This window comes from Pristiophorus japonicus, chromosome 4 (assembly GCF_044704955.1).
Source record: "Pristiophorus japonicus isolate sPriJap1 chromosome 4, sPriJap1.hap1, whole genome shotgun sequence".
NCBI classification, from domain to species: domain Eukaryota; kingdom Metazoa; phylum Chordata; class Chondrichthyes; family Pristiophoridae; genus Pristiophorus; species Pristiophorus japonicus.
In genome coordinates this window covers 128457829-128602007 of record NC_091980.1, presented here as the reverse complement: position 1 = coordinate 128602007, position 144179 = coordinate 128457829, and the positions used below count along the sequence as shown (strand labels likewise).

Here is a 144179-nt window from a genome sequence, read left to right as displayed (position 1 = left end):
AGTGTGAGCTGCGAGGAGGATGCTATTAGGCTGCAGAGTGACTTGGATAGGTTAGTTGAGTGGGCAAATGCATGGCAGATGAAATATAATGTGGATAAATGTGAGGTTATCCACTTTGGTGGTAAAAACAGAGAGACAGACTATTATCTGAATGGTGACAGATTAGGAAAAGGGAAGGTGCAACGAGACCTGGGTGTCATGGTACATCAATCATTGAAGGTTAGCATGCAGGTACACAAGGCGGTTAAGAAAACAAATGGCATGTTGGCCTTCATAGCGAGGGGATTTGAATACAGGGGCAGGGAGGTGTTGCTACAGTTGTACAGGGCCTTGGTGAGGCCACACCTGGAGTATTGTGTCCAGTTTTGGTCTCCTAACTTGAGGAAGGACATTCTTGCTATTGAGGGAGTGCAGCGAAGATTCACCAGACTGATTCCCGGGATGGCGGGACTGACCTATCAAGAAAGACTGGATCAACTGGGCTTGTATTCACTGGAGTTCAGAAGAGTGAGAGGGGACCTCATGGAAACGTTTAAAATTCTGACGGGTTTAGACAGGTTAGATGCAGGAAGAATGTTCCGAATGTTGGGGAAGTCCAGAACCAGGGGTCACAGTCTGAGGATAAGGGGTAAGCCATTTAGGACCGAGATGAGGAGAATCTTCTTCACCCAGAGAGTGGTGAACCTGTGGAATTCTCTACCACAGAAAGTAGTTGAGGCCAATTCACTAAATATATTCAAAAGGGAGTTAGATGAAGTCCTTACTACTCAGGGGATCAAGGGTTATGGCGAGAAAGCAGGAAGGGGGTACTGAAGTTTCATGTTCAGCCATGAACTCATTGAATGGCGGTGCAGGCTAGAAGGGCTGAATGGCCTGTTCCTGCACCTATTTTCTATGTTTCTATGTTTCTATAAATAGGTAGGATAAATATAAAAGCGAATTATTATTTAAATGGGAGGCATTACAAAATGAAACTCTAAAAGTTAGTATGCAGGTACAGCATTTAATTAGGAAAGCAAATGGAATGTTGTCCTTGATTTCAAAGGGGATAGAGTATGAAAGTAAGCAAGTCCTGCTACAACTGTACAGGACGTTGGTGAGACCACACCTGGAGTACTACATACAGCTTTAGTCGCCTTATTTAAGGAGGGATATACTTACAATGGAGGCAGTTCAGAGAAGGTTCATGAGGTTGATTCCTGAGATGAAGATGTTGTCATATGGAGAAAGGATAAGCAGGTTGGACTCATTGGAGTTTAAAAGATTGAAAGATGATCTTATTGAAACGAATAAGATTCTGAGGTGTCTTGACAGGGTCGATTCAGAGAGGATATTTCCCCTCGTGGGGGAATCTAGACCTAGGGGACATAGATTCAGAATATGGGAATGCCCATTTAAAACAGAAATGAGGAAGAATTTCTTCTCTCAGAGGGTTGTGAATCTTTCGAATTTGCTCCCCCACAGATCTGTGGAGAGTGGGTCACTGAATATATGTCATCATCATCATCATAGGCAGTCCCTCGGAATCGCTTGCTTCCACTCTTATAATGAGTGATTAGGTGGCTGAGCAGTCCAATATGAGAGCCACAGACTCTGTCACAGGTGGGACAGATAGACATTGAGGGAAGGGGTGGGTGGGACAGGTTTGCCGCTCGCACTTTCCGCATGATTTCTGCATGCTTTCGGCGATGAGACTCGAGGTGCTCAGCGCCCTCCCTGATGCAATTCCTCCACTTAGGGCAGTCTTCGGACTAGGGACTCCCAGGTGTCAGTGGGGATGTCGCACTTTATCAGGGAGGCTTTGAGAGTGTCCTTGTAATGCTTCTGCTGCCCATCTTTGGCTTGTTTGCCGTGAAGGAGTTCCGAGTAGACCACTTGCTTTGGGAGTCTCGTGTCTGGCATGCAAACTATGTGGCCTGCCCAGCGGAGCTGATCAAGTGTGGTCAGTGCTTCAATGCTGGAGATGTTGGCCTGGTCGAGGACGCTAATGTTGGTGCATCTCTCCTCCCAGGGGATTTGTAGGATCTTGCGGAGACATCGTCGGTGGTATTTCTCCAGCGACTTGAGGTGTCTACTGTACATGGTCCATGTCTCTGAGCCATACAGGAGGGCGGGTATTCCTACAGCCCTGTAGATTATGAGCTTGGTGGCAGTTCTGAGGGCTGGTCTTCAAACACTCTTTTCCTCAGGCTGCTGAAGGCTGCACTGGCACACTGGAGGCGATGTTGGATCTCGTCATCAATGCCTGCTCTTGTTGATCGGAGGCTCTAAAGATATGCTGTCCTCACCGCACAGCACTGCCCCCATGTCATCAACATCCACGCTGCGGCCCTAGACAATGTGGACCATTTCCCATATTTCGGGAGCCTAAATATATGTAAGGTGGAGATCAACCAATTTCTGAACAATAAGGGAGTCAAGGATTATGGGGAGAGGGCATGGAAGTGGAGCTGAGGCCATGATTAGATCAGCCATGATCTTATTGAAAGGCGGAGCAGACTCGCCAGGCCAAATTACCTACTCCTGTTCTTATTTCATATGTTCTTATATAAGTAATCCAGGGGCCTGGACGAATGATCCAGAGTCAAAAACGAGGATGACTTGTTTCCTCTCTAAAAGTGAGTTCCCAGGTAGCTGAAGAGACCAATGTGGGACTTACAGTCTGTGTCACAGGTAGGGCGGACAATGGTTGAAGGAAAGCGGGGCTGGGGAGCCTGGGTTGACACACGCTCCTTCTGCTGTCTGTGCTTGGTTTCTGCTTGCTCTCAATGATGAGACTGGAGGTGCTCAGCGCTCTCTTGGATGCTGTTCCTCCACTTTGGGTGGTCTGGGGCCAGGGACTCCCAGGTACCGGTGGGGATGGTGCACTTTATCAAACAAGGCTTTGAGCGTGTCCTTGAAGCATTTCTTCTGCCAACTGGAGCTTACCTGCCGTGACGAAGATCCGAGTAGAGCACTTGCTTTGGGAGTCTCGTGTCGGGCATGCGGACGATGTGACCCAGCCAACGGAGCTGATCGAGCGTGATCAGTGCTTAGATGCGGGGCAACGTTGGTGCGTCTTTGTTCCAAATGGATTTGCAGGATCTTGCAGAGGCAGTGCTAGTGGTACTTCTCCAGTGTTTTGAGCTGTTATCACTACTGCCCTGTAGATCATAAGCTTGGTGCCAGTTTTGATCATTCCATTCCTCAGGCGATCGAAGGCTGCACTGGAGCCGTTGTTGGACCTCATCATTGATGTCTGCCCTTGCTGATAGTCGGCTCCCGAGATATGGAAAATGGCCCATGTTGTCCAAGGCCACGCCTTGGATTTTGATGACCAGGGCCAGTGCTGTGTGGTGGGGTCAGGTTGGTGGAAGACCTTTGCCTTACAGATGTTTAGTGTAAGGCCTATGCTTTTGTACACCTCGGAGAGTGTGTTGACGCTGGCTTGGAATTCAGCATTAACATTTGAATCCATTCAAATGGGTGAAGCAAAGAAATGGAAATTCACTGGAATTTGAACAGAATGATTGTGCTCCCATTGCTATAAAATGCACATACAATTGGATACATTGGGTTGGTGAATTTGGGGATGGGGCAAATGTTTTTCCAGAGCCTTGTGTTTAAAATCTTGGATCTCTTGGTTTGTGTATTTACTCCACCTTCCTGCACGATTATATTTTGTTGGAATGTAGTTGTACAGGTATTCCTTTAATAACTTATTTATGTGAGCATAGATTATAGTGGCAAGTTATTCAATCGCAATAGGAGCAGGCAGAAGAGAATCTGTCCCAGAACCAGAACAATTAGGTATCCACACTAACCAATGAAGCTATGACAGCAAGCTGATGCCACCTGTTGCTTTCCTGCTTTACCCAATTACAGGCCCCAGGCTTAAATGCTCTCAGACATGACTGGTGTACAGCAGAGGTTGCTCTACCTACAAAGCTTAACAATGTCGACAGCAGCAAATGGTGCATTTATTTACTGAACTCCCTGCAATAAGTCAACAAGATCTACAGCAAATACTGAATACAAAACAGCTAATTCCAGAGCTTTACATAGATATACTTCAGAGCCAAACCAAATCCTTTAACACTGTTGCAGAGGGTAGTGTAATTCTGGTTATGTTAATTGAAAGATAAAGCAACCACTTACAAGGAGACAAAACCAGTCCATTGTTGAACAGTTTAGTTAGTTATGTTACATGTCACATCTTAGCTCTTTGTACAAAGCAAAAGCCATCATTCCCTACAGGATAGGGGACCTAATTATACAAATACAATAAGCTTGAACCCATCAGTCAGTTTAGTCACTCTCCCCCAGGGTGTGCTTGTCAAACAGGTACTCTCCCAGGCCATTCTCGGGGCTCCCAATCTCTTTAGGTTGGTGATGTGATCTCCAAGTTTCTTGATTATCTTCACTTGTTTATCCAAGTAGTGGGTCTCCAGGAAGTCACACAACTGAAAGAGGGAGAAGCTAGTTATGGCCAGCAGCAGATATCAAGGAATGTCAGCTTCCCCTTCAGAATTGGGATTGCAATTATATTGAACTGGAGGATAGTCAAGTGGTGCAATTGAGATTGATGGAATTACTGCATCATTAGATTAAATTTACTGCACTTGATGTACGGAGATCCTGGGATCACTGGGACACATTTACTAGTCATTGTCCAGTCAGCCAACATTCCCCCATCCCTTCCCACTGCTGCCCAAACGAGACACCAACACAAATTTGTTGTGTGGAGACCTTTTAATTAGGACCCTGTAGCATGGTTGCACAACCTCAAACTTACCCAAAAGCCCACATTAAATGATTAAGAACTTACATGAGGGTCTGTGCTCCCAGTGGAGAGTTTGTGCAGATCCAGCAGACTCTGGTTCACATTCTTCTCCATCTGCATCACCTCCAGACCATTGCTCCACTCATCCTGCTCTGGTTTCTGCAAAGAAAGTTCTAACCGTTCGCTTTCTAATAAAGGAATTTGGGGTGCAATCAAAAGTCTACTTTACCATGAACCCATTTGTTAGAATACAAAATTGCCATGACACTATCACAGCTACTGGAGTTATATTGATAAGGCAAATAGCTTAGATGTATTTAAAGGGAAGCAATGCAAGTGCATGGGGATTAAAGAAAAGAATGCTTTGCTGACAGGGCAAGATAAAGCAAAATAAGAGGAGGCTCATGGAGTATAAACACCAGCTTGACTGAATGTCCTGTGTGCTTTAGAATGTATTGTTAAGATTCAGTCTAAGAGGAGCTAGACAGAAAGCCACTCCTTTATTGAACCAAACCTTGATGTCCACCAAGATAATTCAGCCTCCACGTCGATTCTCGAATTCCATAAATTTTTCAGCATGCTCACGTTCCTCACGTGACTGCTCCTTGAAGAACTCAGCAAAGTGATGCAGGACAACGTCATCCCAGTCAAAGTAGAAGGACTATGGAGAGATCAGAAGAGTATTATATCACAGACCCATCATGTGTACAGCACAAAACTTCAACTTCAATATTTTGCTTTCTTGCAAGGTTTCAAAACCTCACGGAATGTGGAACTCCTTAATGTCAGACAAAACATTACAGGGACACCCTCAATCACCCTGAAAAATTGTAACATCCCCACTGACATCTGGGAGTCCCTGGCTAGAGATCGACCCAAGTGGATGTTTACCCCAGATGGCACTGAGCACCTAGAGTCTCATCACTAAGAGCAAGTAGAAATCAAGCACAGGCAACAAAAGCATGCAGCAAACTAGTCCCACCCATCCTTTCCAACAACTATATGCCCCACCAGTTTTAGTCTGTGGTTCTCATATTGGACTGTTCAGCCACCCAAGGACTCAGAGTGGAAGCAAGTCTTGCTTGATTCAGAGGGCCTGCCTTTGATGGACATTTTCATGGAAACAATCTTTTGATACCCTTACCCAATGAGAAATCAAGGCTTTGATGCTGAGCCAAGGTGTGTGTGGTGGGGCAGTGCTTGGAGGAAGAGAGGATAAAGGAGTTAGATTTTCACCACCTTTGCAGGAAAGACTTCCTGACTTCCCTCCGAAATGGCCTGACTATAATTTTAAGATTACATCCCCTCATTGAAAAAGGCAAGGTAAAGGAAGTCCATGGAGTGATTGAGAATGAGGATACAAATTCTGAATTCCATGCATTGAGTGCAGAATGTATTCAGAATAAACTTCAAGCTCAAAAGAGCTCCAGAATAAGTCATTATTAAAGATAAGCAGAATAGATAGACTGGGTACAGCACAGAATTTAGTAAATTCACATTACATCATCTCCATTGTGAAGTGGTCTAAAATGCAAAACTCACCATAGAGAGATAAACATAGGAGGAATAGAGCTCCATGTTGATCTGTTTGTTGACAGCATCCTCACAGTCCTGGTGGTAGTTCTGACACACTTGAGAAGCCATCTAGATTCTTTTTCACAAATCAAAACTTTGTGGAAGCAACAAACTCTTGTAAAGATTCAACTAACCACATATGCCTGTATTTATAACTGCTGGATAATCCAGGGTGTGGCAGCCTGCAGGATGATTGACAGTCCTCAATAATCAATCAGAAGTTGCAGCCTCTCAGAGCACCAATCAAGTAATGGGAGGAGGGGAGATGGACTCCTAGATCTTTGAAGAATGAGCATCATTGGCTGACAACTCAATGAGGATCTCAATTGTCCTAACTTTCCTCAAACACAGTTCAAATATCCAGAATCACAGGTTAAAATGAATCCTCTATGATTTAGGCTAATCAATTGGGAAAAATTTAACAGGTAAGTGCTCCCTTCCAAACATCACAAAACTAACCTAAACACTCATCAATTTATAGTTTAGTTCCCTGTATCCACGCTACACTCCAGTCACTCTGGCGCCCACCGGTCATTGGACGCCTCAAGCATATCGGCAGACACTGCGTGCTCCCTCTGCAGAGACACCCGGACACGGACATAGTTGCGGAAGAGAAGCAGGCAGCCGGAGAGAACACCCCATCGACTGTGCCCTGCCTGGACCAGTTAATGGCCACCTTGAAAGGTTCATTAAATCCTCTGTTGTTTGCGAGTCAGTATATTTTTAATAGTTCTGGATTGTTCAGTGGGTTGGTCATTTGCAGGTATCCGCGGGTTTGATGCAACATCCAAAAAGATCGGTGACTGTGCAAAGCAAACAAAAGTGGGTCAGATGAATGCAAATTGCTTGTGATCAATGTGTCAAACACAAATACTCAGATACTCCATCACTTACAAGTTTAGCTCAAATGTGGAGAGGACCATGCGATGTTCAGTTCTTGTTTTTTATCATGACATTTTGGAAACAATGAAACAGACTGCAGTCCAAAAATAAAGACAAGCATTTACATAACGCCTTTCACAACCTCAGGAAATCCCTGAGAATTTTACAGCCAATAAGGTACTTTTTAAAGTGCAGTCACTTTTGTAATGTAGGAAATGTTTCAGCCAATTTGCACATGGCAAAACTCCAGAAACAACAAGGTGAACATGACCACATTATTTGTTTTCAGTGACATTTGTTGAGGAATAAAAATTGGCCAGGTCACAGGGGATAACTCCCCTGTTCTTCTTCAAAGTAGTGCTCTGAGATCTTTTATGTCCAACTCAGAGGGCAGTCAGCACCACGGTTGACCATCGCATCCAAAAGATGACAACTGCGACAGTGCAGCACCCCCTCATAACTGCACTGTAATGTCAGCCGAGATTCTGTATTCACGTCTATGTCGTGGGGACTTGAACCCACTACCTTCTGACTCAGAGGCGAGAGTGCTACCCACTGAGTTCATCTGACTGATCTCCGGAACTTAAAACTCTCAGTTACCCACAACGCCAATATCTATCTCAATCATCTGTGAAATCTCCACGTTATCAGCCTCCGGTATTCCCAGACTCAGCTCCTGTGTTAGAACGCGTGTTAGAGCTGAGCGCACAGAGAGGCTGGGAAATATAAAACAAGATTGAAACAAACAGCAGGAGCTTGAGCCAAGTGCTGCACAGCAAGGGGAAGACAGGCTGAAGAGATGGAGAAAGCAGCCAGGTAACTGTAGGAGGAACTACTGGAGATTTGGTCTCATTGCTTAGCGCTTCATCTGAGTTTGCAACATGCCCAAGTTTGGATGTCGCTGGCAAGGCCGACATTTATTGCCTGTCCCTAGTGGCCCTGAGAAACCACTGGTGAGACTCCTTCTTGAACCATGTTCAGGTGCTCAATGGTTGAGAGACGAATTGCTCGGTCACTTCAGAGGGCAGGTAAGAATCAACCACATTACTGTGCAAATAGAGTCACATCTAAGCCGGACGAGGTAAGGGTGGCAGGTTTCCTTCCCTAAAAGGAAATTAGTGAGCCAATTGGATTTTTACAACAATCCTAAAAGTCCATGGTTACTGATAACAATTTGTTTTAAATTTTAAACTGAATCCAAATGATGGTGGGATTTGAACTCACATTCCGTGTATTATTGATCCAAGCCTCTGCATTACCAATCCAGTAACATAACCACTGCACTATTGTACCGCTAACATACAGCTTGAAAAAAGGTTGAACCTCCTTTATTTATTCTCTATGGAAATTGGCCTAGTTCACAGAGGCTGGTAGTTATGTCCAGTGTATATATTAGCAGTTTACATTAAGATCCCCAACTATGTTACCAATTTTTCCTTTCCATACGCAAATTTAGTGAGGCCTTATCCCATGTTCCTTGTGCTTTGGATCAATACCTGCTTCAGCGAACACTTTCCTGTGTTCCCAAAATAGAAAGACTTTCAGTAGTAATTCTTGGGGGTTGTCTATTCAGAAGGTACAGACTCTGTACTGTAACAGCACATCCTTGGTAAAGTGGTTCAAACATGAGGGGCGAGGTCTTACCGTGACCAGATTACACTGAAATCTCTTTCTCCAGTTCATCCAAATTTAAAACCAGTTAAAGGCTAAGATTAGACTTGTAGCTATGACCATCTTAGGCTACCATTGAACCAAAGTCATTAGTCTGGAGGGGAAGAGATTAAAACAGCCACATGCCCAAGCAAATCAGGTTTGATCAAGATCACAACCAATTTCTCAGCAGAAGTAGTTCTTATTCAATGCAAGGTCACACGACATTGATCTGAAAATGTGCTCAGTTACTTAAAAGAAGAAAAGGAACAAAAGCAAAATACTGCGGGTGCTGGAAATCTGAAATAAAAACAGAAAATGCTGGAAATACACAATAGGTCAGGCAGCATCAATGGAGAGAGAAACAGAGTTAACGTTTCAGGTCAATGACCTTGTGTCAGAAATGGAAAAAGTTAGTGATGTAACTGATTTTAAGTAAATGCAGAGCACGGAAAGGGGTGGGGGAGGGGAGGAAAGAACAAAAGGGAACGTTTGTTGTTATGTATGTATGTAAACATTAACAAAATGTAAGACTTGCCACTAGAGGGCACACTTGTGGGAGACCTAAGGGTCACCTGTGCACCCTGGGCCAAGCAGGTATAAAAAGGAATCCGCCTTGCTGCATCCTCACTCAGGAGTCTGAATAAAGAGACCAACAGTTTGAGCTTGCGACATAGTCCTATGGATTTATTCTGAACATAACAAATTAGCAACGAGTAACGGATCACGAACTTTCATGTGGTAATAGCTGCCGTTGGTATTCTTGAGTGATTTGTTGAGGGTGGTGATTGGGAAGCCTTTGTTGAGGGCCTCGACCAGTACTTTGTGGCCAATGAATTGGACACGACTGAAAAGAGATCAAATGCAGGGCGATTCTCCTCACCGTATGTGGGTCATCGATATATGGCCTCCTTAAAAATTTGTTGCCACCAGTCAAACTAACGGACAAATCTTACGCAGAGCTGTGTACGCTGGCTAATGAACATCTCAAGTGAAAGGAGAACATCCTGATGGCCAGGTACCGCTTTTAGACGCACCGTCGCTCTGAGGACCAGAACGTGGCGAGTTCTGTCACCGACCTAAGACACCTTGCGGGGCAGTGCAACTTGCAGGATCCTTGGGGGGAAATGTTGCAGGACTTTTTCATGCTTGGAATTGGCCATGAGGTCATCCTTCGCAAACTGTTGTCTGCCGGATCCCTAGATCTGAGCAAGGCCATCACGATAGCACATCCTTCATATCCACGAGCGATAACACGAAACAGATATCCTCATCTAATCGAAGCTCACCGGCAAGCACCGTGCATAAAATAATGTTTTCAGCAGGCAGAACGGCACAGGGCAGGGTCCACACGATTGCAGAGGCCAGACCTAGGCCTAGAGTGACTCAGAGTCCACCGTGTGGCGTGAATGTGTATCCATTTGCACCATGTTGGCGCTGCGGGGGCAGCCAGACTGCTCATCAATGTCGATTCAAATCCTATGTGTGCAAGGGCTGTGGAACAATGGGGCACCTCCAGCGAATGTGCAAACGATCTCTGACTCACCACGTGGCAGAGTCAGGAGAGGATGATGGATCCAGCGAGGATTACGATGAACAAGCAGGAGAGGCAACCTGAGAATGAAGAGGAAGTATATGGGATACACATCTTCACCACCAAAAGCCCTCCGATAATGTTAGAAGTTCAACTTAACGGCACTCCAGTCTCAATGGAACTGGACACGTGGGCGAGTCAATCAGTTTTGAGCCAGAAGCCATTCAAGAGGCTGTGGGGTGACAAAGCACAGCGACCTAAGCTGATCCCAAATCAGGCAAAGCTGCGCACCGACACCAAGGAACTGATACCAGTTATTGGTAGTGCAGACATAAGGGTATTCCATGAGGGAGCAGTGCACGATTTACCACTGTGGATTGGTTCAGGTGATGGGCCAACACTGCTTGGCAGGAGGTGGATGGGGTAGATTCGATGGAACTGGGAAGACCTCTGCCTACCTTCTCCGGCGAATGGAGTCTCCCCTTCTCAAAGGCAGAGCAAACCCCCACCTTCAGCTGAACCAGGCATTGAAGTGCAGATCCATTTGCAGATCCCCAAGGCACAGGCCGCTCCTCACAACCACGAGGAGGTAAAGTTCAACCGAGCAGCGGTACCCACAACCCAAAACCGACGACCTCATCGCGATGATGGAAGAGGCTCCAGATCGACCATGCGGAGTGGGACTCCGGCTGAAACGATCCAAATGCGTCTTCCTGACGCCAGAGGTAAAATACCTGTGGAGGAAGATCACAGCAGTCGATATCACGGACACGGATGAGAATGCGTCCAGACCACTGGACGAGATTGCATCCAGACCATGGGACGAGAAGACATCCAGACCACGGGACGATAGAGCATCCAGACTACAGGACAATAGAGTGTCCAGACCATGGGAGCTCGCCACAACGGAATGGAAGAATTGTCGCACAGCAAATAAGACGAATGGGTTTGGGGCAAAGGTAAAGGAGCGGCTGCTGTGAAGGCCAGGCACCCACTCTGCTCCAATAAATTGTGTGCACTATGTAACCCTTGTGAGCGGTCTTTCGCGGCCAATGATGTGCCATTATATAGGGTTGGGGGTACCTTATAACAAGCCAAAGTAGCCAACCGGTCATATATGTGTCTGACAAAGTACTCATAACAAGTGATGTGTTAACGCACAGGGTCGTGTGTGTTGTACAGCAAGCCAAAGTAGTGGGCAAAACCCAACCAATTGTACATGTATCTAACAAAGTATTTATACCAAGTGAGATGTTACCGCACGGGGTCGGGAGTGTTGTGCAGCAAGCAAAAGTAGCGGGCGAGCCCCAAACGATTGAACATGTATTCAATAAGTTAAACAAAGCATCAGCCTGTATTCATGGGACTAAAGAGATGTAGCAAAGAGTGTCCCAATATGTGCTCGAGTCAGACAAGCTGCTCATCCCACAAGCTTGGGAAGCAGAGGCACCATTATCGATGCATTGCTTCAAGAATGTCTAACTCTGTCTGTGCACTGTAACATGATCCGCCACGGGCCAGGCACTGAGAGTGGCACTAATGCCCTCAGTTGGCTACAGTTGCCCACAACCAGGATGGAAGCAGCTCAGCCTGCAGACCCACTCACGGTCGTGGAATTCCTAGAAAGCAAGGGGTCAACCGTAATGGCCCCCCAGCCTAGGACCTGGACATGCCAGGATCCCAGGTTACCAGTTGCCAAAGGTGAACTGCTTGACGGGATGTGGCAACCTAGCCATCGCAGAGACTGTTATATCGGTATACTTGTATATGCTCTGTACAGCCACTAGAGGGCTCATCCCCTGGAGTCCCAAGGGATTCCATAATCCCTTGGGAGCACAGGTATTTAAGGAGGCCTCACAGGTTTGAGAGGCGCTCTGGAGACATGAAATAGAAGACTAAGGTTGCACTTTATTTTAAGCTCACAGTGTTCAGTCTGACACTTTCTCCAGACATAACAACTGGCGACGAGATACAGATAGTGAACCCAAAGATGCAGAGAACAATGGGCATCCTGGAGAAATTCTCGGAGGGACATGATTGGGAAACTTATGTGGAGCGACTCGACCAATAATTCGGAGCCAACGAGCTAGATGGAGATGAGAACACTGCCAAACGACATATGGCCTCATGAAAAATTTGCTTACTCCAGCGAAACACACGGAGAAATCATAAGATGATTTGTGCACACTGGTCTGAGAGCATTTGAACCCAAAGGTAAGTGTTCTAATGGCGAGATACCCGTTCAACACCGACAAAAGTTCTGAAGGTCAGGAAGTGGCGAGTTATGCCACCGAGCTAAGACGTCTTGCAGGACATTGCGAATTTGAAGGACATTTGGAGCACATGCTCAGAAACTTTTTTGTACTTGGCATTGGCCACGAAACCATACTTCGCAAACTTTTGACTGTCGAGACCCCAAACTTGAACAAGGCCATAGCGATAGCCCAGGCGTTAATTGCCACCAGTGACAATACTAAGCAAATCTCTCAGCACATGAGTGCTGCTACAAGTACTGTGAACAAAGTGATGCTGTTTTCAAATTGCAATGTACAGGGCATGTCACACATGCTTGCAGCTGCACGTCCGCAGATGTCTCCACCATCAAGGGTGATGAATGCTAGTCCATTAACACCTTGTTGGCGCTGCGGGGGTGATCATCATTTCCATTCATGCCAATTCATAGGGTACGTTTTCATGGGCTGTGGAACAATGGGACATCTCCAACGTATGTGCAGGAGAGCTGCAAATCCTGTTAATCCTGCAAACCACCATGTTGTAGATAAGGACAGATCCACGGAGGATCACGATGAACCAGAGCCCCAGACCGAGGAGACAGAGGTACATGGGGTGCACACATTCACTACAAAGTGTCCCCCGTAAATGCTGAATGTTGAACTAAATGGACTCCCGGTGTAAATGGAGCTGGACACAGGCGCGAGCCAGTCCCACATGGGAAAAAAGACTTTCGAAAATTGTGTGCAGCAAGGCCTCAAGGCCAGTCTTAATTCCAGTTTGCACGAAACTAAGAACTGATTCCTGTAATCGGCAGTACTACCATAAAGGTCTCCTATGGTGGAGCGGTGCATAACCTACCACTGTGGGTGGTACCGGGGCGATGGTCCCACGCTGCTCGGCAGGAGATGGCTGGGAAAGATACGCTGGAACTGGGACAACGTCCGAGCACTATTGCCCACTGATGACACTTCGTGTGCCCAGGTCTTGAACAAATTTCCTTCGCTGTTCGAACCAGGCATCGAGAAATTCCAAGGAACAAAAGTGCAGATCCACCTAATTTCGGGGGCGCAACACATCCATCACAAGGCGAGTGCAGTACCGTACATGATGAGAGAAAGGGGAGAGATTGAGCTAGACCAGCTGCAAAGAGAGGGTGTCATTTCACCAATCGAGTTCAACGAGTGGGCCAGTCCGATTGTCCCAGTCCTCAAGGGAGACGGCACCGGCAGAATCTGTGGCGATTACAAAGTAACTATTAATTATTTCTCCCCGCAGGACTAATACCCACTACCAAAAGGCCGACGACCTCTTTGCAACGCTGGCGGGAGGAAAGCTGTTCACAAAGCTGGATCTGACTTCAGCCTATATGATGTAGGAACTGGAGGAATCATCTAAGGGCCTCACCTGCATCAACACGCACAATGGTCTTTTTATTTATAACTGATGCCCGTTTGGAATTCGATCAGCTGCGGCGATATTCCAGAAAAACATGGAAAGCTTACTGAAGTCGGTCCTGCACATCGTGGTCGTCCAGGACGACATCTTGGTCACAGGTTGGGACACAGTCAAGCATCTGCAGAACCTGTAGAATGTTCTTACTCAACTCAACCGCATGAGCTCAGGTTAAAACGCTAGAAGTGCATTTTCCTGCAGCCTGAAGTGGAGTTCTTGGGAAGCAGGATTGCGGCGGATGGCATCAGGCCCACCAACTCAAAGAAGGGGGCAATCGAGAAGAACCGAGGCCACAGAACATGACAGAGCTGCGGTCGTTTCTAGGACTCCTGAACTACTTTGGTAACTTCTTTTCGGGTCTCAGCACACTGTTAGAACCAATGTATGTCTTACTGTGAAAAGGGGATTAATGGGCATGTGGCAAAAGCCAAGAAAATGCCTTCATAAAAACGAGAAAATTGTTATGCTCAAACAAATTGCTTGTGTTATATATTCCATGTAAGCATTTGGTACTAGCATGTGATGCGTCATCATATGGCGTCGAGTGTGTATTGCAACAAGCTAATGATTTTGGGAAACTGCAACTGGTTGCTTACACATCCAGGAGTCTGTCGAAGGCTGAGCGAGCCGACAGCATGATTGAAAAAGAAACATTAGCGTATGTCTATGGGGTAAAGAAATTGCATCAATATCTGTTTGGGCTAAAATTCGAATTGGTAATTGACCATAAGCCACTCATATCCCTGTTTTCCGAGAGTAAGGGATAAATACGATTGCATCGGCTTGCGTCCAGCGATGGGTGCTCACATTGTCCACATAAAACTACGCCATCCGCCACAGGCAAGGCAAAGACAAATGCGCTGATGCTCTCAGCAGACTGCCATTGCCCACCACGGGGATGGAAATGGCGCGGCCCGCAGATTTAGCCATGGTTATGGAAGCAGTTGAGAGTGAGCATTCACCCGTCACTGCCCGGCAGATCAAAATCTGCACGAGCGAGGATCCCCTATTGTTCCTCGTCAAAAACTGTGTGCTTCATGGGAGCAGGTCCAGTGTCCCTGTAGAAATGCAGGAAGAAATAAAGCCGTTCCAGCGGTGCAAAGATGAAATGTCTATACAGGCAGACTGCCTTCTGTGGGGCGATCATGTAGTGGTACCTAAGAAGTGCAGAGACACCTTCATCAGTTACCTGCACAGTACCCACCCAAGCATTGTAATGATGAAAGCGATAGCCAGATCCCACGTGTGGTGGGCCGGTATTGATGCGGACTTGAGTCCTGTGTGCACAGATGTAATACATGTTCGCAGTTAAGCAAAGTACCGAGGGAGGTGCTGCTCAGTTTATGGTTTTGTCCCACCAAACCGTGGTCTAGGGTACATGTCGACTATGCAGACCCGTTCTTGGCTAAAATGATCCTTGTCGTTGTAGATGCGTACTCCAAATGGATTGAATGTGAGACAATGTCGGCTAGCACGTCCGCTGCCACTAATGAAAGCCCGCGCGCCATGTTTGCCACACACGGCCTACCCAATGTGCTGGTGAGCGACAACGGGCCATGTTTTACCAGTGCTGAGTTCAAAGAATTCATGACCCGCAAGGGATCAAACATGTCACATCTGCTGCGTTTAAACCAATGTCCAATGATCAGGCAGAGAGAGCAGTGCAAACCAAGAGGGTAACGGAAGGCTCACTGCAGACTTGCCTATCCCGAGTCCTGCTTAGCTACTGCCAGAGACCCCACTCGCTCACTGGGATCCCACCTGTTGAACTGCTCAAGAAAAGAGCACTTAAGACATGGCTCTCGTTAGTTCATCCTGATCTACATGAACAGGTAGAGACCAGGCGGCTTCAACAAAGTGCATACCATGAATGTGTCACGCAAAATTGAAATCAATGGTCCTGTATTTGTATTGAATTATGGCCAAGATCCCAAGTGGCTTCCCGCCACTGTTGTGGCCAAAGCGGGAAGCAGGGTGTTTCGGGTCAAACTTTCAAATGGACTCATTCACCGGAAACACTTGGACCAAATAAAACTCAGATTAACGGACTATCCTGAGCAATCCACTTTGGACCCTACCTTCTTTGACCCCCCAACATACACGCCAGTGCCAACCAGCACCACGGTTGACCACGAAGCAGAACCCATCATCCGCAGCAGCCCAACAGGACCGACCACATTAGGCAGCCCAGCAAGGCTAGCTGCATGGCAGACCAGTGAGGGCCCAACAATTGATTCTCTAACACCAGCTTTCACACCGAGACGATGAACCAGGGCAAGAAGAGCCCCAGATCGACTCACATTGTAAATAGTTACACTGTTGGCTTTGGGGGAGAGTGTTGTTATATATGTATACTTGTATATGCTCTGTACAGCCATCAGAGGGTTCATCCCCTGGATCCCATAATCCCTTGGGAGCACAGGTATTTAGGAGGCCTCACAGTTTGGGGAGGCACTCTGGAGACCTGCAATAAAAAACTAAGTTCACACAATACTTTAAGCTCACAGTGTTCAGTCTGACTCTTTCTCCAAACAGAACAGAGAAGAAAGACCCATCCCAACGTTGCAAAGTAAGGCAGGGTGGCTACACACAGTCAGTGGTCCGGGGCCCCCATATTACGGCCGAAGTTCCACGGGGACCACTAGGCCCCGCGCCTCTACCCAAAGTCTCAAGGCCATTGTGGCCATCCTGGGCTTGCCAGACCTCAGGGACAGCGACAATAGCTTGTAGGAGGCAGCCCAAATCACTAAACCTAGCACCACGCGTGTCACGGTAGACTCCCTATGGACACGGCTAGCCTGTGTGCAACGCAGTCACCAGACAGAATCACTCAGAACCGAGCCTTCTATGTGCCGTCAGCAGAGAATGCACCATAATTGCACGGCCCCTCCACACGACATCAGATTAAGTGATGTAGACCATGTTCAGGGCCCCAGTTGGGCTGCTAGCACCGCTTTAGCCAAGGGGGTAACGGAGTGTATGTGATGAAAACGGAGTCGTTTATTATGAAACCATGTACCGCGCTAATGAGTAAAGCATTTGGACAAGCCCAAACTGCGAACTACAGATAACCAGGAACCATTGTGAAAGAACCTGACCCCAACGACCCACTAACACCATCAACTTCACCATCGATGAACCCGCCACATCAGGACTTCAACCCAGGTGATCGACCCGGGGACGTGGGGCGCCAGATCGTCTCAACTTACAAATAACTTGTACATAAGACTTTGGGGGGAGTGATGTTATGTATGTATGTAAACCTTACCAAAATATAAGACTTGCCATGAGGCAGCACACCTGTGGGAGACCTAAGGGTCACCTGTGCACCCTGGGCCAAGCAGTTATAAAAGGGGATTCACCATGCTGCATCCTCAGTCTGGAGTCTGAATAAAGAGACCAAGGTCACAACAGTTTGAGCTTACAATGCAGTCCTGTGGATTTATTGTGGACATAACATTTATGATAGGGTGGAAGGCCGAAGTGATTAAATGACAAAAGGTATGAAAGTACGAAGCAAAAGGCGATGGTAATGGGACAAGTAAAGGAACAAAAGATGGGTCTAGAAGAGATGCAAATGGTTGCAACAGGATCATCAACAGCTGCCATCTGAAAAAGATAGGGACAGAGGTTTTGGTCTGAAATTGTTGAACTCGATGCTGAGTCCAGAAGGCGATAACATGCCGAATAGAAAGCTGAGGAGCTTATGTTGAGCTTTGTTGGAACAGAGTAAGAGGCCGATGACAGAGAGGTCAGAGTGGGAGGGGAGCGGAGAATTAATGTGCCAGGCGACTGGAAGTTTGCAGAATGAACAGAAGTGTTTTGCAAAGCGGTCACCCAATCTGCATTTGGTCTCCCCAATGCCTCCTGTCAACAAGGGCAGACATCGACGACGAGGTCCAACACCGCCTTCAGTGCAGCTTTCGGTCGCCTGAGGAAGAGAGTGTTTGAAGACCAGGACCTCAAACCCAGCACCAAGCTCATGGTCTACAGGGCAGTGGTAATACCTGCCCTCCGATATGTCTCAGAGATATGGACTATGTACAGCAGACACCTTAAAACACTAGAGAAGTACCACCAACGTTTAATCCGCTAGATCCTGCAAATCCACTAGGAGGATAGGCACACCAACATCAGTGTCCTCGCTCAGGCCTCCAACCCCAGCATCGAAGCATTGACCACGCTCGATCAGCTCCGCTGGATGAGCCACATCGTCCGCATGACTGACACATGACTTCCAAAAAAGATTTGGTCTCCCCAATTTAGAGGAGACCACATTGTGAGCAGTGAATACAGTATACTAAATTGCAAGAAGTACAAGTAAATTGCTGTTTAATCTGGAAGGAGTGTTTGATGCTCTGAGCAATGGGAAAGGAGGAGGTAAATGGGCAGGTGTTGCATCTCCAGCACTTTTGCGGGAATGTGCTGTCGGAAAGGGAGTGAGTGCTGTAGGTGATTCAGGAGTGGACCAGTGTGTCATGGAAGGAGAGGTCCCTTCGTAATGCTGAAAGATGAGGGAAAGGGAAGAGGTGTTTGCTAGTAGGATCGCTCTGAAGGTGGCAAAAATGAAGAAGGATGAACCGTTCAACGTGGAGGCTGGCGGTGTGGAAGGTGAGGACAAGAGGAACTGTATCGTGGTTCTGCGAGTGAGGGAAAGGGCTGAGAGCAGAACTGCGGGAAATGGAACGCACATGGTCAAGGGCCATGTCAATCATGGAGAGGATATGAGGCTGAAATCTCAGCTCAGGGTCAAATGGCCTGGAAGAGGGATGGAGTCGGTGGCTAGGGAATGCAGTTTGTGGTGGTGAAGTTAATTTTAAAAATAAGTGCCTGATTCATGTTGGTAAGACTTTTGTTAAATAGATTTAAGCTGAGCTGATCGCACTCGACAAATGTTACAGAATAGTGCAAGACATTAACCTATTGTGACACCATATTCTAGAATGCTAATACTCACTGAACCATGGGACATTAGGAGGTTAAATATACCGAGTGTAAGAGACAAGATGGGTCTATACTCAACATGGATATTTTCTCTTTCCTTGTTTTGGCCTCATTGGCCTATTCGGAAGAACGTGAGACAGAAGCAGCTGAGATGACTATGTAGGGGTAAAGCAGTCTATGAGCTCACACTGAGTGTCAAGTTAATGGAGGGTGCAAGTGATGTCAGAGGTAGTGGTTAGCACTGGAGAAAAGCAGTTTGGATTCGTTCTTAGAATCATTGAAATTTACAGCACGGAAGGGGGCCATTTTGACCCATTGTGTCCGCGCCGGCCGACCAAGAGCTATTCAGCCTAATCCTATTTTCCAGCTCTTGGTCCATAGCCCTGTAGGTTCCGGCATTTTAAAGTGCACATCCAACTAACTAAAACTACAGAACTAGACATACAATCACCAAAGATTCGTGGTCCTTGATTCCGTGGCCTGCTGTTTCTTCTTCCAGCTTTTCTCTGCAGTTTCTGTTCCTTTTCTGCTGCTTCTTCTTGTGTTGCCTGTCCGTCTTCTGTTGCCAGTCCTTCTTCAGTTGTCTGTCCTCCTTCTTGTGAGCTGCTTTTTGCTCGCATATTTTTGAATAAGTTTCCCCACTGGGCCGAGATCTGATTATCGATATGGTGATCTGTTTAACTGTTTGTGGTGATGTGTTTGAATGGCTACTAATTTGCACACGGAGTCGACAATGCAAAAGATATTTCCTTATGCTGATATCCAAAAATTGGCATTCCATGGGGTCCTTTGTTGTCCGGTCTTTTTACAGACTCGATGTCTCCAGTGGCTGTTTTCCCCACCCAAGGTCAATCAAGTTCAAAGCATCACGTAACAACTCCATTGTTGTTATGCATGAAGTTAGTTTTATGTCCTTGACCACAGAATGACCTTAATTGTCCAGATTCATTCAAATACTTGGATCAATCAATTTTTAGTTCATGGTCTGTGTTTTTTTGAAGATTAGTAAACCATCAGCCTTTGTTTCCTGTTCCTGAACCAATTTTGGATCCAACTTGCCTCTTTGCCCTGGATCACATGGGTTTTTACTTTTATGACCAATCTGTCACGTGGGACCTTATCAAAAACTTTGCTAAAATCCATATGCACCATATCATATGCACTACCCTCATCGACCCTCCTGGTTATCTCCTTGAAAAATTGAATCAAGTTACAGACACGACCTTCCCTTAAAAAATCCATGCTGACTACCCTTGATTAATCCATGTCTTTCCAAGTGAAGATTTATTCTGTCCTTCAGGATTTTTTCCAAAAACATTCCCACCACTGAAGTTGGAACAAAGAGCTTCATCTGGTGGACTACTGTTCCACCTAGTGGACTACTGTGGCAATGCAGCCATTGCTGGAACTACAATAAAAGCAAGTTCCTGTGTTGAACCATCTTGTAAGTGTGTGTTTGTGATGTTGTAGAGAATATACCACATTGGCGATGAAGGATCAGATGAAGGATGAAGGATCAGATTCCTGGATACCCCAGCTGAAATTTTTGTTGGTGGATGATTTCAGCCAAACAGCAGAGAGACTAGAGAGGTCCTTTGTGTTAACAGCTAAACATACAAGGTAAATTACAAGCACACTTGGATGAAATGAAGAGTCCAGATGGCTGCGCCGATAGGAATAATAGGTCACTTGGGTGGATTTCATTAAGGCCAAGAGACTTTTGGAATGTATGTGGAGCGGCTAGAAATGTTTTTTTACTGCAAATAGTATCATCGAAGTCCGCGAGGATGAAAACCATAACCGGGTTGTTTTAGAAAGAAAATGGGATATTTTCCTGACTGAAACAAGCCCCGAGGTGTATGAAACCCTGAAAATGTTGCTTCTTCCCGTCAAGCCATAGGACGTATCAATTACGGAGATTAGCACTGCAGTCCAGAGCCACTGGAAATTGCTGAAAGTTACCGTTTTGGGAAACAAGATCAATTCATTGACGAAAGTATCAGTGAGTACATTGTAGCATTAAAAAAGCTATCCATTTACTGTCATTTCAGAAACTTTCAGGACCGAGCATTGCGTTACCACTTTGTTTGTGGCATGAAAAATGAAGTGATCAGAAGAAAGTTGTTGACAACCCCTAACTTGTCAGACAGCTATTTCAATGGATATGGCCAGCCAATATTCACGAGAATTTTGTACCATTTCCAGTTGTCGGACAACTGAGGGTGAAACACTTACAGGTTAAAAGTGAAAGGCAGTTGGGCCCCAATGCCTCAGCAACTGGCCAAGTTAACAGAGCATTGAAATCGTGCTATCGATGGGACAACACATTGATCAAAGTTGTCCGTATGTGAAGGCAGAGTGTTTCTTCTGCAAGAAAACTGTGCATCTTGCAAAGGCATGCTGACTGAAGAGTACATCAACTTTCAAGGCTATAAGTAAAAATCCCCAGAGACTACAGAGAATTGAAGAAAAGCAACAGGATGAAGAGAAACATGTCATCAGGGGCACGAGGATATCTAACAGCGATTCGGGAAGTATCCTCATCCAAGTAGACATTACAGGAACCAGGATACCCATGGAAATCGACACTGGTGAATCCGTGATGTAGTACCGGAATCGCTAAATCTTGACAAGTTGAGTGATTTTCCACAGTCAAAGATGGAGCTGAAAGGCTAATCAGGAGAGAAAATCCCTGCGGTAGGACGTATCAACATACCGGTGAAATATAAGGATCAATTTCAGAGCTTCCCTCTATTTGTAGAGGCAAGAGACAAACCTGCCTTACTTGGTAGAAATTGGTTGGGATCACTGAAGTTGGATTGGAATGAGATTTTCTTATTGAAACGAGATTTGCATTCAAGGAAGGTGTTTTGTGAAACAGGCAGTCCGATCCATGATCTCAAGGCAAGTGTCAGGGTACAGAAGGACGCGAGACCAGTTTACTGCAAACTATGTCCCATCCCATACGCACTCAAGGAGAAAGTTGAGCAAGAACTCAAAAGACAAGAAATTGAGACCATTATCTCTAAGGTCGATTTATGTAATTGGGCTACACCATTGTTGTTCTACCTAAGTCAGATGGTAAGGTGAGGTTGTGTGGTGATTATAAAGTAACGGTAAACCAGGTTCTCGAAGGTAAGCTCCCAAATTCATTGCCAAATGTAGAAGATTTGTTCACAACGCTGACAGATGATCAGATCTTCTCAAAGTTAGATCTCACAAATGCCTACATACAACGTGAACTCGATGAGGAGTCCAAGTCATAGTTGATTATAAATACTCATCTAGGCCTCGATGAATTTAATAGGCTACCATTTGGAGTGTCTTCTGCCCCCACCACATTCCAAGGAGTGATGAACCAGATTTTGCAAGGCATTGAAGAGGTAGTATGTTATTAAGATGACATACTCATTTCAGCAACAAACAGGCAAATCTATAACGTATTGAATGAAGTGCTCAAATGGCTAGAGAAGCACAGAGTACGAGTGACTGAGCACAAGTGTGAGTTATTTCAAAACTCGGTGGCGCACTTAGGGCACAGAGTCGACAAAGATGGTTTATATGAAACCAAGGGAAAGCTGGATGCAATTAGAAATGCACCCACACCCAAGAATGTCACTGAACTGCGATCATTTTTGGGTCTTTTTAACTATTATGGAAAGTTCGTACCAAATTTGGCTACAGTGTTACATCCACTGAATGAGCTGTTAGCTCACTATGCCGTTTCTAAGGAGATCAAATGAGCATATGATGCCTCTCAGTATGGAGTTTGGACAGTGATCTCTCATGTACTACACAGTGGGGCGGAGAGACCAATTGCTTTTGCTTCATGCATTCTTTGTGCCAGTGAGCGTAAATATGCGCTAAATCGAAAGGGAAGTTTTGGCATTAATTTCTGGTGTCAAGAAGCACCACAAATACTTGTATGTTCGTAAGTTTAGCATTGTTACAGACCATAAGCATCTGATAGTGATCCTCCATCCAAAGTCCCCAATTCCAACCTTAGCTGCAGCCCGAATGCAGAGATGGGCTATGATTCTGTCAGCAGATATGTATGACATTGAATACAGACGATCAGCTGATCACAATAGTGCTGATTCGATGTCTAGATTGCCTTCCCCATCAGAAGTTACAGCCAATAGGGAAGAAGTGTTCTATATTTCATACATTGATGAAGTGAAATTCACAGCTGAAGAGACTGGTAGAGCAACCAAACGTGTCCCAGTTATGTCAAAGTTGTATGATTACATCGCAAATGGCTGGCCAAACCATGTATTCATCCATACTTCGTTTGTAGGAATATAATATCAGTGGATAAAGATTGTATCATGTGGGGCACAAGAGCGAATATACCAAATAAATTCAGGTCCAGATCATGAGGAGATCTTCATGATCAGCACCTGGGAATGTGCTTGACCAAGAGTTTTGCACGCAGTTATTTATGGTGGCCAGATCTAGATAAAGATATAGAGTACATCATTAGTCAGTTTACAACATGTCAATCGGTAAACATGAAACCACCATCAGTACTATTACAGCGAAGGAAATGGCCTCCCAGGGTGTGGCAAAGGTTCCATATCGATTTTGCTGAGCTAGAAGGAGAGCAATTGTTCATTGTGATTGAAAGCCATTCGAAGCAGGTCGAGGTATTTCCAATGTGTAAAATAACAATAAAACAGTAGACAATTTGCAAATATAATTTTCTTCTCCCAGAAGAAATTGTGTCTGATAATGCACCACAATTTTGTTTAGAAGAATTTGCATAGTGCACGAGCAGAAATGGTGTGAAATATATCAATGTTCCACCATACCACCGTGCTTCAAATGGTGCAGCAGAGCGCACATTACAAATTGTAAAATGTGCCCTCATCAAACAAATGTTTTATTCAAATCCAAACAAACAGTAGCTGTCGTTGGACCACAAATTGGCTAATTTTCTAATTACTTATTGAAATACTCCTCATCCAACTACTGGTAGAACACCAACAAAGTTGTTTCTCAAATGACAACAAAGAACCAGGTTCTCGTTGTTAAAGCCAAACTTGGTACAGTCAGTAGAAGAGAAACAATTTAGACAGAAAGAGCATCATGATAGAGGTAGAGTAGGAGAGAAAAGTGTGAAATTAAATCAGAAGGTGAGAGTGAAGAACCATCACCATAAATGGTTAAAGTGGTTACCAGAAAGAGTGGTGAAGATATGTGGTCCTCGCACATATTTGATAAAGATTTTTGATCATGGAAAGGTTAGGTTTTGTCACCTTGATCGTACTGTACCTACAGATATGGAAGCAGTTGAAAGTTGGAATGATTTGATTAATTCCGACTCATCGGATAGTTTTGTTACAAGTAGAATACCAATAGCAAATCCTACATCAGATGTACTGGAAACAAGCCCAAGAGAAAATCAGAATCTGAGTCAGGCAGACAAACAGTCTGAAGTTGTCGAATTCAAATGTAGATCAAGGGCATTCCTTGGAGGAAAACTTTCCTCCGGCTCAGCCTGGAATGAATCTAAGTTCGACACCATGTTTGCTAAGTTCTGTTCGAGAAACAGGTATCCTCTTCGAAACCGAGAACAAGTGAAGTTCGATTTGTAAATATGGCAAAATAAGTCAATATCTTTTGTTATGTATAACTATGCAAGTTATGTATGATGATGATTTTGTTATGATTACTTCTTCATTAAAGGAGGGAGAAATGTAATAGAGCTCCATCAAGTGGACTACTGTGGTAATGCAGCCATTGCTGGAAATACAATAAAAACAACAGGTGGCAGGTCACCTGACAAGTTGCTGTGTTGAAGCCATCTTCCAAGTATGTGTTTGTGATGTTGTAGAGAAGATACCACAGAGATTAGGCTGACTGGCCTGTAATTACTCGGTCAATCCATTTCTTTCCTTTTAAACAGATGTACATTAGCAGTCCTCCAGTACTTTGTCATCACACCTGTAGCCAGAGAAGAGTGGAAAATGATCTTATCTAGGATGAGCTTTAATTAATAGTATTTCTCCATGGAGGAGAGATAGACCCCCTTGCCGTGGACAGCAGGTTAAAATCAGGCTGCATCTTTGAATAGGACAGGAATTATTTTGACTTAAAAAAAAAATTGATGTAAGGGTTTGGAAATTTACAAATGAGATGCCCCTTAAATTTAGTTTTCACACTCCACTGACAGGCTGTGGGCATATTCCTCAGTTGCTGTAGCCCTTCATTGCTTATTCCTCCTTGTATTGTGAATGAATACATTTGGAAGGGGAATTATAATTTGAGCTTCCATACATACATACGGGTGAGTAGTGCAGAGTGTTTCCTATAGTTGGAGCAGTGTTGCAAATCCACCTGTGTACTTTCATCCAAATCCAGATTGCCCCATTGCACACACTGATGGGGATATTTGTGTGTAAATTGGCCACTACAAAAAAAAAAGTTGCCTGAACAGCAAAAGAACTTCAATGGCTATGACGTCCTTTGGGCTGTCCTGTATGAAAGGCGTCAAATCAAGGCAAAATTTGATTAACCTTGACTCAGGCGCTCACGCAGTTGTCAGTCAACTATGATCTTATGGAATGGTGGAACAGGCAAAAGGTGCAATTGGGCATGCTCCTACTTCTGTTTTTAGGTATTAGCATGGAGTGGGGTGAACATTGACCCAATATATTTAGGTTATTATATAGATGAACAGTTAACCATTAGCACAGTCCTCAGTTCAGAGCGAGGAACACATGTATGAGTATCCATGGATATACACCAGAGGAAAAATAAATTTCATCGGACTTAATCTATAAAAAAAACCTGTTACACAACTCAGTGTAATTCTTATTTGATGTAAACCACATTATGTTAATTGAAAAATAAGCAACCACCTCAAATATACAAGATGACAAAATCCAGTCCAATGTTGAACATTTTATTGACAGCTATGTTACATTTCACATCAAGCACACAGGTCACACAGCTCTTTGTACAAAGTCATAAGCCTTAATTGCCGACAGGACAGGAGTCTAAATTTTAGGAATACAAGAACTAAACAAATCCCGTCAGTCAGTTTAGTCACTCTCCCCCAGTGTGTGCTTGTCAAACAGGTACTCTCCCAGGCTATTCTCAGGGGCTCCCAGTCTCTTCAGGTTGGTGATGTGATCTCCAAGCTTCTTGATCATCTTCACTTGTTCATCCAAGTACTGGGTCTCCAGGAAGTCACATAACTGAAAGAGGGAACCCAATCATGTCCAGCAGTAGATATCAAGGAATGTCAGCTTCCCCTTCAGGAGTTTGTATTTAATCCTCAAACAGGAGGATAGTCAAGTGGTGCAATTGAGATTGATGGAATTACTGCATTAGATTAAATTTACTGCACAATAGGTAGGTGCTCAGATCCTGGGATCACTGGGACACATTTACTAGTCACAGTCCACAGTAGGCCAACCTCTCCCATCCTTTCCCACTGCTCACCAACAAAAAAGGGAGACTTACACAAAGCTATTATGCATAGAGATCTTTTAATTAGGCCCAATGACAGTCACGTAAATTGGAGACTGTGGAACCTAAAAGCCCACATTAAATCATTAACAACTTACATGAGGGTCAGTGCTCCCAGTGGAGAGTTTGTGTAGAGCCAGCAGACTCTGGTTCACGTTCTTCTCCATCTGCAGAGCTCTCTGCATTGCCTCCAGACCATTGCTCCACTCATCCTGCTCTGGTTTCTGGAGAGAAAATTCCACAGTTTATTTACAATTGATGATACAATCATTAGAAAGTATTGAAGGAAATTAGGAGTGCAACCAAAATTCTATTTTAACATGAACATATATTAGAATTTAAAATTTGCCATGATGCAATCACAACAACTGGAGCCATATTGATCAGGCAAATAGCAGAGATGTATTTAAGGGGAAGTGCATGGGGTGAAAGGAAGAGAACAATATGCTGATGGGGTGAGATGACGCAAGGTGGGAGGAGGCTCGTGTGGAGTTATAAACACCAGCAAAGACCAGTTTGGCCAAATGGCCTGTGTGCTGTAAATTGGAACCAATTGCTTTAGCACATATGGGAACATTTAGTCTAAGAGGAGCCATACAGAAAGCCACTCATTTATTAAATCCAACCTTGATGTCCGCCAAGATGATCCGTCCTCCACGGCGATTCTGGAATTCCATCAGTTTCTCAGCATGCTCACGTTCCTCATGTGATTGATCCTTGAAGAACTCAGCAAAGTGACGCAGGGCAACATCATCCCGGTCAAAGTAGAAGGACTGTGGAGAAATCAGAAAAGTATTTTTGTGCATTATTTCACAGGCCTATTATGTGTGCTGTACATAAATTCAACCTGAAAATGTTGCTTTCCCCCCCCCCCCTCCCAAGGGGTCAAAGGCTCACTGAACTGGTATGTATATTGTCACAGAAACAATATTTTTATACCCTTACACAATGATAAAGCTTGGCCCAGAACCAAAGCCATTTTTTGTGTGCTGCAGGAGGATGGGAAAGAAAGGGTTCCAGATTTCCACCACCCTTACCAGGAAAGAATACTTCTGATCTTCCTTTCTAAATGTCCAAGTTCAAATTTAAAGATGACATCCTCCAATAAAAAAAAAAGCAAGGTAGTGAAAGTCCATGGAATGATTAATTATAAAAGGATACAAGTTCTGAAATACATGCACTGAGTGCAGAATGTATTCCAAATAACTTAACCACAAGCTCAAAAGAGCCCAGGAAAGTGAGTCATTAAGATTCAAGGTACTCAGAATAGGTGGGCTGGATACAGCACCGAATTTAATAAATTCACATTACATAGTCTCCATTGTGAAGTGGTCAAATGTACAACACTCACCATCGAGAGATAAACATAGGAGGAATCGAGCTCCATGTTGATCTGCTTGTTGACAGCATCCTCACAATCCTGGTGGTAGTTCTGACGCACTTGAGAAGCCATCTTGATTCTTTAATACAAATCTAAACTTTGTTGAAACAACAAACTGGGATGTAACTTACCTTAAAAGCCTGTATTTATGCTTCGGTATAATCCAGGGTGTGGCAGTTGAGATCATGAGTGGCAGCCCTCAATACCCAATCAGAAGTTGCAGCCTCTCAGAGCACCAATCAACTAAAGGGATAGGGGAGATGGACTCCCAGAGCCAGTCAGATCTTTGAAGAATGAGCATCATTGGCTGACAACTCAATGAGGATCGAAATTGTCCTAACTTTCCTCAAACACAGTTCAGATATCCAGAATCACAGGTTTAAATGAATCCCCTACTCTTTAGGCAAATCAATTGGGAAAATCTTAAACCATAAGTGTCCCCTTTATAAAGGGGATTGAACAATAAGTTAAAATGTGACAAAAGTAACATAAAAACTTTTCAAATTATAATTTAGTTCCCTGTATCCACCCTGCACTCCAGTCCCTCTGGTGCGCACCTGTCACGGAAAGCCTCCAACATACCAGCAGACAATCCTCCAGGGACAGCCGGGGCATGGACATAGCTGTGAAGAGAGGCAGGCAGATGGAGCGAACTCCCCATCGACCGTGCTCTGCCTGGACCAGTTAATGGCCACCTTGAAAGGTTAATTGAATCCTCTGTTGTTTGCGAGTCAGTGTCTTTTTAATAGTTCTGGATGCTTCAGTGCGTGTATGAGGATCCCCATCGTTCATTGGGTTGGTCATGTGCAGGTATCTGTGGGTTTGTTGTAACATCAAAACATAGTGGTTGTGGGCCCAATTTTGACAATGATTTGCATCAATTTTTTTGGAGTAAGTTGTTTTTTCTGGCGTAAGTTAAAACATGCCATTTTCCCCCCAAAATTTGCTCCAGAGTAAGTCAGTTTGGTGCGATTTTTTTGAGTTCAGTTTTTTTTTCAAAAGGTGGCGTTCCCAGACACTTACACCATTTATTCCACTTTGGCCAGCAAAAACTTACTCCAAATCGACTTAGGTCAGCATATGTGGCCAGCTCTGAAAAACATTGCGGGCAGTTAAGAAATCGGTGCAGGTTAGTACATTTAAAGCACCAAGACTTACAAAGCACTAAACAAATCACAAAAAGTAATAAGCAATCAATCAACAACAAATTTTTATGCCTTTATGACAGAATCAAGTTTTTTTTTTAAAGTTCACCCCGCCGCCATCACAACACTCTTTCTTCTCCCCCCGGCCATCGAAACACTCTTTCTCCACCCCCGCCCACCCCCCCATCAAAACACTCTTTCTCCCTTTCTGCGCCCCGATCAAAACACTCTTTCTCTCCCCTCCCCGATCACAACACTCTTTCTCTCCCTCCCCGATCAAAACACTCTTTCTCCCTTTCTGCGCCCCTATCAAAACACTCTTTCTCTCCCTCCCCGATCAAAACACTCTTTCTCCCCCCACCTCCCACTTCAAAATCCTCTTTCTCTCCGCCCCCCCCATCAAAACACTCTTTCTCCCCCACAGCCCCGCATCAAAACACGCTTTCTCCCCCCGCCCCCAAACGTTCTTTTTCCCCCCCCGCCAAAAAAACTCTCCTTCTCTTCCCCCTCCCACCAATGAAAACTCTCAAGCACAACTATCAATAAATAAAAAATAAAACCAAGTCCTACCTCGCCCGCGAACAAAGCGGGCCGGCCGGCCGGTGTGGGAGGCCACTCGGCCGGGGATAGGGTCCGACGAGATCAGGCCGTCCCTTTGGCCGGGGATAGGGGCTGCGAACATCAGGTCCAGCTCACAGCCCGCAGGACAGGCTGGGATGGCAGGAGCATGCGTGCAGACTTCACTGCGCATGCGCGCAGCTGCCGGCAATGCTTTCTGCGCTGGCCTGTTGGTCCACCCCCCATTGTACAATGCACGCCACGCTGGGACTCCGGGGACTCGGAAGAGCGGCCAGGATGGGGCGAATTTTTTCCGGCACCGTTTCCAGCGTGCAAAGTCGCCGCATTTAAGGTAAGTGCGCCAAAAAACGGGTTGGGCAAAATTGAGCCCCATGTTACTGGACTAATAATCCAGAGACCTCGACTAATGTTTAATCCCACCACAGCAGCTGGGGAATTTAAATTCAGTTAATTAAATAAAAATCTGGAATAAAAAGCTGGTATCAGTAATGTTGACCAGGGAGCTATCGGATTTTCATAAAATCCCATCTGATTCACTAATGTCCTTTAGGGAAGGAAATCTGCCACCCTTCCCCGGTCTGGCCTGTATATGACTCCAAACCCACAGCAATGTGGTTGACTCTTAATTGCCCTCTGAAATGGCCTAGCAAGCCACTCAATTTTTAACAAACCGCTATGAGAAACAATAATAAGAATAAAACAGGACGAGCCACCTGGCATCGGCCACAGTACACCCAGCCCAGTCGATCCTGCAAAGTCCTCCTCACTACTGTCTGGCGAATTGTGTCAAAATTGGGAGAGCTGTCCTACAGACTAGTCAAGCAACAGCCTGACATAGTCATACTCACAGTATCATACATTTCAGCCAATGTCTCAGCTTCCTCCATCACCATCCCTGGGTATGTCCTGCCCCACCATCAGGGCAGAAACATCAGAGGTTGTGGTAAAGTGGTATACAATCGGTAAGGAGTTTCCCTGGAAGTCCTCAACATTGACTCGAGATCGCATGAAGTCTCATGGGTTCAGATAAAGCATGAGCATAGCTGAGAGACATAGCTGCCAGATTGGGCCTGCGACAAGTGGTGAGAGAACCAATGGAAGGGAAAAAGCTATTTGAACTTGTCTTCCTCAATCTACCTGTCGCAGATGCACCTGTCCATTACAGCATTGGTAGTGGTGACCACCAGACTGTTCTTATGGAGATGAAGTCCGGTCTTCACACTGAGGACACTCCCCATCTTGCTGTGTGGCACTACCACTGTGCTAAATGGAATCAATTCTGAACAGATCTAGCATCTCAAAACTGGGCATCCAGGAGGTGCTGTGGGCAATCAGCAGCCGCAGAATTGAATTCCACCAAAATCTGTAACCTTATGGTCGGCATATTGTTCACTCATTACCATCAAGGCAAGGGACCAAACCTGGTTCAAGGAGGAGTGCAGAAGAGAATGCCAGGAACAACACCAGTTGTACCTAAATAGAGGTGCCAATCTGGGGAAGTTGCAACACAGGAATATATGCATGCTGAACAACAGAAGCAGCATGCTATAGACAGAGCTAAATAATCCCACAATCAATGGCTCAAATCAAAACTCTGCAGTCCTGCCACATCCAGTCGTGAATATTGATGGACCATTAAACAACTAACGGGAGGAGGAGGCTCCATGGATATCACTGTCCTCAATGATGGAGGAGCCCAGCTCGTCACTGCAAAAGACAAGGCTGAAGCGTTTGCAATCATCATCAGCCAGAATTGCCTCATGGATGATCCATCTCAGCCTCCTGCTGTGGTCCCCACCATCATCGAAGCCAGTCTACAGCCAATTCAATTCACGTCACGTGATATCAAGAAATGGCTGAGTGCACTGGAGATAGAAAAGACGATGGGCTGCGACAACATTCCGGTTGTCGTGCTGAAGACTTGTGTTCCAGAACTAGCCGTGCCTCGAGCCAAGCTGTTCCAGTACAGCTACAACACTGGCATTTACCCGACTAAGTGGAAAACTGCCCAGGTATGTCCTGTCCGCAAAAATCAGGACAAAGCAAATTCGGCCAAATACTTCCCCGATCAGTCTACTCCCAATTATCAGCAAAGTGATGTAAGGTGTCATCAATTGTGCTAACAAAGTGTTATTTACTCACCAATAACCCGATCACTGATGCTCATTTGGGTTCTGCCAGGACCACTCAGCTCCAGACCTCATTACAGCATTGGTCCAAACATGGACAAAAGAGCTAAATTCCAGGGAGAGGCCATACGGCCCATCGAATCTGTGTCAGCTCATTCAACTATTGAATCTGTTTCCACCACCCTATCAGGCAGAGCATTCCATATCCTAAATCACTCGTTGAGTTAAAAAATGTTTCTTCATGTCGCCTCTGGTTCTTTTGCTAATCACCTTAATTCTGTGCCTTCTAATAATTGACCTTTCAGCCATTGGAAATAGTTTCTGTTGATTGACTGAGCTAAGCGATCCCACAATTAACGGATCAGATCAAAGCTTTGCATTCCTGCCACATCCAGTTATGAATGATGGTGGATAATTAAACAACTAACTGGAGGAAAAAGCTTCATTAATATCCCCATCCTCAATGATGGCGGAGCCCAGCACGAGTGCAAAAGACAAGCTTGAAGCACTTGCGACGACCTTCAGCCGGAAGTGCCTCATGGATGATCCATTTCAGCCTCCTGCTGAGGTCCCCACCATCACAGAAGCCAATCTTCAGACCATTCAATTCACTTCATGCGATATCAAGAAACGGCTGAGCTCACTAGATGCAGCAAGAACGAACCGTGCCTCTAGCCAAGCTGTTCCAAGTACAGCTGCAACACTGACATCTACCCGACAATGAGTAAAACTGTCCAGGTATGTCTTGCCCAAAATAGCCAGGACAAATCTAATCCAGCCAATTACTGCCCCATCAGTCTACTCTCACCCATCAGCAAAGTGATGGAAGGTGTAGTCGACAGTGTTATCAAGCAGTACTTACTCACTAATATGCTGTACACTGATGCTCAGTTTAGGTTCGCCCAGGACCACTCATCTGCAGTACTCATTACAGCCTTGGTTCAAACACGGACAAAAGAGCAGAATTATATGTGAGGTGAGAGTGACGGTCCTTGACATCAAGACAGCATTTGACCATGTGTGGCATCAAGGATCCTTGGTAAAATTGAAGTCAATGGGAATCAGGGCGAAAACTCTCCACTGGCTGGAGTCATACCTAACACCAAGGAAGATGGTTGTCAATTATCTCAGCCACAGGACATCACTGCAGGAGTTCCTCAGGACAGTGTCCGAGGCCCAACCATCAGCAACTGCTTCATCAATGAGCATCCCTCCTTCATAAGGTCAGAAGTGGGGATGTTTGTTGATGATTGCAGTGTTCAGTTACATTCGCAACTCCTCAGAAAATGAAGCAGTCCATGGCAAATGCAGAAACCTGGATGAGATTCAGTGTGGGGCTGATACATGTCAAGTAACATTTGCACCACACAAGGTTCAGGCAATGACTATCTCCAACAAGCGAGAGTCTAACCATCTGCCCTTAACATTCAAGAGCATTACTATCACAGAATCGCCCACCATCAACACCTGGGAGTCACCATTGACCAGAAACGTACCTGGACCAGTCACATAAATACTGTGGTAACAAGAGCGGGTCAGAGGCTGTGAATTTTATGGCAAGTGTTTCACCACCTGACTCCCCAAAGCCTTTCCACCATCTGCAAGGCACAAGTCAGAAGTGTGATGGAATACTCTCCACTTGCCTGGATGATTGTAGCTACTACAAAACTTAAGAAGCTCAACACCATCCATGACAAAGTAGCCCACGTGATTGGCACATTCAACATTTACTGCCTCCACCACCAGCGTACCATGGCTGCACCATCTGCAAGCTGCAATGCAGGAATCACCAAGGTTTCTTCAGCAGCACCTGCGAACCCGCGAACTCTAACAACTAGAAGGACAAGGGCAGCAGGCGCATGGGAACACCGTATTTCCATCCAAGTTACAAACCATCCTGACTTGGAAATATATCGCCATTCCTTCATCGTCGCTGGTACAAAATCATGGAACTCTCTCCCAAATGCACTGTAGGAGTACCTTCACCACAAGGACTGTAGTGGTTCAAGAAGGCGGCTCAACACAACCTTCTCAACGGCAATTAGTGATGAGCAATAAAAGCTGGCCTTGCCAGTGATGTCCACATTCCGCAATGAATAAAAAAGACATTAACATGGAAAGACTAAAGGAGACAATTTTATTGCACCCAGTGCAGTTCTCAATAAAGTTCCTTAATTAACTTGTAAACACTGGATTGTTGCAGCTCCAGCATTAACAACATTTGAATCCATTCATGGACGAGAAGGGGACAAATGGAGATCCAGTAGGATTTGGAAAGGATGATTGCTTATGGTATGAAATGCACAACAGGATGAAATACAAATGGATACATTTATGGTGGAGCTGCTGGTATTGGGTTATAAATTGATGGAATAGGCATGGTTGGGGACAACAGGGGGAAGGCTTTCAGGAGAAGTATCTATTTAATTTGGGTGTTTTCCTTTATGCATTTAATCCTTGCCTAATTCCTTATTCATGTGGGAGCCGAGTCACTGAGTGTTGGCAGATTAGTCAACCATGAGGTGCAGTGGGATGGGTCCCAGCAACAAGAACAATAGGGTACCGATGTGGGATATGGTAGAATCGTGGTTATGCTACTGGATAAATAGGTAGGAAAAATAAAAAATCAAATTATTATTTAAATAGGGAGGGATTACAAAATGCTGCAATACAGAGGAATTTGGGGGTCCTTGTACATGAAACTTACAAAGTTAGTATGCAGGTACAGCATTTAATTGGGAAAGCAATGGAATGTAGTCTTTGATTTCAAAGGGGACAGAATATAAAAGTAAGCAAGTCCTGCTACAACTGTACAGGACGTTGGTGAGACCACACCTGGAGTACGACATACAGCTTTGATTTCCTTATTTAAGGAGGGATATACTTGCAATGGAGGCAGTTCACAGAAGGTCCACGAGGTCGAGTCCTGAGATGAAGGTGTTGTCACATGGAGAAAGGATAAGCAGGTTGGGCCTATACTCATTGGAGTTTAGAAGACTGAAAGGTGATCTTATTGAAACATATAAGATTCTGAAGTGTCTTGACAGGGTAGATGCAGAGAGGATGTTTCCCCTCATGGGGGAACTGGACCTAGGGGGCATAGTTTCAGAATAAGGGGACGCACATTTAAAACAGAAATGAGGAAGAATTTCTTCTCTCAGAGGGTTGTGAATCTTTGGAATTCTCTACCCCAGATATCTGTGGAGACTGGGTCACTGAATATATGTCATCATCATCATCATAGGCAGTCATTCGGAATCGAGGAAGACTTGCTTCCACTCTTAAAATGAGTTCTTGGGTGGATGAACATTCGAATTCGAGAGCCACAGACTCTGTCACAGGTGGAACAGATAGTAGTTGAGGGAAGGGGTGGGTGGGGCAGGTTTGCCGCACGGTCTTCCCGCTGCCTGCGCTTGATTTCTGCATGCTCACCGCCCTCCCGGATGCTCCTCCACTTCGGGTGATCTTTGAACAGGTGTCAGTAGGGATGTCTCACTTTATCAGGTTGCTTTGAGGGTGTCCGTGTAACGCTTCTGCTGTTCACCTTTGCTCATTTGCCATTAAGGAGTTTCGAGTAGACTACTTGCTTTGGGAGTCTCGTGTCTGGCATGCGAACTATATGGCCTGTCCAGCAGAGCTGATCAACTGTGGTCGGTGCTTCAATGTTGGGGATGTTGGTCTGGTTGAGGACGCTAATTTTGGTGCATCTCTCCTCCCAGGGGATTTGTAGGATCTTGCGGAGACATCGTTGGTGATATTTCTCCAGCGACTCGATGTGTCTACTATACATGGTCCATATCTCTGAGGCATGCAGGAGGGCAGGTATTACTACAGCCCTGTTGATCATGAGCTTGGTGGCAGTTCTGAGGGCCTGGTCTTCAAACACTCTTTTCCTCAGGCGGCCGAAGGCTGCACTGGCACACTGGCGGTGTTGGATCTCGTCATTAATGCCTGCTCTTGATGATAGGAGGCTCCCAAGATATGCTGTCCTCACTGCACAGCACTGCCCCCCCAAGTTATCAACGTCCACGGCGCGGCCCTGGACAACGTGAACCACTTCCCATATATCAGGAGCCTGAATATATGAAAGGTGGAGATTTCTGAACGATAAGGGAGGCCAGGGTTGTGAGGAGTGGGCAGGGAAGTGGAGTTGAGGCCATGATCAGATCAGCCATGATCTTATTGAATGGCAGAGCAGACTCGAGGGGCCAAATGAGCTACTCCTGCTCTTATTTTATATGATCTTACATAAGTAATCCAGAGGCCTGGACTAATGATCCAGAGTCAAAAATGAGGATGACTTGCTTCCACTCGAAAAGTGAGTTCTCAGGTGGCTGAAGAGACCAATGTGGGACCTGTCACAAGTCGGCCAGAAAGTAATTGAAGGAAAGCGGGGCTGGGGAGCCTGAGTTGACACACGCTCCTTCTGCTGTCTGCGCTTGGTTTCTGCTTGCTCTCTGCGATGAGACTCCTCGAGGTGCTCAGCGCTCTCCCGGATGCTGTTCCTCCACTTTGGGTTGTCTTCGACCAGTGACTCCCAGGTGCCGGTGGGGATGTTGCATTTTATCAAGTAGGCTTTGAAGGTGTCCTTGAAGCGTTTCCTCTGCCCACCTAGAGCTAACCTGCTGTGACGAAGCTCCGAGTTGAGCGCTTGCTTTGGGAGTCTCGTGTCACACATGCGGCCAATGTGACCAGCCCAACGGAGCTGATTGAGCATGGTCAGTGCTTCGATGCCGGGGGGATGTTGGCCTAAGCAACAACAGAGATTTTGGTGCGTCTTTGCTCCAAATGGATTTGCAGGATCTTGCTAAGGCAGTGCTGGTGGTACTTCTTCAGTGTTTTGAGCTGGTTTCTGTATGTAGTCCACGTCGCTGAGCCACATAGGAGGGCGGCTATCATTACAGCCCTGCAGACCACAAGCTTGATGCCAGTTTTGAAGTCCTGATCTTCAAATATTCCTTTCCTCAGACGACCGAAGGAAACGCTGGCGCACTGGAGCCGGTGTTGACCGCATCATCGATGTCTGCCCTTGCTGACAGTAGGCTCCCGAGATATGGAAAATGGTCCATGTTGTCCCAGGCCATGTGGGCGATTTTAATGACCATGGGGAGTGCTGTGTGGTGGGGTCAGGTTGGTGGAGGATCTTTATCTTACGGATGGTTAGCGTAAGGTTAATACTTTTGTACGCCTCGGTGAGGGTGTTGACGATGGCTTGGAGTTCAGCATTAACATTTGAATCTATTCACGGGGTGAAGCAATAAAATGGAGATCCACTGGGATTTGGACAGGATTGATTACTATTTGGTATGAAATGCACAATGGGAGCAAATGCAACTGGACACATTGGGTTGATGAATTCAGGTATTTGGCATTGAGGCTCAGGATGGGGCAAATGTTTTTCTAGAGCCTTGTGTTTAAAATCTTGGGCCTCTTGCTTTCTACATTTAAAGAAATACATTTACTGTTTCTTCCAGCAGGATTATATTTTGTTGGACTGTAGTTGCACAGGTTATCCTTCAGTACCTTTTTCACGTGAGCATAGATCATGTTGGCAAGTGATTCAATCACGATGGGAGCAGGCGGAAGAGAATCTGTCCCAGAACTACCACGCTCGGGTATCCACACTAAACAATGAAGCTATGACATCAAGCTGATGCCACCTGTTGCTTTCCCTGCTCACCCAATTGTAGTTCCCAACATTCAATGCACTCAGACATTACTGGTCTATACAGTAATTGCTGCTTTGCATACAAAGCCTACAGCAGCAGTCAGTTCAGTTACTGAACAAACTGCAATAATAACTGAATAGGATCTGCTCCAAATATTGAAAACAAACTGTTAATTCCAGGGCTAATATTAAAGAGGATGTTAATCCAGGTCACTTTCTTCCATAGACTGAAAGAGTGAAACTCTGATTTACTGGAAAATGCTGCCACTGTTTAGTGCGTTAAAACAACTTGTATTTTGTTAAATTAAAAGTAAATATATATAATAGCCAAGAGAATATTCACTAGAGGGAACAGCTATTTTTATACATCTCTGAAGCTTAAGCTCTGCCATTCTGTCTCTAAACCTATTATAACATTCCCTAAAACTTACTTCTGACCATGCTGTATCCCTCAGTCAACATCTCATGAATGTGTTCAGACCATTAACATCCCCTTGAACATTTTTAGACCTTGCAATACATTTCTGAATAACCAAACTCAATACTTCAACATATCAGCAAACCAAATTTGATTTGACAATCCCATAACATTGTTCCATAATTCAGTGTAATTCTGTTTAATTGAAAGATACACAACCACTCATACATACAAGGAGACAAAACCCAGTCCAATATGGAACAGTTTATTTACACAGTTATGTTACATTTCACATCTTAGCTCTTTGTACAAAGTCATAAGCCATCATTATATAATTAGGACCCCAGTCCTGTAGGCAAATACAATAAGCTTGAAACAGTCAGTTTAGTCACTCTCCCCCAGGGTGTGCTTGTCAAACAGGTACTCTCCCAGGCCATTCTCAGGGGCTCCCAGTCTCTTCAGGTTGGTGATGTGATCACCAAGCTTCTTGATCATCTTCACTTGTTCATCCAAGTAGTGGGTCTCCAGGAAGTCACATAACTGAAAGAGGGAAACTAGTTATGTCCAGCACCAGACATCATGGAATGGCAGCTGTCCCTTGAGAATTTGGATTTTAATCCTCAAAGTGGAGGATAGTCAAATGGTGCAATGGAGATTGATGGAATTACTGTATTAGATTAAATTTACTGCACAATAAGTGCTCAGATCCTGAAATCACTGGGACACATTTACTAGTTACTGTCCACAGTAGGCCAACCTCCCTTCCCTTCCCACTGCATACCAAACAAAAACAGACACCAATACAAAGCTAGTAGGTATGGATATCTTAATTAGGCCCAAGGATTGCAAGGTTCCACAAACTCCAACTTACCCAAAAGCCCACATTAAATTATTAAGAACTTACATGAGGGTCAGTGCTCCCAGGAGAGTTTGTGCAGATCCAGCAGACTCTGGTTCACATTCTTATCCATCTGCAGAGCTCTCTGCATTACCTCCAGACCATTGCCCCACTCATCCTGCTCTGGTTTCTGGAAAGTAAGTTCCAACATTTCTCTTTCTAATGTTTGTTTAATCCATTGTAAGTATTAAAGGAAATTGGGGTGCAATCAAAAGTCTACTTTACCAAGAACCCATTTGTTACAATAAAAAATTGCTATTAAGCTACCACAACCACTAGAGTTATATTGATAAGGCAAATAGCATAGATGTATTTGAAGGGAAGCAATGCAATGCATGGGGAGAAGAGAATAGAATGATATGATAGGGCGAGATAAAGCAAAATGTGAGGAATCTCATGTGGAGTATAAACACCAGCAAAGTCCAGCTTGGCCAAATGGCCTGTGTTGCAAATTGGAAATAATGGCTTCATCACATATGGGAACATTCAGTCTAAGGGGAGCCAGACAGGTCACTTTTATTGAACCATACCTTGATGTCCACCATGATTATTCAGCCTCCACATCAATTCTGGAATTCCATCAGTTTCTCAGCATGCTCACATTCCTCATGTGACTGCTCCTGGAAGAACGCAAAGTGACAGGGCAACATCATCCCAGTCAAAGTAGAAAGACTACAGAGAGATCAGAAGAGTACTATATCACAAACCCATCATGTGTACAGCACATAACTTCAACCTCAATAGTTTGCTTTCTTTCAAGGGTTTAAAACCTTACTGAACATGGAACTCCTTAATGGCAAACAAGCCAAAGGTGGGCAGAGGAAACATTACAGGGACACCCTCAAAGCCTCCCTGAACAAGGTGTCAGTTTGAGTCCCTGGCCAGAGATTGCCCCAAGTGGAAGAGTGCATCTGAGAGCACTGAGCACCTAGAGTTTCACCACCAAGAGCAAACAAAAAAAAAGTGTACAGCAACCCTTTCCCTCAACAACTATATGTCCCACCTGTGACAGTTCATGGTTCACATATTGGACTGTTCAGCCACCCAAGGACTCACTAAGAGTGGAAGCAAGTCTTCCTCTATTCCAAGGGACTGCCTTTGATGGACATTTTCATGGAAACAATCTTTTGATAGCCTTACCCAATGAAAAACCTTGGCCCAGCATCAAAGCCTTCGTGTGTGGAGGTGTGGTAGAGGAGAGAAAATTTTTTTTTCCAAATTTCCAACACCCTTGTAGGAAAGAATACTTCCCGACTTCCCTCCTAAATGGCCTGACTAATTTTATTACATCCACTCATTGCAAAAAGGCAAGGTAGAGAAGGTCCATGGAGTGATTTAGAATGAGGATACAAATTCTGAATTCCATGCATTGAGTGCAGAATGTATTCCAAATAAACTTCAAGCTCAAAAGAGCCCAGGAAAGTGAGTCATGAACATTCAAGATGCTCAGAATAGGTGGGCTGGATGAAGCACAGAATTAAGTAAATTCACATTACATAGTCTCCATTGTGAAGTGCTCTAAAATGCAAAACTCACCATAGAGATAAACATAGGAGGAATAGAGCTCCATGTTGATCTGCTTATTGACAGCATCCTCACAGTCCTGGTGGTAGTTCTGACATACTTGGGAAGCCATCTAGATTCTTTTTCACATATCTAAACTTTGTAGAAGCAACAAACTGAAACGTAGTCAACCTCAAACACCTGTAGAAATTCAAACAACTGCAAATGCCAGTATTTATACTGCTGAACAACCCAGGGTGTGGCACACTGCAGGATGAGTGACAGTCCTCAATACCCAATCAGAACTTGCAGCCTCTCAGAGCACCAATCAAGGAATGGGAGGAGGGGAGATGGACTCCCAGAGCCAGTCAGATCTTTGAAGGACGAACATCATTGGTTGACAACTTAATGAGGATCTGAATTGTGTAAACTTTCCTCAAACACAGTTCAGATATCCAGAATCACAGGTTTAAATGAATCCTCTATTCTTTAGGCATTGGGAAAAACTTAAACCATAAGTGTCCCCTTTATAAGGGGGAATAAACAATAAGTTCCAAACATGACAAAACTAACATAAGCACTTTTCAATTTATCATTTAGTTCTCTGTATCCACGCTGCACTCCAGTCCCTCTGGCGCCCACCGGTCACGGAAAGCCTTAAGCATACCGGCAGACACCGCGTGCTCCCTCTCCAGGGATACCCGGGCACGGATATAGCCGCGGAAGAGAGTCAGGCAGACGGAGAGAACACCCCATTGACCGTGCTCTGCCTGGACCAGTTAATGGCCACCTTGAAAGGTTAATTGAATTCTCTGTTGTTTGCGAGTCAGTGTCTTTTTAATAGTTCTGGATGGTTCTGTGCGTTGGTCATTTGAAGGTATCTGCGGGTTTGATGCAACATCCAAACAGATCAGTGAGTGTGCAAATCAACCAAAAGTGGGTCAGATGAATGCAAATTGCTGGTGATCAATGTGTCAAACATAAATACTCAGATACTCCATCACTTCCAAGTTTAGTGAGCACCTGTACACACATCAGCTAGAATGTGGAGGGGACCTTTAGTGTACCCCTCCCCTTTTATAGGGGGCACTTGTAAATTATATGATTTTATTGCCCAAAAAAAATCACAAAAGGAAAAAAAAATAAAAAAATACCAAAAAAAAACAAACAAAAAACAACAAAAAAAAAGAGGGCAGGTATAAGTGTCTGGAGTGTCTCCCAGATCGGGGGGGCACTCGATGCAATGTTATTTTGTACTCCCCAAAAAGAGTTGTGGAGGGGACCTGAGCACGCGGTGTCCACCCGTACGCTCACGGCCTTCCGCGAGAGGTGGGCACCGGAGGGACTGGAGTGCATTGTCACCCCCGGCAACCAAATTTTAATGTTTTAAAGTTTAATTTGTTTTAATTGCCGGATTTTAAGTGTCCCTCTCCCCTTTTATAGGGGGCACTTGGAAAACAACTATGATTTTAGTGCCCAAAAAAAAAACACAAAAATCACCAAAGGAAACCAAAAAAAACCAAAAAAAAGGACACGTGAAAAGTGTTTGGAGTGTCCCCCAGATCGGGGGGCACTTGATTTAATTGATTATGTTTTCCTCAAAAAGAGTTGTGGAGGGGACCTTTAGTGTCCCCCTCCCCTTTTATAGGGGGCACTTGTAAATTATATGATTTTAATGCCCAAAAAAAAATCACAAAAGGAAAAAAACACAAAAAAAAATAACAAAAAAAAAAACAAAAAAAACAACAAAAAATAAAGAGGGCAGGTATAAGTGTCTGGAGTGTCCCCCAGATCGGGGGGCACTCGATCTAATGTTATTTTGTACTCCCCAAAAAGAGTTGTGGAGTGGACCTGAGCACGTGGTGTCCACCCGTACGCTCACGGCCTTCCACGAGAGGTGGGCACCGGAGGGACTGGAGTGCATTGTCACCACCGGCAACCAAATTTTAATTTGATTTTATGTTTTAAAGTTTAATTTGTTTTAATTACCGGGTTTTTAGTGTCCCCCTCCCCTTTTATAGGGGGCACTTGTAAATTATGGCTTTAGAGCCCAAAAAAGAACACAAAACAAACCTACAAAAATACAAAAAAAAAGGCCTTGGGAAATGTTTGGACTGTCCCCCAGATCGGGGGGGCACGATTTAATGTTTATGATTTAATGTTTATTGTTAACTCCAAAAGAGTTGTGGACGGGACCTGAGCACGCGGTGTCCACCCGTACGCACACGGCCTTCCGCGAGAGGGGGGCACCGGAGGGACTGGAGTGCATTGTCACCCCCGGCAACCAAATTTTAATTTGATTTTATGTTTTAAAGTTTAATTTGTTTTAATTGCCGTGTTTTAATGTCCCCCTCCCCTTTTATAGGGGGCACTTGAAAATTATATGATTTTAATGCCCCCAAAAAATCACAAAAAAACCCCACAAAAACCCCCCAAAAAAACCCAAAAAAAACATTTATTAAAAAAAAGGGCAGTTAAGTGTCTGGTGTGTCCCCCAGATCGGGGAGCACTTGATCTCACGTTTATTTTGTTCCTACCCAAAAGAGTTGTGGAGGGGACCTGAGCACGCGGTGTCCACCGGTACGCTCGCGGCCTTCCGCGAGAGGTGGGCACCGGAGGGACTGGAGTGCATCATCACCCCCGGCAACCAAATTTTAATTTGATTTTATGTTTTAAAGTTGAATTTGTTTTAATTGCCGTGTTTTAATGTCCCCCTCCCCTTTTATAGGGGGCACTTGTAAATTATATGATTTTAATGCCCCAAAAAAAATCACAAAAAAAAACACAAAAAAAAACAAAAAACAAAAAAATAAAAAATGAGGGCAGTTAAAAGTGTCTGGATGGAGTGTCCCCCAGATCGGGGGGCACTCGATCTAATGTTTATTTTGTCTCCCCCAAAAAAGAGTTGTGGAGGGGACCATGGGATGTTCAGTTCATGAAATTTTGGACACAATGAAATAGACTGCAGGCCAAAAAGAAAGATGTGTGTTTATATCACGTCTTTCACAAACTCAGGATGTCCCTGAGCACTTTACAGCAAATGAAGTACTTTTTGAAGCACAGTCACTGTTGTAATATAGGAAGTGTGGCAGCCAATTTGCACACAGCAAGGCTCCACAAACAGCAAGGTGAACATGATCACATTATCTGTTTTCAGTGACATTGTTTGAGGAATAAATATTGACCAGGTCACCTGGGATAATTCCCCTGCTCCTCTTCAAAGTAGTGCCATGGGATCATTTATGTCCAGCTCGGAGGACAGACGGGGCAGCGGTTTTACATCTCATCCGAAAGACAACTCTGACAGTGCAGCACTCTCTCATTACTGCACTGTAGTGTCAGCCGAGATTCTGTGCTCACGTCTCTGGAGTGAGGACTTGAACCCACAACCTTCTGACTCAGAGATGAGAATGCTACCCACTGAGTCTCTGACTGATCCTGGAAACTAAAAGCTCTCTGTTACCCATTACGCTAATATCTATCTCAATAATCTGTGAAATCTCCACGTTATCTGCCTCCGGTGTTCCCAGACTCATCTCCCATGTTAGAACACGTGTTAGAGCTGAGTGCAGAGAGAGGCTGGGAATTACAAAACAGAATTAAAACAAACAGCAGGAGCTTGAGCCAAGTGCTGCACAGCAAGGGGAAGACAGACTGAAGAGATGGAGAAAGTAGCCAGGTAACTATAGGAGGAACTACTGGAGATTAGAACTTCATGTGAGTTTGGAACATGTCCAAGTTTGGATATCGCTGGCAAGGCCGACATTTATTGCCTATCCCTAGTTGCCCTGAGAAGGCGCTGGTGAGACTCCTTCTTGAACTATATTCAGGTGCTCAATTTGCCCGGTCACTTCAGAGGGCAGGTAAGAATCAACCACATTACTGTGCAAATGGAGTCACATATAAGCCAGACTGGGTAAGGACGACAGGTTTCCTTCCCGAAAAGGAAATTAGTGAGCCAGTTGTATCTTGACAGCAATCCTAAAAGTCCATGGTTACTGATATTAGTTTGTTTTAAATTTTAAACTGAATCCGAATGATGGTGGGATTTGAACTCACATTCTGTATATTATTGGTCTAGACCTCTGGATTACTAGTCCAGTGACATAACCACTGCACTATTGTACCCCTAACATACAGCTTGAAAAAAAGCTGACTCTTCACTTTTCAATCTCCATGAACATTGGCCTAGTTCACAGAGGCTGGTAATTATGTCCAGTGTATATATTAGCAGTTTACGTTAAGATACCCAACTATGTTCCCAATTTTTCCTTTCCACACGATAGATAAATTTAGTGAGGCCTCATCGGACGTTCCTTGTGCTTTGGATCGGAACCTGCTTCAGCAAACACGTTCCTAGTGTTCCCAAAATTGAAAGACTCTCAGCAGTAATTCTTGGGGGTTGTCTATTCAGAAGGTGCAGACTCTGTACTGTAACAGCACGCCCTTGGCAAAGTGGTTCAAACATGAGGGGCAAGGTCTTACCGTAACCAGATTACATTTAAATCTCTTTCTCCAGTACACCCAACTTTAAAACCAGTTAAACACTAAGATTAGACTTGCAGCTATGACCATCTTAGGCCACCACTGAACCAAAGTCAGTATTCTGGAGGGGAAGAGATTAAAATAGCCACATGCCTGTAAAGTCCTGTCCCTCAGTACAGATTCACACGAGGCATATAGTGAAGTCAAGGTCACTTTGGACCTGCACCTTTATTTCACAGCTCCGGAATGCTGCACTTGCCTGAGACCTGTCCTTATATACCTGTCTCTTGCAAGTGCACCCCTGGTGGTAAGGTATGCTGGTGGTTACAGGTCATATCTTATTACAGTCATGTATAGTATGTTAGGATACAGTTATATATAATAATGTAAGATACATGACATCACCCTCCCCCAAGGTCTTATTGTCTTTATAGGTTCAGTCTCTCAGGTGGTCTACGCTCTTGCTTGGAGCGTCTGAGTTGTGATTCAGCTGTTTGCCTTGGTGTCTGTTTTTCTTTGGGTGTGGTTGCTGGTATCTCGCTTGGGCTGTCTGTTTCGATTGGTGTGATTGTTGTTGACTCACCTGGGCTGTCTGTTGGGATTGCCCTTTCCTCAGGTTGTCCCCTCTGTCTGTCCACCAGGTGTGGTGCGAGTTCCATATTGTAGTCTGCCTCTGGTTCCGCAGTGTTGTTGGTAAATCTGCTTTTGACTTGGTCTACATGCCTCCGCCAGGTTTTGCCATTGTCCATTTGTACTACCAGTAGCCTGTTTCCTTCCTTGCCCGTTACTGTCCCTGCAAGCCATTTGGGACCCCTGCTATAGTTTAGTACAAACACTTTGTCCCCTATCTCATTCCATCTCCCCCTTGAATTTCTGTCATGGTACTCAGTCAGCTTACGGCGCTTTGCCTCAAAGATTTCGTGCATGCCTGGGAGGATTAATGAGAGTCATGTTTTTAAAGTCCTTTTCATCAACAGTTGCGCGGGGGGGATCACAGTCAGTGAGTGCGGACGAGATCTGCATGCCAGTAGCAGTCATGACAGGCGACCCTGCAGCGTGGGACCTTGGATTTTAAGCATGCCTTGTTTAATGATTTGCACTGCTCTCTTCGCCTGGCCATTGGAGACCGGCTAGAACGGTGCTGTCTTGACATGATTTATGCCGTGGTCAATTATAAAGTCTTGGAATTCTGCGCTGGTGAAGCACGGACCATTGCCACTGACCAATATGTCAGGGATTCCGTGCGTTGCAAACATGGTTGCGAGGCTCTCCACAGTGGTGGAGGTTGTGCTCGAGTTTAAAATGGTGCACTCGATCCACTTTGAAAATGCATCTATAACTACGAGGAACATTTTGCTCATGAATGGGCCCGCATAGTCTACGTGCACCCTCGACCACGGTTTGGTAGGCCAGGGGCTCAATGGAGCCTCCCTGGGGGCATTGCTGAGTTGGGCACAAATGGTGCACCTTCGGACGCAGAGCTCCAAGTTTGTGTCAATACCAGGCCACCAGACGTGGGATCTGGCCATGGTCTTCATGAGAACGATCTACGGGTGCTCGCGGTGGAGCTCCCGGACAAATGCCTCTCTGCCTCGCAGGGGCATGACTACTCGGCTGCCCCACATCAGGCAGTCTGCTTGTAGTGATAGCTCATGCATGCGTCTGTGAAAGGGTTTTAATTCCTCGGGGCAGGCATCGCGAGCCTCTGCCCAGTCATCGGTTAGGGCACATCTTTTTACGAAGGATAACGTGGGGTCACTGGCCGTCCAGGCTCTGATTTGGCGAGCCTGTGGACTCAAAGGCATTGATTGCCATGACTATCACACAGTTCTGTTCATCAGACCCTTCCGTGGTCACCAGGGGTAGCCTGCTAAGCGCGTCGGCACAGTTGTCTGTGCCTGGTCTGTACCTTATGGTATAGTCGTAGGACGCCAGAATGAGTGCCCACCGTTGAATTCGCGCCGTGGCGTTGGCGTTTATTGCCTTGCTCTCAGATAGGAGGGATGTGAGGGGCTTGTGGTCGGTTTTTAATGCGAACTCGGCCCCGAGAAAGTATTGGTGCATCTTTTTGACACCGTACACGCACGCGAGCGCTTCCTTCTCTACCATTCCGTACCCGCGCTCTGCCCACGAAAGTGACCTGGAGGCATAAGCTATGGGTTGTAATTTGCCCGCACTATTGACATGTTGCAAAACGCACCCGACCCAATACGCTGAAACATCGCATGTGAGAACTAGCTTTTTACCTAGGTCATAGAAAGTCAGAACACTGTTGGAACACAGAAGGTTGCGTGCCTTATTGAAGGCGCGTTCCTGGGCGTCCCCCCAAAACCAATCGCAGCCCTTCCTGAGTAGCACATGGAGAGGCTCCAGCAGCGTGCTTAAGTTCTGCATAAAGTTTGCAAAGTAATTGATTAGCCCGAAAAAGGCATGCAGTTCTGAGACATTCCGGGGCCTGGGTGCCAGGCAAATTGCTTCTGTTTTGGACTCTGTTGGCCGGATTCCATCAGCGGCAATCCTTCTGCCCAAAAATTCAAGCTCGGGTGCAAGAAACAGGCATTTGGATTTCTTGACTCGTAGATCTACCCGATCCAACTGCTTCAGTACTTCCTCCAAATTACGGAGATCGGAGTCGGTATCCCTGATCGTGATAAGTATGTCGTCTTGAAATACAACTGTCCCCGGGATGGACTTGAGCACACTCTCCATATTGCGCTGGAATATAGCAGCTGCCGACCTGATGCCGAATGGGCATCGATTGTACATGAAAAGGCCTCGATGTGTGTTGATGGTGGTGAGTAGCTTGGATTCCTCGGTCAATTCTTGCGTCATATACGCAGATGTGAGGTCTAATTTTGAGAAAAGTTTACCTCCAGCCAATGAGGCAAATAAGTCCTCCGCTCTGGGCAGCGGGTACTGGTCCTGTCGGGAGACTCTGTTTATGGTAGATTTGTAGTTCCCACAGATTCGTACTGGGACGATGGGACTTGCCCAGTCGCTAAATTCCACAGGTGATATAATGTCTTCCCGCAGAAGCCTGTCTAGTTCGTGTTCAATCTTTTCCCTCATCACATAGGGTACAGCTCTGGCCTTGTGATGGACCGGTCTAGCATCTTGTGTGATCTAGATTTTGACTTTGGCCCCTTTGAAAGTGCCCACACCTGGCTGAAAGAGATGTTCAAATCGCTTTATAACTGTTGAGCAGGAGGTCCGTTCCTCTAGTGACATAGCATGGACATCATCCCATTTCCAGTTTAGTTTTGCCAGCCAGCTTCTCCCCAGCAGTGCTGGGGGGTCTCTGGGGACAATCCACAGGAGAAGTCGGTTTACTGTCTCTTTGTGTGTGACAGAGAGCATGGCGCTGCCGAGGGCTGGTACGATTTCTTTGGTATAGGTCCTTAATTTGGTGTCGACCCTTGTGAGTTTTGGTCTGTCTCTTTTATGCGGCCACAGTTGTTCAAATTGTTGAGCGCCCATGAGAGATTGACTCGCTCCCGTATCCAGCTCCATGTTAACAGATATCCCGTTGAGTAGGACCCTCATCATTATAGGAGGCGTCCTGTTGTAGGAGCAGCAGCCATTGATCGTGTTGACCCGCTGTACATCGGTGTCCCGGGTACTGTCCCCACCATCTTCTGGTCCGCTTTCCGACCCATCTGATTCGTATACCAGCCGAGCTGCCGTTTTCTTGCACATGCGGGCCAAATGCCCTGTATATTTACAATTTCTGCAAACAGCCTGCCGAAATCGACATCCCCTTGATGAGTGCCCACCCCCACACCGCCAGCACAGACCTGTTCTGCGTCTGGCTGATCTCTCTTGAGCTTCTCTCAGTTTGTAGTTGATTGCTCGCATTGTGGGTTGATGAGGTGTGAACGGCCGTTCCTGTGGCCCTTGATGGCTTCTGCCTGCTGTCGAGAGCCTGTGTGTGTGGGTAGCAGCTTGTTTAGTGCTGTGAACTTCTTGTTCCGATATTTTGTTAGTTGTCGTACCTGCATTGTAAATCAACCTCGTTTCTTCTTCCTCTACCAAAAATATCTGTGCAACCAGTGCTGCTGCCTCTAAGGTCAGGTTCTTGGTCTCTATGAGCTTTAAGAATATGTCTGCGTGGCCTATTCCTTCAATGAAAAAGTCTCTCAGCATTTCTCTCCTCAGTTCATCGGAGAACTCACATAAACTAGCCAACCTCCGAAGTTCTGCCACGAAGTCGGGTATGCTCTGGCCCACACAGCGTCTGTAGTTGTAGAACCTGTGTCTGGCCATGTGTAGGCTGCTCGCTGGCTTCAGGTGGTCTCTTACCAGTGTGCTCAATTCTTCAAACGACTTGCTTGCTGGTTTCTCGGGTGCCAACAGATCCTTCATTAAAGCAGATGTTTTCGAGCCACAGCTGGTCAAGAGATGGGCTCTTCTCTTGTCTGCCTTATCGTTGCCTAACCAGTCTTTGCTTACAAGCTTTGCTGGAGCCTTTCTATAAAGTCCTCCCAATTGTCTCCCGCATTGTACTTTTCATCTGATCCGTTGTTCGCCATTCTGTGGATTCTGTAATCCCGTAACTCGTCGCCACTGTAAAGTCCTGTCCCCTCAGTACAGATTCACACGAGGCATGTTGTGAAGTCAAGGTCACTCTGGACCTGCACCTTTATTTCACAGCTCTGGAATGCTGCACTTGCCTCAGACCTGTCCTTATATACCTGTCTCTTGCCAGTGCACCCCTGGTGGTAAGGTATGCTGGTGGTTACAGGTCATATCTTATTATAGTCATGTATAGCATGTTAGGATACAGTTATATATAATAATGTAAGATACATGACATCAAGCAGCGAAAACAATATACTAAATTGCAAGGAGTACAATTAATTTGCTGTTTGAACTGGAAGGAGTGTTTGGTGCTCTGAACAGTGGGAAAAGGAGCATCCGATTCAATAAGTATCTCCTGCATTTTCACAGGAATGTACCGTGGGAAAGGAAGGGGGTCTTTTGGGTGATTGAGGACCAGAGTGTCACGGCCAGACAGGTCACTTCACAATGCTGAAAGGGGAGGGAAAGGGAAGTTGTGTTAGCGAGTCGGGTTGCCCGAGGTGGCAGAAAAGGCAGAGGATGATTCGTTGAATGTGGACGCTCCTGGTAAGGAAGGTGAGGACAAGGGGAACTGCATCGTGGATCTGCGAGTGAGGGAAAGGGATTGGTGTATAACTGTGGGAAATGGAGTCCAGCGGCACTGGCAGGCATTCATGTGAGCATTGATCAGGAGGCCAAGTTATTCGGTCATGATCGGAGCGGGCAGAAGAGAAGCTGTCCCAGAACCACCACACGAGGGTATCCACACTAACCAATGAAGCTGTGACAGCAAGCTGATACCAATTATTGCTTTCCCTCCTCATCCAATTGTCCCCGGGGTTCAATGCACTCGGACACTGGTGGTCTGTACAGCAGCTGCTAGTCTGCTTACAAAGCTTAACAGGAAGTCTACAGCAGCAGTGGTGAGTTCAGTTACTAAACAACCTGCAATAATAACTGAACAGGATCTGCAGCAGTGACTGAATACAAACTGCTAATTCCAGGGCCAATATACTTATTTAATAAGATGCTAATCCTGGACTTTTTCCTTTACTGATCTGAAATGGTAAGACTGATTGAGTAGGAAATATTGCTGGTGTTTAACTTGTTACAGCAACCTTTATTTTGTGGTATGGAGTTATCAGTTATGTAATGGTAGAGAGAATGTTCACTCGTGGGAACAGGTATTTTTAATCTGCTGACTAAATACCACGCTCTGCCATTCCCTCTCTGAACCTATTTAAGACACTCCCTAAAACCTACCTCTGACCATGATTTGTCTCTCCTCAGTCAATATCTCATGTGGCTGTTAACGGTCTAAACACACCCTCAACCATTTCACACCCTGCAACAAGTGTCTGAATATACAACTCAAACCCCAGAGGAAAAACAAATTTCATACAACTGAAACCCATAACACTGTTGCACAACTCAGTGTAATTCTTGTCTGATGTCAGTCATGTTATTTTTAATTTAACAACCACTCAAACATACAAGGAGACAAAACCCAGTCCAATGTTGAACAGTTTATTTACAGTAATGTTACATTTCACACCAAGAGCCTCAGTCTCAGATCTTTGTCCAACATCACAAGCCATCATTCCTTACAGAACAGGGGTCTCAGTTATTATACATACAAGTACTAAACACAATAATCTTGATCCAGTCAGTCAGACAGTTTAGTCACTCTCCCCCAGGGTGTGCTTGTCAAATAGATACTCTCCCTGGCCATTCTCAGGGGCTCCCAGTCTCTTCAGGTTGGTGATGTGATCTCCAAGTTGCTTGATCATCTTCACTTGTTCATCCAAGTAGTGGGTCTCCAGGAAGTCACACAACTGAAAGAGGGAAAGAGAGAAATGAGTTATGTCCAGCAGCAGATATCAAGGAATGTCAGCTTCCCCTTCAGAGTTTGGATTTTAATCCTTTGAACTGGAGGATAGACAAGTGGTGCAATTGGGATTGATGGAATTACTGTATCATTAGATGAAACATGCTGCACAATTGGTGCTCAGATCCTGGGATCATTGGGACACATTTACAAGTCTCTGTCCACGGTCGGCCAACTTCCCCCGTCCCTTCCCAAACAAAAAAAACGACACCTGCACAAAGCTATTAAGCAAGGAGATCGTATAAGTCGGCACCAAAACAGCAAGGTTCCACAACCTCCAACTTACCCAAAAGCCCACATTAAATCATTAAGAACTTACATGAGGGTCGGTGCTCCCAGTGGAGAGTTTGTGCAGATCCAGCAGACTCTGGTTCACATTCTTCTCCATCTGCAGAGCTCTCTGCATCACCTCCACACCATTGCTCCACTTATCCTGCTCTGGTTTCTGTCAGTGCAAACAGTAGAAAGTATTGAAATTAGGGATGCAATCAAAAGTATACATTAACATGAATCTATGTGTTAGCTTAACAGCAATTTTGTATTCTAAACCACTGGAATCATATTGGTCAAGTAAAAAGCATAGATGTATTTAAAGGGAAGCTAGGCAGGTGCATGGGAGAAAGGAACAGAACGATAATATGCTGATATAGGGGTAGATAAAGCAATATGGGAGGAGGCTCGCTGAAATATAAACAGCAGCAAAGACCAGTTTGGCCAAATAGCCAGAGTCCTGTAAATTGAAAATAATTGCTTTACAATGTATTTGGAACATTCAGTCTAAGGGGAGCCGGACAGAAAGCCACTCCTTTATTGTATCCAACCTTGATGTCCGCCAAGATGATCCGTCCTCCACGCCGATTCTGGAATTCCAACAGTTTCTCAGCATGCTCACGTTCCTCATGTGACTGCTCCTTGAAGAACTCAGCAAAGTGACGCAGGGCAACATCATCCCGGTCAAAGTAATAGGACTATTGGGGGGGGTGGGGGAGGGGCGGGGGGGGGGGGGAATATCAGAAGAGTAGTTCGGTATTATATTGCAGAATCATGTACAGGAATTCAACCTCAATATTTTGCTTTCTTTCAAGCGTGCACAATCACCACTGAACTTTTAACCCAATGAAAAACCACAGCATAGCATCAAAGCCTTGATTTTTTACACGTGGACAGGGGGGCTTGGGGTGGGGGCAGGCTGGATACAAAGGAATGTATTCTAGATTTCCACCATCCTTGCAGGAACAAATACTTCCTGACTTCCCTCCTACATGGTCCAACTCATTTCAAGATTACATCCCCTCATTGCAAAGGTAGAGAAAGACCCGCAGTGATTTAGAATGAGGATACAAATTCTGAATTCCATGCAGGGAGTGCAGAATATTCTCCACATACACTTCAAACTCAAAAGTTCCCAGGATATTCAGAATGGGCCCACTTTTGGCCATGACTCGCATCATTTTATTTGGAGCAAGTTGGTTTTTCTGATGGAAGTTAAAACACCCGATTTTCCCCAATAAACTTACTCCAGAGTAATTTAGCGAGGTACATTTTTTTTTTTGCCCCCAAGTAGGGGGCAGTCCCAGACACTTCCACTAGTTATAGCCATTTATGGCTCTTTGGCCAGCTAACATTTAAACCAAAATCGACTGAGGTCAGTATGTGGCCAGCTCTGAAAAACGTTGCGGGCAGTTAAGAAATCAGCGCAGGTAAGTAAGGACCTGCACCCAAGCACCAATTACAAATCAAAAGATGTTAAAATAACTAAATAAAAATAAAGAATTCAGGTGAACAATTGAACAACAATTAAATATTTGAAGTAAATCCTAGCTTGAGCTGGGAAAGGTAGCGGGCCAGCCTGTACAGCAGGCCATTTGGCGTGGATGGGGCAGCCGGCAAAGATGCATTGGAAAGCTGGGGGAGGGTTTGGGAAGAGGAAAGACTGGGGTGGGCAGCATCTCAGGTAGGGTTCTGCCAGCCTGGGCTGCACTCAGATGCAGGAAACCATTCGGCCACGGCTGGGGAACGGGGCGGAAGATATCAGGGCCTGCTGACAGCTTGCAGGACATGCTGGGAGAATGAGGAGCATGCGCACAGACTCCACTGCACATGCGACAGCTGTCAGCAGTGTTTTCAGCGCAGAGCTCTAACTCGGCCCCTCCCACTCCCCACTCCACCATGGACACCGCTCCAGGGCACCAAAGACACTCGGCAGAGGGGCCAAGATACCAAGTAAGTTTTTTGGCAGCCTTTCCAGCGTATAAAGGGTCAGTGCGCCAAAAATATGGGTTGGCCAAAATTGGGCCCAATAAGTGGACTGGATACAACACAATTTAATAAACTCACGTTATATAGTTGCCATTGTGAATTAGTCTAAAAGGCAAAACACACCATAGAGAGATAAACATAGGAGGAATTGAGCTCCATGTTGATCTGCTTGTTGACAGCATCCTCACAATCCTGCTGGTAGTTCTGACACACTTGAGAAACCAGCTTGATTCTTTTTCCCAAAACAAAGTTTGTTGAAGCACCAAACTAAGAATTAACCAACCGCAAACTCCTGTATTTGTACTGCTGGATAATCCAGGGTGTGGCAGGTTAGATGATAAATGACATTCCTCATTACCCAATCAGAAATTGCAGCCTCTCAGAGCACCAATCAACTAAAGGGAGGAGGGGAGCTGGACTCCCAGAGCCAGTCAGATATTTGATGAATGAGCATCATTGGTTGACAACTCAATGAGGATCTCAACTGTCCTAACTTTCCTCAAACACAGTTCAAATATTCAGAATCACAGGTTGAAAGCAATCCTCTACTCTTTCGGCTAATCAATTGGGAAAAAATTAAAACAAATGTCCCTTTTATAAGGATGAATAAACAATAAGTTCCAAATATGACAAAACTAACAAGCACTTTTAAAATTATAATTTAGTGTCCTGTATCCACGCTGCACTCCAGTCCCTCTGGTGCCCACCGTTCATGGAAAGCCTCCAACATACCGGCAGACACCGCGTGGTCCCTCTCCAGGGACACACGGGCACGGACATAGCCGCAGAAGAGAGACAGGCAGACAGAGAGAACACCCCATCGACCGTGCTCTGCCTGGACCAGTTAATGGCCACCTTGAAAGGTTCATTGAATCCTCTGTTGTTTGCGAGTTAGTGTCTTTTTAATAGTTCTGGATGGTTCTGTGGGTTGGTCATTTGAAGGTATCTGCGATTTTCTGCAACATCCAAACAGATCAGTGAGTGTGCAAAGGAACCAACAGTGGGTCAGATGAATTCAAAGTGCTCGTGATCAATGTGTCAAACACAAGTGCTCAGATACTCCATCACTTCCAAGTTTCGTGAGCACCAGTACACACATCAGCTAGAATGTGGAAGGGACCATAGGATGTTCAGTTCGTGTTTTTTATCATTAAATTTTAGAAGCAATGAAATAGACTGCAGGCCAAAACGGAAGACTTGCATTTATATAGCGCCTTTCACAATCTCAGGCTGACCCTGACCGCTTCACAGCCAATGAAGTATGTTTTGAAGCACAGTGACTGTTGAAATGTAGGAAATATTGCAGCCAATTTGCACGCAGCAAGGCCCCACAAACAGCAAGGTGAACATGACCACATTATCTGTTTTCAGTGACATTGGTTGAGGAATAAATATTGGCCAGGTCACCGGGGATAACTCCCCTGCTCTTCTTCAAAGTATTGCTATGGGATCTGTTATGTCCAGCTCAGAGGGCAGTCAGGGCCACGATTGAAACTCCCTCATGACTGCACTGTAGTGTCAGCCGAGATTCTGTGTTCACATCTCTGGAGTGGGGACTTGAACCCACAACCTTCTGACTCAGAGACGAGAGTGCTACCCACTGAGTCCACCTGACTGATCCCCGAAACTAAAAGCTCTCTGTTACCCACTCTGCCAATAACTAACTCAATCATCTGTGAAATCTCAAATTTATCTGCCTCCGGTGATCCCAGTCTCATCTCTCGTGTTAGACCACGTGTTAGAGCTGAGCGCAGAGAGTGGTTGGGAAATATAAAACAAGATTGATACAAACAGCAGGAACTTGAGCCAAGTGCTGCACAGCAAGGGGAAGACAGGCTGAAGAGATGGAGAAAGCAGCCAGGTAACTGTAGGAGGAACTACTGGAGATTTGGTCTCATTGCTTTGAACTTCGTAACATGCCCAAGTTTGGATGTCGCTGGCAAGGCCGACATTCATTGCCTATCCCTAGTTGCCCTGAGAAGGTGCTGGTGAGACTCCTTCTTTGAACCATGTTCAGGTACTCAATGGTTGAGAGATACCGTGCTCGGTCACTTCAGAGAAAATTTGCTGGAATTTTTTGAGGCTGTAACAAACAGGATGGATAAAGGGGAACCAGTGGATGTGGTGTATTTGGAAGTCCAGAAGGTATTTGACAAGTTGCCACATAAAACGTTATTGCTCAAGATAAAAGTTCACAGGGTTGGGGGTAATATATTAGCATGCATAGAGGATTGGCTAACTAACAGAAAACAGAGAGTCGAGATAAATGGTTCATTCTCTGGTTGGCAATCAATAACTAGTGGGGTGCTGCAGTGATCAGTGCTGGGCTGCCAACTGTTTACAATCTATATTAACGACTTGCAGAAGGGATTGAGTGTAATGTAGCCAAGTTTGCTGACAATACAAAGATGGGAGGAAAAGCAATGTGTGAGGAGGACACAAAAATACATAGACAGGCTAAGTGAATGGAGAAAATTTGACAGATGGAGTATAATGTTGGAAAGTGTGAGGTCATGTACTTTGGCAGAGAAAAATCAAAGAGCAATATATTGTTTAAATGGAAAATAGATTGCAAAATGCTTCAGTACAGTGGGATCTGGGGATACTTGTGCATGAAACATAAGAGGATAGTATGCAGGTATAGCACGTGATTAGGAAGGCCAATGGAATCTTGGCCTTTATTGCAAAGGGGATGGAGTATAAAAGCAGGGAAGTCTTACTACAGCTCTACAGGGTATTGCTGAGGCCACACCTAGAATACTGCGTACAGTTTTGGTTTCCATATTTACGAAAGGGTGTACTTGCTTTGGAGGCAGTTCAGAGAAAGTTCACTAGGTTGATTCCAGAGATGAGGAGGTTGACATATGAGGAAAGGTTGAGAAGGTTGTGCCTCTACTCATTGGAATTCAGAAGAATGAGAGGTGATCTTATCGAAACATATAAGATTATGAGGGGGCTTGATAAGGTGGATGCAGAAGGGATATTTCCACTGATGGGGGAGACTAGAACTAGGGAGCATGATCTTAGAATAAGGGGCCGCCCATTTAAAACTGAGATGAGGAGAAATTTCTTCTCTCAGAGGGTTGTAAATCTGAGGAATTTGCTGCCTCAGAGAGCTGTGGAAGCTGGGACATTGAATAAACTTAAGACAGAAATAGACAGTTTCTTAAACGATAAGTGGATAAGAGGTTATGAGGAGCGGGCAGGGAAGTGGAGCTGAGTCCATGATCAGATCAGCCATGAACTTATTGAATGGTGGAGCAGGCTCGTGGGGCCATATGGTCTACTCCTGTTCCTATTTCTTATGTTCTTATGTAAGAATCAACCACATTACTGTGCAAATGGAGTCACATATAAGCCAGACTGGGTAAGGACAGCAGGTCTCCTTCCCTAAAAGGAAATTAGTGAGCCAGTTGGATTTTTACAACAATCCAAAAAGTCCATGGTTCCTGATATCAGGTTGTTTTACATTTTAAACTGAATCCAAATGATGGTGGGATTTAAACTCACATTCCGTGTATTATTGGTCCAGGCCTCTGGATTAATAGTCCAGTAACATAACCACTGCACTATTGTACCTCGAACATATAGCTGAACAAAGGCTGAATCTCCTCTTTTCCTCTTTGAGTCAGGGAGGTTTAAAGGCTGCAATGAGACTGAGGTGATTCCGCACCTATTACATCCTGGTAACCACTGGTATTTGAATTCAAACAACAGTTTAGTTATTTCATAACTGAGGGAAAGGCTCATATCCATTAATTGCAAATTCACTATTTTGGTCCATTATCGTCAATAATTACATTTAGATGAATATGACTCGAAGAGAAAATTGCACTATGTTAAATCATTCTCTGTGATCATTGGCCTAGTTCACAGAGGCTGGTAGTATATAGATTAGCAGTTTACATTAAGATATCTAACTATGTTACCAATTCTTCCTTTCCATATGATATGTGCATTTAGTGAGGCCTCATCCAGCGTTCCTTTTGCTTTGGTTCGACACCAGTTTCAGCGAACACTTTCCTGCTGTTCCCAAAATAGAAAGACTCTCAGCAGTAATTCTTGAAGGTGCAGACTCTGGACTGGAACAGTACGCCCTTGGCAAAGTGGTTCAAACATGAGGGGCAAGGTCTTACCGTGACCAGATTACACTGAAATCTCTTTCTCCAGTTCACCCAAGTTTAAAACCAGTTAAAGGCTAAGATTAGAATTGTAGCTATGACCATCTTAGGCCACCACTGAACCAAAGGCAATATTCTGGAGGGGAAGAGATTAAAACAGCCACATGCCCAAGCAAATCAGGTTTGATCAAGATCACAATCAAATTCTCAGCAGTAGTAATTCTTGTTTAATGCAAGGTCACACGGCATTGATCTGAAAATGTGTTCAGTTACTTAAAAGAAGAAAAGGAACAAAAGCAAAATACTGCGGGTGCTGGAAATCTGAAAGAAAAACAGAAAATGCTGGAAATACTCAACAGGTCAGGCAGCATCTGTGAAGAGAGAAACAGAGTTAACGTTTCAGGATGACATTTCACCAGAATTGGAAAAGGTTAGTGATGTAACAGATTTTAAGCAAATGCAGGGGCAGGGAAAGGGGTGGGGGAGGGGAGGAAAGAACAAAAGGGAAGGTCTGTGATAGGGTGGAAGGCCGGAATGATTAAATGACACAAGGTATGATAGTACAAAGCAAAAGGAGATGCAATGGGACAAGTAAAGGAACAAAAGATGGGTCTAGAAGAGGTGTAAATGGGTGCAGCAGGATCATCAACAGCTGCTATCTGAAAAAAATATGGACAGAGGTTCTGATCTGAAATTGTTGAACTCGATGTTGAGTCCAGAAGGTTGTAACATGCCTAATAGAAAGCTGAGGAGCTTATGTTGAGCTTCACTAGAACAGTGCAAGAGGCTGAGGACAGAGAGGTCAGATTGAGAGTGGAATGGAGAATTAACTTTACAGACGATCGGAAAATCTGGGTCACAATTGCGGACTGAACAGAGGTATTTCGCAAAGCGGTCACCCAATCTGCATTTGCTCTTCTCAGTGTAGAGGAGACCACATCGTGAGCTGCGAATAGAGTATACTAAATTGAACTGAAACACAAGTAAATCGCTGTTTTACCTGGAAGGAGTGTTTGAGGATCTGAACAGTGGGATGGGAGGAGATAAAAGGGCAGGTGTTGCATCTCCTTCACAGGAATGTGCTACAGAAAAGGGAGGGAGTGTTGGAGGTGATTGAGGAGTGGACCAGGGTGTCACGGAGGGAGAGGTCCCTTAGGAATGCTGAAAGGGGAGGGGAAGGTAAGTGGTGGAAATGGTGGATGATTATCCATTGAATGTGATGGCTGGTGGGGTAAAGTTGTGGACAAGGGGAACAGTATTGTGGTTCTGGGAGGGAGGGAAGGGGTGAGAGCAGAGCTGCGGGAAATGGACAGACATGATCAAGAGCCATGTCCACCACGGAGAGGATATGGAGTTGAAACCTCAGCTCAGGGTCAAATTGGATAGTGTGGTTGTGAACAGTCTGGTCCAGCCTCAGATAGTGGCCAGGAAGAGGGATGGAGTCCGTGGTTGGGGAACGGAGTTTGTGGCGGGGAAGTTTATTTAAAAATAAATACCTGATTTTTGTTGTAATACTTTTATTGAATGGATATAACAAAGTTTGTTGTGCTGCTGACGACTCTCTAGAAATATTACAGAATAGTGCAAGAGATTGACCTGTTGTGACACCATATTCTAGAGTACTAACACTCACTAAACCATGGGGCATTAGGAGGTTAGACACACCTAGTATAAATTCTGTTCCTGGGGGTGATGGTGCACTCCAGTCCCGCCGGCGTCCTCCTCTCACGCAAGGCCGCGAGCGTACCGGTGGACACCCTGGATTGAACGTAACCATGGAATAGAGGCAGGCAGTAGGGATGAACATGACCCTCGACCGCCCGCTGCCTGGACTGGTTAATGGCCACCTTGGCAATGCCCAGCAGCAGTCCTACAAGGAAGCCTTCCGACCTACCCACTCGCCTTCGCACAGAATGCCCAAAGATCAGTAGCGTGGGACTGAAAGCCAGAAATGTAACTGGACCAGCCACATAAATACAGTGGCAACAAGACCGGTCAGAGGCTGGGTATTTTGTGTTGAGTGTCTCACCTCTTGATAACCCAAAGCCTTTCCACCATCTACAAGGCACAAGTCAGGAGTGCGATGGAATACTCTCCACTTGCCTAGATGAGTGCAGCTCCAACAATTCCCCAGAAGATCAATACCATCCCTGACAAAGCAGGGCACTTGATTGGCACCCCATCCATCACCGTCAATAACTCTTTTTGGGGAGTACAAATAAACATTAGATCGAGTGCCCCCCGATCTGGGGGACACTCCAGACACTTATAACAGCCCTCTTTTTTTGTTTTTTTGGGGGTTTTTTTTGTGTTTTTTTTTAAGGGCATTAAAATTCAATATTTTACAAGTGCCCCCTATAAAAGTGGAGGGGGACACTAAAATCCCGGCAATGAAAACAAATTAAACTTTAAAACATAAAATCAAATTAAAATTTGGTTGCCGGGGGTGATGATGCACTCCAGTCCCTCGGCGCCCATCTCTCGCGGAAGGATGCGATCGCACCGGTGGACACCGCGTGCTCCATCTCTCGGGATACCCTGGCCCGGATGTAGGCACGGAAGAGAGGCAGGCAGTCAGGCTGAACGACCCCCTCGACCGCCCGCTGCCTGGACCAGTTAATGGTCACCTTGGCAATGCCCAGCAGCAGTCCTACAAGGAAGCCTTCCGACCTACCCACTCGCCTTCGCACAGAATGCCCAAAGATCAGTAGCGTGGGACTGAAGGCCAGAAATTTAACTGGACCAGCCACACAAATACTGTGGCAACAAGACCGGTCAGAGGCTGGGTATTTTGTGTTGAGTGTCTCACCTCCTGATAACCCAAAGCCTTTCCACCATCTACAAGGCACAAGTCAGGAGTGCGATGGAATACTCTCCACTTGCCTAGATGAGTGCAGCTCCAACAATTCCCCAGAAGCTCAACACCATCCCTGACAAAGCAGCCCACTTAATTGGCACCCCATCCATCACCGTCAACATTCACTGCCTCCACCACCGGCGTACCATCGACAGGATGCACTGCAGCAACTCAATAAGGCTTCTTCAGCAGCACCTGCCAACCCGCGAGCTCTACCAACTAGAAGGACATGGGCACCATGTGCATGGGAACACTATCACCTGCAATTTCCCCTGCAAGTTGTAAATATATCGCCGTTGGGTCAAAATCATGATACTCCCTCCGTAACAGCACTGTGGATGTACCTTCACCACAGGACTGCAAGAAGGCAACTTACCACCACGTTTCCATGGGCAATTAGGGAGGGGCCAATAAATGCTAGCCTTTCCACTGATGCCCACAACAAACTTTTGAAAAAAAAGACATTAACATGGATAGACTAAAGATTGAGATATAATTGCACCCAGTGCAATTCTCAGCCAAGTTACTCAAATAACTTGCAAACACTGGAATATTGCAGCTCCAGCATTAACAACATTTGAATCCATTCATGAATGAGAAGGGGACAAAGAGAGCCAAAGGGATTTGGAAAGGATGATTGCTGTTTGGTATGAATTGCACAACAGGACTAAATGCAAATATGGAGGAGCTGCTAGTATTGGGTTATAAGTTGATGGAACAGTTATCTATTTTAATGTCAGTGTTTTTCTTCATACATTTACTCCTCCCAGAGGATCGTAATTTGATATATCCACTGATCCAAGAGACAAAACCTACCCTGGCAGCTGCATAATTTAAATTTTGTTAAATTAACATTTAAAATTAAAGCAATTATCAGTACCAGTGATCATGAAACCCATATCAGTAATGTTTAGGAAAGGAAATCTGCCAACTTACACTAGCATGCTTATATGGCACTCCATACCCATAGCCAGGTGGTTTGATGCTTAACTGCCCGAGCAAGCCACTCAGTTGTATCAGGTGACTCACGCTCAAGGGCAATTGGAGACAGAAATAAATGCTGGCCTTAAGCTCAGACATTGCTGATCTGTATGATGTCACTTGCCCTTTGCCCACATAGTTTAAGAAGAAGTCTATAGCAGCAGTGTGTTTAGTTTACTAAGCTATCCACAGTTCTCACTCTGAATGCAAAAAAGGTAAGTTAGATAAACACAGGAGGCAGAAAGGAATAGAAAGATATGCTAATAGGTCCAAAACAAACACCAGTTTTCTGTGCAATTCTGAAAACACAGGCAGATGTAAAGTTTTTGATAGTGAGAGCCAAAGACAATTTGGGAAATAGTAAGCTGTCAATCACAGGCCAACTCATGGCTCATTAATGTATGAAATTTCAAACTAAATCCTTAGGCAATGCTTTGATATGAGCAAAGTCACATCAATCAAAAATAAGTAACTGCTCAAAACATACAAAAAAGACAAAACCCAGTCCGATGTTGAACAGTTTATTTACAGTTATGCTACATTTCACATCAGGAGCCCAGATCTCAGAGCTCTTTGTACAAAGCCATCATTGCCAACAGCACGGGGGTCCCAATTATATAAATTGGAAATACTAAACAAAATAAGCTTGATCCCAAGCAGTTTAGTCACGCTCCCCCAGGGTGTACTTGTCAAACAGGTACTCTCCCAGGCCATTCTCAGGGGCTCCCAGTCTCTTCAGGTTGGTGATGTGATCTCCAAGCTTCTTGATCATCTTCACTTGTTCATCCAAGTAGTGGGTCTCCAGGAAGTCACATAACTGAAAGAGGGAAACTAGTTATGTCCAGCAGCAGATATCAAGGAATGTCAGCTTCCCCTTCAGAGTTTGGATTTTAATCCTTTGAACTGGAAGATAGTCAAGTGGTGCAATGGAGATTGATGGAATTACTACATTAGTTTAAACTCACTGTACAATAAGTTCTCAGGTCCTGGGATCACTGGGACATATTTTCTAGTTACTGTCCACAGTAGGCCAACTTTTTCCCGCCCCCCCCCCGCCCCCGCAACACGCAAGAAAAAACCACCAACCAAAAGCTATTGTGCACAGAGAACTTTTAATTAGGCTCAAGAACAAGTTTCCTCAACCTAAGCCCACATCATTTAAAAAAAAAAACTTACACAAGGGTCGGTGCTCTCAGTGGAGAGTTTGTGCAGATCCAGCAGACTCTGGTTCACATTCTTCTCCATCTGCAGAGCTCTCTGCATCGCAACCAGACCATTGCTCCACTCATCCTGCTCTGGTTTCTGGAAAGAAATAACATTTTAACAGTTCACTTATACAGGATGAAACAAACATGATGTATGGAACAAAATTAGGGCTACAATCAAAAAAGTCTACATTACCATGAAACCAATGTGATGGCCTAGGTCATCAGAACGACATGGAGGGGGAATTTAAAAGGGAATATTTAAGGGGAAGCAAGGCAAGTGCATGGGGAGAAAGGACTAGAACAATATGCTGACAGGGAGAGATGAAGCGAGATGGGAGGAGGCCCGCTGGAGTCTCAACACCGGCAAAGACCAGCTTAGCCAAATGGCTTATTTATCCTGCATATTGTTTGGTTCCAATCAGTCCAAGGGGAGCCAGACAGAAGGCCACACATTGATGAAATCCAACCTTGATGTCCGCCAAGATGATCCGTCCTCCACGCCGATTCTGGAATTTCATCAGTTTCTCAGCATGCTCACGTTCCTCATGTGACTGCTCCTTGAAGAACTCAGCAAAGTGACGCAGGGCAACATCATCCCGGTCAAAGTAGTAGGACTGGAGAGATCAAAAGCGTAGTTGGATATTGCATGGCAGACCATTATCCTGGGCCTTATAATGGAAACTACGTACTTAACTAACCTTGTACAGACAGTGGATAATTTCACAACTAAATCTGGAAACTTTGTGATTTGCAAAAGAACCAGTGGAATTACTATTTTTTTATTATTTAATATGCATACAGGGCATGAAAAGGTGGTGGAAGCAGATTAAATGCCAACATTCAAAAGAAAATTGGATAAATACTAGACAGGGCTATGGGAACACGCAAGGAGTGGACAAGTTGTATTGCTCCACCCAACAGTCAGCGAGGCACAATGGACTGAATGGTCTCCTGTGCTGCATCATTCCATGATCACCAATTCAGCTTTGATTGAACATGCTCAAAATTGGAACCTTCATCTTGGCACCCTATATTCATTGTAGCTCTGCAAATTAGTGAAGCAACTTCACGATTTTTCCCCTTTTGGTCACCAGAATCACAATCATTGTTTGTTAACCCAGCTATATTTTCTACAGGCTAGTTAAGAGAAACTACTAGAACTGTAAGCAGACCCCTTAAAGTAGGAGACGTGGTCATAGTACACAGTTCACATAGTACAAAGGAGAAAAACTGGTCCAGTTTTACTGGCCAATTCATCCCAAGGAACCAAATCTACCAGAAGCAGTGTAAATTTGGAACCTTCCACACTAGACAAGGCATTTCAGAGGAGAACCAGATAGCAAGGAATAGAAGTTATCGGAATACAAGCATAGAATTTAGTCAATTCACATTACATAGCCACCATTGTAAAGTGATCAAATATACAACATTCACCATAGAGAGATAAACATAGGAGGAATAGAGCTCCGTGTTGATCTGCTTGTTAACAGCATTCTCACAGTCCTGGTGGTAGTTCTGCCGCACTTGAGAAGCCATCTTATTTTTTTTTAAATATTGAAGTCTAAACTTTGATGAAGTACCAAACTAAAATTTAACCAACCTCAAACCCTTGTATTTATACTGCTGGATAATCCAGGGCGCGGCAGCCTAGATAAATGTCCAATCAGAAGTTGCAGCCTCTCAGAGCACCAATCAAGTAAAGGGAGGAGGGGAATGGATTCCCAGAGCCAGTCAGATCTTTGACGAATGAGCATCATTGGTTGACAACTCAATAAGGATCACAATTGTCCTGAACACAGTTCAAATATCCAGAATCACAAGTTTAATTGAATCCTCTACTCTTTAGACAAATCAATTCATAGAATCATAGAATAGTTGCAGCAGGGAAGAAAGCCATTCGGCTCATTGAGCCTGTGCCAACTCGCAGATAGGCCCACTGCCCTAATTGGGATGATTAAATCAGCTATTTGAAAAATTTAAATCATAATTGCCCCCTTTATAAGGGGGAATAAATAATAAGTCCAACTGGTGACAATACGAACATAAAACCTTTTAGTTCCCTGTATCTACGCTGCACTCCAGTCCCTCTGGTGCCCATCGGTCACGGAAAGCCTCAAGCCTCAAGCCTCAAGCCTCAAGCCTCAAGCCTCAAGCCTCAAGCCTCAAGCCTCAAGCCTCAAGCCTCAAGCCTCAAGCCTCGGCAGACACTCTCCAGGGACACCTGGGTACGAACATAGCCGTGGAAGAGAGGCAGGCAGACGGAGAGATCATCCCATCGACCGCGCTCTGATCGGACCAGATAATGGCCACCTTGACATCCTCTGTTGTTTGCGAGTCAGTGTCTTTTCAATAGTTCTGAATGGTTCTGTGGGTTGGTCATTTGCAGGTATCTGCGTGTTTGATGCAACATCCAAACAGATCAGTGAGTCTGCAACTACTTTTGTAAAACAATAAATCAATTGTCCCCTTTAAAGGGGCACTAGAACTGAAAAATTAACCAATAAAACTTTCTGAACAATAAAAGGTCAAATTAAAATTGTTTGCTGGGGTGATGATGCATTCAGTCCCTCCGCTGCCCACCTCTCACTCCATTTCCAGGGACACCCCTCACTCGAATGTAACCGCGGAAGAGAGGCAGGCAGTTGGGCTGAACGACCCTCTCAACCGCCCGTTACCTGGACCAGGACCTACGAGGAGTCCTTCCGACCTGACCACTCCCTGCCACACAGGATGCCCAAAGATCAGGAGCTTTGCACAGACGTGCAACCGAATTTGAGGAGCAGCCCCTTCAAATATTGAGGGAGGGGCTGCAACTCATACATTTGACATAAATATGGAACAGGGCGTCCTCCAGACCACAGAAATTACAGGCGGCCTGGGAATCCGTGAACCGACTTAAAAATCGATTGCACGAGACTGCCCCACGCAACACCCTCCAGGTCAAGTCCCCAATAAATAAAGAGAGGACTCCGGCGTAGAGAGCACTCCAGTGGGGATCCCCGCCTCCACCGGTGGCAAGATGGTGCACCAAGGCGTGTCCGGATGGCAGACAAGGATGGCAAAGTTGAGAGTGTGCAGGAGCAGCCCGGAGAGGAAACCCCTACGCACAGAACTGAAAGGGCGACCTCCACCAACAAGAAAGAAAAGGGCAGCAGGTGCATGAGAACACCATCACCTGCAATTTCCCCTCCACCATCCTCACTTGGAAATATATCGCCATTCCTTCATCGGCACTGGGTCAAAATCATGTAACTCCCTCTATAACAGCACTGTGGGAGTATCTTCAATACAAGGACTGCAGCAGTTTAAGAAAGCAGCTCACCACCATCTTCTCAAGTAAAATTAGGGATGGGCAATAAATGCCATCCTTGCCAACGACACCCGCAGCCCTCGAGGAATAAAAAAGACATTAACATGGAAAGACTAAAGGAAACAATTTAATTGCACCCTGTGCAGTTCTCAGCAAAGTTCCTTAATTAACTTGTAAACACAGGATTATTGGAGCTCCAGCATTGTTGGGGTAAAAGGAAGACTTCTCTTCCTCTAGGTGGACTCCCTGATATAAGGAATGGACACCCGCCATTTTGGTATAGCGACCACGGAATCATTCAAACAAAACCTCGGTTAACCAGCTTTATTCAAGCATGCAGGGGAAGGGTTCCCATGACCAATTCCCAGAACAACAGTTTGTAATGACAGTTATATATTTTCTGAGGTGTGTGACTCTCCTGCAAAACCATCGATTGACCTACTGCTATCAGTGAAGTTACATTGATTTGTTGACTCTTATCAGACGAGCTCTGAGTGGTTCTTCCCCTGCCCCAGTCCATCTCCCATCACAGGTCACCCTTCTGGAATGTGTTATTCAATGGTGCCATCTTTGCTTCAGTTTCTCATGATGTATAGATTAACTTTGTTTTCCAGTGTGGTGCCTCCTTATGCCTCTCCCAAGACCTCGAGTCAAAACTACCAGTCATTACCATCCTGATCCCATGCTATAATAATCTATGTTCCAAAAAATGTGTGTCCTTATTCGGGACTGACTATGGACACTTCCATCAGTCTAAATTAAGATTAATACAATGGATAGTTCATTGCTGCTTCCTTCTTCTTAACAAATGTAAGCGAGTGTATAAGCGTGCTTTACATACATAAGCGAGTTTTATATAATCGGTCAATCACAATCCCTACCGGAATACTGAGGAACTCCTGATTCCTCAGAACTTCCTAATACTGATAAGCTCATTTAATCTGGACCATTTTACTAACTTCAGTATCCACTTTCGTGACCATCGGGCTGTCTCCACTCTAGTGACCGTTTTTTTATCCCCTGACAAAAATAGTCTGCATCCTAGAGTAATTAAGGAAGTGGCCCTAGAAATAGTGGATGCATTGGTGATCATTTTCCAACAGTCTATCGACTCTGGTTCAGTTCCTAAGGACTGGATGGTAGCTAATGTAACACCACTTTTTAAAAAAGGAAGGAGAGAGAAAACGAGGAATTGTAGACTGGTTAGCCTGACTATCTCCAAGTGGGGAAAATGTTGGAATCAATTAGTAAAGATGAAATAGCAGCGCATTTGGAAAGCAGTGACAGGAAGAGATTTATGAATGGGAAATCATGCTTGACAAATCTTCCATAATTTTTTGAGGATGTAATTAGTAAAGTGGACAAGGGAGAACCAGTGGTTGTGGTATATTTGGACTTTCAAAAAGCTTTTAACAAGGTCCCACACAAGAGATTGTTGTGCAAAATTAAAGCACATGGTATTGGGGGTAATATATTGACGTAGATAGAGAACTGGTTGGCAGACAGGAAACAGAGAGTCAGGATAAACGGGTCCTTTTCAGAATGGCAGGCGTGACTAGTGGGGCGCTGCAGGGCTCGGTGCTGGGACTCCAACTATTTACAATATACATCAATGATTTTGATGAAGGAATTGAGTGTAATATCTCCAAGTTTGTAGATGACACTAAGCTAGGTGGCAGTGTGAGCTGTGAGGAGGATGCTAACAGGCTGCAGGGTGACTTGGACAGGCTAGGTGAGTGGGCAAATGCATGGCAGATGCAATATAATGTGGATAAAAGTGAGGTTATCCACTTTGGTGGCAAAAATGTGAAGGCAGAATATTATCTGAATGGCGGCAGATTAGGAAAAGCAGAGGTGCAGCGAGACCTGGGTGTCATGGTACATCAGTCATTGAAAGTTGGCATGCAGGTACAGCAGGTGGTGAAGAAGGCAAATGGCATGTTGGCCTTCATAGCTAGGGGATTTGAGGATAGGAGCAGGGAGGTCTTACTGCAGTTATACAGGGCTTGGTGAAGCCTCACCTGGAATATTGTGTTCAGTTTTGGTCTCCTAATCTGAGGAAGGATGTTCTTGCTACTGAGGGAGTGCAACGAAGGTTCACCAGACTAATTCCCGGGATGGCAGGACTGACATATGAGGAGAGACTGGATCGACTGGGCTTGTATTCACTGGAGGTTAGAAGAATGAGAGTGGATCTCATAGAAACATATAAAATTCTGACGAGACTGGACAGGTTAGATGCAGGAAGAATGTTCCCGATGTTGGGGAAGTCCAGAACCAGGGGACATAGTCTAAGGATAAGGCGCAAGCCATTTAGGACTGAGATGAGGAGAAACTTCTTCAAAGAGTTGTGAACCTGTGCGATTCTCTACCGCAGAGAGTTGTTGATGCCAGTTCATTTGATATATTCAAGAGGGAGTTAGGTATGGCCTTTATGGCTAAAGGAATCAAGGGGTATGGAGAGAAAGCAGGAAAGGGGTACTGAGGTGAATGATCAGCCATGGTCTTATTGAATGATGGTGCAAGCTCAAAGGGCCAAATGGCCTATTCCTGCAGCTATTTTCTATGTTTCTATTGACAACATTTGAATCCATTCATGAATGAGAAGGGGACAAACAGATATCCAGTAGGTCCACAGCCAGCTAGGGAATGGAAGGCCAGCAGGAAGAGCAGTGCAAGGAATTCTATGAATTCCTCCTCAAGGCTACCCCGTGCGATTTGATTTGACCAATCGATATGTAGGTTAAAATCCACCATGATTAGTGCCATTCCTTTTTCACATGCCTCCATTATTCCCTTGATTATTGCCCGCCCCACCGTGAAGTTATTATTTGGGGGCCTATAAACTACGCCCACCAGTGACTTTTTCCCCTTACTATCTCTAATCTCCACCCTCAATGATTCAACATTTTGTTCATTGGAGCCAATCTCGTCTCTCACAACTGCCCTGATATCTTCCTTTATTAACAGAGCTACCCCACCTCCTTTCCCTTCCTGTCTATCTTTCCGAATTGTCAGATACCCCTGTATGTTTAATTTCCAGTCTTGGCAACCCTGCAACCACGTTTCTGTAATGGCCACCAAATCATACTCATTTGTAATGATTTGTGCCGTCAACTCATTTACTTTATTTCGAATGCTGCGTGCGTTTAGGTCGAGTGTTTTAATACTAGTTTTTAAACCATGATTTTTAGTTTTGACCCCTCCTGCAGCCCCTTAATATTCATACATATTGTCCCTTCCTATCACCTTGTGGTTTACACTTACCTCAGTGCTACTCTGCTCTGTTGCCTCCTGCATTCTTTCTTGGGATCCTGTTCATCTGAGCTCTCACCCATTCTAACTAGCTCAGAGCCCTCTCCTGTGTTTGGAGTGTCCCCCAGATCGGGGGTCACTTGACTTAATGTTGATTTGTCTCCTTTAAAAGAGTTGTGGTGGAGGTCGCAGGTAAACAAATGCTGCAAAAGAAGCCTTGGTCAGTTGCTGCAGTGCATCTTGTAGATGGTACACACTGTAGCCACAGTGAAGGCAGTGAATGTTGAAAGTGGTGCATGGGATGCAAATCAAGTGGGCTGCTTTGTCCTGGATGCTGTCGAGCTTCATGAGTATTATTGGAGGTGCACTCGTCCAAGCAAATGCAGTGTCCCATCACACTCCTGAATGTGCCTTGCAGATGATGGAAAGGAGGGGTCAAGAAGTGAGATACTTGCCGGAGGATACCCGGTTTCTGACCCATTATTGTTACCACAGTATTTATGTGAGTTTCTGGTCAATGGTGGGCCCCAGGTATTAACAGTGGGGGAATCGGCAATGGTAATGCTGTTGAAAGCAAGGCCAGGTGGTTAGACTCTCACTTGTTGGAGATAGTCATTGCCTGGCACTTGTGTGGCGCAAATGTTACTTGCCACTTATCAGCCCAAGCCTGAATGATGCCCAAGTCTTGCTGCCTGTGGACATAGACTGCTTCATTTTCTGAAGAGTTGCAAATCCAACTGAACATTGCGAACATCAGCGAACATCCCCACTTCTGACCTTATGATGGAGGGAAAGTCATTAATGAAACAGCTGAAGAGGGTTGGGCCTAGTACACTGCCCTGAGGAACTCTTGCAGCTATGTACTGTGGCTGAGATGATTGCCCTCCAACAACCACAACCATCTTCCTTTGTGCAAGTATGACTTCAGTCAGTGGAGTTTCCCCCCTGATTCCCATTGACTTCAATTTTACCAGGGCTCCATGATGCCACACTCAGTCAAATGCTGCCTTGATGTCAAGGGTAGTCACTCTCACATCATCTCTGGAATTGACACCTTTTGTCCATGTTTGGACCAAGGCTGTAATAAGGTCTGTAGCCGAGTGTCCTTGCCAAACCCAAACTGAGCAGATTATTGGTGAGTAAGTGACATTTGATAACACTGTCGACGACACCTTCCATCACATTGCTCATGGTTGACAGTAGACTGATGCGGCAATAATTGGCTGGATTGGATTTGTCCTCCTTGTTGTGGACAGGTCATTCCTTGGCAGTTTTCCACATTTTCGAGTAGATACCAGTTTTGTACAGGAACAGCTTGATTAGAGACGCTGTTAGTTCTGGAGCACAAGTGTTCAGCAGGACAGCAGGATGTTGTCGGGGCCCATAGTCTTTCCTGTATCCAGTGCATTCAGCTGTTTCTTGATATCATGTCAAGTGAATTGAATTGGCTGAAGACTGCCTTCTGTGATGGTGGGGACCTCAGGAGAAAGCTGAGATGGATCATACATGAGGCACTTCTAGCAGAAGATGGCTGCAAATGGCTCAGACTTGTCTTTTGCTGGGCTCTGCCATCATTGAGGATGCAGATATTCATGGAGCCTCCTCCTTCCGTTAGTGCTTTAATGATCCACCATCATTCACGACTGGATGTGGCAGGACTGCAGGGCTTTGGTCTGATCCATTGATTGCGGGATCACTGAACTCTGTCAATCAACAGAAACTGCTTCAATAATCAGAGGGCACAGAATTAAGGTCATTAGCAAAGTAACCAGAGGCGACATGAAGAAAAACTTTTAACTCAATGAATTACTAGGATTCAGAATGCACGGCCTGATAGCGTGGTGGAAACAGATTCAATAGTCGCCTTCAAAAGGGAATTAGGTTACTTGAAGGAGAAAAATTGCAGAGTTTATGGGGAAAGAACTGGACTAAATGGATTATTGTTCATTGAAATGCCTCCTTCTGTGCTTTACTCTTATATGATTCTGTGGAGACCAGAACTGTGCACAGGAGTCCAAGTGTTATCTCGCCAAGGTTTTATACAAATTTAACATGCTGAACACGATGAGGTTCAGCTGCAGGCATTCCTCGCTCTGAGCTCAGAACTGCGCTAATGGTTAACTGTTTACGTACGCATCACAAAATATATCAGGTCAATGTTCTCCCCACTTCATGCTAATAACTTAAGAACAAAATTAGGAGCAGGAGCATGCCCAATGGCACCTTGAGCCTGCTTAGCCATTCAATAAAATCATGATTGATAGTCAACTGCACTTTCCCTGCCCGATTGCGATATCCTTTAATTCCCTGTGCTGATACCTATTGACTCAGAGACAAGAGTGTTAGCAACTGAGCCAAGGTTAATCAAATGTTGCATTTATATGATGCTTTTTTTATCAGGACAGCCCAACGCACTTCATAGCTAATGAAGTTCTTTTGGAGTTCAGTCTCTGATTTGTAGCAGCCAATTTATACACAGAAAGGTCCCCCATCAGTCTGTTTATAATGGGGAGATCTGGATTTGGATGAATGTACACAGGTGGATTTGTAACACTGCTCCAACTAAAATACACAGTCAGCACCACTCAAAATAAATGCAAATTCATATATGTATGGAGGCTCAGATTGTAATTCCCCTTCCAAATGTATTCATTCACAATACAGGGAGGGACAAGCAATGAAGGGCCGCAGCAACTGAAGAATGTGTCAACAGTCAGTGAGTGGAGAGTCAGGTTGTGGATATCACCACCAGTTTAAACATACCTCATGGAAATTAGCGTGAAACCTAAATTTGAGGTGTTTCTGGTTTGTAGATTTTCTAAGTTTCGAAAAATCAAAATATGGTGCCACAATAGGTCAATGTCTTGCACTATTTGGTAATATTTCTAGAGTGCGGTCAGCTCAGGATTAGAACTGTACAAAAAACGTTGTTAAATTGACTGAAGTAAAATGTTGCCCACACAAATCAGGCACTTATTTTTAAAATAAACTTCCCGACCACAAACTCCGTTCCTAGCCACAGCCTCCATCCCTCTTCCAGGCCATTATTTCATGCTGAACCGGACAGTTCATAACTTGCCATGCTATTTGACCCGCAGCTGAGCTTCTGACCACATATCTGCTCCATCACTAAATCTGCCTACTTCCACCTATGTAACATCATGTGTTTCCACCCCTGCCTCAGCTCTTCTGCTGCTGAAACCCTCATCTGTGCCTTTTTAACTCTAGAATTGACTATTTCAGTGCTCTCATGTCGGCCTTCCGTGTTCTATGAACTTAAGCTTATCGAAAACTTTGCTGCCCATATCCTGACACACACCTAGTCCCATTTGTCTCAGATCCCCTTGCCACGGGACCAAGACCTTGCTCTGTCAAGCCCGTGTGGTAGCTGGTGTGCAATGGCCATCCCATGTTAAAAGAAGTTCGGGAACTGGAACATCAGAACCTTCATGGACAACCCCAACAGCAACAGACTGGAACGCCGCACATGCAATCTTTGCCCAGGAACTCAGATGCTTTGACATAGACATCGCTGTCCTAAGCGAGACCCAGCAGGCAGGGGAAGGCCAGCTCAAAGAATAAAGAAAGGCAAACCAGAAGCAGAACGCTGTCTCCATGGCGTAGGCTTCATTGTAAAAAACAAGCTTGTGGGCCATCTCAGAGACTCCCCCGTAGGATAAATAAACACCTCATGACTCTTCAGCTCACCCTAGCCCAGAACTAGTGAATTATGATCTTCCGTGCATACGCCTCAACACTGGAAGTTCCAGACGAGACCAAATAGGAATTCTACTCCAGCCTCGAAGAATCCCTGTCCCGAGTCCCAACAGGCGACAAGCTGATCCTCCTTGGTGAATTTAACGCCAGAGTCAGTAAGGACACAGACCTCTGGGGAGGTGAGATCGGCAGAGAGGGTGTAGGGAAAGCCAATCCATTGGCACCCTCCTCCTGATGAAATGCTTCGGAGACAGCCTCATCATAAACAATGCCCTGTTCCATGTCAAGTACAAATATAAAGCCTCATGGCAACACCCTCGCTCCAGGCACTGGCATCTGCTAGACTACGTCATCGACCGAGCGAGGGACCGCAAAGTGGTGCATATCACCCACGTCATGACAGGAGCTGACGATTGCTGGATGGACCACTGCCTAATTCGTTCTGTCATCACCATCAACATTGCTCCAAATAAGCGACAGCAACAGAAACAATGCCGCAGGAAAATCAAAGCCGGAGCACTCAAAGATCCTGCTAAGAAATCCCTATTCAGCCAACGCCTCGCTACCAACCTGACGACTCCCAGTGACCCAGAGACGCAGAGTGTCCACAGTGCCTGCTCTGCCTTCAAGGCCTCCATAATTAGCACCTGTGAAGAGACACTGAGTCACTCGACAAGGAAACACCAAGACTGGTTTGACGAGAATGACCAGGAGATCCAGGAGCCAATATGCTGCAATCGCAAGGTATTTTTGGACTGGAAGCCGCAACACAACTCGAGGGCAAGAAAACAGCTCTGCAGTCTGAAGGCCGAGGTACAACAGAAAACCCGCGACCTAAAGAACAGATGGTGGGTGGAGAAAGCACAAGAAATCCAGCAGCTAGCCGACAACCAGGACTTTTGTGGATTCTGCAACGCAGTCAAGATGACCTCGGGCCCAAGCACACAAGGCCCTACCCCACTGCTGGCCAAGAACATGGAGAGCTGCTCATCAAGGACAGAGAGGCAGTCAGTGCCTGCTGGGAGGAGCACTTCGAGGATCTCCTTACCCGAGACTCTGTCTTCGATGTGAGTGTCCTCGACTCCATCCCACAGCATGCCACTCACCACCATCTCAGCACAACCCCAGCCCGGCACGAGGTTGAAAAGACCATCCGACAACTGAAGAAACAATACATCAGGAGCAGATGGAATCCCCGCTGAAGCATTAAACATTGTGGAGAAGCACTACTGGCATGGATTCCTGATCTCATCTCTCTTATCTGGAATGAGGAGATCATGCCAGGAGATCTCAGAGACACTGTAATCGTGACCATTTTCAGGAAAGGTCACAAGTCCGAATGCGGTAACTACAGAGGAATCTCCCTGCTTTCGACCACTGGGAAAGTCATCGCAAGAATCCTCCTCAATTGCCTTTTCCCTGTGGCTGAAGAGCTCCTCCCAGAGTCGCAATGTGGATTCCGCCCACTAAGGGGCACAATGGACATGATCTTCACTGCGCGGCAGATACAAGAGAAATGCAGGGAATAGCACCAATCCTTGTCCGTGGCCTTCTTTGACCTCACAAAAACCTTCAACACTGTCAACCCTGAGGGTTTATGGAGCATCCTCCTCAGATTCGGCCACCATCAAAAGTTTTTCACCACCTGCTCCACGATGACATGCAAGCCGTGATCCTGACCAACGGATACATCACAGACCCATTCCATGTTCGGACCGGGGCCAAGCCCGGCTGTGTCATCGCACCAACGCTCTTCTCGATCTTCAGACGCACCAACTTCAGTGTTCTCACTCAGGTCAACATCCCCAGCATCGAAGCATTGACCACGCTCAATCAGGTTGTTTTACATTTTAAACTGAATCCAAATTGTCAAGGTGAGATTTGATCTGCAGCAGTTCCTCCTATAGTTACCTGGCTGTTTTCTCCATCTCTTCAGCCTGTCTTCCCCTTGCTGTGTAGCACTTAACTCAAGCTCCTGCTGTTTGTATCACTCTTGTTTTATATTTCCCAGCCTCTCTCTGTGCTCAGCTCTAACACATGTTCCAGCAGCCCGGACCCGACAGGCTTCAAAACGCTTCCAATTTCAGTTGCAATCTTGGAAACCCCACAGATCTCCCTTGCTGATTTCTAGTCTCTCACTAAAATGTTGTTGCTCTGAGCCCCATGACCTCCTCAATACTCTCTTCATGGAGTCCCATTGGCCTGGAGCAATATTGCACTCGATCCCAACTTCCAAAGCTGTCACTTATTGGCTGGCTGAAGAGTTGGATAATAGAGACAAGTATCTATCGAATAAACAATTGGAGACTTGCTCACAGTGTTTTCAGCTTCATCTGAGTTTTGTCCATACTGAAATTCAGAGATTATTCGCAACTTGCCTGTAACACATGAACACGGGCGTGTCAGTCCATCGGCCCCACTTTTCCTGACTTCTTCCTTCAATAGTGTTCCACCTTTGATGTGCTTTCTTAGCCTGTTGTTTCCTGTTGATCCCACAGTGTTCTGATCCGATGAGGAACGAAAGATATCCATGGAGCCCCAGCACCATCCTTCCCTGACCAGATTTGTGGAAACATCAGTAACTCTCAACATATTCCAACAGAGAGTATTCACCTCGCCTCTTTCCATTTGTGCTTTTCCCGTGGACAGTCAAACATCAAGAGAGATTAATCATTACCAAACACAGGAAAAAACAAATATTCCCTTCACACCAGTGGGACAATGTCTACACAACCAACAGTGCACACAGTGTTTCTCTCTCTCTTCCCACAATCCTTCCAATCCCTTCAGCTTGACACAAATGTCCTGCCCTTTAACCTCTGTAGATAGACAAGACTTACCACAGCACATGTAAAATACATGGAATGTACTGGTGCAAATAGGTGCCTCCTCAGATATTTAAGACATTAAAGAAAACACACTCAGTTAACCATCATTTCAAGTTTGCATGAATCTAATAATAGAGGTGAGGCAAACCCAATATAAAGGGACCTGGATAGGTGTGCTGCTGGTGGAAAATGGCATTTAATGTGGGACAAAGCAAGAGAATGAGACTAGGGAAGGGAAATCAACAGTGGGAATATAAACTTAATAGTTCTAGGCCACAAGCCACCAACTTGGGAGTTGAGCCTGGGAATCCCAGAAGCGGATAGCGTGGAAATTTTACACATGATTGAGATAGATATTGGTGGACTGGGTGACTGAGAACTTTTAGTATCAGGGATCAGTCAGATGGACTCAGTGGGGAGCACTCTCATCTCACAGTCAGAAAATTATGGGTTCAAGTCCCCACTCCAGAGAATTGAGCACAAAATCTCGGCTGGCATGACAGTGCAGAAATGAAGGAATGCTGCACTGTTGGAGATGCCATCGTTTGGATGAGATGTTCAACTGTGGCTCTGTCTGCCCTCTCAGGTGGACAGAAAAAATCTGATGGTCCCACGGCACGATATCGAAGAAGAGCAGGGGAGTTATCCCCGATGTCCTGGCCAATATTTATTCCTCAACCAACATCACTGAAAATAGATTATATGTTCATGATCACATTGCTATTTGTGGGACCTTGCTGTGTGCTAATTGGCTCTGCATTTCTTACAATAGTGACTGCACTTCAAAAAATACTTCATTGGCTGTGAAACGCTTTGGGACACCCTGCGATCATGAACGGCGCTATATAAATGCAAGGCTTTCTTTCTGGACTGCAGTCTATCTCATTGCTTCTACAATTTCATGGTAACAAAACATGAACTGTACATCCCTTGGTCCCCTCCAGATTCGAGCTGATTTGTGTATAGGTACTCAATAAAGTTAGAAGTGATGGTGTATCTGAGAACTTGTGTTTGATACATTGATCACGAGCACTTTCCATTCACCTGACACATTGTTGATTGCTTTGCAGACTCACCGAAGCACGGTTTTAGGTGGCAGGCGGACAAGAGGGATGGGTTTGGCAAGGTGACCAGAGCCAGGGACCTACTGGATGGCGGAGGAGCGGGCTGGATGGCGCCAGAGGAGCTGGCATGGTGCCTATCCTGGGCCGACGTCTGGCGCGCGGCCAATGCCATCGAGTCGCTAAAAGCAGCACTGCACCCTGACTCCGTTAGGTGTGTCGAGGATGCCTAAGCATGTGGGGCGATCCCAACCGAACTGACCCCCGTCCGGACGGAATTCCTCATCAGCGGCAAGCCCCGAAACCTCCCTCGGGAGCCGGCGCCTCACAACTTGAGCCTCCTTCAGGAAATCCCCTCTGCGTCTTTCAGTACTGCACGGAGGGGATTCCAGTACAGGCTGCTCTGGTACACTCTCCACTTTGACATCCTCATCTGCCGTCTGGACATGCCTTGGCGCACCATCTTGCCACCGGTGGAGGCGGGGATCTCCAATGGAGTGCTCTCTACGCCGGAGTCCTCTCTTTATTTATTGGGGACTTAACCTGGAGGGTGTTGCATGGGGCAGTCCCGTGCAATCGATTTTTAAATCGGTTCACGGATTCCCAGGCTGCCTGTAATTTCTGTGGTCTGGAGGACTCCCTGTTCTATATTTATGTCAAATGTATGAGTTGCAGTCCCTCCCTCAATATTTGAAGGGGCTGCTCCTCAAATTCGGTTGCACGTCTGTGCAACGCTCCTGATCTTTGGGCATCCTGTGTGGTAGGGAGTGGGCAGGTCGGAAGGACTCCTCATAGGACTGGTGCTGGGCATGGCCAAGGTGGCCATTAACCGGTCCAGGCAGCGGGCGGTTGAGAGGGTCGTTCAGCCCAACTGCCTGCCTCTCTTCCGCGGTTACATTCGAGTGAGGGGTGTCCCTGGAAATGGAGCAAGCGGTGTCCACCAGTACGTTCATGGCCTTCGGCGAGAGGCGGGCAGCGGAGGGACTGAATGCATCATCACCCCAGCAACCAATTTTAATTTGACCTTTTATTGTTCAGAAAGTTTTATTGGTTAATTTTTCAGTCCTAGTGCCCCTTTAAAGGGGACAATTGATTTATTGTTTCACAAAAGTAGTTGCAGACTCACTGATCTGTTTGAATGTTGCATCAAACCTGCAAATACCTGCAAATGACCAACCCACAGAACCATTGAAAAAACACTGACTCGCAAACAACAGAGGATGTCAAGGTGGCCATTATCTGGTCCGATCAGAGCGCGGTCGATGGGGTGATCTCTCCGTCTGCCTGCCTCTCTACCACGGCTATGTTCGTACCCAGGTGTCCCTGGAGAGTGTCTGCCGAGGCTTGAGGCTTTCTGTGACCGATGGGCACCAGAGGGACTGGAGTGCAGCGTAGATACAGGGAACTAAAATGTTTTATGTTAGTATTTTCACCAGTTGGACTTATTATTTATTCCCCCTTATAAAGGGGGCAATTATGATTTAAATGTTTCCGATAGCTGATTTAATCATCCCAATTAGGGCAGTGGGCCTATCTGCGAGTTGGCACAGGCTCAATGGGCCGAATGGCTTTCTTTCCTGCTGCAACCATTCTATGATTCTGTGAATTGATTTGCCTAAAGAGTAGAGGATTCAATTAAACTTGTGATTCTGGATATTTGAACTGTGTTCAGGACAATTGTGATCCTTATTGAGTTGTCAACCAATGATGCTCATTCGTCAAAGATCTGACTGGCTCTGAGAATCCATTTCCCTCCTCCCTTTACTTGATTGGTGCTCTGAGAGGCTGCAACTTCTGATTGGACATTTATCTAGGCTGCCGCGCCCTGGATTATCCAGCAGTATAAATACAAGGGTTTGAGGTTGATTAAATCTTAGTTTGGTACTTCATCAAAGTTTAGACTTCAATATTTAAAAAAAATAAGATGGCTTCTCAAGTGCGGCAGAACTACCACCAGGACTGTGAGAATGCTGTCAACAAGCAGATCAACACGGAGCTCTATTCCTCCTATGTTTATCTCTCTATGGTGAATGTTGTATATATGACCACTTTACAATGGCGGCTATGTTGTGTGAATTGACTAAATTCTATGCTGTATTCTGATAACTTCCATTCCTTGCTATCTGGTTCTCCTCTGAAATGCCTTGTCTAGTGTGGAAGGTTCCAAATTTACACTGCTTGTGGTAGATTTGGTTCCTTGGGATGAATTGGCCAGTAAAACTGGACCAGTTTTTCTCCTTTGTACTATGTGAACTGTGGACTATGACCACGTCTCCTACTTTAAGGGGTCTGCTTACAGTTCTAGTAGTTCCCTTTAACTAGCCTGTAGAAAATATAGCTGGGTTAATAAACAATGATTGTGATTCTGGTGACCAGAAGGGTATAAATCTAGTAGTTCCTTCACTAATTTGCAGAGCTGCAATGAATATAGGGTGCCAAGATGAAGGTTCCAGTTTTGAGCATGTTCAATCAAAGCTGAATTGGTGATCATGAAATGATGCAGCACAGGAGGCCATTCAGTCCATTGTGCCTCGCTAACTGTTGGGTGGAGCAATACAACTTGTCCACTCCTTGCGTGTTCCCATAACCCTGTCTAGTATTTATCCAATTTTCTTTTGAATGTTGGCATTTAATCTGCTTCCACCACCCTTTCATGCCCTTTATGCATTTAAATTTTAAAAAAAAAATTGTAATTCCACTGGTTCTTTTGCAAATCACAAAGTTTCCAGATTTAGTTGTGAAATTATCCACTGTCTGTACAAGGTTAGCTAAGTAGGTAGTTTCCATTATAAGGCCCAGGATAATGGTCCGCCATGCAATATCCAACTATGCTTTTGATCTCTCCACAGTCCTTCTACTTTGACCGGGATGATGTTGCCCTGCGTCACTTTGCTGAGTTCTTCAAGGAGCAGTCACATGAACGTGAGCATGCTGAGAAACTGATGAAATTCCAGAATCGGCGTGGAGGACGGATCATCTTGGCGGACATCAAGGTTGGATTTCATAAATGTGTGGCCTTCTGTCTGGCTCCCCTTGGACTGATTGGAACCAAACAATATGCAGGATAAATAAGCCATTTGGCTAAGCTGGTCTTTGCCGGTGTTGAGACTCCAGCGGGCCTCCTCCCATCTCGCTTCATCTCTCCCTGTCAGCATATTGTTCTAGTCCTTTCTCCCCATGCACTTGCCTTGCTTCCCCTTAAATATTCCCTTTTTAAATTCCCCCTCCATGTAGTTCTGATGGCCTAGGCCATCACATTGGTTTCATGGTGATGTAGACTTTTTTGATTGTAGCCCTAATTTTGTTCCATACATCCTCATGTTTGTTTCATCCTGTATAAGTGAACTGTTAAAATGTTATTTCTTTCCAGAAACCAGAGCAGGATGAGTGGAGCAATGGTCTGGTTGCGATGCAGAGAGCTCTGCAGATGGAGAAGAATGTGAACCAGAGTCTGCTGGATCTGCACAAACTCTCCACTGAGAGCACCGACCCTTGTGTAAGTTTTTTTTAAATGATGTGGGCTTAGGTTGAGGAAACTTGTTCTTGAGCCTAATTAAAAGTTCTCTGTGCACAATAGCTTTTGGTTGGTGGTTTTTTTGTTGGGTGTTGTGGGGGTGGGGGGGGGGGTAGAAATTTGGCCTACTGTGGACAGTAACTAGAAAATGTGTCCCAGGATCTGAGAACTTATTGTACAGTGAGTTTAAACTAATGTAATTCCATCAATCTCAATTGCACCACTTGACTATCCTCCAGTTCAAAGGATTAAAATCCAAACTCTGAAGGGGAAGCTGACATTCCTTGATATCTGCTGCTGGACATAACTAGTTTCCCTCTTTCAGTTGTGTGACTTCCTGGAGACCCACTACTTGGATGAACAAGTGAAGATGATCAAGAAGCTTGGAGATCACATCACCAACCTGAAGAGACTGGGAGCCCCTGAGAATGGCCTGGGAGAGTACCTGTTTGACAAGCACACCCTGGGGGAGTGTGACTAAACTGATTGGGATCAAGCTTATTGTGTTTAGTACTCCCAATTTATATAATTGGGACCCCTGTGCTGTTGGGAATGATGGCTTGTGACTTTGTACAAAGAGCTCTGAGATCTGGGCTCCTGATGTGAAATGTAGCATAACTGTAAATAAACTGTTCAACATCGGACTGGGTTTTGTCTTTTTTTTTGTATGTTTGAGCAGTTACTTATTTTTTGATTAATGTGACTTTGCTCATATAAAAGCATTGCATAAGGATTTAGTTTGAAATTTCATACATTAATTGGCCATGAGTCGGCCTGTGATTGACAGCTTACTATTTCCCAAATTGTCTTTGGCTCTCACTATCAAAAACTTTACATCTGCCTGTGTTTTCAGAATTGCACAGAAAACTGGTGTTTGTTTTGGACCTATTAGCATATCTTTCTATTCCTTTCTTATTCCTGTGTTTATCTAACTTACCTTTTTTGCATTCAGAGTGAGAACTGTGGATAGCTTAGTAAACTAAACACACTGCTGCTATAAACTTCCTCTTGAACTATGTGGGCAAAGGGCAAGTGACATCATACAGATCAGCAATGTCTGATCTTAAGGCCAGCATTTATTTCTATCTCCAATTGCCCTTGAGCGTTTGTCACCTGGTACAACTGAGTGGCTTGCTTGGGCAGTTAAGCATCAAACCACATGGCTATGGGTATGGAGTCCCGTGTAAGTCGACAGATTTCCTTTCCTAAACATTAATGATATGGGTTTCTTGAACACCGGTACTGATAATTGCTTTTATTTTTAGATGTTTTTATTTAACAAAATTTAAATTATGCAGCTGCCAGGGTAGGTTTTGTCTCTTGGATCATTGGATATATCAAATTATGATTCTCTGGAAGGAGTAAATGTATGAAGAAAAACACTGACATTAAAATAGATAACTGTTCCATCAACTTATAACTCAATACTAGCAGCTCCTCCATATTTGCATTTAGTCCTGTTGTGCAATTCATACCAAACAGCAATCATCCTTTCCAAATTCCCTTGGCTCTCTTTGTCCCCTTCTCATTCATGAATGGATTCAAATGTTGTTGATTCTGGAGCTGCAATATTCCAGTGTTTGCAAGTTATTTGAGCAACTTTGCTGAGAATTGCACTGGGTGCAATTATATCGCAATCTTTCGTCTATCCATGTTAATGTCTTTTTTTTCAAAAATTTGTTGTGGGTTGTGGGCATCAGTGGAAAGGCTAGCATTTATTGCCCCTCCCTAATTGCCCATGGAAACGTGGTGGTAAGCTGCCTTCTTGCAGTCCTGTGGTGAAGGTACATCCACAGTGCTGTTACGGAGGGAGTATCATGATTTTGACCCAACGGCGATATATTTACAACTTGCAGGGGAAATTGCAGGTGATAGTGTTCCCATGCACATGGTGCCCATGTCCTTCTAGTTGGTAGAGCTCGCGGGTTGGCAGATGCTGCTGAAGAAGCCTTATTGAATTGCTGCAGTGCATCCTGTCAATGGTACACACTGCAACCATGGTACGCCGGTGGTAGAGGCAGTGAATGTTGTCGGTGATGGATGAGGTGCCAATTAAGTGGGCTGCTTTGTCAGGGATGGTGTTGAGCTTCTGGGGAATTGTTGGAGCTGCACTCATCTAGGCAAGTGGAGAGTATTCCATCGCACTCCTGACTTGTGCCTTGTAGATGGTGGAAAGGCTTTGGGTTATCAGGAGGTGAGACACTCAACACAAAATACCCAGCCTCTGACCGGTCTTGTTGCCACAGTATTTATGTGGCTGGTCCAGTTAAATTTCTGGCCTTCAGTTCCACGCTACTGATCTTTGGGCATTCTGTGCGAAGGCGAGTGGGTAGGTCGGAAGGCTTCCTTGTAGGAGTCTGCTGGGCATTGCCAAGGTGACCATTAACTGGTCCAGGCAGCGGGCGGTCGAGGGGGTCGTTCAGCCTGACTGCCTGCCTCTCTTCCATGCCTACATTCGGGCCAGGGTGTCAAGAGAGATGGAGCACGCGCCTCCACTGGTACGCTCGCGTCCTTCCGCGAGAGATGGGCGATGAGGGACTGGAGTGCATCATCACCCCCGGCAACCAAATTTTAATTTGATTTTATGTTTTAAAGTTTAATTTGTTTTCATTGCCGGGGTTTTAGTGTCCCCCTCCACTTTTATAGGGGCACTTGTAAAATATTGAATTTTAATGCCCTAAAAAAAAACACAAAAAAAACCCGACAAAAATACAAAAAAAAACCCCAAAAAAACAAAAAAAGAGGGCTGTTATAAGTGTCTGGAGTGTCCCCCAGATCGGGGGGCACTTGATCTAATGTTTATTTGTACTCCCCAAAAAGAGTTATTGACGGTGATGGATGGGGTGCCAATCAAGTGCCCTGCTTTGTCAGGGATGGTATTGATCTTCTGGGGAATTGTTGGAGCTGCAAGTGGAGAGTATTCCATCGCACTCCTGACTTGTGCCTTGTAGATGGTGGAAAGGCTTTGGGTTATCAGGAGGTAAGACACTCAACATCAAATACCCAGCCTCTGACTGGTCTTGTTGCCACAGTATTTATGTGGCTGGTCCAGTTAAATTTCTGGCCTTCAGTCCCACACGACTGATCTTTGGGCATTCTGTGCGAAGGCGAGTAGGTAGGTCGGAAAGCTTCCTTATAGGACTGCTGCTGGGCATTGCCAAGGTGGCCATTAACCGGTCCAGTCAGCGGGTGGTCGAGGGTGGTGTTCATCCCTACTGCCTGCCTCTATTCCATGGTTACGTTCAAGCCAGGGTGTCCACCGGTACGCTCGCGGCCTTGCGTGAGAGGTGGACGCCGGAGGGACTGGAGTGCACCATCACCCCCAGGAACAGAATTTATACGAGGTGTGTCTAACCTCCTAATGCCCCATGGTTTAATGAGTGTTAGTATTCTCGAATATGGTTTCACAACAGGTCAATCTCTTGCACTATTCTATAATATTTCTAGAGTGTCGTCAGCTGCACAACAAACTTTGTTGTATCCATTCAATAAAAGTATTACAACAAAAATCAGGTATTTATTTCCCCGCCACAAACTCCGTTCCCCAACCACGGACTCCATCCCTCTTCCTGGCCACTATCTGAGGTTGAACCAGACTGTTCACAACCATGCTATCCAATTTGACCCTGAGCTGAGGTTTCAACTCCATATCCTCTCCGTGGTGGACATGGCTCTTGATCATGTCTGTCCATTTCCCACAGCTCTGCTCTCACCCCTTCCCTCCCTCCCAGAACCACAATACTGTTCCCCTTGTCCACAACTTTTACCCCACCAGCCATCACATTCAATGGATAATCATCCACCATTTCCACCACTTACCTTCCCCTCCCCTTTCAGCATTCCTAAGGGACCTCTCCCTCCGTGACACCCTGGTCCACTCCTCAATCACCTCCAACACTCCCTCCCTTTCCTGCAGCACATTCCTGTGAAGGAGATGCAACACCTGCTCTTTTATCTCCTCCCATCCCACTGTTCAGATCCTCAAACACTCCTTCCAGGTAAAACAGCGATTTACTTGTACTTCAATTCAATTTAGTATACTCTATTCGCAGCTCACGATGTGGTCTCCTCTACACTGGGAAGAGCAAATGCAGATTGGGTGACCGCTTTGCGAAATACCTCTGTTCAGTCCGCAATTGTGACCCAGATTTTCCAATCGTCTGTAAAGTTAATTCTCCATTCCGCTCTCAATCTGACCTCTCTGTCCTCAGCCTCTTGCACTGTTCTAGTGAAGCTCAACATAAGCTCCTCAGCTTTTTATTAGGCACGTTACAACCTTCTGGACTCAACATCGAGTTCAACAATTTCAGATCAGAACCTCTGTCCATATGTTTTTCAGATAGCAGCTGTTGATGATCCTGCTGCACCCATTTACACCTCTTCTAGACCCATCTTTTGTTCCTTTACTTGTCCCATTGCATCTCCTTTTGCTTTGTACTTTCATACCTTTTGTCATTTAATCATTCCGGCCTTCCGCCCTATCACAGACCTTCCCTTTTGTTCTTTCCTCCCCTCCCCCACCCCTTTCCCTGCCCCTGCACTTGCTTAAAATCTGTTACATCACTAACCTTTTCCAATTCTGGTGAAATGTCATCCTGAAACGATAACTCTGTTTCTCTCTCCACAGATGCTGCCTGACCTGTTGAGTATTTCCAGCATTTTCTGTTTTTCTTTCAGATTTCCAGCACCCGCAGTATTTTGCTTTTGTTCCTTTTCTTCTTTTAAGTAACTGAACACATTTTCAGATCAATGCCGTGTGACCTTGCATTAAATAAGAATTACTACTGCTGAGAATTTGATTGTGAGCTTGATCAAACCTGATTTGCTTGGGCATGTGGCTGTTTTAATCTCTTCCCCTCCAGAATATTGCCTTTGGTTCAGTGGTGGCCTAAGATGGTCATAGCTACAATTCTAATCTTAGCCTTTAACTGGTTTTAAAGTTGGGTGAACTGGAGAAAGAGATTTCAGTGTAATCTGGTCACGGTAAGACCTTGCCCCTCATGTTTGAACCACTTTGCCAAGGGCGTACTGTTACAGTACAGAGTCTGCACCTTCTGAAAAGACAACCCCCAAGAATTACTGCTGAGAGTCTTTCTATTTTGGGAACAGCAGGAAAGTGTTCGCTGAAACTGGTGTCGAACCAAAGCAAAAGGAACGCTGGATGAGGCCTCACTAAATGCACATATCATATGGAAAGGAAGAATTGGTAACATAGTTAGATATCTTAATGTAAACTGCTAATCTATATACTACCAGCCTCTGTGAACTAGGCCAATGATCACAGAGAATGATTTAACATTGTGCAATATTCTCTTCCAGTCATATTCATCTAAATGTAATTATTGACGATAATGGACCAAAATAGTGAATTTGCAATTAATGGATATGAGCCTTTCCCTCAGTTATGAATTAACTAAACTGTTGTTTGAATTCAAATACCGGTGGTTACCAGGATGTAATAGGTGCGGAATCACCTCAGTCTCATTGCAGCCTTTAAACCTCCCTGACTCAAAGAGGAAAAGAGGAGATTCAGCCTTTGTTCAGCTATATGTTCGAGGTAGAATAGTGCAGTGGTTATGCTACTGGACGATTAATCCAGAGGCCTGGACCAATAATACACGGAATGTGAGTTTAAATCCCACCATCATTTGGATTCAGTTTAAAATGTAAAACAACCTGATATCAGTAACCATGGACTTTTCGGATTGTTGTAAAAATCCAACTGGCTCACTAATTTCCTTTTAGGGAAGGAGACCTGCTGTCCTTACCCAGTCTGGCTTATATATGACTCCATTTGCACAGTAATGTGGTTGGTTCTTACATAAGAACATAAGAAATAGGAACAGGAGTAGACCATATGGCCCCACGAGCCTGCTCCACCATTCAATAAGTTCATGGCTGATCTGATCATGGACTCAGCTCCACTTCGCTGCCCGCTCCTCATAACCCCTTATCCACTTATCGTTTAAGAAACTGTCTATTTCTGTCTTAAGTTTATTCAATGTCCCAGCTTCCACAGCTCTCTGAGGCAGCAAATTCCTCAGATTTACAACCCTCTGAGAGAAGAAATTACTCCTCATCTCAGTTTTAAATGGGCAGCCCCTTATTCTAAGATCATGCTCCCTAGTTCTAGTCTCCCCCATCAGTGGAAACATCCCTTCTGCATCCACCTTATCAAGCCCCCTCATAATCTTATATGTTTCGATAAGATCACCTCTCATTCTTCTGAATTCCAATGAGTAGAGGCACAACCTTCTCAACCTTTCCTCATATGTCAACCCCCTCATCTCTGGAATCAACCTAGTGAACTTTCTCTGAATTGCCTCCAAAGCAAGTACACCCTTTTGTAAATATGGAAACCAAAACTGTACGCAGTATTTTAGGTGTGGCCTCAGCAATACCCTGTAGAGCTGTAGTAAGACTTCCCTGCTTTTATACTCCATCCCCTTTGCAATAAAGGCCAAGATTCCATTGGCCTTCCTAATCACGTGCTATACCTGCATACTATCCTCTTATGTTTCATGCACAAGTATCCCCAGATCCCACTGTACTGAAGCATTTTGCAATCTATTTTCCATTTAAACAATATATTGCTCTTTGATTTTATTCTGCCAAAGTACATGACCTCACACTTTCCAACATTATACTCCATCTGTCAAATTTTCTCCATTCACTTAGCCTGTCTATGTATTTTTGTGTCCTCCTCACACATTGCTTTTCCTCCCATCTTTGTATCATCAGCAAACTTGGCTACATTACACTCAGTCCTTTCTGCCAAGTCGTTAATATAGATTGTAAATAGTTGGCGGCCCAGCACTGATCACTGCGGCACCCCACTAGTTACTGATTGCCAACCAGAGAATGAACCATTTATCTCGACTCTCTGTTTTCTGTTAGTTAGCCAATCCTCTATGCATGCTAATATATTACCCCCAACCCTGTGAACTTTTATCTTGAGCAATAACCTTTTATGTGGCAACTTGTCAAATACCTTCTGGAATTCCAAATACACCACATCCACTGGTTCCCCTTTATCCATCCTGTTTGTTACAGCCTCAAAAAATTCCAGCAAATGTTCTCTGAAGTGACCGAGCAAGGTGTCTCTCAACCATTGAGTACCTGAACATGGTTCAAAGAAGGAGTCTCACCAGCACCTTCTCAGGGCAACTAGGGAAAGGCAATGAATGTCGGCCTTGCCAGCGACATCCAAACTTGGGCATGTTACGAAGTTCAAAGCAATGAGACCAAATCTCCAGTAGTTCCTCCTACAGTTACCTGGCTGCTTTCTCCATCTCTTCAGCCTGTCTTCCCCTTGCTGTGCAGCATTTGGCTCAAGCTCCTGCTGTTTGTATCAATCTTGTTTCATATTTCCCAACCACTCTCTGCGCTCAGCTCTAACACGTAGTCTAACACGAGAGATGAGACTGGGATCACCGGAGGCAGATAAATTGGAGATTTCACAGATGATTGAGTTAGTTATTGGCAGAGTGGGTAACTGAGAGCTTTTTGTTTCGGGCATCAGTCAGGTGGACTCAGTGGGTAGCACTCTCGTCTCTGAGTCAGAAGGTTGTGGGTTCAAGTCCCCACTCCAGAGATGTGAACACAGAATCTCGGCTGACACTACAGTGCAGTCATGAGGGAGTTTCAACCGTGGCCCTGACTGCCCTCTGAGCTGGACATAACAGATCCCATAGCAATACTTTGAAGAAGAGCAGGGGAGTTATCCCCGGTGACCTGCCCAATATTTATTCCTCAACCAATGTCACTGAAAACAGATAATGTGGTCATGTTCACCTTGCTGTTTGTGGGGCCTTGCTGCGTGCAAATTGGCTGCCATATTTCCTACATTACAACAGTCACTGTGCTTCAAAATGTACTTCATTGGCTGTGAAGCGGTCAGGGTCAGCCTGAGATTGTGAAAGGTGCTATATAAATGCAAGTCTTCCGTTTTGGCCTGCAGTCTATTTCATTGCTTCTAAAATTTAATGATAAAAAACACAAACTGAACATCCTATGGTCCCTTCCACATTCTAGCTGATGTGTGTACTGGTGCTCACGAAACATGGAAGTGATGGAATATCTGAGCACTTGTGTTTGACACATTGATGACGAGCACTTTGAATTCATCTGACCCACTGTTGGTTCCTTTGCACACTCACTGATCTGTTTGGATGTTGCAGAAAATCGCAGATACCTTCAAATGACCAATCCACACAACCATCCAGAACTATTAAAAAGACACTAACTCGCAAACAACAGAGGATTCAATGAACCTTTCAAGGTGGCCATTAACTGGTCCAGGCAGAGCACGGTCGATGGGGTGTTCTCTCCGTCTGCCTGTCTCTCTTCTGCGGCTATGTCCGTGCCCGTGTGTCCCTGGAGAGGGACCACTCGGTGTCTGCCGGTATGTTGGAGGCTTTCCATGAACGGTGGGCACCAGAGGGACTGGAGTGCAGCGTGGATACAGGGAACTAAATTATAATTTGAAAAGTGCTTGTTAGTTTTGTCATATTTGGAACTTATTGTTTATTCATCCTTATAAAGGGGACACATGTTTTAATTTTTTCCCAATTGATTAGCCTAAAGAGTAGAGGATTCCTTTCAACCTGTGATTCTGAATATTTGAACTGTGTTTGAGGAAAGTTAGGACAGTTGAGATCCTCATTGAGTTGTCAACCAATGATGCTAATTCATCAAAGATCTGACTGGCTCTGGGAGTCCAGCTCCCCTCCTCCCTTTAGTTGATTGGTGCTCTGAGAGGCTGCAATATCTGATTGGGTAATGAGGAATGTCATTTATCATCTCACCTGCCACACCCTGGATTATCCAGCAGTATAAATACAGGAGTTTGCGGTTGGTTAAATCTTAGTTTGGTGCTTCAACAAACTTTGTTTTGGGAAAAAGTATCAAGATGGTTTCTCAAATGCGTCAGAACTACCAGCAGGATTGTGAGGATGCTGTCAACAAGCAGATCAACATGGAGCTCTATTCTTCCTATGTTTATCTTTCTATGGTGTGTTTTGCCTTTTAGACTAATTCACAATGGCAACTTTGTAATGTGAATTTATTAAATTGTGTTGTATCCAGTCCACTTATTGGGCCCAATTTTGGCCAACCCATATTTTTGGCGCACTGACCCTTTATACACTGGAAAGGCTGCCAAAAAACTTACTTGGTATCTTGGCCTCTCTGCTGAGTGTCTTTGGTGCCCTGGAGCGGTGTCCATGGTGGAGTGGGAGGGGCCGAGTTAGAGCTCTGCGCTGAAAACACTGCTGACAGCTGTCACATGCGCAGTGGAGTCTGTGCGCATGCTCCTCATTCTCCCAGCGTGTCTTGCAAGCTGTCAGCAAGCCCTGATATCATCTGCCCCGCCCCCCAGCCATGGCCGAATGGTTGCCTGCATCTGAGTGCAGCCCAGGCTGGCAGAACCCTACCTGAGATGCTGCCCACCCCAGCCTTTCCTTTTCCCAAACCCTCCCCCAGCTTTCCAATGCATCTTTGCCGGCTGCCCCATCCCACGCCGAATGCCCTGCTGTACAGGCTGGCCTGTACAGGCTAGCCTGCTACCTTTCCCAGCTCAAGCTAGGATTTACTTCAAATATTTAATTGTTGTTCAATTGTTTACCTGAATTCTATATTTTTATTTAGCTATTTTAACATCTTTTTATTTGTAATTGGTGCTTGGGTGCAGGTCCTTACTTACCTGCGCCGATTTCTTAACTGCCCGCAACGTTTTTCAGAGCTGGCCACATACTGACCTCAGTCGATTTTGGTTTAAATGTTAGCTGGCCAAAGAGCCATAAATGGCCAAAACTGGTGGAAGTGTCTGGGACTGCCCCCTACTTGGGGGCAAAAAAAAATGTACCTCGCTAAATTACTCTGGAGTAAGTTTATTGGGGAAAATCGGGTGTTTTAACTTCCGTCAGAAAAACCAACTTGCTCCAAATAAAATGAAGCGAGTCATGGCCAAAAGTGGGCCCATTCTGAATATCCTGGGAACTTTTGAGCTTGAAGTGTATGTGGAGAATATTCTGCACTCCCTGCATGGAATTCAGGATTTGTATCCTCATTCTAAATCACTGCGGGTCTTTCTCTACCTTTGCAATGAGGGGATGTAATCTTGAAATGAGTTGGACCATGTAGGAGGGAAGTCAGGAAGTATTTGTTCCTGCAAGGATGGAGGAAATCTTGAATACATTCCTTTGTAACCAGCCTGCCCCCACCCCAAGCACCCCTGTCCATGTGTAAAAAATCAAGGCTTTGATGCTATGCTGTGGTTTTTCATTGGGTTAAAAGTTCAGTGTGATTGTGCACTCTTGAAAGAAAGCAAAATATTGAGGTTGAATTCCTGTACATGATTCTGCAATATAATACCGAACTACTCTTCTGATATTCCCCCCCCCCCCCCCCCCCCCCCATAGTCCTATTACTTTGACCGGGATGATGTTGCCCTGCGTCACTTTGCTGAGTTCTTCAAGGAGCAGTCACATGAGGAACGTGAGCATGCTGAGAAACTGATGGAATTCCAGAATCGCCGTGGAGGACGGATCATCTTGGCGGACATCAAGGTTGGATACAATAAAGGAGTGGCTTTCTGTCCGGCTCCCCTTAGACTGAATGTTCCAAATACATTGTAAAGCAATTATTTTCAATTTACAGGACTCTGGCTATTTGGCCAAACTGGTCTTTGCTGCTGTTTATATTTCAGCGAGCCTCCTCCCATATTGCTTTATCTAACCCTATATCAGCATATTATCGTTCTGTTCCTTTCTCCCATGCACCTGCCTAGCTTCCCTTTAAATACATCTATGCTTTTTACTTGACCAATATGATTCCAGTGGTTTAGAATACAAAATTGCTGTTAAGCTAACACATAGATTCATGTTAATGTATACTTTTGATTGCATCCCTAATTTCAATACTTTCTACTGTTTGCACTGACAGAAACCAGAGCAGGATAAGTGGAGCAATGGTCTGGAGGTGATGCAGAGAGCTCTGCAGATGGAGAAGAATGTGAACCAGAGTCTGCTGGATCTGCACAAACTCTCCACTGGGAGCACCGACCCTCATGTAAGTTCTTAATGATTTAATGTGGGCTTTTGGGTAAGTTGGAGGTTGTGGAACCTTGCTGTTTTGGTGCCGACTTATACGATCTCCTTGCTTAATAGCTTTGTGCAGGTGTCTTTTTTTTTGTTTGGGAAGGGACGGGGGAAGTTGGCCGACCGTGGACAGAGACTTGTAAATGTGTCCCAATGATCCCAGGATCTGAGCACCAATTGTGCAGCATGTTTCATCTAATGATACAGTAATTCCATCAATCCCAATTGCACCACTTGTCTATCCTCCAGTTCAAAGGATTAAAATCCAAACTCTGAAGGGGAAGCTGACATTCCTTGATATCTGCTGCTGGACATAACTAGTTTCCCTCTTTCCCTTTTTCAGTTGTGTGACTTCCTGGAGACCCACTACTTGGATGAACAAGTGAAGATGATCAAGCAACTTGGAGATCACATCACCAACCTGAAGAGACTGGGAGCCCCTGAGAATGGCCTGGGAGAGTACCTATTTGACAAGCACACCCTGGGGGAGAGTGACTAAACTGTCTGACTGACTGGATCAAGATTATTGTGTTTAGTACTTGGATGTATAATAACTGGGACCCCTGTTCTGTAAGGAATGATGGCTTGTGATGTTGGACAAAGATCTGAGACTGAGGCTCTTCGTGTGAAATGTAACATTACTGTAAATAAACTGTTCAACATTGGACTGGGTTTTGTCTCCTTGTATGTTTGAGTGGTTGTTAAATTAAAAATAACATGACTGACATCAGACAAGAATTACACTGAGTTGTGCAACAGTGTTATGGGTTTCAGTTGTATGAAATTTGTTTTTCCTCTGGGGTTTGAGTTGTATATTCAGACACTTGTTGCAGGGTGTGAAATGGTTGAGGGTGTGTTCAGACTGTTAACAGCCACATAAGATATTGACTGAGGAGAGACAAATCATGGTCAGAGGTAGGTTTTAGGGAGTGTCTTAAATAGGTTCAGAGAGGGAATGGCAGAGCGTGGTATTTAGTCAGCAGATTAAAAATACCTGTTCCCACGAGTGAACATTCTCTCTACCATTACATAACTGATAACTCCATACCACAAAATAAAGGTTGCTGTAACATAAGTTAAACACCAGCAATATTTCCTGCTCAATCAGTCTTACCATTTCAGATCAGTAAAGGAAAAAGTCCAGGATTAGCATCTTATTAAATAAGTATATTGGCCCTGGAATTAGCAGTTTGTATTCAGTCACTGCTGTAGATCCTGTTCAGTTATTATTGCAGGTTGTTTAGTAACTGAACTCACCATTGCTGCTGTAGACTTCCTGTTAAGCTTTGTATGCAGACTAGCAGCTGCTGTACAGACCACCAGTGTCCGAGTGCATTGAACCCCGGGGACAATTGGATGAGGAGGGAAAGCAATAATTGGTATCAGCTTGCTGTCACAGCTTCATTGGTTAGTGTGGATACCCTCGTGTGGTGGTTCTGGGACAGCTTCTCTTCTGCCCGCTCCGATCATGACCGAATAACTTGGCCTCCTGATCAATGCTCACATGAATGCCTGCCAGTGCCGCTGGACTCCATTTCCCATCGTTATACTCCAACCCCTTTCCCTCACTCGCAGATCCACGATGCAGTTCCCCTTGTCCTCACCTTCCTTACCAGGAGCGTCCACATTCAACGAATCATCCTCTGCCTTTTCTGCCACCTCGGGCAACCCTACTCGCTAACACATCTTCCCTTTCCCTCCCCTTTCAGCATTGTGAAGTGACCTGTCTGGCCGTGACACTCTGGTCCTCAATCACCCAAAAGACCCCCTTCCTTTCCCACGGTACATTCCTGTTTAAATGCAGGAGATACTTATTGAATAGGATGCTCCTCTTCCCACTGTTCAGAGCACCAAACACTCCTTCCAGTTTAAACAGCAAATTAATTGTACTCCTTGCAATTTAGTATATTGTTTTCGCTGCTTGATGTCATGTATCGTACATTATTATATATAACTGTATCCTAACATGCTATACATGACTATAATAAGATATGACCTGTAACCACCAGCATACCTTACCACCAGGGGTGCACTGGCAAGAGACAGGTATATAAGGACAGGTCTGAGGCAAGTGCAGCATTCCAGAGCTGTGAAATAAAGGTGCAGGTCCAGAGTGACCTTGACTTCACTATATGCCTCGTGTGAATCTGTACTGAGTGGACAGGACTTTACAGTGGCAACGAGTTACGGGATTACAGAATCCACAGAATGGCGAACAATGGATCAGATTAAAAGTACAATGCGGGAGACAATTGGGAGGACTTTATAGAAAGGCTCCAGCAAAGCTTTGTAAGCAAAGACTGGTTAGGCAACGATAAGGCAGACAAGAGAAGAGCCCATCTCTTGACCAGCTGTGGCTCGAAAACATCTGCTTTAATGAAGGATCTGTTGGCACCCGAGAAACCAGCAAGCAAGTCGTTTGAAGAATTGAGCACACTGGTAAGAGACCACCTGAAGCCAGCGAGCAGCCTACACATGGCCAGACACAGGTTCTACAACTACAGACGCTGTGTGGGCCAGAGCATACCCGACTTCGTGGCAGAACTTCGGAGGTTGGCTAGTTTATGTGAGTTCTCCGATGAACTGAGGAGAGAAATGCTGAGAGATTTTTTCATTGAAGGAATAGGCCACGCAGACATATTCTTAAAGCTCATAGAGACCAAGAACCTGACCTTAGAGGCAGCAGCACTGGTTGCACAGACATTCTTGGTAGAGGAAGAAGAAACGAGGTTGATTTACAATGCAGGTACGACAACTAACAAAATATCGGAACAAGAAGTTCACAGCACTAAACAAGCTGCTACCCACACACACAGACAAAACCGGGAGAACAGGCTCTCGACAGCAGGCAGAAGCCATCAAGGGCCACAGGAACGGCCGTTCACACCTCATCAACCCACAATGCGAGCAATCAACTACAAACTGAGAGAAGCTCAAGAGAGATCAGCCAGACGCAGAACAGGTCTGTGCTGGCGGTGTGGGGGTGGGCACTCATCAAGGGGATGTCGATTTCGGCAGGCTGTTTGCAGAAATTGTAAATATACAGGGCATTTGGCCCGCATGTGCAAGAAAACGGCAGCTCGGCTGGTATACGAATCAGATGGGTCGGAAAGCGGACCAGAAGATGGTGGGGACAGTACCCGGGACACCGATGTACAGCGGGTCAACAGGATCAATGGCTGCTGCTCCTACAACAGGACGCCTCCTATAATGATGAGGGTCCTACTCAACGGGATATCTGTTAACATGGAGCTGGATACGGGAGCGAGTCAATCTCTCATGGGAGCTCAACAATTTGAACAACTGTGACCGCATAAAAGAGACAGACCAAAACTCACAAGGGTCGACACCAAATTAAGGACCTATACCAAAGAAATCGTACCAGCCCTCAGCAGCGCCATGCTCTCTGTCACACACAAAGGGACAGTAAACCGACTTCTCCTGTGGATTGTCCCCAGAGACCCCCCAGCACTGCTGGGGAGAAGCTGGCTGGCAAAACTAAACTGGAAATGGGATGATGTCCATGCCATGTCACTAGAGGAACGGACCTCCTGCTCAACAGTTATAAAGCGATTTGAACATCTCTTTCACCAGGTGTGGGCACTTTCAAAGGGGCCAAAGTCAAAATCTATATCACACAAGATGCTAGACCGGTCCATCACAAGGCCAGAGCTGTACCCTATGTGATGAGGGAAAAGATTGAACACGAACTAGACAGGCTTCTGCGGGAAGACATTATATCACCTGTGGAATTTAGCGACTGGGCAAGTCCCATCGTCCCAGTCATGAAGCCTGATGGATCCATACGAATCTGTGGGGACTACAAATCTACCATAAACAGAGTCTCCCTACAGGACCAGTACCCGCTGCCGAGAGCGGAGGACTTATTTGCCACATTGGCTGGAGGTAAACTTTTCTCAAAATTAGACCTCACATCTGTGTATATGACGCAAGAATTGACCGAGGAATCCAAGCTACTCACCACCATCAACACACATCGAGGCCTTTTCATGTACAATCGATGCCCATTCGGCATCAGGTCGGCAGCTCTATATTCCAGCGCAATATGGAGAGTTTGCTCAAGTCCATCCCGGGGACGGTTGTATTTCAAGACGACATACTTATCACGATCAGGGATACCGACTCCCATCTCCGTAATTTAGAGGAAGTACTAAAGCAGTTGGATCGGGTAGGCCTACGAGTCAAGAAATCCAAATGCCTGTTTCTTGCACCCGAGGTTGAATTTTTGGGCAGAAGGATTGCCGCTGATGGAATCCGCCCAACAGAGTCCAAAACAGAAGCAATTTGCCTAGCACCCAGGCCCCGGAATGTCTCAGAACTGCATGCCTTTTTCGGGCTAATCAATTACTTTGCAAACTTTATGCAGAACTTAAGCACGCTGCTGGAGCCTCTCCATGTGCTACTCAGGAAGGGGTGCGATTGGTTTTGGGGGGACGCCCAGGAACGCGCCTTCAATAAGGCACGCAACCTTCTGTGTTCCAACAGTGTTCTGACTTTCTATGACCCAGGTAAAAAGCTAGTTCTCACATGCGATGTTTCAGCGTATTGGGTCGGGTGCGTTTTGCAACATGTCAATAGTGCGGGCAAATTACAACCCATAGCTTATGCCTCCAGGTCACTTTCGTGGGCAGAGCGCGGGTACGGAATGGTAGAGAAGGAAGCGCTCGCGTGCGTGTACGGTGTCAAAAAGATGCACCAATACTTTCTCGGGGCTGAGTTCGCATTAAAAACCAACCACAAGCCCCTCACATCCCTCCTATCTGAGAGCAAGGCAATAAACGCCAACGCCACGGCGCGAATTCAACGGTGGGCACTCATTCTGGCGTCCTACGACTATACCATAAGGTACAGACCAGGCACAGACAACTGTGCCGACGCGCTCAGCAGGCTACCCCTGGTGACCACGGAAGGGTCTGATGAACAGAACTGTGTGATAGTCATGGCAATCAATGCCTTTGAGTCCACAGGCTCGCCAAATCAGAGCCTGGACGGCCAGTGACCCCACGTTATCCTTCGTAAAAAGATGTGTCCTAACCGATGACTGGGCAGAGGCTCGCGATGCCTGCCCCGAGGAATTAAAACCCTTTCACAGACGCATGCATGAGCTATCACTAAAAGCAGACTGCCTGATGTGGGGCAGCCGAGTAGTCATGCCCCTGCGAGGCAGAGAGGCATTTGTCCGGGAGCTCCACCGCGAGCACCCGTAGATCGTTCTCATGAAGACCATGGCCAGATCCCACGTCTGGTGACCTGGTATTGACACAAACTTGGAGCTCTGCATCCGAAGGTGCACCATTTGTGCCCAACTCAGCAATGCCCCCAGGGAGGCTCCATTGAGCCCCTGGCCTACCAAACCGTGGTCGAGGGTGCACGTAGACTATGCGGGCCCATTCATGAGCAAAATGTTCCTCGTAGTTATAGATGCATTTTCAAAGTGGATCGAGTGCACCATTTTAAACTCGAGCACAACCTCCACCACTGTGGAGAGCCTCGCAACCATGTTTGCAACGCACGGAATCCCTGACATATTGGTCAGTGGCAATGGTCCGTGCTTCACCAGCGCAGAATTCCAAGACTTTATAATTGACCACGGCATAAATCATGTCAAGACGGCACCGTTCTAGCCGGTCTCCAACGGCCAGGCGAAGAGAGCAGTGCAAATCATTAAACAAGGCATGCTTAAAATCCAAGGTCCCACGCTGCAGGGTCGCCTGTCATGACTGCTACTGGCATGCAGATCTCGTCCGCACTCACTGACTGTGATCCCCCCCGCGCAACTGTTGATGAAAAGGACTTTAAAAACATGGCTCTCATTAATCCTCCCAGGCATGCACGAAATCTTTGAGGCAAAGCGCCGTAAGCTGACTGAGTACCATGACAGAAATTCGAGGGGGAGATGGAATGAGATTGGGGACAAAGTGTTTGTACTAAACTATAGCAGGGGTCCCAAATGGCTTGCAGGGACAGTAACGGGCAAGGAAGGAAACAGGCTACTGGTAGTACAAATGGCCAATGGCAAAACCTGCCAGAGGCATGTAGACCAAGTCAAAAGCAGATTTACCAACAACACTGCGGAACCAGAGGCAGACTACAATGTGGAACTCACACCACACCTGGTGGACAGACAGAGGGGACAACCTGAGGAAAGGGCAATCCCAACAGACAGCCCAGGCGAGTCAACAACAATCACACCAATCGAAACAGACAGCCCAAGCGAGATACCAGCAACCACACCCAAAGAAAAACAGACACCAAGGCAAACAACTGAACCACAACTCAGACGCTCCAAGCAAGAGCGTAGACCACCTGAGAGACTGAACCTATAAAGACAATAAGACCTTGGGGGAGGGTGATGTCATGTATCTTACATTATTATATATAACTGTATCCTAACATGTTATACATGACTGTAATAAGATATGACCTGTAACCACCAGCATACCTTACCACCAGGGGTGCACTTGCAAGAGGCAGGTATATAAGGACAGGTCTCAGGCAAGTGCAGCATTCCGGAGCTGTGAAATAAAGGTGCAGGTCCAGAGTGACCTTGACTTCACTATATGCCTCGTGTGAATCCGTACTGAGGGGACAGGACTTTACAGGCATGTGGCTATTTTAATCTCTTCCCCTCCAGAATACTGACTTTGGTTCAGTGGTGGCCTAAGATGGTCATAGCTGCAAGTCTAATCTTAGTGTTTAACTGGTTTTAAAGTTGGGTGTACTGGAGAAAGAGATTTAAATGTAATCTGGTTACGGTAAGACCTTGCCCCTCATGTTTGAACCACTTTGCCAAGGGCGTGCTGTTACAGTACAGAGTCTGCACCTTCTGAATAGACAACCCCCAAGAATTACTGCTGAGAGTCTTTCAATTTTGGGAACACTAGGAACGTGTTCGCTGAAGCAGGTTCCGATCCAAAGCACAAGGAACGTCCGATGAGGCCTCACTAAATTTATCTATCGTGTGGAAAGGAAAAATTGGGAACATAGTTGGGTATCTTAACGTAAACTGCTAATAAATACACTGGACATAATTACCAGCCTCTGTGAACTAGGCCAATGTTCATGGAGATTGAAAAGTGGAGAGTCAGCTTTTTTTCAAGCTGTATGTTAGGGGTACAATAGTACAGTGGTTATGTCACTGGACTAGTAATCCAGAGGTCTAGACCAATAATATACAGAATGTGAGTTCAAATCCCACCATCATTCGGATTCAGTTTAAAATTTAAAACAAACTAATATCAGTAACCATGGACTTTTAGGATTGCTGTCAAGATACAACTGGCTCACTAATTTCCTTTTCGGGAAGGAAACCTGTCGTCCTTACCCAGTCTGGCTTATATGTGACTCCATTTGCACAGTAATGTGGTTGATTCTTACCTGCCCTCTGAAGTGACCGGGCAAATTGAGCACCTGAATATAGTTCAAGAAGGAGTCTCACCAGCGCCTTCTCAGGGCAACTAGGGATAGGCAATAAATGTCGGCCTTGCCAGCGATATCCAAACTTGGGCATGTTCCAAACTCAGATGAAGTTCTAATCTCCAGTAGTTCCTCCTATAGTTACCTGGCTACTTTCTCCATCTCTTCAGTCTGTCTTCCCCTTGCTGTGCAGCACTTGGCTCAAGCTCCTGCTGTTTGTTTTAATTCTGTTTTGTAATTCCCAGCCTCTCTCTGCACTCAGCTCTAACACGTGTTCTAACATGGGAGATGAGTCTGGGAACACCGGAGGCAGATAGCGTGGAGATTTCACAGATTATTGAGATAGATATTAGCGTAATGGGTAACAGAGAGCTTTTAGTTTCCAGGATCAGTCAGAGACTCAGTGGGTAGCATTCTCATCTCTGAGTCAGAAGGTTGTGGGTTCAAGTCCTCACTCCAGAGACGTGAGCACAGAATCTCGGCTGACACTACAGTGCAGTAATGAGAGAGTGCTGCACTGTCAGAGTTGTCTTTCGGATGAGATGTAAAACCGTTGCCCCGTCTGTCCTCCGAGCTGGACATAAATGATCCCGTGGCACTACTTTGAAGAGCAGCAGGGGAATTATCCCAGGTGACCTGGTCAATATTTATTCCTCAAACAATGTCACTGAAAACAGATAATGTGATCATGTTCACCTTGCTGTTTGTGGAGCCTTGCTGTGTACAAATTGGCTGCCACACTTCCTACATTACAACAGTGACTGTGCTTCAAAAAGTACTTCATTTGCTGTAAAGCACTCAGGGACATCCTGAGGTTGTGAAAGACGTGATATAAACACACATCTTTCTTTTTGGCCTGCAGTCTATTTCATTGTGTCCAAAATTTCATGAACTGAACATCCCATGGTCCCCTCCACAACTCTTTTTTGGGGGAGACAAAATAAACATTAGATCGAGTGCCCCCCGATCTGGGGGACACTCCATCCAGACACTTTTAACTGCCCTCATTTTTTATTTTTTTGTTTTTTGGGTTTTTTTTGTGTTTTTTTTTGTGATTTTTTTGGGGGCATTAAAATCATATAATTTACAAGTGCCCCCTATAAAAGGGGAGGGGGACATTAAAACACGGAAATTAAAACAAATTCAACTTTAAAACATAAAATCAAATTAAAATTTGGTTGCCGGGGGTGATGATGCACTCCAGTTCCTCCGGTGCCCACCTCTCGCGGAAGGCCGCGAGCGTACCGGTGGACACCGCGTGCTCAGGTCCCCTCCACAACTCTTTTGGGTGGGAACAAAATAAACGTGAGATCAAGTGCTCCCCGATCTGGGGGACACTCCAGACACTTAACTGCCCTTTTTTTTAATAAATGTTTTTTTTGGGTTTTTTTGGGGGGTTTTTGTGGGGTTTTTTTGTGATTTTTTGGGGGCATTAAAATCATATAATTTACAAGTGCCCCCTATAAAAGGGGAGGGGGACATTAAAACACGGCAATTAAAACAAATTAAACTTTAAAACATAAAATCAAATTAAAATTTGGTTGCCGGGGGCGACAATGCACTCCAGTCCCTCCGGTGCCCACCTCTCGCGGAAGACCGTGAGCGTACGGGTGGACACCGCGTGCTCAGGTCCCGTCCACAACTCTTTTGGAGTTAACAATAAACATTAAATCATAAACATTAAATCGTGCCCCCCGATCTGGGGGACAGTCCAAACATTTCCCAAGGCCTTTTTTTTTGTATTTTTGTAGGTTTGTTTTGTGTTCTTTTTTGGGCTCTAAAGCCATAATTTACAAGTGCCCCCTATAAAAGGGGAGGGAGACACTAAAAACCCGGCAATTAAAACAAATTAAACTTTAAAACATAAAATCAAATTAAAATTTGGTTGCCGGTGGTGACAATGCACTCCAGTCCCTCCGGTGCCCACCTCTCGCGGAAGGCCCTGAGCGTACGGGTGGACACCACGTGCTCAGGTCCACTCCACAACTCTTTTTGGGGAGTACAAAATAACATTAGATCGAGTGCCCCCCGATCTGGGGGGCACTCCAGACACTTATACCTGCCCTCTTTATTTTTTGTTGTTTTTTTTTGTTTTTTTTTTGTTATATTTTTTTTGTGTTTTTTTCCTTTTGTGATTTTTTTTGGGGCATTAAAATCATATAATTTACAAGTGCCCCCTATAAAAGGGGAGGGGGACACTAAAGGTCCCCTCCACCACTCTTTTTGAGGAAAACATAATCAATTAAATCAAGTGCCCCCCGATCTGGGGGACACTCCAAACACTTTTCACGTGTCATTTTTTTTGTTTTTTTTTGGTTTCCTTTGGTTATTTTTGTGGGTTTTTTTGGGGCACTAAAATCATAGTTGTTTTCCAAGTGCCCCCTATAAAAGGGGAGAGGGACACTTAAAATCCGGCAATTAAAACAAATTAAACTTTAAAACATTAAAATTTGGTTGCCGGGGGTGACAATGCACTCCAGTACCTCCGGTGCCCACCTCTCGCGGAAGGCCGTGAGCATACGGGTGGACACCGCGTGCTCAGGTCCCCTCCACAACTCTTTTTGGGGAGTACAAAATAACATTGCATCGAGTGCCCCCCGATCTGGGGGACACTCCAGACACTTATACCTGCCCTCTTTTTTTTTGTTGTTTTTTGGGGGGTTTTTTTTGGTATTTTTTTTTTTCCTTTTGTGATTTTTTTTGGGCAATAAAATCATATAATTTACAAGTGCCCCCTATAAAAGGGGAGGGGGACACTAAAGGTCCCCTCCACATTCTAGCTGATGTGTGTACAGGTGCTCACTAAACTTGGAAGTGATGGAGTATCTGAGTATTTATGTTTGACACATTGATCACCAGCAATTTGCATTCATCTGACCCACTTTTGGTTGATTTGCACACTCACTGATCTGTTTGGATGTTGCATCAAACCCGTAGATACCTTCAAATGACCAACGCACAGAACCATCCAGAACTATTAAAAAGACACTGACTCGCAAACAACAGAGAATTCAATTAACCTTTCAAGGTGGCCATTAACTGGTCCAGGCAGAGCACGGTCAATGGGGTGTTCTCTCCGTGTGCCTGACTCTCTTCCGCGGCTATATCCGTGCCCGGGTATCCCTGGAGAGGGAGCACGCGGTGTCTGCCGGTATGCTTAAGGCTTTCCGTGACCGGTGGGCGCCAGAGGGACTGGAGTGCAGCGTGGATACAGAGAACTAAATGATAAATTGAAAAGTGCTTATGTTAGTTTTGTCATGTTTGGAACTTATTGTTTATTCCCCCTTATAAAGGGGACACTTATGGTTTAAGTTTTTCCCAATGCCGAAAGAATAGAGGATTCATTTAAACCTGTGATTCTGGATATCTGAACTGTGTTTGAGGAAAGTTTACACAATTCAGATCCTCATTAAGTTGTCAACCAATGATGTTCGTCCTTCAAAGATCTGACTGGCTCTGGGAGTCCATCTCCCCTCCTCCCATTCCTTGATTGGTGCTCTGAGAGGCTGCAAGTTCTGATTGGGTATTGAGGACTGTCACTCATCCTGCAGTGTGCCACACCCTGGGTTGTTCAGCAGTATAAATACTGGCATTTGCGGATGGTTGAATTTCTACAGGTGTTTGAGGTTGGCTATGTTTCAGTTTGTTGCTTCTACAAAGTTTAGATTTGTGAAAAAGAATCTAGATGGCTTCCCAAGTGCGTCAGAACTACCACCAGGACTGTGAGGATGCTGTCAATAAGCAGATCAACATGGAGCTCTATTCCTCCTATGTTTATCTCTATGGTGAGTTTTGCATTTTAGAGCACTTCACAATGGAGACTATGTAATGTGAATTTACTTAATTCTGTGCTTCATCCAGCCCACCTATTCTGAGCATCTTGAATGTCCATGACTCACTTTCCTGGGCTCTTTTGAGCTTGAAGTTTATTTGGAATACATTCTGCACTCAATGCATGGAATTCAGAATTTGTATCCTCCATTCTAAATCACTCCATGGACCTTCTCTACCTTGCCTTTTTGCAATGAGTGGATGTAATAAAATTAGTCAGGCCATTTAGGAGGGAAGTCGGGAAGTATTCTTTCCTACAAGGGTGTTGGAAATTTGGAACTTTTTTTTTCTCTCTCCTCTACCACACCCCCACACACATGAAGGCTTTGATGCTGGGCCAAGGTTTTTCATTGGGTAAGGCTATCAAAAGATTGTTTCCATGAAAATGTCCATCAAAGGCAGTCCCTTGGAATAGAGGAAGACTTGCTTCCACTCTTAGTGAGTCCTTGGGTGGCTGAACAGTCCAATATGTGAACCATGAACTGTCACAGGTGGGACATATAGTTGTTGAGGGAAAGGGTTGCTGTACACTTTTTTTTTTTTTTTTTTTGTTTGTTTGCTCTAGGTGCTCAGTGCTCTCAGATGCACTTCCACTTGGGGCGATCTCTGGCCAGGGACTCCAAGGTGTCAGTTTTTCAGGGAGGCTTTGAGGGTGTCCCTGTAATGTTTCCTCTGCCCACCTTTGGCTTGTTTGCCATTAAGGAGTTCCATGTTCAGTAAAGTTTTAAACCCTTGAAAGAAAGCAAACTATTGAGGTTGAAGTTATGTGCTGTACACATGATGGGTTTGTGATATAGTACTCTTCTGATCTCTCCATAGTCCTTCTACTTTGACCGGGATGATGTTGCCCTGTGTCACTTTGCAGAGTTCTTCAAGGAGCAGTCACATGAGGAATGTGAGCATGCTGAGAAACTGATGGAATTCCAGAATTGACGTGGAGGCTGAATAATCATGGTGGACATCAAGGTATGGTTCAATAAAAGTGACCTGTCTGGCTCCCCTTAGACTGAATGTTCCCATATGTGATAAAGCCATTATTTCCAATTTGCAACACAGGCCATTTGGCCAAGCTGGACTTTGCTGGTGTTTATACTCCATGAGATTCCTCACATTTTGCTTTATCTCGCCCTATCATCATATCATTCTATTCTCTTCTCCCCATGCATTGCTTCCCTTCAAATACATCGATGCTATTTGCCTTATCAATATAACTCTAGTGGTTGTGATAGCTTAATAGCAATTTTTTATTGTAACAAATGGGTTCTTGGTAAAGTAGACTTTTGATTGCACCCCAATTTCCTTTTAATACTTACAATGGATTAAACAAACATTAGAAAGAGAACTGTTGGAACTTACTTTCCAGAAACCAGAGCAGGATGATTGGGGCAATGGTCTGTAGGTAATGCAGAGAGCTCTGCAGATGGAGAAGAATGTGAACCAGAGTCTGCTGGATCTGCACAAACTCTCCTGGGAGCACTGACCCTCATGTAAGTTCTTAATAATTTAATGTGGGCTTTTGGGTAAGTTGGAGTTTGTGGAACCTTGCAATCCTTGGGCCTAATTAAGATATCCATACCTACTAGCTTTGTATTGGTGTCTGTTTTTGTTTGGTATGCAGTGGGAAGGGAATGGAGGTTGGCCTACTGTGGACAGTAACTAGTAAATGTGTCCCAGTGATTTCAGGATCTGAGCACTTATTGTGCAGTAAATTTAATCTAATACAGTAATTCCATCAATCTCCATTGCACCATTTGACTATCTTCCACTTTGAGGATTAAAATCCAAATTCTCAAGGGACAGCTGCCATTCCATGATGTCTGGTGCTGGACATAACTAGTTTCCCTCTTTCAGTTATGTGACTTCCTGGAGACCCACTACTTGGATGAACAAGTGAAGATGATCAAGAAGCTTGGTGATCACATCACCAACCTGAAGAGACTGGGAGCCCCTGAGAATGGCCTGGGAGAGTACCTGTTTGACAAGCACACCCTGGGGGAGAGTGACTAAACTGACTGTTTCAAGCTTATTGTATTTGCCTACAGGACTGGGGTCCTAATTATATAATGATGGCTTATGACTTTGTACAAAGAGCTAAGATGTGAAATGTAACATAACTGTGTAAATAAACTGTTCCATATTGGACTGGGTTTTGTCTCCTTGTATGTATGAGTGGTTGTGTATCTTTCAATTAAGCAGAATTACACTGAATTATGGAACAATGTTATGGGATTGTCAAATCAAATTTGGTTTGCTGATATGTTGAAGTATTGAGTTTGGTTATTCAGAAATGTATTGCAAGGCCTAAAAATGTTCAAGGAGATGTTAATGGTCTGAACACATTCATGAGATGTTGACTGAGGGATACAGCATGGTCAGAAGTAAGTTTTAGGGAATGTCTTAAATAGGTTTAGAGACAGAATGGCAGAGCTTAAGCTTCAGAGATGTATAAAAAGAGCTGTTCCCTCTAGTGAATATTCTCTTGGCTATTATATATATTTACTTTTAATTTAACAAAATACAAGTTGTTGTAACACACTAAACAGTGGCAGCATTTTCCAGTAAATCAGAGTTTCACTCTTTCAGTCTATGGAAAAAAAGTGACCTGGATTAACATCCTCTTTAATATTAGCCCTGGAATTAACAGTTTGTGTTCAATATTTGGAGCAGATCCTATTCAGTTATTATTGCAGTTTGTTCAGTAACTGAACTGACTGCTGCTGTAGGCTTTGTATGCAAAGCAGCAATTACTGTACAGACCAGTAATGTCTGAGTGCATTGAATGTTGGGAACTACAATTGGGTGAGCAGGGAAAGCAACAGGTGGCATCAGCTTGATGTCATAGCTTCATTGTTTAGTGTGGATACCCGAGCGTGGTGGTTCTGGGACAGATTCTCTTCCGCCTGCTCCCATCATGATCGAATCACTTGCCAACATGATCTATGCTCACGTGAAAAAGGTACTGAAGGATTACAGTCCAACAAAATATAATCCTGCTGGAAGAAACAGTAAATGTATTTCTTTAAATGCAGAAAGCAAGAGGCCCAAGATTTTAAACACAAGGCTCTGGAAAAACATTTGCCCCATCCTGAGCCTCAATGCCAAATACCTGAATTCATCAACCCAATGTGTCCAGTTGCATTTGCTCCCATTGTGCATTTCATACCAAATAGCAATCAATCCTGTCCAAATCCCAGTGGATCTCCATTTTATTGCTTCACCCCTGTGAATAGATTCAAATGTTAATGCTGAACTCCAAGCCATCGTCAACACCCTCACCGAGGCGAACAAAAGTATTAACCTTACGCTAACCATCTGTAAGATAAAGATCCTCCACCAACCTGACCCCACCACACAGCACTCCCCCTGGTCATTAAAATCGCCCACACGGCCTGGGACAACATGGACCGGGAGCCTACTGTCAGCAAGGGCAGACATCGATGATGCGGTCCAACACCGGCTCCAGTGCGCCAGCGTTTCCTTCGGTCGTCTGAGGAAAGGAATATTTGAAGACCAGAACTTCAAAACTGGCATCAAGCTTGTGGTCTACAGGGCTGTAATGATAGCCGCCCTCCTATGTGGCTCAGCGACATGGACGACATAGAGAAACCAGCTCAAAACACTGGAGAAGTACCACCAGCACTGCCTTAGCAAGATCCTGCAAATCCATTTGGAGCAAAGACGCACCAAAATCTCTGTTGTTGCTTAGGCCAACATCCCCCCTGCATCGAAGCACTGACCATGCTCAATCAGCTCCGTTGGGCCGGTCACATTGTCCGCATGCGTGACACGAGACTCCCAAAGCAAGCGCTCAACTCTGAGCTTCGTCACAGAAGGTTAGCTCTAGGTGGGCAGAGGAAACGCTTCAAGGACACCCTCAAAGCCTACTTGATAAAGTGCAACATCCCCACCGGCACCTGGGAGTCACTGGTCGAAGACAACCCAAAGTGGAGGAACAGCATCCGAGAGAGCGCTGAGCACCTCGAGGAGTCTCATCGCAGAGAGCAAGCAGAAACCAAGCGCAGACAGCAGAAGGAGCGTGTGTCAACCCAGGCTCCCCAGCCCCGCTTTCCTTCAATTACTTTCTGGCCGACTTGTGACAGGTCCCACATTGGTCTCTTCAGCCACCTGAGAACTCACTTTTAGAGTGGAAGCAAGTCATCCTCATTTTTGACTCTGGATCATTAGTCCAGGCCTCTGGATTACTTATATAAGATCATATAAAATAAGAGCAGGAGTAGCTCATTTGGCCCCTCGAGTCTGCTCTGCCATTCAATAAGATCATGGCTGATCTGATCATGGCCTCAACTCCACTTCCCTGCCCACTCCTCACAACCCTGGCCTCCCTTATCGTTCAGAAATCTCCACCTTTCATATATTCAGGCTCCTGATATATGGGAAGTGGTTCACGTTGTCCAGGGCCGCGCCGTGGACGTTGATAACATGGGGGGGCAGTGCTGTGCAGTGAGGACAGCATATCTTGGGAGCCTCCTATCATCAAGAGCAGGCATTAATGACGAGATCCAACACCGCCAGTGTGCCAGTGCAGCCTTCGGCCGCCTGAGGAAAAGAGTGTTTGAAGACCAGGCCCTCAGAACTGCCACCAAGCTCATGGTCAACAGGGCTGTAGTAATACCTGCCCTCCTGCATGGCTCAGAGATATGGACCATGTATAGTAGACACATCGAGTCGCTGGAGAAATATCACCAACGATGTCTCCGCAAGATCCTACAAATCCCCTGGGAGGAGAGATGCACCAAAATTAGCGTCCTCAACCAGACCAACATCCCCAACATTGAAGCACCGACCACAGTTGATCAGCTCTGCTGGACAGGCCATATAGTTCGCATGCCAGACACGAGACTCCCAAAGCAAGTAGTCTACTCGAAACTCCTTAATGGCAAATGAGCAAAGGTGAACAGCAGAAGCGTTACACGGACACCCTCAAAGCAACCTGATAAAGTGAGACATCCCTACTGACACCTGTTCAAAGATCACCCGAAGTGGAGGAGCATCCGGGAGGGCGGTGAGCATGCAGAAATCAAGCGCAGGCAGCGGGAAGAGCGTGCGGCAAACCTGCCCCACCCACCCCTTCCCTCAACTACTATCTGTTCCACCTGTGACAGAGTCTGTGGCTCTCGAATTCGAATGTTCATCCACCCAAGAACTCATTTTAAGAGTGGAAGCAAGTCTTCCTCGATTCCGAATGACTGCCTATGATGATGATGATGACATATATTCAGTGACCCAGTCTCCACAGATATCTGGGGTAGAGAATTCCAAAGATTCACAACCCTCTGAGAGAAGAAATTCTTCCTCATTTCTGTTTTAAATGTGCGTCCCCTTATTCTGAAACTATGCCCCCTAGGTCCAGTTCCCCCATGAGGGGAAACATCCTCTCTGCATCTACCCTGTCAAGACACTTCAGAATCTTATATGTTTCAATAAGATCACCTTTCAGTCTTCTAAACTCCAATGAGTATAGGCCCAACCTGCTTATCCTTTCTCCATGTGACAACACCTTCATCTCAGGACTCGACCTCGTGGACCTTCTGTGAACTGCCTCCATTGCAAGTATATCCCTCCTTAAATAAGGAAATCAAAGCTGTATGTCGTACTCCAGGTGTGGTCTCACCAACGTCCTGTACAGTTGTAGCAGGACTTGCTTACTTTTATATTCTGTCCCCTTTGAAATCAAAGACTACATTCCATTGCTTTCCCAATTAAATGCTGTACCTGCATACTAACTTTGTAAGTTTCATGTACAAGGACCCCCAAATTCCTCTGTATTGCAGCATTTTGTAATCCCTCCCTATTTAAATAATAATTTGATTTTTTATTTTTCCTACCTATTTATCCAGTAGCATAACCACGATTCTACCATATCCCACATCGGTACCCTATTGTTCTTGTTGCTGGGACCCATCCCAGTGCACCTCATGGTTGACTAATCTGCCAACACTCAGTGACTCGGCTCCCACATGAATAAGGAATTAGGCAAGGATTAAATGCATAAAGGAAAACACCCAAATTAAATAGATACTTCTCCTGAAAGCCTTCCCCCTGTTGTCCCCAACCATGCCTATTCCATCAATTTATAACCCAATACCAGCAGCTCCACCATAAATGTATCCATTTGTATTTCATCCTGTTGTGCATTTCATACCATAAGCAATCATCCTTTCCAAATCCTACTGGATCTCCATTTGTCCCCTTCTCGTCCATGAATGGATTCAAATGTTGTTAATGCTGGAGCTGCAACAATCCAGTGTTTACAAGTTAATTAAGGAACTTTATTGAGAACTGCACTGGGTGCAATAAAATTGTCTCCTTTAGTCTTTCCATGTTAATGTCTTTTTTATTCATTGCGGAATGTGGACATCACTGGCAAGGCCAGCTTTTATTGCTCATCACTAATTGCCGTTGAGAAGGTTGTGTTGAGCCGCCTTCTTGAACCACTACAGTCCTTGTGGTGAAGGTACTCCTACAGTGCAGTTGGGAGAGAGTTCCATGATTTTGTACCAGCGACGATGAAGGAATGGCGATATATTTCCAAGTCAGGATGGTTTGTAACTTGGATGGAAATACGGTGTTCCCATGCGCCTGCTGCCCTTGTCCTTCTAGTTGTTAGAGTTCGCGGGTTCGCAGGTGCTGCTGAAGAAACCTTGGTGATTCCTGCATTGCAGCTTGCAGATGGTGCAGCCATGGTACGCTGGTGGTGGAGGCAGTAAATGTTGAATGTGCCAATCACGTGGGCTACTTGTCATGGATGGTGTTGAGCTTCTTAAGTTTTGTAGTAGCTACAATCATCCAGGCAAGTGGAGAGTATTCCATCACACTTCTGACTTGTGCCTTGCAGATGGTGGAAAGGCTTTGGGGAGTCAGGTGGTGAAACACTTGCCATAAAATTCACAGCCTCTGACCCGCTCTTGTTACCACAGTATTTATGTGACTGGTCCAGGTACGTTTCTGGTCAATGGTGACTCCCAGGTGTTGATGGTGGGCGATTCTGTGATAGTAATGCTCTTCAATGTTAAGGGCAGATGGTTAGACTCTCGCTTGTTGGAGATAGTCATTGCCTGAACCTTGTGTGGTGCAAATGTTACTTGACATGTATCAGCCCCACACTGAATCTCATCCAGGTTGCTGCATTTGCCATGGACTGCTTCATTTTCTGAGGAGTTGCGAATGTAACTGAACACTGCAATCATCAACAAACATCTCCACTTCTGACCTTATGAAGGAGGGATGGTCATTGATGAAGCAGTTGCAGATGGTTGGGCCTCGGACACTGCCCTGAGAAACTCCTGCAGTGATGTCCTGTGGCTGAGATAATTGACAACCATCTTCCTTGGTGTTAGGTATGACTCCAGCCAGTGGAGAGTTTTCGCCCTGATTCCCATTGACTTCAATTTTACCAAGGATCCTTGATGCCACACACGGTCAAATGCTGTCTTGATGTCAAGGACAGTCACTCTCACCTCACATATAATTCTGCTCTTTTGTCCGTGTTTGAACCAAGGCTGTAATGAGTACTGCAGATGAGTGGTCCTGGGCGAACCTAAACTGAGCATCAGTGTACAGAATATTAGTGAGTAAGTACTGCTTGATAACACTGTCGACTACACCTTCCATCACTTTGCTGATGGGTGAGAGTAGACTGATGGGGCAGTAATTGGCTGGATTAGATTTGTCCTGGCTATTTTGGGCAAGACATACCTGGACAGTTTTACTCATTGTCGGGTAGATGTCAGTGTTGCAGCTGTACTTGGAACAGCTTGGCTAGAGGCACGGTTCGTTCTTGCTGCATCTAGTGAGCTCAGCCGTTTCTTGATATCGCATGAAGTGAATTGAATGGTCTGAAGATTGGCTTCTGTGATGGTGGGGACCTCAGCAGGAGGCTGAAATGGATCATCCATGAGGCACTTCCGGCTGAAGGTCGTCGCAAGTGCTTCAAGCTTGTCTTTTGCACTCGTGCTGGGCTCCGCCATCATTGAGGATGGGGATATTAATGAAGCTTTTTCCTCCAGTTAGTTGTTTAATTATCCACCATCATTCATAACTGGATGTGGCAGGAATGCAAAGCTTTGATCTGATCCGTTAATTGTGGGATCGCTTAGCTCAGTCAATCAACAGAAACTATTTCCAATGGCTGAAAGGTCAATTATTAGAAGGCACAGAATTAAGGTGATTAGCAAAAGAACCAGAGGCGACATGAAGAAACATTTTTTAACTCAACGAGTGATTTAGGATATGGAATGCTCTGCCTGATAGGGTGGTGGAAACAGATTCAATAGTTGAATGAGCGGACACAGATTCGATGGGCCGTATGGCCTCTCCCTGGAATTTAGCTCTTTTGTCCATGTTTGGACCAATGCTGTAATGAGGTCTGGAGCTGAGTGGTCCTGGCAGAACCCAAATGAGCATCAGTGATCGGGTTATTGGTGAGTAAATAACACTTTGTTAGCACAATTGATGACACCTTACATCACTTTGCTGATAATTGGGAGCAGACTGATCGGGGAAGTATTTGGCCGAATTTGCTTTGTCCTGATTTTTGCGGACAGGACATACCTGGGCAGTTTTCCACTTAGTCGGGTAAATGCCAGTGTTGTAGCTGTACTGGAACAGCTTGGCTCGAGGCACGGCTAGTTCTGGAGCACAAGTCTTCAGCACGACAACCGGAATGTTGTCGCAGCCCATAATCTTTTCTATCTCCAGTGCACTCAGCCATTTCTTGATATCACGTGACGTGAATTGAATTGGCTGTAGACTGACCTCGATGATGGTGGGGACCACAGCAGGAGGCTGAGATGGATCATCTATGAGGCAATTCTGGCTGATGATGATTGCAAACGCTTCAGCCTTGTCTTTTGCAGTGACGAGCTGGGCTCCTCCATCATTGAGGACAGTGATATCCATGGAGCCTCCTCCTCCCGTTAGTTGTTTAATGGTCCATCAATATTCACGACTGGATGTGGCAGGACTGCAGAGTTTTGATTTGAGCCATTGATTGTGGGATTATTTAGCTCTGTCTATAGCATGCTGCTTCTGTTGTTCAGCATGCATATATTCCTGTGTTGCAACTTCCCCAGATTGGCACCTCTATTTAGGTACAACTGGTGTTGTTCCTGGCATTCTCTTCTGCACTCCTCCTTGAACCAGGTTTGGTCCCTTGCCTTGATGGTAATGAGTGAACAATATGCCGACCATAAGGTTACAGATTTTGGTGGAATTCAATTCTGCGGCTGCTGATTGCCCACAGCACCTCCTGGATGCCCAGTTTTGAGATGCTAGATCTGTTCAGAATTGATTCCATTTAGCACAGTGGTAGTGCCACACAGCAAGATGGGGAGTGTCCTCAGTGTGAAGACCGGACTTCATCTCCATAAGAACAGTCTGGTGGTCACCACTACCAATGCTGTAATGGACAGGTGCATCTGCGACAGGTAGATTGAGGAAGACAAGTTCAAATAGCTTTTTCCCTTCCATTGGTTCTCTCACCACTTGTCGCAGGCCCAATCTGGCAGCTATGTCTCTCAGCTATGCTCATGCTTTATCTGAACCCATGAGACTTCATGCGATCTCGAGTCAATGTTGAGGACTTCCAGGGAAACTCCTTACCGATTGTATACCACTTTACCACAACCTCTGATGTTTCTGCCCTGATGGTGGGGCAGGACATACCCAGGGATGGTGATGGAGGAAGCTGAGACATTGGCTGAAATGTATGATACTGTGAGTATGACTATGTCAGGCTGTTGCTTGACTAGTCTGTAGGACAGCTCTCCCAATTTTGACACAATTCGCCAGACAGTAGTGAGGAGGACTTTGCAGGATCGACTGGGCTGGGTGTACTGTGGCCGATGCCAGGTGGCTCGTCCTGTTTTATTCTTATTATTGTTTCTCATAGCGGTTTGTTAAAAATTGAGTGGCTTGCTAGGCCATTTCAGAGGGCAATTAAGAGTCAACCACATTGCTGTGGGTTTGGAGTCATATACAGGCCAGACCGGGGAAGGGTGGCAGATTTCCTTCCCTAAAGGACATTAGTGAATCAGATGGGATTTTATGAAAATCCGATAGCTTCCTGGTCAACATTACTGATACCAGCTTTTTATTCCAGATTTTTATTTAATTAACTGAATTTAAATTCCCCAGCTGCTGTGGTGGGATTAAACATTAGTCGAGGTCTCTGGATTATTAGTCCAGTAACATGGGGCTCAATTTTGCCCAACCCGTTTTTTGGCGCACTTACCTTAAATGCGGCGACTTTGCACGCTGGAAACGGCGCCGGAAAAAATTCGCCCCATCCTGGCCGCTCTTCCGAGTCCCCGGAGTCCCAGCGTGGCGTGCATTGTACAATGGGGGGCGGACCAACAGGCCAGCGCAGAAAGCATTGCCGGCAGCTGCGCGCATGCGCAGTGAAGTCTGCACGCATGCTCCTGCCATCCCAGCCTGTCCTGCGGGCTGTGAGCTGGACTTGATGTTCGCAGCCCCTATCCCCGGCCAAAGGGACGGCCTGATCTCGTCGGACCCTATCCCCGGCCGAGTGGCCTCCCACACCGGCCGGCCGGCCCGCTTTGTTCGCGGGCGAGGTAGGACTTGGTTTTATTTTTTATTTATTGATAGTTGTGCTTGAGAGTTTTCATTGGTGGGAGGGGGAAGAGAAGGAGAGTTTTTTTGGCGGGGGGGGAAAAAGAACGTTTGGGGGCGGGGGGAGAAAGCGTGTTTTGATGCGGGGCTGTGGGGGAGAAAGAGTGTTTTGATGGGGGCGGCGGAGAGAAAGAGGATTTTGAAGTGGGAGGTGGGGGGAGAAAGAGTGTTTTGATCGGGGAGGGAGAGAAAGAGTGTTTTGATAGGGGCGCAGAAAGGGAGAAAGAGTGTTTTGATCGGGGAGGGGAGAGAAAGAGTGTTTTGATCGGGGCGCAGAAAGGGAGAAAGAGTGTTTTGATGGGGGTGTGGGCGGGGGTGGAGAAAGAGTGTTTCGATGGCCGGGGGGAGAAGAAAGAGTGTTTTGATGGCGGCGGGGTGAACTTTAAAAAAAAAACTTGATTCTGTCATAAAGGCATAAAAATTTGTTGTTGATTGATTGCTTATTACTTTTTGTGATTTGTTTAGTGCTTTGTAAATCTTGGTGCTTTAAATGTACTTACCTGCACCGATTTCTTAACTGCCCGCAATGTTTTTCAGAGCTGGCCACATATGCTGACCTAAGTCGATTTGGAGTAAGTTTTTGCTGGCCAAAGTGGAATAAATGGTGTAAGTGTCTGGGAACGCCACCTTTTGAAAAAAAAACTGAACTCAAAAAAATCGCACCTAACTGACTTACTCTGGAGCAAATTTTGGGGGGAAAATGGCATGTTTTAACTTACGCCAGAAAAAACAACTTACTCCAAAAAAATTGATGCAAATCATTGTCAAAATTGGGCCCACAACCACTATGTTTTTATGTTACAACAAACCCATAGATACCTGCACATGACCAACCCAATGAACGATGGTGATCCTCATACACGCACTGAAGCATCCAGAACTATTAAAAAGACACTGACTCATAAACAACAGAGGATTCAATTAACCTTTCAAGGTAGCAATTACCTGGTCCAGGCAGAGCACGGTCGATGGGGAGTTCGCTCCGTCTGCCTGCCTCTCTTCACAGCTATATCCATGCCCCGGCTGTCCATGGAGGATTGTCTGCTGGTATGTTGGAGGCTTTCCGTGACAGGTGCGCACCAGAGGGACTGGAGTGCAGGGTGGATACAGGGAACTAAATTATAATTTGAAAAGTTTTTATGTTACTTTTGTCACATTTGAACTTATTGTTCATTCCCCTTTATAAAGAGGGCACTTATGGTTTAAGATTTTCCCAATTGATTTGCCTAAAGAGTAGGGGATTCATTTAAACCTGTGATTCTGGATATCTGAACTGTGTTTGAGGAAAGTTAGGACAATTTCGATCCTCATTGAGTTGTCAGCCAATGATGCTCATTCTTCAAAGATCTGACTGGCTCTGGGAGTCCATCTCCCCTATCCCTTTAGTTGATTGGTGCTCTGAGAGGCTGCAACTTCTGATTGGGTATTGAGGGCTGTCACTCATGATCTCAACTGCCACACCCTGGATTATACTGAAGCATAAATACAGGCTTTTAAGGTAAGTTACATCCCAGTTTGTTGTTTCAACAAAGTTTAGATTTGTATTAAAGAATCAAGATGGCTTCTCAAGTGCGTCAGAACTACCACCAGGATTGTGAGGATGCTGTCAACAAGCAGATCAACATGGAGCTCTATTCCTCCTATGTTTATCTCTCTATGGTGAGTGTTGTACATTTGACCACTTCACAATGGAGACTATGTAATGTGAATTTATTAAATTCGGTGCTGTATCCAGCCCACCTATTCTGAGTATCTTGAATCTTAATGACTCACTTTCCTGGGCTCTTTTGAGCTTGTGGTTAAGTTATTTGGAATACATTCTGCACTCAGTGCATGTATTTCAGAACTTGTATCCTTTATAATAAATCATTCCATGGACTTTCACTACCTTGCTTTTTTTTTATTGGAGGATGTCATCTTTAAATTTGAGCTTGGACATTTAGAAAGGAAGTTCAGAAGTATTCTTTCCTGTAAGGGTGGTGGAAATCTGGAACCCTTTCTTTCCCATCCTCCTACAGCACACAAAAAATGGCTTTGATTCTGGGCCAAGCTTTATCATTGTGTAAGGGTATAAAAATATTGTTTCCGTGACAATATACATACCAGTTCAGTGAGCCTTTGACCCCTTGGTGGGGGGGTGGGGAAAAGCAACATTTTGAGATTGAATTTATGTACAGCACACATAATAGGCCTGTGAAATAATGCACAAAAATACTTTTCTGATTTCTCCACAGTCCTTCTACTTCGACCGGGATGATGTTGCCCTGCGTCACTTTGCTGAGTTCTTCAAGGATCAATCACATGAGGAACGTGAGCATGCTGAGAAACTGATGGAATTCCAGAATCGCCGTGGAGGACGGATCATCTTGGCGGACATCAAGGTTGGATTTAATAAATGAGTGGCTTTCTGTATGGCTCCTCTTAGACTAAATGTTCCCATGTGTGCTAAAGCAATTGGTTCCAATTTACAGCACACAGGCCATTTGGCCAAACTGGTCTTTGCTGGTGTTTATAACTCTACACGAGCCTCCTCCCACCTTGCGTCATCTCATCCCATCAGCATATTGTTCTCTTCCTTTCACCCCATGCACTTCCCCTTAAATACATCTCTGCTATTTGCCTTATCAATATGGCTCCAGTTGTTGTGATTGCATCATGGCAAATTTTAAATTCTAATATATGTTCATGTTAAAATAGAATTTTGGTTGCACTCCTAATTTCCTTCAATACTTTCTAATGATTGTATCATCAATTGTAAATAAACTGTGGAATTTTCTCTCCAGAAACCAGAGCAGGATGAGTGGAGCAATGGTCTGGAGGCAATGCAGAGAGCTCTGCAGATGGAGAAGAACGTGAACCAGAGTCTGCTGGCTCTGCACAAACACTCCACTGGGAGTACTGACCCTCATGTAAGTTGTTAATGATTTAACATGGGCTTTTAGGTTCCACTGTCTCCAATTTACCTGACTGTCATTGGGCCTAATTAAAAGATCTCTATGCATAATAGCTTTGTATAAGTCTCCCTTTTTTTTTGTTAGTGAGCAGTGGGAAAGGATGGGAGAGGTTGGCCTACTGTGAACTGTGACTAGTAAATGTGTCCCAGTGATCCCAGGATCTGAGCACCTACCTATTGTGCAGTAAATTTAATCTAATGCAGTAATTCCATCAATCTCAATTGCACCACTTGACTATCCTCCTGTTTGAGGATTAAATACAAACTCCTGAAGGGGAAGCTGACATTCCTTGATATCTACTGCTGGACATAATTAGGTTCCCTCTTTCAGTTATGTGACTTCCTGGAGACCCACTACTTGGATGAACAAGTGAAGATGATCAAGAAGCTTGGAGATCACATCACCAACCTGAAGAGACTGGGAGCCCCTGAGAATAGCCTGGGAGAGTACCTGTTTGACAAGCACACACTGGGGGAGAGTGACTAAATTGACTGACGGGATTTGTTTAGTTCTTGTATTCCTAAAATTTAGACTCCTGTCCTGTCGGCAATTAAGGCTTATGACTTTGTACAAAGAGCTGTGTGCTTGATGTGAAATGTAACATAGCTGTCAATAAAATGTTCAACATTGGACTGGATTTTGTCATCTTGTATATTTGAGGTGGTTGCTTATTTTTCAATTAACATAATGTGGTTTACATCAAACAAGAATTACACTGAGTTTTGTAACAGGTTTTTTTTTATAGATTAAGTCCGATGAAATTTATTTTTCCTCTGGTGTATATCCATGGATACTCATACATGTGTTCCTCGCTCTGAACTTAGGACTGTGCTAATGGTTAACTGTTTATATAGATAATCACCTAAATATATTGGGTCAATGTTCACCCCACTCCATGCTAATACCTAAAAACTGAAGTAGGAGCATGCCCAATTGCACCTTTTGCCTGTTCCACCATTCCATAAGATCATAGTTGACTGACAACTGCAGAGACAAGTGTGTGAGCGCCTGAGTCAAGGTTAATCAAATTTTGCCTTGATTTGACGCCTTTCATACAGGACAGCCCAAAGGACGTCATAGCCATTGAAGTTCTTTTGCTGTTCAGGCAACTTTTTTTTTTTTTAGTGGCCAATTTACACACACAAATATCCCCATCAGTGTGTGTGCAATGGGGCAATTTGGATGAAAGTACACAGGTGGATTTGCAACACTGCTCCAACTATAGGAAACACTGCGCTACTCACCCGTATGTATGTATGGAAGCTCAAATTATCATTCCCCTTCCAAATGTATTCATTCACAATACAAGGAGGAATAAGCAATGAAGGGCTACAGCAACTGAGGAATGTGCCCACAGCCTGTCAGTGGAGTGTGAAAACTAAATTTAAGGGGCATCTCATTTGTAAATTTCCAAACCCTTGCATCAATTTTTTTTTTTTTTTTTTAAAGTCAAAATAATTGCTGTCCTATTCAAAGATGCAGCCTGATTTTAACCTGCTGTCCATGGCAAGGGGGTCCATCTCTCCTCCATGGAGAAATACTATTAATTAAAGCTCATCCTAGATAAGATCATCATTTTCCACTCCTCTCTGGCTACAGGTGTGATGACAAAGTACTGGAGGACTGCTAATGTACATCTGTTTAAAAGGAAAGAAATGGATTGACCGAGTAATTACAGGCCAGTCAGCCTAATCTCTGTGGTATCTTCTCTACAACATCACAAACACATACTTAGAAGATGGCTTCAACACAGCAACTTGTCAGGTGACCTGCCACCTGTTGCTTTTATTGTATTTCTAGCAATGGCTGCATTACCACAGTAGTCCACTTGATGGAGCTCTTTATTACATTTCTCCCTCCTTTAATGAAGAAGTAATCATAACAAAATCATCATCGTACATAACTTGCATAGTTATACATAACAAAAGATATTGACTTATTTTGCCATATTTACAAATCGAACTTCACTTGTTCTCGGTTTTGAAGAGGATACCTGTTTCTCGAACAGAACTTAGCAAACATGGTGTCGAACTTAGATTCATTCCAGGCTGAGCCGGAGGAAAGTTTTCCTCCAAGGGATGCCCTTGATCTACATTTGAACTCGACAACTTCAGACTGTTTGTCTGCCTGACTCAGATTCTGATTTTCTCTTGGGCTTGTTTCCAGTACATCTGATGTAGGATTTGCTATTGGTATTCTACTTGTAACAAAACAATCCGATGAGTCGGAATTAATCAAATCATTCCAACTTTCAACTGCTTCCATATCTGTAGGTACAGTACGATCAAGGTGACAAAACCTAACCTTTCCATGATCAAAAATCTTTATCAAATATGTGCGAGGACCACATATCTTCACCACTCTTTCTGGTAACCACTTTAACCATTTATGGTGATGGTTCTTCACTCTCACCTTCTGATTTAATTTCACACTTCTCTCTCCTACTCTACCTCTATCATGATGCTCTTTCTGTCTTAATTGTTTCTCTTCTACTGACTGTACCAAGTTTGGCTTTAACAACGAGAACCTGGTTCTTTGTTGTCGTTTGAGAAACAACTTTGTTGGTGTTCTACCAGTAGTTGGATGAGGAGTATTACAATAAGTAATTAGAAAATTAGCCAATTTGTGGTCCAACGACAGCTACTGTTTGTTTGGATTTGAATAAAACATTTGTTTGATGAGGGCACATTTTACAATTTGTAATGTGCGCTCTGCTGCACCATTTGAAGCACGGTGGTATGGTGGAACATTGATATATTTCACACCATTTCTGCTCGTGCACTCTGCAAATTCTTCTAAACAAAATTGTGGTGCATTATCAGACACAATTTCTTCTGGGAGGCCATAAGAAGAAAATTATATTTGCAAATTGTCTACTGTTTTATTGTTATTTTACACATTGGAAATACCTCGACCTGCTTCGAATGGCTTTCAATCACAATGAACAATTGCTCTCCTTCTAGCTCAGCAAAATCGATATGGAACCTTTGCCACACCCTGGGAGGCCATTTCCTTCGCTGTAATAGTACTGATGGTGGTTTCATGCTTACCGATTGACATGTTGTAAACTGACTAATGATGTACTCTATATCTTTATCTAGATCTGGCCACCATAAATAACTGCGTGCAAAACTCTTGGTCAAGCACATTCCCAGGTGCTGATCATGAAGATCTCCTAATGATCTGGACCTGAATTTATTTGGTATATTCGCTCTTGTGCCCCACATGATACAATCTTTATCCACTGATAATATATTCCTGCAAACGAAGTATGGATGAATACATGGTTTGGCCAGCCAGTTGCGATGTAATCATACAACTTTGACATAACTGGGACACGTTTGGTTGCTCTACCAGTCTCTTCAGCTGTGAATTTCACTTCATCAATGTATGAAATATAGAACACTTCTTCCCTATTGGCTGTAACTTCTGATGGGGAAGGCAATCTAGACATCGAATCAGCACTATTGTGATCAGCTGATCGTCTGTATTCAATGTCATACATATCTGCTGACAGAATCATAGCCCATCTCTGCATTCGGGCTGCAGCTAAGGTTGGAATTGGGGACTTTGGATGGAGGATCACTATCAGAGGCTTATGGTCTGTAACAATGCTAAACTTACGAACATACAAGTATTTGTGGTGCTTCTTGACACCAGAAATTCATGCCAAAACTTCCCTTTCGATTTAGCGCATATTTACGCTCACTGGCACAAAGAATGCATGAAGCAAAAGCAATTGGTCTCTCCGCCCCACTGTGTAGTACATGAGAGATCACTGTCCAAACTCCATACTGAGAGGCATCATATGCTCATTTGATCTCCTTAGATACGGCATAGTGAGCGAACAGCTCATTCAGTGGATGTAACACTGTAGCCAAATTTGGTACGAACTTTCCATAATAGTTAAAAAGACCCAAAAATGATCGCAGTTCAGTGACATTCTTGGGTGTGGGTGCATTTCTAATTGCATCCAGCTTTCCCTTGGTTTCATATAAACCATCTTTGTCAACTCTGTGCCCTAAGTGCGCCACTGAGTTTTGAAATAACTCACACTTGTGCTCAGTCACTCGTACTCTGTGCTTCTCTAGCCATTTGAGCACTTCATTCAATACGTTATAGATTTGCCTGTTTGTTGCTGAAATGAGTATGTCATCTTAATAACATACTACCTCTTCAATGCCTTGCAAAATCTGGTTCATCACTCCTTGGAATGTGGTGGGGGCAGAAGACACTCCAAATGGTAGCCTATTAAATTGATCTAGGCTTGGATGAGTATTTATAATCAACCATGACTTGGACTCCTCATCGAGTTCACGTTGTATGTAGGCATTTGTGAGATCTAACTTTGAGAAGATCTGATCATCTGTCAGCATTGTGAACAAATCTTCTACATTTGGCAATGAATTTGGGAGCTTACCTTCGAAAACCTGGTTTACCGTTACTTTATAATCACCGCACAACCTCACCTTACCATCTGACTTCGGTAGAACAACAATGGTGTAGCCCAATTACATAGATCGACCTTAGAGATAATGGTCTCAATTTCTTGTCTTTTGAGTTCTTGCTCAACTTTCTCCTTGAGTGCGTATGGGATGGGACATAGTTTGCAGTAAACTGGTCTCGCGTCCTTCTGTACCCTGACACTTGCCTTGAGATCATGGACCGGACTGCCTGTTTCACAAAACACCTTCCTTGAATGCAAATCTCGTTTCAATAAGAAAATCTCATTCCAATCCAACTTCAGTGATCCCAACGAATTTCTACCTAGTAAGGCAGGTTTGTCTCCTGCCTCTACAAATAGAGGGAAGCTCTGAAATTGATCCTTATATTTCACCGGTATGTTGATACGTCCTACCGCAGGGATTTTCTCTCCTGATTAGCCTTTCAGCTCTATCTTTGTAGAAAATCACTCAACTTGTAAAGATTTAGCGATTCCGGTACTACATCACGGATTCACCAGTGTCGATTTCCATGGGTATCCTGGTTCCTGTAATGTCTACTTGGATGAGGATACTTCCCGAATCGCTGTTAGATATCCTCATGCCCCTGATGACATGTTTCTCTTCATCCTGTTGCTTTTCTTCAATTCTCTGTAGTCTCTGGGGATTTTTACTTATTGCCTTGAAAGTTGATGTACTCTTCAGTCAGCATGCCTTTGCAAGATGCACAGTTTTCTTGCAGAAGAAACACTCTGCCTTCACATACAGACAACTTTGATCAATGTGTTCTCCCAGGCACCGATAGCATGATTTCAATGCTTTGTTAACTTGGCCAGTTGCTGAGGCGTTGGGGCCCAACTGCCTTTCACTTTTAACCTGTAAGTGTTTCACCCTCAGTTGTCCGACAACTGGAAATGGTACAAAATTCTCGTGAATATTGGCTGGCCATATCCATTGACATAGCTGTCTGACAAGTTAGGGGTTGTCAACAACTTTCTTCTGATCACTTCATTTTTCATGCCACAAACAAAGTGGTAACGCAATGCTCGGTCCTGAAAGTTTCTGAAATGACAGTAAATGGATAGCTTTTTTAATGCTACAATGTACTCACTGATACTTTCGTCAATGAATTGATCTTGTTTCCCAAAACGGTAACTTTCAGCAATTTCCAGTGGCTCTGGACTGCAGTGCTAATCTCCGTAATTGATACGTCCTATGGCTTGACGGGAAGAAGCAACATTTTCAGGGTTTCATACACCTCGGGGCTTGCTTCAGTCAGGAAAATATCCTGTTTTCTTTCTAAAACAACCCGGTTATGGTTTTCATCCTCGCGGACTTCGATGATACTATTTGCAGTAAAAAAACATTTCTAGCCGCTCCACATACATTCCAAAAGTCTCTTGGTCTTAATGAAATCCACCCAAGTGACCTATTATTCCTATCGGCGCAGCCATCTGGACTCTTCATTTCATCCAAGTGTGCTTGTAATTTACCTTGTATGTTTAGCTGTTAACACAAAGGACCTCTCTAGTCTCTCTGCTGTTTGGCTGAAATCATCCACCAACAAAAATTTCAGCTGGGGTATCCAGGAATCTGATCCTTCATCGCCAATGTGGTATATTCTCTACAACATCACAAACACACACTTACAAGATGGTTCAACACAGGAACTTGTCAGGTGACCTGTCACCTGATGCTTTTATTGTAGTTCCAGCAATGGCTGCATTACCACAGTAGTCCACTAGGTGGAGCAGTAGTCCACCAGATGAAGCTCTTTGTTCCAACTTCAGTGGTGGGAATGTTATTGGAAAAAATCCTGAGGGACAGAAGAAATCTTCACTTGGAAAGACATGGATTAATCAAGGGCAGTCAGCTTGGATTCTTTAAGGGAAGGTCGTGTCTGTAACTTGATACAATTTTTCGAGGAGATAACCAGGAGGGTCGATGAGGGTAGTACATATGATATGGTGCATATGAATTTTAGCAAAGTTTTTGATAAGGTCCCACGTGACAGATTGGTCATAAAAGTAAAAACCCATGTGATCCAGGGCAAAGAGGCAAGTTGGATCCAAAATTGGTTCAGGAACAGGAAACAATGGCTGATGGTTTACTAATCTTCAAAAAAAACACAGACCATGAACTAAAAATTTATTGATCCAAGTATTTGAATGAATCTGGACAATTAAGGTCATTCTGTGGTCAAGGACATAAAACTAACTTCATGCATAACAACAATGGAGTTGTTACGTGATGCTTTGAACTTGATTGACCTTGGGTGGGGAAAACAGCCACTGGAGACATCGAGTCTGTAAAAAGACCGGACGACAAAGGACCCCATGGAATGCCAATTTTTGGATATCAGCATTCAGCATAAGGAAATATCTTTTGCATTGTCGACTCCGTGTGCAAATTAGTAGCCATTCAAACACATCACCACAAACAGTTAAACAGATCACCATATCGATAATCAGATCTCGGCCCAGTGGGGAACTTATTCAAAACCTGGAAAAATATGCGAGCAAAAAGCAGCTCACAAGAAGGAGGACAGACAACTGAAGAAGGACAGGCAACAGAAGACGGACAGGCAACACAAGAAGAAGCAGCAGAAAAGGAACAGAAACTGCAGAGAAAAGCTGGAAGAAGAAACAGCAGGCCACGGAATCAAGGACCACGAATCTTTGGTGATTGTATGTCTAGTTCTGTAGTTTTAGTTAGTTTTTGTTGCATAAGAAAATTGACACTGGGTTAAGCCTAAAATGTTGTACTATGTGTTGTCCTTTCCCACTATAAGTTCCGAGGTCCAGGAATCAGGATAGAGTGAAAAAACAAACATCCTACATGGTTGATGGGTGTTTTTGTGACTGGAAGGCTGTATCCAGTGAGGTTCCGCAGGGCTCAGTGCTGGGTCCCTTGCTTTTTGTGATATATATCAGTGACTTGGACTTGAATGTTGGAGGTATGATGAAAACATTTTCAAGTGAAACTAAAATAGGCTGTGGGGTTGATAAAGCAGAAGAAAGCTGCAGACTGCAGGAAGATATCAATGTACTGGTCAGGTGGACAGAACAGTGGCAAATGGAATTCAATCCAGATAAGTGTGAGGTAATGCATTAATGGAGGTCTAACAAGGGAAGTAATACACTTTAAATGTACAACACTGAAAAGTGCAGAGGAAAATTGGGACCTAGGAGTGCAGGTCCACAGATCCCTGAAGGTAGCAGACCAGGTAGCTAAGGTGGCTAAGAAGGCATATGGAATATTTACCTTTAATAGTCGAGGCATGGAATACAAGAGCAAGGAGGTTATGCTTGACCTGTATAAAACACTGGTTAGGCGGCAGCTGGAGTACTGTGTGCAGTTCTGGTCACCACATTACAGGAAAAATGTGATTGTACTGGAAAGGATGCAGAGGACATTTACAAGAATGCTGGACAATTTTGGCTATGAGGAAAGATTGGAGATGCTGGGTCTGTTTTCTCTGGATCAGAGGAGGCTGAGGGAGGAGCTGATTGAGGTGTATAAATTTGAGGGGCCTGGATAGAGTCGATAGGACAGACTTGTTTTCCTTGGCAGAGGGGTCAACAACCAGGAGGACATAGATTTAAAGTAATTGGCGGGGTGGTTTAGAGGAGATATGAGTGGAAATTTCTTCACCCAGAGGATGGTGGGGGTCAGGAACTCATTGCCTGAAAGAGTGGCAGAGGCAGAAAGCCTCACCACATTTAAAAAAGACTTGGATGTGCACTTTAAAATGCTGTAACCTACAGGGCTATGGACCAAGAGCTGGAAAATAGGATTAGGCTGAATAGCTCTTGGTCGGCCGGCGCTGACACGATGGGCCAAAATGGCCCCCTTTCGTGCTGTAAATTTCAATGATTCTAAGAACGAATCCAAACTGCTTTTCTCCAGTGCTAACCACTACCTCTGACATTACTTGCACCCTCCATTTACTCGACACTCAGTGTGAGCTCATAGACTGCTTTACCCCTACATAGTCATCTCAGCTGCTTCTGTCTCACGTTCTTCCACATAGGCCAATGAGGCCAAAACAAGGAAAGAGAAAATATCCATGTTGAGTATAGACCCATCTTGTCTCTTACACTCGGTATATTTAACCTCCTAATGTCCCATGGTTCAGTGAGTATTAGCATTCTAGAATATGGTGTCACAATAGGTTAATGTCTTGCACTATTCTGTAACATTTGTCGAGTGCGATCAGCTCAGCTTAAATCTATTTTACAAAAGTCTTACCAACATGAATCAGGCACTTATTTTTAAAATTAACTTCACCACCACAAACTGCATTCCCTAGCCACCGACTCCATCCCTCTTCCAGGCCATTTGACCCTGAGCTGAGATTTCAGCCTCATATCCTCTCCATGATTGACATGGCCCTTGACCATGTGCGTTCCATTTCCCGCACTTCTGCTCTAAGCCCTTTCCCTCACTCGCAGAACCACGATACAGTTCCTCTTGTCCTCACCTTCCACACCACCAGCCTCCACGTTGAACGGTTCATCCTTCTTCATTTTTGCCACCTTCAGAGCGATCCTACTAGCAAACACCTCTTCCCTTTCCCTCATCTTTCAGCATTAGAAGGGACCTCTCCTTCCGTGACACTCTGGTCCACTCCTGAATCACCTACAGCACTCACTCCCTTTCCGACAGCACATTCCCGCAAAAGTGCTGGAGATGCAACACCTGCCCATTTACCTCCTCCTTTCCCACTGTTCAGAGCATCAAACACTCCTTCCAGATTAAACAGCAATTTACTTGTACTTCTTGCAATTTAGTATACTGTTCGCTGCTCACAATGTGGTCTCCTCTAAATTGGGGAGACCAAATCTTTTTTGGAAGTCATGTGTCAGTCATGCGGACGATGTGGCCCATCCAGCGGAGCTCATCGAGCGTGGTCAATGCTTCGATGCTGGGGTTGGAGGCCTGAGCGAGGACACTGATGTTGGTGTGCCTATCCTCCCAGTAGATTTGCAGGATCTTGCGGATTAAACGTTGGTGGTACTTCTCCAGTGTTTTAAGGTGTCTGCTGTATATAGTCCATATCTCTGAGGCATATCGGAGGGCAGGTATTACCACTGCTCTGTAGACCATGAGCTTGGTGCCGGGTTTGAGGTCCTGGTCTTCAAACACCCTGTTCCTCAGGTGACCGAAAGCTGCACTGAAGGCGGTGTTGGACCTCGTCGTTGATGTCTGCCCTTGTTTACAGGAGGCATTGGGGAGACCAAATGCAGATTGGGTGACCGCTTTGCAAAACACTTCTGTTCATTCTGCACACTTCCAGTCGCCTGGCACATTAATTCTCCACTCCCCTCCCACTCTGACCTCTCTGTCATCGGCCTCTTACTCTGTTCCAACAAAGCTCAACATAAGCTCCTCAGCTTTCTATTAGGCACGTTATAGCCTTCTGGACTCAGCATCGAGTTCAACAATTTCAGACCAAAACCTCTGTCCCTATCTTTTTCAGATGGCAGCTGTTGATGATCCTGTTGCAACCATTTACACCTCTTCTAGACCCATCTTTTGTTCCTTTACTTGTCCCATTACCACCTCCTTTTGCTTTGTACTTTCATACCTTTTGTCATTTAATCACTTCGGCCTTCCACCCTATCATAAATGTTATGTCCACAATAAATCCACAGGACTGCATTGTAAGCTCAAACTGTTGTGACCTTGGTCTCTTTATTCAGACTCCAGACTGAGGATGCAGCATGGTGAATCCCCTTTTATAACCGCTTGGCCCAGGGTGCACAGGTGACCCTTAGGTCTCCCACAGGTGTGCTGCCTCATGGCAAGTCTTATATTTTGGTAAGGTTTACATACACACATAACATCACTCCCCCCAAAGTCTTATGTACAAGTTATTTGTAAGTTGAGACGATCTGGCGCCCCACGTCCCCGGGTCGATCACCTGGGTTGAAGTCCTGATGTGGCGGGTTCATCGATGGTGAAGTTGATGGTGTTAGTGGGTCGATGGGGGCCAGGTTCTTTCACAATGGTTCCTGGTTATCTGTAGTTCGCAGTTTGGGCTTGTCCAAATGCTTTACTCATTAGCGTGGTACATGGTTTCATAATAAACGACTCCGTTTTCATCACATACACTCTGTTCACCCACTTGGCTAAAGCGGTGCTAGCGGCCCAACTGGGGCTCTGAACATGGTCTACATCACTTAATCTGATGTCGCGTGGAGGGGCCGTGCAATTATGGTGCATTCTCTGATGATTGCACATAGAAGGCTCGGTTCTGAGTGATTCTGTCTGGTGACTGCGTTGCACCCAGGCTAGCCGTGTCCATAGGGAGTCTACCGTGACACGCGTGGTGCTAGGTTTAGTGATTTGGGCTGCCTCCTACAAGCTATTTTCGCTGTCCCTGAGGTCTGGCAAGCCCAGGATGGCCACAATGGCCTTGAGACTTTTGGTAGAGGCGCGGGGCCTAGTGGTCCCCGTGGAACTTCGGCCGTAATATGGGGGCCCCGGACCACCGACTGTGTGTAGCCACCCTGCCTGACTGTGCAACGTTGGGATGGGTCTTTCTTCTCTGTTCTGTTTGGAGAAAGAGTCAGACTGAACACTGTGAGCTTAAAGTATTGTGTGAACTTAGTTTTTTATTGCAGGTCTCCAGAGTGCCTCCCCAACCTGTGAGGCCTCCTAAATACCTGTGCTCCCAAGGTATTATGGGATCCAGGGGATGAGCCCTCTGATGGCTGTACAGAGCATATACAAGTATACATATATAACAACACTCTCCCCCAAAGCCAACAGTGTAACTGTTTACAATGTGAGTCGATCTGGGGCTCTTCTTGCCCTGGTTGATCGTCTCGGTGTGAAAGCTGGTGTTAGAGAATCAATTGTTGGGCCCTCGCTGGTCTGCCATGCAGCTGGCCTTGCTGGGCTGCCTAATGTGGTCGTTCCTGTTGGGCTGCTGTGAATGATGGGTTCTGCTTCGTGGTCAACCGTGGTGCTGGTTGGCACTGGTGTGTATGTTGGGGGGTCAAAGAAGGTAGGGTCCAAAGTGGATTGCTCAGGATAGTCCGTGAATCTGAGTTTTATTTGGTCCAAGTGTTTCCGGTGAATGAGTCCATTTGAAAGTTTGACCCGAAACACCCTGCTTCCCTCTTTGGCCACAACAGTGGCGGGAAGCCACTTGGGATCTTGTCCATAATTCAATACAAATACAGGACCATTGATTTCAATTTCGCATGACACATTCATGGTATGCACTTTGTTGAAGCCGCCTGGTCTCTACCTGTTCATGTAGATCAGGATGAACTAACGAGAGCCATGTCTTAAGTGCTCTTTTCTTGAGCAGTTCAACAGGTGGGATCCCAGTGAGCGAGTGGGGTCTCTGGCAGTAGCTAAGCAGGACTCGGGATAGGCAAGTCTGCAGTGAGCCTTCCGTTACCATCTTCAAGCCCTGCTTGATGGTTTGCACTGCTCTCTCTGCCTGATCATTGGACATTGGTTTAAACGCAGCAGATGTGACATGTTTGATCCCTTGCGGGTCATGAATTCTTTGAACTCAGCACTGGTAAAACATGGCCCGTTGTCGCTCACCAGCATATCGGGTAGGCCGTGTGTGGCAAACATGGCGCGTGGGCTTTCATTAGTGGCAGCGGACGTGCTAGCCGACATTGTCTCACATTCAATCCATTTGGAGTACGCATCTACAACGACAAGGATCATTTTAGCTAAGAACGGGTCTGCATAGTCGACATGTACACCAGACCACGGTTTGGAGAGCCAAGACCATAAACTGAGCAGCACCTCCCTAGGTACTTTGCTTAACTGCGACCGTGTATTACATCTGTGCACGCAGGACTCAAGTCCGCATCAATACCAGCCCACCACACGTGGGATCTGGCTATCGCTTTCATCATTACAATGCTTGGGTGAGTACTGTGCAGGTAACTGATGAAGGTGTCTCTGCACTTCTTGGGTACCACTACATGATCGCCCCACAGAAGGCAGTCTGCCTGTATAGACATTTCATCTTTGCCCGCTGGATTGGCTTTATTTCTTCCTGCATTTCTACAGGGACACTGGACCTGCTCCCATGAAGCACACAGTTTTTGACGAGGAACAATAGGGGATCCTCGCTCGTGCAGGTTTTGATCTGCTGGGCAGTGACGGGTGAATGCTCACTCTCAACTGCTTCCATAATCATGGCTAAATCTGCGGGCCGCGCCATTTCCATCCCCGTGGTGGGCAATGGCAGTCTGCTGAGAGCATCAGCGCATTTGTCTTTGCCTTGCCTGTGGCGGATGGCGTAGTTTTATGCGGACAATGTGAGCACCCATCGCTGGACGCAGGCCGATGCAATCGTATTTATCCCTTACTCTCGGAAAATAGGGATATGAGTGGCTTATGGTCAATTACCAATTCGAATTTTAGCCCAAACAGATATTGATGCATTTTCTTTACCCCATAGACATACGCTAATGTTTCTTTTTCAATCATGCTGTCGACTCGCTCAGCCTTCGACAGACTCCTGGATGTGTAAGCAACCAGTTGCAGTTTCCCAAAATCATTAGCTTGTTGCAATACACACTCGACGCCATATGATGACGCATCACATGCTAGTACCAAACGCTTACATGAAATATATAACACAAGCAATTTGTTTGAGCATAACAATTTTCTAGTTTTTACGAAGGCATTTTCTTGGCTTTTGCCACATGCCCATTAATCCCCTTTTCACAGTAAGACATACATTGGTTCTAACAGTGTGCTGAGACCCGAAAAGAAGTTACCAAAGTAGTTCAGGAGTCCTAGAAACGACCGCAGCTCTGTCATGTTCTGTGGCCTCGGTTCTTCTCGATTGCCCCCTTCTTTGAGTTGGTGGGCCTGATGCCATCCGCCGCAATCCTGCTTCGTAAGAACTCCACTTCAGGCTGCAGGAAAATGCACTTCTAGTGTTTTAACCTGAGCCCATGCGGTTGAGTTGAGTAAGAACATTCTACAGGTTCTGCAGATGCTCGACTGTGTCCCAACCTGTGACCAAGATGTCGTCCTGGACGACCACGATGTGCAGGACCGACTTCAGTAAGCTTTCCATGTTTTTCTGGAATATCGCCGCAGCTGATCGAATTCCAAACGGGCATCAATTATAAATAAAAAGACCATTGTGCGTGTTGATGCAGGTGAGGCCCTTAGATGATTCCTCCAGTTCCTACATCATATAGGCTGAAGTCAGATCCAGCTTTGTGAACAGCTTTCCTCCCGCCAGCGTTGCAAAGAGGTCGTCGGCCTTTTGGTAGTGGGTATTAGTCCTGCGGGGAGAAATAATTAATAGTTACTTTGTAATCGCCACAGATTCTGACGGTGCCGTCTCCCTTGAGGACTGGGACAATCGGACTGGCCCACTCGTTGAACTCGATTGGTGAAATGACACCCTCTCTTTGCAGCTGGTCTAGCTCAATCTCTCCCCTTTCTCTCATCAGGTGCGGTACTGCACTTGCCTTGTGATGGATGGGTTGCGCCCCCGAAATTAGGTGGATCTGCATTTTTGTTCCTTGGAATTTCTCGATGCCTGGTTCGAACAGCGAAGGAAATTTGTTTAAGACCTGGGCACACGAAGTGTCATCAGTGGGCAATAGTGCTCGGACGTTGTCCCAGTTCCAGCGTATCTTTCCCAGCCAGCTCCTGCTGAGCAGCGTGGGACCATCGCCCCGGTACCACCCACAGTGGTAGCTTATGCACCGCTCCACCATTGGAGACCTTTATGGTAGCACTGCCGATTACAGGAATCAGTTCTTAGTTTCGTGCAAACTGGAATTAAGACTGGCCTTGAGACCTTACTGCACCACAATCTTTCGAAAGTCTTTTTTCCCATGTGGGACTGGCTCGCGCCTGTGTCCAGCTCCATTTACACCGGGAGTCCATTTAGTTCAACATTCAGCATTTGTGGGGGACACTTTGTAGTGAATGTGTGCATCGCATGTACCTCTGTCTCCTCGGTCTGGGGCTCTGGTTCATCGTGATCCTCCGTGGATCTGTCCTTATCTACAACATGGTGGTTTGCAGGATTAACAGGATTTGCAGCTCTCCTGCACATACGTTGGAGATGTCCCATTGTTCCACAGCCCATGAAAACGTACCCTATGAATTGGCATGAATGGAAATGATGATCACCCCCGCAGCGCCAACAAGGTGTTAATGGACTAGCATTCATCACCCTTGATGGTGGAGACATCGGCGGACGTGCAGCTGCAAGCATGTGTGACATGCCCTGTACGTTGCAATTTGAAAACAGCATCACTTTGTTCACAGTACTTGTAGCAGCACTCATGTGCTGAGAGATTTGCTTAGTATTGTCACTGGTGGCAATTAACGCCTGGGCTATCGCGATGGCCTTGTTCAAGGTTGGGGTCTCGACAGTCAAAAGTTTGCGAAGTATGGTTTCGTGGCCAATGCCAAGTACAAAAAAGTTTCTGAGCATGTGCTCCAAATGTCCTTCAAATTCGCAATGTCCTGCAAGACGTCTTAGCTCGGCGGCATAACTCGCCACTTCCTGACCTTCAGAACTTTTGTCGGTGTTGAACGGGTACCTCGCCATTAGAACACTTACCTTTGGGTTCAAATGCTCAGAGACCAGTGTGCACAAATCATCTTATGATTTCTCCATGTGTTTCGCTGGAGTAAGCAAATTTTTCATGAGGCCATATGTCGTTTGGCAGTGTTCTCATCTCCATCTAGCTCGTTGGCTCCGAATTATTGGTCGAGTCGCTCCACATAAGTTTCCCAATCATATCCCTCCGAGAATTTCTCCAGGATGCCCACTGTTCTCTGCATCTTTGGGTTCACTATCTGTATCTCGTCGCCAGTTGTTATGTCTGGAGAAAGTGTCAGACTGAACACTGTGAGCTTAAAATAAAGTGCAACCTTAGTCTTCTATTTCATGTCTCCAGAGTGCCTCTCGAACCTGTGAGGCCTCCTTAAATACCTGTGCTCCCAAGGGATTATGGGATCCCTTGAGACTCCAGGGGATGAGCCCTCTAGTGGCTGTACAGAGCATATACAAGTATACCGATATAACAGTCTCTGCGATGGCTAGGTTGCCACATCCCGTCTAGCAGTTCACCTTTGGCAACTGGTAACCTGGGATCCTGGCATGTCCAGGTCCTAGGCTGGGGGGCCATTACGGTTGAGCCCTTGCTTTCTAGGACTTCCATGACCGTGAGTGGGTGTGCAGACTGTGCTGCTTCCATCCTGGTTGTGGGCAACTGTAGCCAACTGAGGGCATTAGTGCCACTCTCAGTGCCTGGCCCGTGGCGGATCATGTTACAGTGCACAGACAGAGTTAGACATTCTTGAAGCAATGCATCGATAATGGTGCCTCTGCTTCCCAAGCTTGTGGGATGAGCAGCTTGTCTAACTCGAGCACATATTGGGACACTCTTTGCTACATCTCTTTAGTCCCATGAATACAGGCTGATGCTTTGTTTAACTTATTGAATACATGTTCAATCGTTTGGGGCTTGCTGCACAACACTCCTGACCCCATGCGGTAACATCTCACTTGGTATAAATACTTTGTTGGATACATGTACAACTGGTTGGGGTTTGCACACTACTTTGGCTTGCTGTACAACACACACGACCCTGTGCATTAACACATCACTTGTTATGAGTACTTTGTCAGATACATATATGACCAGTTGGCTACTTTGGCTTGTTATAAGGTACCCCCAACCCTATATAATCGCACATCATTGGCCGCGAAAGACCGCTCACAAGGGTTACATAGTGCACACAATTTATTGGAGCAGAGTGGGTGCCTGGCCTTCACAGCTGCCGCTCCTTTACCTTTGCCCCAAACCCATTCGTCTTATTTGCTGTGCGACAATTCTTCCATTCCGTTGTGGCGTGCTCCCATGGTCTGGACACTCTATTGTCCTGTGGTCTGGATGCTCTATCGTCCCGTGGTCTGGATGTCTTCTCGTCCCATGGTCTGGACGCAATCTCGTCCAGTGGTCTGGACGCATTCTCATCCGTGTCCGTGATATCGATTGCTGTGATCTTCCTCCCCAGGTATTTTACCTCTGGCGTCGGGAAGACGCATTTGGATCGTTTCGGCCGGAGTCCCACTCCGCATGGTCGATCTGGAGCCTCTTCCATCATCGCGATGAGGTCGTCGGTTTTGGGTTGTGGGTACCGCTGCTCGGTTGAACTTTACCTCCTCGTGGTTGTGAGGAGCGGCCTGTGCCTTGGGGATCAGCAAATGCCTGGTTCAGCTGAAGGTGGGGGTTTGCTCTGCCTTTGAGAAGGGGAGACTCCATTCGCCGGAGACGGTAGGCAGAGGTCTTCCCAGTTCCATCGAATCTTCCCCATCCACCTCCTGCCAAGCAGTGTTGGCCCATCACCTGAAACAATCCACAGTGGTAAATCGTGCACTGCTCCCTCATGGAATACCCTTATGTCTGCACTACCAATAACTGGTATCAGTTCCTTGGTGTCGGTGCGCAGCTTTGCCTGATTCGGGATCAGCTTAGGTCGCTGTGCTTTGTCGCCCCACAGCCTCTTGAATGCTTTCTGGCTCATAACTGATTGACTCGCCCACGTGTCTAGTTCCATTGAGATTGGAGTGCCGTTAAGTTGAACTTCTAACATTATCGGAGGGCTTTTGGTGGTGAAGATGTGTATCCCATATACTTCCTCTTCATTCTCAGGTTGCCTCTCCTGCTTGTTCATCGTAATCCTCGCTGGATCCATCATCCTCTCCTGACTCTGCCACGTGGTGAGTCAGAGATCGTTTGCACATTCGCTGGAGGTGCCCCATTGTTCCACAGCCCTTGCACACATAGGGTTTGAATCGACATTGATGAGCAGTCTGGCTGCCCCCGCAGCGCCAACATGGTGCAAATGGATACACATTCACGCCACACGGTGGACTCTGAGTCACTCTAGGCCTAGGTCTGGCCTCTGCAATTGTGTGGACCCTGCCCTGTGCCGTTCTGCCTGCTGAAAACATTATTTTATGCACGGTGCTTGCCGGTGAGCTTCGATTATATGAGGATATCTCTTTCGTGTTATCGCTCGTGGATATGAAGGATGTGCTATCGTGATGGCCTTGCTCAGATCTAGGGATTCGGCAGACAACAGTTTGCGAAGGATGACCTCATGGCCAATTCCAAGCACGAAAACGTCCTGCAACATTTCCCCCCAAGGATCCTGCAAGTTGCACTGCCCCGCAAGGTGTCTTAGGTCGGTGACAGAACTCGCCACATTCTGGTCCTCAGAGCGACGGTGCGTCTAAAAGCGGTACCTGGCCATCAGGATGCTCTCCTTTCACTTGAGATGTTCATTAGCCAGCGTACACAGCTCTGCGTAAGATTTGTCCGTTAGTTTGACTGGTGGCAACAAATTTTTAAGGAGGCCATATATCGATGACCCACATACGGTGAGGAGAATCGCCCTGCATTTGATCTCTTTTCAGTCGTGTCCAATTCATTGGCCACAAAGTACTGGTCGAGGCCCTCAACAAAGGCTTCCCAATCACCACCCTCAACAAATCACTCAAGAATACCAACGGCAGCCATTATCACATGAAAGTTCGTGATCCGTTACTCGTTGCTAATTTGTTATGTTCAGAATAAATCCATAGGACTATGTCGCAAGCTCAAACTGTTGGTCTCTTTATTCAGACTCCTGAGTGAGGATGCAGCAAGGCAGATTCCTTTTTATACCTGCTTGACCCAGGGTGCACAGGTGACCCTTAGGTCTCCCACAAGTGTGCCCTCTCGTGGCAAGTCTTACATTTTGGTAATGTTTACATACATACATAACAACAAACGTTCCCTTTTGTTCTTTCCTCCCCTCCCACACCCCTTTCCGTGCTCTGCATTTACTTAAAATCAGTTACATCACTAACTTTTTCCATTTCTGACGCAAGGTCATTGACCTGAAATGTTAACTCTGTTTCTCTCTCCATTGATGCTGCCTGACCTATTGTGTATTTCCAGCATTTTCTGTTTTTATTTCAGATTTCTAGCACCCGCAGTATTTTGCTTTTGTTCCTTTTCTTCTTTTAAGTAACTGAGCGCATTTTCAGATCAATGTCGTGTGACCTTGCATTGAACAAGAACTACTTCTGCTGACAAATTGGTTGTGATCTTGATCAAACCTGATTTGCTTGGGCATGTGGCTGTTTTAATCTCTTCCCCTCCAGACTAATGACTTTGGTTCAATGGTAGCCTAAGATGGTCATAGCTACAAGTCTAATCTTAGCCTTTAACTGGTTTTAAATTTGGATGAACTGGAGAAAGAGATTTCAGTGTAATCTGGTCACGGTAAGAACTCGCCCCTCATGTTTGAACCACTTTACCAAGGATGTGCTGTTACAGTACAGAGTCTGTACCTTCTGAATAAACAACCCCCAAGAATTACTGCTGAATGTCTTTCTATTTTGGGAACACAGGAAAGTGTTCGCTGAAGCAGGTATTGATCCAAAGCACAAGGAACATGGGATAAGGCCTCACTAAATTTGCGTATGGAAAGGAAAAATTGGTAACATAGTTGGGGATCTTAATGTAAACTGCTAATATATACATTGGACATAACTACCAGCCTCTGTGAACTAGGCCAATTTCCATAGATAATAAATAAAGGAGGTTCAACCTTTTTTCAAGCTGTATGTTAGCGGTACAATAGTGCAGTGGTTATGTTACTGGATTGGTAATGCAGAGGCTTGGATCAATAATACACGGAATGTGAGTTCAAATCCCACCATCATTTGGATTCAGTTTAAAATTTAAAACAAATTGATATCAGTAACCATGGACTTTTAGGATTGTTGTAAAAATTCAATTGGCTCACTAATTTCCTTTTAGGGAAGGAAACCTGCCACCCTTACCTCGTCCGGCTTATATGTGACTCTATTTGCACAGTAATGTGGTTGATTCTTACCTGCCCTCTGAAGTGACCGAGCAAGGCGTCTCTCAACCATTGAGCACCTGAACATGGTTCAAGAAGGAGTCTCACCAGTGGTTTCTCAGGGCAACTAGGGATGGGCAATAAATGTCGGCCTTGCCAGTGACATCCAAACTTGGGCATGTTGCAAACTCAGATGAAGCGCTGAGCAATGAGACCAAATCTCCAGTAGTTCCTCCTATAGTTACCTGGCTGCTTTCTCCATCTCTTCAGCCTGTCTTCCCCTTGCTGTGCAGCACTTGGCTCAAGCTCCTGCTGTTTGTTTCAATCTTGTTTTATATTTCCCAGCCTCTCTGTGCGCTCAGCTCTAACACGCGTTCTAACACAAGAGCTGAGTCTGGGAATACCGGAGGCTGATAACGTGGAGATTTCACAGATGATTGAGATAGATATTGGCGTAGTGGGTAACTGAGAGTTTTAAGTTCCGGAGATCAGTCAGATGAACTCAGTGGGTAGCACTCTCGCCTCTGAGTCAGAAGGTAGTGGGTTCAAGTCCCCACGACATAGACGTGAATACAGAATCTCGGCTGACACTACAGTGCAGTTATGAGGGGGTGCTGCACTGTCGCAGTTGTCATCTTTTGGATGCGATGGTCAACCGTGGTGCTGACTGCCCTCTGAGTTGGACATAAAAGATCTCAGAGCACTACTTTGAAGAAGAACAGGGGAGGTATCCCCTGTGACCTGGCCAATTTTTATTCCTCAACAAATGTCACTGAAAACAAATAATGTGGTCATGTTCACCTTGTTGTTTCTGGAGTTTTGCCATGTGCAAATTGGCTGCCACATTTCCTATATTACAAAAGTGACTGCACTTTAAAAAGTACCTTATTGGCTGTAAAATTCTCAGGGATTTCCTGAGGTTGTGAAAGGCGTTATGTAAATGCTTGTCTTTATTTTTGGACTGCAGTCTGTTTCATTGTTTCCAAAATGTCATGATAAAAAACAAGAACTGAACATCGCATTGTCCTCTCCACATTTGAGCTAAACTTGTAAGTGATGGAGTATCTGAGTATTTGTGTTTGACACATTGATCACAAGCAATTTGCATTCATCTGACCCACTTTTGTTTGCTTTGCACAGTCACCGATCTTTTTGGATGTTGCATCAAACCCGCGGATACCTGAAAATGACCAACCCACTGAACAATCCAGAACTATTAAAAATATACTGACTCGCAAACAACAGAGGATTTAATGAACCTTTCAAGGTGGCCATTAACTGGTCCAGGCAGGGCACAGTCGATGGGGTGTTCTCTCCGGCTGCCTGCTTCTCTTCCGCAACTATGTCCGTGTCCGGGTGTCTCTGCAGAGGGAGCACGCAGTGTCTGCCGGTATGCTTGAGGCCTCCAATGACCGGTGGGCGCCAGAGTGTCTGGAGTGTAGCGTGGATACAGGGAACTAAACTATAAATTGATGAGTGTTTAGGTTAGTTTTGTTATGCTTGGAAGGGAGCACTTACTTTTTAAGTTTTTCCCAATTGATTAGCCTAAATCATAGAGGATTCATTTTAACCTGTGATTCTGGATATTTGAACTGTGTTTGAGGAAAGTTAGGACAATTGAGATCCTCATTGAGTTGTCAGCCAATGATGCTCATTCTTCAAAGATCTAGGAGTCCATCTCCCCTCCTCCCATTACTTGATTGGTGCTCTGAGAGGCTGCAACTTCTGATTGATTATTGAGGACTGTCAATCATCCTGCAGGCTGCCACACCCTGGATTATCCAGCAGTATAAATACAGGCATATGTGGTTGGTTGAATCTTTACAAGAGTTTGTTGCTTCCACAAAGTTTTGATTTGTGAAAAAGAATCTAGATGGCTTCTCAAGTGTGTCAGAACTACCACCAGGACTGTGAGGATGCTGTCAACAAGCAGATCAACATGGAGCTCTATTCCTCCTATGTTTATCTCTCTATGGTGAGTTTTGCATTTTAGACCACTTCACAATGGAGATGATGTAATGTGAATTTACTAAATTCTGTGCTGTACCCAGTCTATCTATTCTGCCTATCTTTAATAATGACTTATTCTGGAGCTCTTTTGAGCTTGAAGTTTATTCTGAATACATTCTGCACTCAATGCATGGAATTCAGAATTTGTATCCTCATTCTCAATCACTCCATGGACTTCCTTTACCTTGCCTTTTTCAATGAGGGGATGTAATCTTAAAATTAGTCAGGCCATTTCGGAGGGAAGTCAGGAAGTCTTTCCTGCAAAGGTGGTGAAAATCTAACTCCTTTGTCCTCTCTTCCTCCAAGCACTGCCCCACCACACACACCTTGGCTCAGCATCAAAGCCTTGATTTCTCATTGGGTAAGGGTATCAAAAGATTGTTTCCATGAAAATGTCCATCAAAGGCAGGCTCTCTGAATCAAGCAAGACTTGCTTCCACTCTGAGTCCTTGGGTGGCTGAACAGTCCAATATGAGAACCACAGACTAAAACTGGTGGGGCATACAGTTGTTGGAAAGGATGGGTGGGACTAGTTTGCTGCATGCTTTTGTTGCCTGTGCTTGATTTCTACTTGCTCTTAGTGATGAGACTCTAGGTGCTCAGTGCCATCTGGGGTAAACATCCACTTGGGTCTATCTCTAGCCAGGGACTCCCAGATGTCAGTGGGGATGTTACAATTTTTCAGGGCGATTGAGGGTGTCCCTGTAATGTTTTGTCTGCCATTAAGGAGTTCCACATTCTGTGAGGTTTTGAAATCTTGCAAGAAAGCAAAATATTGAGGTTGAAGTTTTGTGCTGTACACATGATGGGTCTGTGATATAATACTCTTCTGATCTCTCCATAGTCCTTCTACTTTGACCGGGATGATGTTGCCCTGCATCACTTTGCTGAGTTCTTCAAGGAGCAGTCACGTGAGGAACGTGAGCATGCTGAAAAATTTATGGAATTCGAGAATCGACGTGGCGGCTGAATTATCTTGGCGGACATCAAGGTTTGGTTCAATAAAGGAGTGGCTTTCTGTCCAGCTCCTCTTAGACTGAATCTTCACAATACATTCTAAAGCACACAGGACATTCAGTCAAGCTGGTGTTTATACTCCATGAGCCGCCTCTTATTTTGCTTTATCTCGCCCTGTCAGCAAAGCATTCTTTTCTTTAATCCCCATGCACTTGCATTGCTTCCCTTTAAATACATCTAAGCTATTTGCCTTATCAATATAACTCCAGTAGCTGTGATAGTGTCATGGCAATTTTGTATTCTAACAAATGGGTTCATGGTAAAGTAGACTTTTGATTGCACCCCAAATTCCTTTATTAGAAAGCGAACGGTTAGAACTTTCTTTGCAGAAACCAGAGCAGGATGAGTGGAGCAATGGTCTGGAGGTGATGCAGATGGAGAAGAATGTGAACCAGAGTCTGCTGGATCTGCACAAACTCTCCACTGGGAGTACGGACCCTCATGTAAGTTCTTAATCATTTTAATGTGGGCTTTTGGGTAAGTTTGAGGTTGTGCAACCATGCTACAGGGTCCTAATTAAAAGGTCTCCACACATAACAAATTTGTGTTGGTGTCTCGTTTGGGCAGCAGTGGGAAGGGATGGGGGAATGTTGGCTGACTGGACAATGACTAGTAAATGTGTCCCAGTGATCCCAGGATCTCTGTACATCAAGTGCAGTAAATTTAATCTAATGATGCAGTAATTCCATCAATCTCAATTGCACCACTTGACTATCCTCCAGTTCAATATAATTGAAATCCCAATTCTGAAGGGGAAGCTGACATTCCTTGATATCTGCTGCTGGGCATAACTAGCTTCTCCCTCTTTCAGTTGTGTGACTTCCTGGAGACCCACTACTTGGATGAACAAGTGAAGATGATCAAGAAGCTTGGAGATCATATCACCAACCTAAATAGATTGGGAGCCCCTGAGAATGGCCTGGGAGAGTACCTGTTTGACAAGCACACCCTGGGGGAGAGTGACTAAACTGACTGATGGGTTCAAGCTTATTGTATTTGTATAATTAGGTCCCCTATCCTGTAGGGAGTGATGGCTTCTGCTTTGTACAAAGAGCTAAGATGTGACATGTAACATAACTAACTAAACTGTTCAACAATGGACTGGTTTTGTCTCCTTGTAAGTGGTTGCTTTATCTTTCAATTAACATAACCAGAATTACACTACCCTCTGCAACAGTGTTATGGGATTTGGTTTGGCTCTGAAGTATATCTATGTAAAGCCCTGGAATTAGCTGTTTTGTATTCAGTATTTGCTGTAGATCTTGTTGCCTTATTATTGCAGGGAGTTCAGTAACTAAATGCACCATTTGCTGCTGTTGACATTGTTAAGCTTTGCAGGTAGAGCAACACCTGCTGTACACCAGTCATGTCTGAGAGCATTTAAGCCTGGGGACTGTAATTGGGTAAAGCAGGAAAGCAACAGGTGGCATCAGCTTGCTGTCATAGCTTCATCGGTATCCACACTAACCAAACTGTGCTGGTTCTGGGACAGATTCTCTTCTGCCTGCTTCTAGTGCGATTGAATAACTTGCCACTATAATCTATGCTCACATAAATAAGGTATTAAAGGGATACCTGTGCAACTACATTCCAACAAAATATAATCCTGCAGGAAGGTGGAGTAAATACACAAACCAAGGGATCCAAGATTTTAAACACAAGGCTCTGGAAAAATATTTCCCCATCCCCAAATTCACCAACCCAATGTATCCAGTTGTATGTGCATTTCATACCAAATAGCAATGGGAGCACAATCATTCTGTCCAAATTCCAGTGGATTTCCATTTCTTTGCTTCACCCATTTGAATGGATTCAAATGTTAATGCTGAATTCCAAGCCAGCGTCAACACACTCTCCGAGCTGTACAGAAGCATAGGCCTTACACTAAACATCTGTAAGGCAAAGGTCTTCTATTCCTGACCCCACCACACAGCACTGGCCCTGGTCATTAAAATCCAAGGCGTGGCCTTGGACAACATGGGCCATTTTCCATATCTCGGGAGCCGACTATCAGCAAGGGCAGACATCAATGATGAGGTCCAACAACGGCTCCAGTGCAGCCTTCGATCGCCTGAGGAATGGAATGATCAAAACTGGCACCAAGCTTATGATCTACAGGACAGTCATGATAACAGCTCAAAACACTGGAGAAGTACCACTAGCACTGCCTCTGCAAGATCCTGCAAATCCATTTGGAGCAAAGACGCACCAACGTTGTCCCGCATCTAAGCACTGATCACGCTCGATCAGCTCCGTTGGCTGGGTCACATCGTCCGCATGCCCGACACGAGACTCCCAAAGCAAGTGCTCTACTCGGATCTTCGTCACGGCAGGTAAGCTCCAGTTGGCAGAAGAAATGCTTCAAGGACACACTCAAAAGCCTTGTTGATAAAGTGCAACATCCCCACCGGTACCTGGGAGTCCCTGGCCCCAGACCACCCAAAGTGGAGGAACAGCATCCAAGAGAGCGCTGAGCACCTCCAGTCTCATCATTGAGAGCAAGCAGAAACCAAGCACAGACAGCAGAAGGAGCGTGTGTCAACCCAGGCGCCCCAGCCCAGCTTTCCTTCAACCATTGTCCGCCCTACCTGTGACACAGACTGTAAGTCCCACATTGGTCTCTTCAGCTACCTGGGAACTCACTTTTAGAGAGGAAACAAGTCATCCTCGTTTTTGACTCTGGATCATTAGTCCAGGCCTCTGGATTACTTATATAAGAACATATGAAATAAGAACAGGAGTAGGTAATTTGGCCTGGCGAGTCTGCTCCGCCTTTCAATAAGATCATGGCTGATCTAATCATGGCCTCAGCTCCACTTCCATGCCCTCTCCCCATAATCCTTGACTCCCTTATTGTTCAGAAATTGGTCGATCTCCACCTTACATATATTTAGGCTCCCGAAATATGGGAAGTGGTCCACATTGTCCAGGGCTGCGGCGTGGATGTTGATGACATGGGGGCAGTGCTGTGCGGCGAGGACAGCATATCTTTAGAGCCTCCCATCAACAAGAGCAGGCATTAATGACGAGATCCAACATCACCTCCAGTGTGCCAGTGCAGCCTTCAGCAGCCTGAGGAAAAGAGTGTTTGAAGACCAGCCCTCAGAACTGCCACCAAGCTCATAATCTACAGGGCTGTAGGAATACCTGCCCTCCTGTATGGCTCAGAGACATGGACCATGTACAGTAGACACCTCAAGTCGCTGGAGAAATACCACCGACGCTGTCTCCGCAAGATCCTACAAATCCCCTGGGAGGAGAGATGCACCAACATTAGCGTCCTCGACCAGGGCAACATCCCCAGCATTGAAGCACTGACCACACTTGATCAGCTCCGCTGGACAGGCCACATAGTTCGCATGCCAGACACGAGACTCCCAAAGCAAGTGGTCTACTCGGAACTCCTTCACGGCAAACAAGCCAAAGATGGGCAGCAGAAGCATTACAAGGACACTCTCAAAGCCTCCCTGATAAAGTGCGACATCCCCACTGACACCTGGGAGTCCCTGGCCGAAGACTGCCCTAAGTGGAGGAATTGCATCAGGGAGGGCGCTGAGCACCTCGAGTCTCATCGCAGAAATCAAGCGGAAAGTGCGTGCGGCAAACCTGTCCCACCCACCCCTTCCCTCAATGTCTATCTGTCCCACCTGTGACAGAGTCTGTGGCTCTCATATTGGACTGCTCAGCCACCTAATCACTCATTATCAGAGTGGAAGCAAGCGATTCCGAGGGACTGCCTATGATGATGATGATGACATATATTTAGTGACCCAGTCTCCACAGATCTGTGGGGGAGCAAATTCGAAAGATTCACAACCCTCTGAGAGAAGAAATTCTTCCTCATTTCTGTTTTAAATGGGCATTCCCATATTCTGAATCTATGTCCCCTAGGTCTAGATTCCCCCACGAGGGGAAATATCCTCTCTGAATCGACCCTGTCAAGACACCTCAGAATCTTATTCGTTTCAATAAGATCATCTTTCAATCTTTTAAACTCCAATGAGTCCAACCTGCTTATCCTTTCTCCATATGACAACATCTTCATCTCAGGAATCAACCTCATGAACATTCTCTGAACTGCCTCCATTGTAAGTATATCCCTCCTTAAATAAGGCGACTAAAGCTGTATGTAGTACTCCAGGTGTGGTCTCACCAACGTCCTGTACAGTTGTAGCAGGACTTGCTTACATTTATACTCCATCCCCTTTGAAATCAAGGACAACATTCCATTTGCTTTCCTAATTAAATGCTGTACCTGCATACTAACTTTTTGAGTTTCATTTTGTAATGCCTCCCATTTAAATAATTTGCTTTTATATTTATCCTACCTATTTATAGAAACATAGAAACATAGAAAATAGGTGCAGGAGCAGGCCATTCAGCCCTTCTAGCCTGCACCGCCATTCAATGAGTTCATGGCTGAACATGAAACTTCAGTACCCGCTTCCTGCTTTCTCGCCATAACCCTTGATCCCCCGAGTAGTAAGGACTTCATCTAACTCCCTTTTGAATATATTTAGTGAATTGGCCTCAACTACTTTCTGTGGTAGAGAATTCCACAGGTTCACCACTCTCTGGGTGAAGAAGTTTTTCCTCATCTCGGTCCTAAATGACTTCCCCTTATCCTTAGACTGTGACCCCTGGTTCTGGACTTCCCCAACATTGGGAACATTCTTCCTGCATCTAACCTGTCTAAACCCGTCAGAATTTTAAACGTTTCCATGAGGTCCCCTCTCATTCTTCTGAACTCCAGTGAATACAAGCCCAGTTGATCCAGTCTTTCTTGATAGGTCAGTCCCGCCATCCCGGGAATCAGTCTGGTGAATCTTCGCTGCACTCCCTCAATAGCAAGAATGTCCTTCCTCAAGTTAGGAGACCAAAACTGTACACAATACTCCAGGTGTGGCCTCACCAAGGCCCTGTACAACTGTAGCAACACCTCCCTGCCCCTGTATTCAAATCCCCTCGCTATGAAGGCCAACATGCCATTTGCTTTCTTAACCGCCTGCTGTACCTGCATGCTAACCTTCAATGATTGATGTACCATGACATCCAGGTCTCGTTGCACCTTCCCTTTTCCTAATCTGTCACCATTCAGATAATAGTCTGTCTCTCTGTTTTTACCACCAAAGTGGATAACCTCACATTTATCCACATTACACTTCATCTGCCATGCATTTGCCCACTCAACTAACCTATCCAAGTCACTCTGCAGCCTAATAGCATCCTCCTCGCAGCTCACACTGCCACCCAACTTAGTGTCATCCGCAAATTTAGAGATACTGCATTTAATCCCCTCGTCTAAATCATTAATGTACAATGTAAACAGCTGGGGCCCCAGCACAGAACCTTGCGGCACCCCACTAGTCACTGCCTGCCATTCTGAAAAGTACCCGTTTACTCCTACTCTTTGCTTCCTGTCTGACAACCAGTTCTCAATCCACGTCAGCACACTACCCCCAATCCCATGTGCTTTAACTTTGCACATTAATCTCTTGTGTGGGACTTTGTCGAAAGCCTTCTGAAAGTCCAAATATACCACATCAACTGGTTCTACTTTGTCCACTTTACTGGAAACATC

General features: G+C 45.2%; 6 protein-coding genes and 1 pseudogene across 6 annotated transcripts; 4 read left to right on the top strand and 3 right to left on the bottom strand.

The window, feature by feature from the left end:
- Positions 1-26080: 26080 nt before the first annotated feature.
- LOC139262183 (ferritin heavy chain, oocyte isoform-like) lies at positions 26081-27963 on the bottom strand. The gene is made up of 4 exons (XM_070877328.1): positions 27862-27963; positions 27137-27283; positions 26609-26734; positions 26081-26236 (listed from the first exon to the last, which is right to left on the bottom strand). Exons 1-4 carry the CDS (start codon positions 27961-27963, stop codon positions 26081-26083), a joined length of 531 nt encoding a protein of 176 aa, XP_070733429.1.
- A 22989-nt stretch (positions 27964-50952) lies between these two features.
- LOC139262515 (ferritin heavy chain B-like) lies at positions 50953-61478 on the bottom strand. The gene is made up of 5 exons (XM_070877690.1): positions 61335-61478; positions 53544-53687; positions 51983-52129; positions 51481-51606; positions 50953-51108 (listed from the first exon to the last, which is right to left on the bottom strand). The coding sequence occupies exons 1-5, from the start codon at positions 61476-61478 to the stop codon at positions 50953-50955; spliced, it is 717 nt and encodes a 238-aa protein (XP_070733791.1).
- A 562-nt stretch (positions 61479-62040) lies between these two features.
- LOC139262514 (ferritin heavy chain-like) lies at positions 62041-64123 on the bottom strand. Its single transcript, XM_070877689.1, has 4 exons — positions 64022-64123; positions 63055-63201; positions 62556-62681; positions 62041-62196 (listed from the first exon to the last, which is right to left on the bottom strand). The coding sequence occupies exons 1-4, from the start codon at positions 64121-64123 to the stop codon at positions 62041-62043; spliced, it is 531 nt and encodes a 176-aa protein (XP_070733790.1).
- A 14559-nt stretch (positions 64124-78682) lies between these two features.
- Positions 78683-80753, top strand: LOC139262513 (ferritin heavy chain-like). Its single transcript, XM_070877688.1, has 4 exons — positions 78683-78784; positions 79608-79751; positions 80129-80254; positions 80598-80753. Exons 1-4 carry the CDS (start codon positions 78683-78685, stop codon positions 80751-80753), a joined length of 528 nt encoding a protein of 175 aa, XP_070733789.1.
- An 8430-nt stretch (positions 80754-89183) lies between these two features.
- Positions 89184-91870, top strand: LOC139262182 (ferritin heavy chain, oocyte isoform-like). The gene is made up of 4 exons (XM_070877327.1): positions 89184-89285; positions 90694-90840; positions 91217-91342; positions 91715-91870. The coding sequence occupies exons 1-4, from the start codon at positions 89184-89186 to the stop codon at positions 91868-91870; spliced, it is 531 nt and encodes a 176-aa protein (XP_070733428.1).
- Positions 91871-114846: 22976 nt separating this feature from the next.
- On the top strand, positions 114847-116729 carry LOC139262181 (ferritin heavy chain, oocyte isoform-like). Its single transcript, XM_070877326.1, has 4 exons — positions 114847-114948; positions 115524-115670; positions 116073-116198; positions 116574-116729. Exons 1-4 carry the CDS (start codon positions 114847-114849, stop codon positions 116727-116729), a joined length of 531 nt encoding a protein of 176 aa, XP_070733427.1.
- A 20715-nt stretch (positions 116730-137444) lies between these two features.
- On the top strand, positions 137445-139565 carry LOC139262511 (ferritin heavy chain, oocyte isoform-like; annotated as a pseudogene).
- The last annotated feature ends 4614 nt before the right edge of the window (positions 139566-144179 follow it).

Excerpts from the sequence above, each read along its gene's own strand:
- LOC139262515 (XM_070877690.1), bottom strand. The coding sequence starts at position 61,478 with ATGTCTGAGCTTAAGGCCAGCATTTATTTCTGTCTCCAATTGCCCTTG. Across the intron at positions 51,607-51,982 it reads TCATCTTGGCGGACATCAAG|AAACCAGAGCAGGATAAGTG; the intron begins GTTGGATACAAT and ends TTGCACTGACAG. Across the intron at positions 51,109-51,480 it reads CTGGGAGCACCGACCCTCAT|TTGTGTGACTTCCTGGAGAC; the intron begins GTAAGTTCTTAA and ends TCCCTCTTTCAG.
- LOC139262513 (XM_070877688.1), top strand. The coding sequence starts at position 78,683 with ATGGCTTCTCAAGTGCGGCAGAACTACCACCAGGACTGTGAGAATGCT. Across the intron at positions 78,785-79,607 it reads CCTATGTTTATCTCTCTATG|TCCTTCTACTTTGACCGGGA; the intron begins GTGAATGTTGTA and ends ATCTCTCCACAG. Across the intron at positions 80,255-80,597 it reads CTGAGAGCACCGACCCTTGT|TTGTGTGACTTCCTGGAGAC; the intron begins GTAAGTTTTTTT and ends TCCCTCTTTCAG.
- LOC139262514 (XM_070877689.1), bottom strand. The coding sequence starts at position 64,123 with ATGGCTTCTCAAGTGCGGCAGAACTACCACCAGGACTGTGAGAATGCT. Across the intron at positions 63,202-64,021 it reads CCTATGTTTATCTCTCTATG|TCCTACTACTTTGACCGGGA; the intron begins GTGAATGTTGTA and ends TGATCTCTCCAG. Across the intron at positions 62,682-63,054 it reads TCATCTTGGCGGACATCAAG|AAACCAGAGCAGGATGAGTG; the intron begins GTTGGATTTCAT and ends ATTTCTTTCCAG.
- LOC139262181 (XM_070877326.1), top strand. The coding sequence starts at position 114,847 with ATGGCTTCTCAAGTGCGTCAGAACTACCACCAGGATTGTGAGGATGCT. Across the intron at positions 114,949-115,523 it reads CCTATGTTTATCTCTCTATG|TCCTTCTACTTCGACCGGGA; the intron begins GTGAGTGTTGTA and ends ATTTCTCCACAG. Across the intron at positions 115,671-116,072 it reads TCATCTTGGCGGACATCAAG|AAACCAGAGCAGGATGAGTG; the intron begins GTTGGATTTAAT and ends TTTTCTCTCCAG.
- LOC139262183 (XM_070877328.1), bottom strand. The coding sequence starts at position 27,963 with ATGGCTTCTCAAGTGCGTCAGAACTACCACCAGGATTGTGAGGATGCT. Across the intron at positions 27,284-27,861 it reads CCTATGTTTATCTCTCGATG|TCCTTCTACTTTGACCGGGA; the intron begins GTGAGTGTTGTA and ends ATTTCTCCACAG. Across the intron at positions 26,735-27,136 it reads TCATCTTGGCGGACATCAAG|AAACCAGAGCAGGATGAGTG; the intron begins GTTGGATTTAAT and ends TTTTCTCTCCAG.
- LOC139262182 (XM_070877327.1), top strand. The coding sequence starts at position 89,184 with ATGGTTTCTCAAATGCGTCAGAACTACCAGCAGGATTGTGAGGATGCT. Across the intron at positions 89,286-90,693 it reads CCTATGTTTATCTTTCTATG|TCCTATTACTTTGACCGGGA; the intron begins GTGTGTTTTGCC and ends CCCCCCCCATAG. Across the intron at positions 91,343-91,714 it reads CTGGGAGCACCGACCCTCAT|TTGTGTGACTTCCTGGAGAC; the intron begins GTAAGTTCTTAA and ends TCCCTTTTTCAG.